The sequence below is a fragment of the Accipiter gentilis genome, chromosome 7 (assembly GCF_929443795.1).
Source record: "Accipiter gentilis chromosome 7, bAccGen1.1, whole genome shotgun sequence".
Lineage (NCBI taxonomy): Eukaryota > Metazoa > Chordata > Aves > Accipitriformes > Accipitridae > Astur > Astur gentilis.
Window position 1 is genome coordinate 10,000,357 of NC_064886.1, and position 140,423 is coordinate 10,140,779.

General features: G+C 50.6%; 4 protein-coding genes and 2 long non-coding RNA genes across 15 annotated transcripts; 3 read left to right on the forward strand and 3 right to left on the reverse strand.

The window, feature by feature from the left end:
• Window positions 1–322: 322 nt before the first annotated feature.
• CSNK2A2 (casein kinase 2 alpha 2) lies at window positions 323–28,529 on the reverse strand. Of its 4 annotated transcripts, XM_049805831.1 has the most exons (12): window positions 28,350–28,528; window positions 27,957–28,068; window positions 16,825–16,926; window positions 15,931–15,981; window positions 9,644–9,703; window positions 7,367–7,450; window positions 6,093–6,203; window positions 5,781–5,882; window positions 5,353–5,453; window positions 4,514–4,662; window positions 4,219–4,312; window positions 323–727 (listed from the first exon to the last, which is right to left on the reverse strand). In XM_049805831.1, the coding sequence occupies exons 1-11, from the start codon at window positions 28,451–28,453 to the stop codon at window positions 4,236–4,238; spliced, it is 1,053 nt and encodes a 350-aa protein (XP_049661788.1). In that variant the 5' UTR covers window positions 28,454–28,528; the 3' UTR covers window positions 323–727; window positions 4,219–4,235. The 4 variants fall into 4 exon arrangements, with proteins under 4 accessions (XP_049661788.1, XP_049661787.1, XP_049661790.1 ...); XM_049805830.1 differs by lacking the exon at window positions 323–727 and having other exon boundaries at window positions 2,789–4,312; XM_049805833.1 differs by lacking the exons at window positions 323–727; window positions 9,644–9,703 and having other exon boundaries at window positions 2,789–4,312; window positions 28,350–28,529.
• Window positions 28,530–33,623: 5,094 nt separating this feature from the next.
• Window positions 33,624–41,333, forward strand: CCDC113 (coiled-coil domain containing 113). The gene is made up of 9 exons (XM_049805835.1): window positions 33,624–33,688; window positions 34,070–34,196; window positions 35,582–35,743; window positions 36,777–36,932; window positions 37,367–37,447; window positions 38,008–38,163; window positions 38,859–38,966; window positions 39,519–39,674; window positions 41,198–41,333. The coding sequence occupies exons 1-9, from the start codon at window positions 33,624–33,626 to the stop codon at window positions 41,258–41,260; spliced, it is 1,074 nt and encodes a 357-aa protein (XP_049661792.1). The 3' UTR covers window positions 41,261–41,333.
• A 5,235-nt stretch (window positions 41,334–46,568) lies between these two features.
• Window positions 46,569–61,689, reverse strand: LOC126040862 (uncharacterized). The gene is made up of 4 exons (XR_007506733.1): window positions 61,595–61,689; window positions 52,458–52,523; window positions 50,793–50,880; window positions 46,569–47,540 (listed from the first exon to the last, which is right to left on the reverse strand). It is a non-coding gene; the product is annotated as an uncharacterized LOC126040862 (long non-coding RNA).
• A 4,466-nt stretch (window positions 61,690–66,155) lies between these two features.
• LOC126040861 (uncharacterized) lies at window positions 66,156–77,748 on the reverse strand. Of its 3 annotated transcripts, XR_007506732.1 has the most exons (5): window positions 77,004–77,748; window positions 75,441–75,560; window positions 70,808–70,893; window positions 67,479–67,583; window positions 66,156–66,264 (listed from the first exon to the last, which is right to left on the reverse strand). It is a non-coding gene; the product is annotated as an uncharacterized LOC126040861 (long non-coding RNA). The 3 variants fall into 3 exon arrangements; XR_007506730.1 differs by lacking the exon at window positions 66,156–66,264 and having other exon boundaries at window positions 66,282–67,583; XR_007506731.1 differs by lacking the exons at window positions 66,156–66,264; window positions 67,479–67,583 and adding an exon at window positions 68,035–68,384.
• Window positions 77,749–77,822: 74 nt separating this feature from the next.
• On the forward strand, window positions 77,823–84,479 carry GINS3 (GINS complex subunit 3). Its single transcript, XM_049805837.1, has 3 exons — window positions 77,823–78,072; window positions 78,550–78,783; window positions 81,468–84,479. Exons 1-3 carry the CDS (start codon window positions 77,899–77,901, stop codon window positions 81,696–81,698), a joined length of 639 nt encoding a protein of 212 aa, XP_049661794.1. The 5' UTR covers window positions 77,823–77,898; the 3' UTR covers window positions 81,699–84,479.
• Window positions 84,480–102,728: 18,249 nt separating this feature from the next.
• Window positions 102,729–123,172, forward strand: NDRG4 (NDRG family member 4). 5 transcript variants are annotated; one of them, XM_049805825.1, is made up of 17 exons: window positions 102,729–102,891; window positions 106,806–106,897; window positions 107,316–107,360; window positions 114,223–114,328; window positions 115,600–115,720; window positions 115,993–116,055; window positions 116,262–116,322; window positions 116,634–116,720; window positions 116,818–116,874; window positions 117,242–117,345; window positions 117,881–117,937; window positions 118,035–118,086; window positions 118,825–118,872; window positions 119,114–119,149; window positions 119,344–119,395; window positions 120,057–120,095; window positions 120,741–123,172. In XM_049805825.1, the coding sequence occupies exons 1-17, from the start codon at window positions 102,855–102,857 to the stop codon at window positions 120,893–120,895; spliced, it is 1,212 nt and encodes a 403-aa protein (XP_049661782.1). In that variant the 5' UTR covers window positions 102,729–102,854; the 3' UTR covers window positions 120,896–123,172. The 5 variants fall into 5 exon arrangements, with proteins under 5 accessions (XP_049661782.1, XP_049661783.1, XP_049661786.1 ...); XM_049805829.1 differs by lacking the exon at window positions 102,729–102,891 and adding an exon at window positions 104,889–104,996; XM_049805826.1 differs by lacking the exon at window positions 120,057–120,095 and having other exon boundaries at window positions 102,730–102,891.
• The last annotated feature ends 17,251 nt before the right edge of the window (window positions 123,173–140,423 follow it).

Here is a 140,423-nt window from a genome sequence, read left to right on the forward strand (position 1 = left end):
AGCCGTGCCCAAGCCCCATGGGCTGGGAAGAGCAGGTACCAGCATTAGCACTCAGGCCACCACCCAGGCAGGCATCTCCAGAACAGTATGGGGGCCTAAGGAGGGACACCTCCAAAGGTGACAAGCGGCTCCTTTGCCTGTGCCCACAGTGATTTTGTACTAGTTCCTCCTGCTCTCCTCGCCCAGCTTGTCCTAGCAGGGCACAGCTCACACTGCCAGCATACTCCAGTGTGGCTGGTCCTGCCCCATAGCTCCCCTCCCACTGAATACTCTTCTTCGTATACTTCTTTTAAAACTTTTATTCAACAATATAGAATTCTTTTAATTATAATATAGAACTGTCCATCATGTTAGTGTACCCCCTGCCATGCCCACGCTCTGGCAGAGACAGGCGCAAGCTGGCTAAGTGTGGTCCGTCAGAGGTTGGGGGGGAAGAGCCAGAACGGGGGAAGGAACAACTAACCAACTGTTTTGCACACCCTTCACATTTCCACGCTTTCTGGGTCAGGAAGAGCTCAACAAGGAACCAAAGGCAGAAGAACCTTTAACACTTAGAGGGAAGGGCTGTGGTCATAAAGAGGCGAGTGCCATCCAGCCAGGAGTGCTGCCCCACTCTCAGCCCTGCCTGTGCTGCGCAGTCTGCCCGCCGTCACTCTACACGCGCTGATAGGACGTTTGATTTGGTTCTCATTCTGCTTATGGAAAATTGGGAGCAACAGCATCAGACCTGAGGAGAGATGGGAGGAGGGAAGTGAGCGTCATGGGGCACCACCAGCTCGATACACAGCTCCTTCAGCCCCAGGTGAAGAGGAGATGGCTGGGCATGCTGCCCCATGTCCTGCCACCCCACTCCCAGCCAGGCCTGGCTGCACCCTCCATACACGTCTGGCTGTGGGGCAGGGGGTGATCCTCAGCCTGCTTTGGAAGGGGTGGCAGGGTGAGAGGGGAAGGCAGGGCTGAGCAAGGCAAGGGAGAGACACAGTCCAGCAAAGCAGCACTTCTCCAGGCAGCCAGACAGAAGTTTGGACTTTTTTCTCCCCAACCTCCTGTGTTAAGTCTCCCTCCACTGCTGCAAACATCTCCTCTAGTCCTGCTAAAGGCTCCCGTCATGCCACAGCACATTTTTAACAGGCACGGACAAGCTGGGGAAGTTGCTTACCACATCCCTCTCCTACTGCATCCCTCAATGGCTGCCGTGGTTCTCGTTTTGAGCCTTTCCACTTACAAGGCACTCGGCCAAACCTGCGCTCTACCTCTGCTAGAAAGCTGGGCCCAGGCCACCTGAAAGGCCAGGACATGCACCAGGACCCTCCCAACTTTCTCCAGGAGAAAGCATATGAAGATGCGTGTTCCCCAGACTCATCTTTCCTAAGGACAAGACACCGTCTTCTCCAGCTCCTGGCTGTCCCTACAGGCAGGACGACACTTTGCTAAAGTCCAGAGGAGAGCAGGGTTTCCTGCTCTGGGCACTGGAAGGGCTGATGGGTGCAGAGAGGAACTGGCCCAAGCTGCAGCCAAGCATCCACACTACCCCAGAATCAGGAGACTCCACACCCTCCTTGCTCCCAGGCTACACTTCCTCACCTGCTGTGTTTCCCTCCTGGATCAATCTGTCACAGCTCATCCTACCCTAGAGCTGGGGTAGGGATGTGGGGAGATACAGGGCAGGTTGTTCCAGCCTCTCTGGTTACTGCAACCAGGGAAAGCCATTTACCCATTTCACTCGCTGGGAAAAGCGTCTCTCTTCCTCTGCTTGAGGGTACCAGGAAAGAATTTCTGACTCAGGTTTACAGAACTGATACTTCCCAAAGCACCACCTTGAAACCCTGCCATCAGGTTTGGACATTGTCAAGCACACATATACAACAATCAATGTTTTTCACCTATCAGAATTCCTACATTGAACTTGTTCTTCTGCCCCACACCTCTTCTGCCTTGGCTCTCCAGAAGCTGGGAATGCCAACACACAAGAGCTGGAAAATGGCCAAGTTTCCCCCATAGCAACTTGGACAGGCCATGAGAAACATTCACTCCTGCTTCTTCTCAATGGAGCAATTCAATACATGTTTTAAATCAGTTCAGAAATTGATATTAAAACCCCAAACCAACCCCGCTGGTATTAGCACAGCTTAAGAGCACAAGAGACCTCCCCCCCCACTTCTCAGGCCAGGCAGCCTGTAGGTCAGGCAGATGAAAGGACAAAGGGCTGGAAACACTCACCAAAGCCTTCAGCAGCATCTACAGAAGAGTTAATGTTAGCGAGGGCCCTGTGGCTTGGTAGCCACACCACAGATGACAGCTCCTCAGCCCAGACACTGGTAACTGAGCTCATGCACCGGTTGCATCCCAGGGTGGGAGGAAAGAAGAGCTACTCCCGGCTCAGCACATCTTTAGAAAAAGCCATCCACCCAGGCTGAGAGGAGACAAGCATGGGGGTACAGACATGGAGAATCCCCAACTTCCAGCCATGCATGGGTGACTTTGTGTCTGACCAGCCACATAACAGAGACCAGTATGACAGGCACCAGCTGAGTCCACTGTACCACAACAGCCAACTCCCACGCTGTACCCAAAACCTTGCACCTCCTCTGCAGCCCCGTGGAAGCAGAGACAATCTGCCACAGTGAAACTCTCAGGGCTGACAGCATAAAGATCTGCAACCAAAGACTAAGAGATCCCAAAATACTCTGGCAAGAGGGGCCAGAAGAGCCAACCCGACATCCTCAAGGAGGCAATGCCTTCAGCTCTCACTCTTTCTGGCTATCCCATAGATTTGAGACGGCAGACATTCAGACGTATAGATATTTATTGGTTTCAGTGAATTATACAAATGGATTGACCTGCTATCGATGCCAATAGAACTTTATTGGAATATGGAATGTAAACAGATGTTTCAAATAGAAACATTGCAACCTTATAAAAAATTAACTATTTCGACAATGCCGCAGAAGGAAATTCTGTGTTTAGGTGCTGGTGGGAAAACACTATCTCCAGCTTCTAGGTTTGAGTGTCACCAGAACCACTTGATGAAGTTACACACAGAACAAGTAGAGGAGGCAACTGTGAATTGTGGGGCTATAAAGCCATCGAGGGATCTGATGAAAGAACCCACAAGACGAACCCCCCACCCCCCACAACAGGATCGGCACCCCAGAATTCAACAACTGGCGGACTTTGTTAAAACACTGCGTGGGATCCCAAGTCCTGGATCAGTAGCTGCACAGCCCCCTCCCCGACAGACCACACTGCTGTTTGCTGATCCTTCCCCCTCTCTGTGCTCTCCTCCCTGGCCTCTTCTCCACTCCTCCATCCTGCGGTGCTGGATTGAACCGCTCCAGAGCTGTGCTCTGGCACAAGTCTGCGTCTGGCACGAATTCTCATGGGAGCCACGTCATGAGGTACGTGGTTGCACACCTATCACAAGAAGTCTTGCAACACTGACTTTCCTGAGCTTGGTGGGAAAGTCTGGATAGTCCCTCCCCTGTCCTGCCACAAGAGCAACCCTCACATTCACAAGTTTCCAAAGCAGGTCTATTGAGTTTCTTCTCAGAGCGAGCCTTTGTCAAACACAGCTGGAGGGGGGAATTTCACTTCTCCCCAGCAACTCGGATCAGTACCTTCGTTTTAATGCTCCAAACCAATCCTGAGATACTGCTGGGTTTGTGGGCTGCTTTTTGTTGAACCTCCCCCCTCCCCCCAACTGCCCCGGCATTTGCAATTGAAACTGGAATTCAAGGGCCAAATTCAAGCCCAGAGTGAGCAGTAGGACTTGGACCTCAAAACAGAGTTGCAGCTGCTGACCCCCAGCCTGAATTTGGTTTGTCCAGAGTCTACAAGTCAGAAAGGCATGTTTAAAAAGAGGCATGCTAAGGGCTGATGGTGGAACAACCAATTTGTCCCCACTGGTGTGGCGGGGAAGGCTGGACTGAGAAGGAAGAGAAGGATCCATAGAGATGTGAACCAGAATCAGTTGTGTTGAGCCCTGGGGATATCACTACGTGTTTAGCTCTTGCAAGACCATTTGCCCAGGGCTTTGGTACCACAGGGTTAGAGTTACATTAACCACAACCACCAGAGAGGAACTGAGGTGTATGACCCCCCCCAAGGTTAGATTTCTGCCGAGTATAAAGGGGAGGGGAAGGAGGGGGGGTCCTTGGTTCTTTTCCCTTCACTGTGTGACCGAAGGTTTTGCTTTTATTTGTAAACATCTTGAATTACCCGTCGTTTTCCAGTCTTCATCGTGCTGTTGTCAGGCCACTGGAGAGCACAGCATTTTCTGAGCTGGGCTGGGACTGCTCCTTCACCACTGGATCTGCAGGAGACACAGATCAGGCAGGAAGGGGAAACAGCATTTAGTGAAGCGAAAGCTCCACCCTGGCAAACCCTTCTAGAGAAACTGCCCTCAAAACCCAGAGAGCTGCTAAAGCTTTTGCAGAATGGGGAGCCGAAATTTTCCCCCATAACCCAAGACTCCTCTCCATCCCAGCTGGCCCCAGCTTCTCCATAGACTCACAGAAATAGGGGTGCTCCATCGCCTCCTTGGCGGTCAGCCTTTGTTGATGGTCATATCGCAGGAGCTTGTCCAGGAGGTCTAGGACTTCAGGACTGACCAGGTGTCTGTTCTCACTGTGGATGAAGTTCTCCCAGCGCTTCCGGGAATGCCTGCAAAGGGACCAGCTGTCACCACCCAGCTGTCACCAGCAGAGCAGTACCCAGAGGTCCTGGAGGAATCACTATCCACTTCTGAGAAGAGATGGCTGTGACAGACACTGCCTACAGCTCTTCCTTGCACAAGCTACTGCTCAGCAAGCACTTACTGAAGGGGGAAAACCCTCTTCTTTAGGTACACAATTGTGTGAATGTCCTATGCCTGGGAAAGGCACAATATTGCACATTCCCTTCTGTCTACAGGGACTAGACAACAGCATGCAGCAGACAGGGTGACACCCTTGGGACCAGAAGTGCTCTGGCTTGCCAGCAAGCCTCACAAAAGCTGTCCTCACTATCCCATCCACCTCTCTTCCTTTTCAGAAATCTCAGCTGGGAGATTTTGAGCCCCTCAGCCCACACTCAACTCCACTGTCTACATCTGCACTTCTAGGATGTCAACAAGCAGGAGAAGGAAGGAACAGGGGATGGCTTGTGGATCATGGGAGAGGCAAAAGGAAAGAGCCAGCACTTCAGTGACCTCCTGAGATGACATGAGCAGCCAGACAGGAGTCCTGCAAGCAGCATTGCAACCCAGAAGATTAAAGCAGGCCTTTGCTTAGAGTCCTTCAAGGGGATGGACATCAGTTTATCTCCCTCTCTGTGTTACAAGGAAAAAAGGCAGCTTTTCACTTCTCCACTTACTGGCCCAGGATATCATTGAAGTGCGGGTCCAGTTCTATGTGGTACTTCTTGAGATAGCCATACAGCTCATCTGTGCCCAGGACCTTTGCGATGCGAACCAGCTGGAACAAAAGACATGTTGAGAGACAGCAGAAGAGCAGGCCAACACTTTTGCACAGGCAGAGCTGCCCAAATCTAAGAGGTCTCCTTCTGGAAACATCCCAGGTGGAAGGAATATCTCCCTTGAAACTTGTTTTTGCAACATGTGCAGAAAACAAGTCTCCTACACAAGGCAGTGAAGCATAATCCAGATGGCTTAACTAAGCATGTAGCAAGTTGGACCACCTTCCCAGCCTGGTGGTCCAATCCCCAGAACCTCCCCATTATCCACACAGAGATGAGGTAGTGACAAACATCTGATGAAATAAGCCAGGTAGCAAAGTCTTTACTTGGTCATAATTGTCCTGGCCATGGAAGAAGGGCTCCTTTCGGAAGATCATGCTTGCCAGCATACAGCCTAAACTCCACATGTCTAAGCTGTAGTCATACATCTGAGGGGAAAAAGGAGAAGCTGTCAAAAAAGGCATGCTCACCACAACCGGGTTCCCCAACCGCACAGGCAATCTCAGCCTTTTCACATCACAGCCAGCCTCTTTCCAACCCAGGCAATGTCCTGGCAGGCAAAACCAGACAACCCAAAGGTGGCCAAAGTGCAACCACAAGTGGTATCACTGGTTAGCAAGGAGGCGGCAGACTCTTACTTGGTAGTCCACAAGGAGCTCCGGTCCTTTGAAGTACCTAGAGGCCACACGGACATTGTATTCCTGAGCTGGATGGTAGAATTCGGCCAGACCCCAGTCTATGAGCCGCAGCTGAACATGCGATAAAGAGACACAGAGTCAGAAGCCTCAGTATGAGCCGGTTAGGTGAAGCCACGTTGGCCAAACCTCTCAATCCTGTGATGCAAGCACGGAGCCTGGCATGCAGGAAGGCACTCCGAGGACAGCAGATGCTCTCAGCAGTGCTCTGGTCAGGCTCTTCCCTTCCTCCTATCACCAGCTGGTGGGGCAAAGCCCAGCTTAGAGAACTCCTCTGCCTCCTCAGTCCAAGCACACTGTTACTGCTGGGCAACTGGCTCTTTACCAGCACAACCAGCCACAGCAGACAAGTCACTGCATACTAGGGAACAGGCAAAAGCCAGCTGTCTTATCCTGCTGTTTAGAGGGACTGGGCCAAAGGCAGTGTTGATTTTAACTGGGCGCTGAGAGCAGGAAATGAGGTAGGAGAGAGACCTATCACATCCTGCAAGGCAGACCATCTCCTCCGCCACTGCAGGGATGGACAACCTGCCAAGTTACTGAAGGACAGCAGGTCTAGTAAGAGATTTCCCCCTCCTTATAAACCTTGCCTTGCCTGTACAGCCACAGCTGATTGACAGGGAGGGACCTGTGGACCAGCAACTAATTCACTGTTGCAAATCTCAGGTCCCTGGGGAAACAGGTACACACAGCACCCGATGAGGTACAAGTACCATGACGGGGTGGGGAAGCTCCCTGTGCTGTCCATTTCCATGGTAGCAAGCTGGTACAAACGTTTCCTGTGATCTAACTAGCATGCCCCAGAAGTGAGGAAGGCACTGTAGGACAAGCAGACCATACTACAGGAGGACCTTATGTTCCCTAGGAAAAAAATATCCACCTGTATTTTGGACAAGGCCACCCTTCCTCTGCCCAGGGCCTTTGCACCCTACTGCCACAACCTCCCCAGGTGGAGGTTAACGGCCCAGACTTGCTCCTCTCAGCAAAGAAACCCAGCATGGTTGGCTGGTGGGAAGAACAACCTCCAAGCCATGGACTTTCACTGCAGTGCTCCCCAGTGGGACTTTGGCCATCTCCTGATGCAGGCACAAGTGGAGGGGAGCCGGTAAAGAAAAGTTAAAGGGGTAAGTACAGCTGCCCAGTATATGGGTACGGAGGTGGCAGAGTTTCAAGTTTCCCTGGAAAAACCCTGCTTCTAAGCCCTGGTGCCACAGTACCTTTTTCTGTTGGTGGTCTATCATGACGTTGTGGGGTTTGACGTCCCTGTGCATGATCCCCATGCTGTGACAGTAATCCAGGGCCTGGCAGACACATGCACATACATTAGACATGTCTGTAACCACAGGCACAGCATTAACAATGAAACAGACAGTTCTCAGCCAGGAGCAAGAGTGCCCCGCTCATGAGGAGATGCTGCAACCCTGGCACAAGAAACTGGCATTTTCAGTTCTTATGCCGCATGTGATGAAGTGACAAGCTGGCAAGAAGACTGTATTGATCTCATGTTCTACTGCAGCCACGGGTCCTGGAACCATGTTCCTTGCACAGTCTTTGAAGAACATGATGCAGAGAGGCGTCCCACCTGGTGGCAAGCCCAGTGCTCCAACCTGGGTAGCCCTGTGCTTCCTAGGTCACGCTCTCTTCCCCAGGAGGGGATGATTCTTACATGCATACAGTTTTTATGGCCTTCCAGTGCAGCTTTCCCCCTGTGTCCCAGAACACGCTTAAGCCAGAAAGTCACCTCTGCCCTGCTCATTTAAGCCAAACCTGCACTTACAAAAGGCAAGTCATAGCACACAAGGGAGGACGATGCTGCTTAAAGCTTGAAGGCAGGAGCACACATAAGCTCTCCAGCTCCGTGACCTTGCACCACTCGCCCCCCCACGCAGCTGTTCCCTTAAGCAAGAGGGTGAGAATGTTGTTTTCTCATCTCCAAGGGGGAGGGAGATCCATCCATCAACATCTATCAGATGCTCCGAGATCTCCAGCAGCACGGAAGGAGGGTACAGCCTGCAGTCATTCAATGTCCAAAACATCAGTGCCAGGGAAGTAACACTGCCCTTGGGACCCTGCCGCAGCAGGAAGCATAGGAGGCAACAGCTTCCATCACAGCAAGACCTCAGGGAACATCCCTGCAATGACACATGGCCTCACAACCAACAGGAGCCACAGCAAATGGTGGTCCTGGGATCTCCAGTACAGGAGATCTATAACAGGTTGGACAAACTGCTTCAAGGGATGACGCTGTTCTAGTGTCTTGCTTGTCCCAAGGCTGGATCATCTAAATCTCTTCACTCCTCCCACCCTAATCCTGGGCTGCCTCAGGCTCCCTCCACCTTTCAGTAGGAAGGTCTTTCCCTTGCAGACAGGTGCAGCAAGCTTGGGGGTGCAGAGAAGAAAGCCTCCCTCAAGCCCACTAGATCTATTTCAGGAAGTGTCTTGCAGTCACCAAGTCCTGGAGCACAAAGGACTTTCCCTAGCCTGTCCCACTCATTTCCAGAGGCAGAGGACCTGCAAAGTGCCAGCCCAGAAGTCCCGAGACCCTGCTAGGACCTGACACAGCCAAGCTGCTGCTCCAGCAGTTCAGCACAGAACAGCCCTGGCATCAGCCAAAACCTGTAAGCTTTCCCTAATGCCCTGCTGCCTCCCGTGTCCTGCAGCCAGAGACCCCAGAGAGGGAGCGCAGCAGATCTCACAGATCTGCCATATGGCTCCATGAGCATTTCCATGGGGAGGTGCAAGCTAGGCTAGTTAAGAGGAGGTATTTAGGGCACTCCTTGCCTGTTGTCAGAGGGGCAGGGAAAGCTTTGGCTGGGAGGTCTCAAAGGAAAATACCAGTGTTATATCAACATATAACAACCAGCAGAAGCAGAAGCTTCATTCCCCAAGACCACATCCACGGGGTTCTGTGAGCACAGGGCACCAAGCTGGCCAGCTTGTTCTTAAAGTGTCCTACATCCCCCACCCAGAGACATGGGTCTAAGACCAAGTGGGCAGAAGTCACCTTCTGGGGCTGCATTTGAATACTGCAGCAGAAGAAAGCCTGGAGTTGGCAATCCCTCTCTTCCACTCTCCCTAGCATGCTAAAGAGTCCCCAGTTCCCCAGCCTTGCAAATGCCTCTCAGTGTTTGTGCTGGGTCTGGCTGGGAGGGAGTTGATTTTCCTCATAGCAGCCCAATGGTGCTAGACACAGAGAGAGACCAAGAACAGCCCTACCTGGCTGCTAACAATCACAAATGCTTCATGAAAAGAACAGACCCTGGAGAATCAGAGACTCTTTGGAGGTGACCAAAGGTCCCCAGTTTGGCTGTAATACCTCACAGCAACAAGCCAGGTAACCAGATCTGTTCCCAAACCTTCCCAGGTTATGAGACATGGGTTCTGCATTGAACACGAGAGAAGTAACCGCTTAGTAGCGCTGCCCCATGAGCCCCACTACTGCCTCTCTCATTCCTGGTCTCCCCATCTCAACTGCCATATGCAATACCACTCACCTTCAGCAGCTCATACATATAAAACCGAATATCAAAGTCTGTCAGGATCTGGTACAGTTGCTGAAACAGATTTGGGGAGGAAGGGGAAAAAAAAAAAAAAAAAAAAAAAGAGAAACAAAAATAAATACTCCAGATTTGGATTAGTCTTGTTTCCTGCACCCCACCTGCCTCCAATCACTGATCTTATTCCAGATCCCCTGCGAATGCTGCCACTCCTGAGGGCTGTCCTGGTCTCAGACCTGCCAGGGCTACATGCTAGGAAATCTAGAAAGGACACAAGAGCTTCTGTGAAATGCTACTGGGATCATTCAGACCTGTCATGACTTCTTTCCAGCAGGAGACAGGCAGCAAGCCCTTCAGAGCATGCTGGACTTGGCACAGATGATCTTGACTCTCTGTTCACATGCAAAGTCATCACGGTGACTTCACAACAGCATTCAGAGCAGGCAGTGTGGGAGTACCTGGGCAAGGTTTCCAAGTGCTCAAGGTGGGGCAGGGAGAGGAAAACATTAACCTAAAGGAGCACAGGGTCGGAGAAGCACAAAGGGTAGACACAGCCTCAGAGCCACAGAGGCTCCCCTCTATCCCAGGATAAAGGCTAATGGAAATCAACAGCACAGAAATGTTTGTGGGGCCAAGGAGAGCACAGCTCGGAGTCTCAGTGAAGTGCTTGTTGCCAGCACACGTTTGACACCCTCTCTCCTCTGCATCCTTCTGCAGCTACTCATGCAGAAGTGACAAAGATCCAGGGTGCACTTTAACCTGCACCATGCCACCCACACCATCACTGGAGAACTCATCATCCTGCTGCTCCCACGCCAGGACACAACTGGCCCCAAATTTGCCTTCTGCTTTATATCTGTCATTGGCAGCGGTGCCATCCCAACCCTGTTGGGCTGTGCTCTTGTCCTGGGAAAGCTAGGCAAGACGCCAGGACAGGGCAAGGAAGGACATTCACAGGGCAGCAGTAGGACCAGACCCCTCTGCCCTTTCTAGCAAACAAGGATCATCTCACAGCTCAGTCAAATCACTGATTGCATCAGCACTAGAGCCAGCTGCTCATCACAGGCACCACTTGGCAGCTTCAGGAAAAATCCCAGAGTGAGGGATTGAAATTCACATTCCAAGAAAGCAGCTCTGGCCCCAGATCCCCTACAGGCCGATGCTGAGATCCTCAGGATCCTACCTTACTTAAGGCCAGTTCCAAACAGCCCCACCACCCCTAATACTGCTCTGGGAAATCATCTGACGACATACAAGTGTCACTTACAGATGCAGAGCTTTAACGGCCTCTGGGAGACAAGCTGCATTGTATTCTCATGAGCTGGGATGATCCTAACACTTCGGAGCAACCCACTGAAGCAGACAAGTGAGCAGGGAGCAAAAAAAGACATAGCTACAAGCTACAGCAGGGATAGATTTCCTGACTCGGTTGTGCATGGCTCTGATGCATGACCCAGGGCCAGCAGAGGACAGCTGAGCCCTTCTGGGAGCTTGTTTAAATGGTTTGCTTAGGTAACAAACACTGTGTGGGGACAGAGATGCTTAAAACATGTCTTTCTGGGAATCACTACCCTGTTCAACTTCACCTGGCAACATCAATGCACCTGGGGAAGGAGGAGGGCAGGAGAGGCAGTGGCAGAACAAAGCCAGACCCCATTTTCCCCATTTCCTGGCTCCTCTGCCTCTCGCTGCCTGTAAGCAGTAAGGGGATGGAAGGGAGGTCACCAGTGCTATTCTTCTCAAGCCCATGATTGTGTCGCTGCTCCGACACATAGCCTTCAGCAGAGGCAACTGTTGGGCAGCCAGTTTTCAACAGAATTCCCTAGAAGAGCTGTCTGTGAAACCCAGCACCACTGACCCTCTCACTGTGCCAAGGCCAACAGTGTGGCTAGCAGCACCCAGGCTCTGCTTGCTGCGGGGAACAGTCCCTGCAGGGACTCAGCCCCACTTGCAGGCAGCCAGTGAACACAGAAGGCTTTGAAGGACAGAGCAGAGGTTTCCACTGCAAGTGGGTCCTGCACAGCAGCTGCCCCAAGAAGGCTTTGATAGTGAGCTCCAAATCCCCTTTGGCCAGCCTAGCAGGGGAAAGCAGACACCTCCTTTACAGACATGTCCCATGCTCTGCTGTTACAGCTGGCTCTTTCGAGTAAAACTATCGGAAACATCACTGTGGGGATCACTCGGACCCCGCTCAAACATCTGCTCAGCTACTTGTCAGCACTCAGGATCGCACAAGGCCTTAGAGGCTGGGCTGGTCTCCTTTCTCCATACAGAGCACAAGGAAAGGCCAAACTCACCCCCAGGCAGTCTCTACCCCTCTCCAGCTTTCAGTGATATTTTGGCACACATCACGTAACCAATCGTAAACTAATCATGTTAGTGCCTGAGGAGGCAGAGACATGCTTCCCCTCTCCTTGGGGCTGACATGAGTTAAATGCTTATTCTTCTCCCTTGAGTGAGCAACACAGCTGGCTACGTGCAGGAAGCAGCATCTGCAAAGCAACAGGGTGGCTGCAAGGAACTGTCAGAGGAGAGAGATGCTGCTTTGGGGTGCAGAGCAGGCAGCAGCAAAAGAAAAGGCAACAGTTCCCAAAGCATCCCGGCCTCAGCAGACGTGCAAGGGAGGAGAATCTTTCACATTTCTGCATCACCTTTGCAGGGCAACAACTATTTTTTAAACTAACCTCGGATGTACAAGCATAAAATCCATGCACACACTTCCCTTACAGCAATTTGGCCTGAAAATTCACTGAGGTGCGGGCAAAGTGGAAGATTTGACTCAAAAGCCTGCTGTCCCCACAACTGAACAGGCTGAACATCCTGAAGCAACCTTTCATTGGTCACCGATCTTGACCATCTCCTCTTCTTCAGCTGCAAACCTGCTAGCGTGTTTTAAGAATGAAAGAGCAAACCCAACCCAGCACTGCTCCTGGAGACCCGGCTTTGACCCCTTCTTTCCTGAGGGATTTGCCTCTTTGGGGCAATGTAAGGCACAGTACCAGGTACACTCATGGACTACACAAAATATGTGACAGTTGACAGTGGTTGAAGGACAGGCATCTCATTTCTAGTTTGAAACCAATTAGCAAAAGACATTTAATTTCACTGATGGTTACTCAATTGACTGCATGGCTCTGAAGGCAAATGACTGTGGGTAGCTTGAGTGCTCACAGATGACAAGTAATACAGCAGGTCTGAAGAGAAACACTAGCCCCATACACAAGCAGCCATCCTCACACAGCAGAATATGCATTTAGTCTAGTTCCAACCCATCATCCCTGTGAGTACACAGCCATGGCTTTCAGAAGGGACCCAGCCAGGTAATTTAAGAAAATGTAATCAGCTCTAGGGAGGTATCACCCAAGTCTCCTGTTTATACTGTCATTTAAAAATAGCCAAACTGTGTGGAATACAAGCTTGCGCTTCTGATCTGGAATCATCCATAGCCGTGGCTTAGGCCCCACAGAACTGCAGCTTTTGCCCATGCACAGAGAGCTGAGGAAACCCAGCAGCCATTTTAATGGGTGCACGGACATGAATAGTGTCCTGCCATTTGAATGGGCAAAGGGGTGAAAGTATTAACATTAAGCAAAAAATAATAATATTGAAGGAAAGAAACAGCCAGACAGGAGGCAACTGAGGAGACATCTAAGCTTGTGAGCAACTACTGACAACAGGACAGAGAAAAACACAATCCTGTAAAGCAGTCAGCAACCACCTGCTACCCTGGGAACCCCCTCACACACCCTGAAGGCAATTTGCCAGTGAGATGCATGGTACTCATCAGTACTGCTGAATCCAGAAGTCAATGTAGAGATGGGCAGATCAGCAGCAGCCCCCTCAAAACAAAAAGAAGAGGTCCCTGTCACCAGGATTAGCTCATGTGGCACTTAACTCCAGCAGAATTTGGCTGTCCGGGAAGATCAGGACTGTGGAGCAGATGGGACAATGACTGGGTGCTCTCCAGCTGCTTCAGGTATAGAGGCATAGTGCAAGCCAGGACCTCCAACACAAGTGGTCTTATCTACTCTGCGTGCTTTCTGCTTGGCAAGGGCCAAGAGAAGAGACAGGGAGCAAGGGAAGAGACAGCTTGGGAGCCTCTGTATAGAAGAGGATATCCACAGGTACCTGTGAGTAGCAGCAGCTCTGTAATCTGCCAGCTAGCTAGAGCGCCAAGAACTTACCCAAACAGGCAGCAGAGCTCATGGGAGTGTAGCTCAAATAACCCATACACCCCATATATAACTAGTGAAATTGAAGTTACAAATAAGCTCTGAACACAACAGCCATACTGCATGCCCTGGGGGGACGCACTTGCATTCCCCAGACAAGTTATTCCTGCCTTGTACCCATCAGCACCAAAAGCATCAATACTTTCTGTCTTGGACTTGTACAGCTCTGAATCTGGACTTCCTTGAGGAGCCAGGCTTTCTCCTAGGAGTCTAGAAATATCTGCTGCAAACTGATATAGTTATGTTTCTAATGCACCAGTCAGAGCTGAGCACTGTTACTTCTGCTGTGGCCAGACCAATGTTGCCTTACCAGCTGCAATGGCGCCTGTGACAGCTCTCAGCACGGCTGAGACAGCTGACCTACCATGTACTCCAGGCTCTGCATTTCTCAGTTAAGAGTCTCTATCAGCCACCAGCCTCAAGTTACCACTTAATGCTCCACTTCATGAACTTATTTCAGCTACTGGATGACATCTTTGATGATAATTTTTTCCTCTAAGGACACGACAGAGTGGTGTAATCACATTTTGACTAGGAGACATACAAAGCAATCCTCAGCAAGGTGTGCTGCTGCCCTAGCAATCTTTTTTATCTCAAGCCATATATTAAAAATAAAAATAAATAAATAAATAAAATCTCTAAATAGAAAGTTAAGAACTTCCAGGATCAGCCTTATGAAGAGTCCCTGGATCATCAGAAGCAGCACAGAGGCATGTTCCCAACATACATGTAGCACTGGAACAGCCCAGTTGATGTCAATGAATCCCAGACAAACCAAGCCTACTTTAATTATCCCTGAAAGGTCACAACATAGCACTCCTCTCATGGCTGTTTACTTGATGGAGGCAACACTTGCCTCCCCTCCCAGAGCTGTCAGGGCAGACACTGCTGCAAGTTACTATTATACTAGCCTCTGCAGTAAGTCTCTACATGAGATGAAATAGTGCTAGACTACCACTGTCAGCATGGCTGTAGCTTTGGCTATGCACAGGGTCCCACCTAGCAGGATTCTTCTCGCCAGACCAACCCCAGAGGGACAGAAACAACGCATGCCGCCTCGCAGCGTGCAGGACTGCAGGTGAGATGGTCCGTGGGCCAGCTGACAAACTGCCTCCTCTCCACTATCACCAACCCAGAGTCCTTCTCTGGGTGTTTGATGTATCTGCTGAAGCTGCATCCTACAAAGCGTATACCTACATAAGGCTCCAGCACAGACAAGAAGAAAAAAAAAAGACTGTCCCATAATATGGAACAAAAGAGATCTCTGAACAGTGCAGGAGGGGATGACTGCTGGCTTTCTAATGGCAACTGCTCAATTAATTCTCCACCACTGACTTAATGACTTAGGGTAAAGATTCACATGGGGGAAGCAAAGATACCATTAAAATAGGCGTGGTTGCTAATTATATATCCCTTTTGTGTATCAGCTCACTGCTGCCAGCCAGAAGCATTTCAGTAGCACAGGCAGTCGTAGCTGCACTCAGAAGGACCCCCATTTTGGGAAGGAATAATGCCACTTGGAGCAACCCAGAAATCAGAAGAGCCAGGGAATATGCTGCAGCCTCAGGCAAGCAGAAAAGCTCTTAAGATGTATTCAAGACTGCACAGTCCCCCGCTGCCAGGCCCACCAGCAGTGAGAGACATGCTCTCCAGCCTCTGCCACCCCACAGTTCCCAGGTCTGAAGGATTCCAGCACAAATTGGTGTCACCTGCTCCATCAACTGCACTGCTGTTAATAGAGCATCACAGCACAGGGATTAACTTGGGCTGAATATATAGCACTACAGTAATTACTAAATTGAGAGGGGAATATCTAACCTGTTGAACTTCCTCCTCAAAGTTGGGAGGAGATTCAGCACACAAGCTTTTTATTCCTTCTCGTCTAGAGCCCATTTACAGATTTGTGATTTACATGGGGAAAGGAAGGTGAAGCTGACATAGTTAAAACTCCAAACTCCCCCCATAGCTCTCGAGGAGTATCTGACAACCCAAGATCACAGAACTCTTAACAGAAATGGGAAGCCTCCCCCCTCTACACTCAGGCAGACTCACCTTAAAATCTGTGTTATTGATGTATTCAAACACCAGAGCAGGGGTCTTTGACTGCAAGAGAGAGAGAGTCACAGTTTAAAACACCCTCTTGACCTTCCTTTGCTCCAAGAGACCCAAGAAAGTTTTTGCTTCCTGCCCAACCCTCACTGCAGAGAGCAGGGCAAGAGCAGGACAGCAAGAGAAACAGAGCCCTGCTCCTGCAGCAGGCAGAGGCAAGATCCGCTTATACCCCATGCAGCAAGCACCAACACAGCATTTTGGCCAACGCTGCTCCTCCCCATGGCATGGAGCAGAGGGCAAGGCAAAAGGTGTCACCAGGGGCTAAGGCCTCACAGCCCATCACAGGAGGAAGATCAGCCAGAACTGCCAACACTACAGCAGCATCATTTCCTCTCCGTGGCTGCCAGCAGGCTGGGAGTCACAGACCTCAGCCAGGTGCTAGTCAGAGAAAACTTCCCAGGAATTGTGGCAATGCAAAGGATATGACCTCTGGTCACTGGGCAGGACAGCAACCAGAAGGATGAAGAGTGCTTAATATCCAATTGCCCTGGCAGATACTCATGTTCCAGATGCCAGACAGAAGCTGAAAGGCTACAGTCTCTGCTTTCTTACAGAAAATTTGTAGGGCTACAAAACTTCTCCCTCATCAGCCACAGGAAGCTCACAGAAGGAGTGTAAAAGTGTCTGGGGAACATGGAGAGGAACATGAGCTCATCCAAACCAACCCACCTCAGGAGACCATAATGAGCTGGACACCACATGCCCCTGGCTGGCACGAAGGCATGGGCACCTAACCCAAGCTGAGAGCAGGAGTCACGTGGCATTGCCTGCCCCGTGCCTGCAGCCGGCGGGGAGGCAAGCCCACCACACACACCACGCCACACAGGCACCTACCACCGGATCCTTGACAGTGTCAATCAGATTAATGATGTTGGTGCCACCACGTAGATTCTCCAGAATCTTAACCTCGCGTTTTATCTTCTTTTTCTTCACTGGCTTAAATAGACAAAAGAAATTAGAAGTGAGAGTCCTTTCAGAAATTAACACTGATTTCTGCCACCAATTTTGATTGGATCACATCACCTCTCTTCCTCTCTCTGCTCCCACCCTCACGAGGGAACATTTTTAGCTTCAAAGAGGAGACAGACACCTTGCTTGAACTAGGATTTGCCTCTCATCAGTGAAAGCTTTCCACTCATGAGGTGAAAGTCAAACCACTCAAGACAAACATAATTGTGACTTCAGTAACTGTCGTTAAAAGTGCCTTGGACTGCTATGTGGAAATCTCAGCACACTCATTCTATGTTATGCCTTTAGAGCCACGGGACAAGCATAGTGGACCTCATACCTCAGCTTTTGGTTACCACCACAAACCAGTTCTTCACTCCTTAATCCCAACCCATTTCCCAATGAGTACTTTAATCCAATGAAACAATGACCTTAGAGTATCCAACACCAAGATTTCTAGTAAGCTCAGACACTGCTACGCCTAACTGTGCACGTCTTTCGCAACCACCCTAAGAGCATAGACCCAACTGCACAGCATGCCATTGCAACCATATACCATGATTATTTTTAAAGCCTACAGACATTTTAAACAGTTTTTGACTCTTCCTCGAATCTGCAGAGTCCCAGGAACTCCCTTTGCAAAGTAAGCTCTTCTCTGGACATCACCCTGCAGAGAGTGACAAAAAACAGCTGCTCCCAAGGCAGGGGCTTGGAGTTTGCGTTAGCTTTTACACTCTGCTGATCCAGTGGTCCACTTCAGTGCAAAGGAAAGATTGTTTCTTTAACTCATCCACACTCAGGACAACTCTAGCTCTGTGCCTGCCTGAAAGGAAAGGCAGCTTAGAGGGGAGACTTTTTTAATGAGCCTTGGCTAGCAACCAGTGTGGGCATCACCGTTTGCGAGTCACCGGTTTAATGGCCCTTCATTGCAGAGCTGGAACAGCCCCTCCTTGGACCACTGGTACCATTGCAGAGAGCTGCAGAGACATCCTGCAGAGACTGGTAAAGCCTGTGCCCCTACCTCTGAGGTTTGCTGATGAAAACACTCCTCTCCAGACATTTAGCTTTCTAAAACATTTGCCATCCAGCACGGAGTCTGGTGTGTGAGGACAGGAATAACGGTGAATGGCAAAGAGGTACAAGGCACCTTACCAACACGACACATGTTATTAGATGTCTACGTGAAGGACAAAGAGCCACAGGAGTTCGAACAGCTCGTGCTCACCACCTTGCCTCTGCCACAGCCTCCCACTTCAATGATGGCTGCAGAGTGCCAATGGAGCAACTCGTACTCCTGTTACAGGTGAATCCAAGGCAATCACTGGTTTCAGACCCCTCAAAGGAATGTACCAGGAGATGGGAGAAGGAACAGAAGCTTTTTATATACTGGGAAAATATGGCATTTATGTAAGTGATAAAATATGCTGTCTTTCTAGGCTTTTCAGGTGGCTGAAACCTTCAGATTTGAATCCTGCCCTTCTCTTCCAAGTTAAAAGGCAGGAGCTAGACTTTCAAGCCAAAAGATGAGAATCTCAGCCCGAAGCAAAGTGCCAAAAATAACACCGATGCCAGCAAAGGAAGCGTCAGCACCTCATAAAGCCACTGTGGAAAACGGCAGCAAGGCCACTGCAGCCATCAGCCAGAGCTGGAGCTACACCGGGCAGGGTTTGCTGGGGAGGGGCAACCAACAGCCTCGGGGCAGTACCCAGCCATGGCTGGAGCCAGTGGGAGGTCAGACAGATAGGGAGAAGCAGCCAGAGCAGGGGAACAGAAACAGCAGAAGTGAGGGCTACGTTTCTGAACCTGAGAGGAATATGGTTCGTTAGGGACTAATTTCACTTATGTCAGCATGGGGACAGACACCACCTTTGTGTCGCCCACATGCACTGATCTTACCAGAAGGCCAAGACGGAATTAGAGGATGTAATGCAGTTACTCTGATCATCTAGCAAGGCAGATGCCCGCACAAGCTGTTTTCCAAGGAACTTCAAAAAGGGAGCTGAGCCACAGCCATCCTGAAGTGCTCGCTGTACGGCCTGGCTACCGATAGATATGCATCACAGCCTCTCTGCTGTGACACTTGCACCTGATTGGGAGCTGAAACAGTGCCTGAACACGGCCAAGAGGACCCAAAGCCCACTTTGAAATACCTCTTCCTTTGTACTGTAGTTTCAAGGGCCTTTTGCATCAGCTAGGTAGTGGAGGATATCCCTCCAACATTTCCATTTCTCCTTCCATAGCAGTCACCACTCCCACTGGGGCAATTGTTGTCTTCTGGTCACTTCCACAGGTTTCCACCTTTTTCAGGATGGGAAAACGATGCCCTGCGTGATCTCCACCAGAAATCTACCCCTGCCCACAACACACATTAAAAGACATGAGCAGACAGAATCAGCGACTTTTGGAAAAAAGAAGAAAGTTGGTAATTTTTTAATGAAATGCCTGCAGATAATTGGCAACAGCAGCATCTCCAACATCACTGAGGGAAGACACTCCAATGAACACCGTCTCAGCAAGAGGGAGAGTTAAAAGCTGCTCGCTGTTTGGACGTTTTGCTGCTAAGCTGCAGTAGCGCAGAGCTCAGGCCAGGCTGTCCCCACATGGCTGCACTACCTCCACGCCGGCTGTGAGCTGGCACAAGGGCCCCACAAGCCTCTGGGCAGGGAGGGGGTATGGGAAGCCCTGCTCATTGCAGGTTCATAAGCAGTGCATCATCAGAGCACTCTCCCCGCCTGCAGCCAGTGGTCAGGACAGGGTTTTCCACCACTAGGTAAACAGGGATGAGGCAGGGAGAAATGCCACAGGCTGAAGTAATGCCGTCTTAGAGGAAAAGCTACTGCCTGGATGTTTCCTCAGAGAGCAATGCAGGGGAACAAGGATTTCCCCATTTCAGATTTGCAGGAGAAAACAGTGGCATCCACTGGCCTCCACCCTACCAGCCTATCTAGCCACATACCACCTCCTACCCACACACTGTTCCATGCCATTGCTCCAGCTGCAACTGCAAATACTGTCTACTACCCAAAAGCACATCACTGGGGCTAAGTTTTTGCCCAGTAACTGATTCCAAGCCCAAGCTCTTGCGCATGGCAAATCAAACACCTTGGTGCAAACCACTCCTGCACACAGCCAGTACTGCACTGGAGCTAACCGTTCACAACCACAGAAACTCTGCTGACTTCCCTCCTGCTGAAAGCACCAGACCCCAGTACTGCTGAAAGCACAGGCAATCAGCAGCATACCCTCCAAGCACCAGGATTAAGTCTGGGTTGCTACAACTGTCTCTCAGTCACCCGATCTGTCTCTCCAAGGATGTTGACTCCACACATGGATTAAATGTGAACTAACTGAAGCTATTATGGCCTCCAACCATCTGCCCCTCCCAGCAGGGATAGCTTCTAAACCACTAGCCCTTGCAGCCAGAGTATTTTAACAGTACTCATTTAAGGCTATTTTATTAAACCAGGCTATGAACAGTGGCATTTCAGGTTGTGTTTCCTACACAGCTCAGTCCTCCTGCTCTGGGAGGGGGATTTCCAGCAGAGGAATGGAGCAGGCACCTAAATAAAATTAACTGCTCCTGAGTTTGATCCGCTTGTGTTTGCAAGGCAACGTTTCATACAGGTGCAGACTCCAACTCCATCTGTTCCCACAGCAGAGACATTTTAAAGCTTTCCTCCATCCTGGGAGGCTCCAGTGACCAGTATGAGTCAAACCCTCGCTGCAGCCTTTCCCTCCGAGGCAGGGTCTGACAGAGTCCCTCTGCTCTATGCAAACACCTATTTCCATGAAATCTGTAGAAACTTGACAGCTCGGAGACTTCTGTTGCATTTGGTTGAAATTGGCCTACCAGTGCAAACTACTGGGGGGGAGGAGGGGGGAGAAAGGCTGACAGACAACAGGATTGCATAAGACTCGTCTCCATAGGAAACCAGGCTAAAAGACATGTCTCAGTTTAACCGTGTCTACACTGGGAGGGGTTTAATTACTTCAACTGCAGCAGTACCCTTAGAACAACATGACTGTCTGGCACAAGCCAGTCTTCCAGTTTCCCAGAAAATTGCTTCCTTCTTCAGGCAAACTGGAAGTGAGGTGACTGTAGATGGTGGAGACAAAACATGCAGCTCACGGCTGCCCACTACACTGAGCGCCCAGAGCAGAGGGACAAGGTGACCTCCAGCCACAGGAGGATGGTCTCTGCTGGACCCTGCAGCTCTCACTCCAACTGTCCCCAGCCAGCCACCCTTTGCTGCAGGTTTCCTACACTACCAGCCAAAAGGATCCCACGAGGGTGCTTCAATCCACTTGAAAGTCAGGCAGAAGAGACAGTGACAGTGCTCATCGCTATCCCAACTGTCTTTGCCCAAAGACTGGGGAGCATCATGCAATGCCATCCTTCTGCAGACATGACAAATGGCATGGGGTAAGTAGTTGCTCTGCAGTCAGGTAGATGCAGAAGAAAACACCTCTCTGTGACTGAGAGATCAGATCCTGGGTCATTTTCCATGAGATCATGTAAACTTGTAAGCAGGGAAGGAGTCCAGCTGCAGCAAACACCAGCTGGGAGAATTAACATTGTTTGCTAAAATAAACCTTTAAATACAAGGCTGCAATGATCACTTCCTGTCTTGAATGAATAAATGGCTGCCTGGTTAATCATCTTTTTTGCTTGGTTTCTGAAGCAAAGGGAGTACACTCTTCTGTCAGATGCTTCAGTTCCAGCCTTCCCCAACAACCTGGGGACCCGCACTTCAATTCAAGCAGAGAGAAAATAAATTTGTTATCCAAAGTTCTCTGCGCATTTCCACACTGAGAAAGAAAAGTAGTGACCAGGAAGGCCTGTGAAATACAAGTTAAATCCAAAGCATAAAAATCATTTTACATTGGCCAAAAGCAGGCAGCCAGGCAGCACACACACACTGCCAGTTGAGGAGCACACATGCTGCTCTGACGGAGTCACAGAAGGCACTGGGTTTTGCCCAGCAGGTGCTCTGAAAAAGGACTGGGGTTAGCACAGCAGGGGAGAAGGTTTAGCAGTCAAAAGATACAAATCTGTGAGAAACTAAAGTCATTTATTACACCACCCTGTAAAGAAAAAGATCCATTTTTTGTTCACCAAACCTGAATAGCCTGGGAACACCATGATGCTTCCAGTGAACAAGCAGGGAAATCTCAACACACAACGTCCAGGACCAGCAAAAGGCTCGAGCAGCATCCTTATGACAGGCTTTAAACATTTAAAAGCTGGCACTAGAAGCTCATTCGTCTCTAGCAAGTATTATCAAAAGGATCACAATAATCGGCCTATAAAGCCTGACGCCAATTGCTCAACAGGAAAATTGGCTTCAGAGCAGCAGTGCTTACTTTGCCAGACATCAGCTGGGAAACCAAATAATCATATTCAAAAGAGCTACAAAACCAAGGAGCCCATTTGTGTTAATATTCTGTCAGTTGTTTGCATCCTACAACTCCCATTATGGGAATTCAAACTTTCCTGAGCTGCTCTTGAGTTTTAGAGAAGACGGAGAAAAACCTGCCCTGGCACTACTAAAGCACTTTTGCTTTTTTATTTAAGTTTGCTAGAATACACCAGCACGTGTTTTGAGGGCAGTGCCATTCTTTCCTTCAGAATGCCTTTCCTCCCCCATAGCACATCCTGAAACGGCCCTCCTGGGGCTTCAGGACTGTCCACGACGCATCAAGACTTCTGCAGTCAACTAAAAGGGAGACGCACAAGGACCAAGGCCTGATTCCCACCACGACCATTACAAGGTATGAGAATCATTCATTCAGGCTCTGGCCTAGGCCACTGCGAACAGACACAGTGCTGTAACTCGCCCTCCTCCTCACAGCAGCCACAGTTTCACTGCTCACAAATTCCTTAGTGCTAGAACACCACCGCGAGAGTTATCAGCTGTATCTCCAGGCCTCTGCGAGACACGCGGTACCATCTCAGTTGGTCTCAGCTCCAAACAAGGCTGGACTCCAGCAGCCAACCGTGCCAAGCTCAGTGTGGGCAACTGGTATTTAAAAGAGAAGAGCTGTGTACCCGGCTCTCTTGCAAAAGGGCTCATTTCAAGACTGCCAAAGGAGGAAGTGGGCCAGGGAGAGCTGATTCAGTGCATGCAAACACAGGAGAAGCAAAAGACACAGATAGCTACCAGGAGCAGGCATTGAACGCCTTTGGTAGAAGGTCACTGATGCAGTCAAAAGCTCCAGCCTGAGGGACCAACATCATCCAATCCTATTTCCCTCTGCAATCCCTTCTGTACACCAGCATGGGAATCATTTCAGCCCCCATCTAGAACATGCTGATATATGTGGGCTCTAAAGCTTTTAGGGACAGAGGAAAATTTACCAGAGCCACAGGGCTTACCTCCCCCAAATGGTTCTCTAGCTACTAAAGCGATAATTTGAGTTCAACACTGGAAGGACCTTGCAGCAGTGCCTGGTATGAGCAGCAGCTCTGGAGGGTTCACATAGCCCAAAAGGGGGAACAGGGGAAAAACAAAGCCAAACAAACAAGAATGCACTTGTGAAACCACGTACATGGTTGAAAGTTCTAGTTCACAGACTCAGCACAGAGGGACAAAAGCCACCAAAGGAGAAAGGGGCTATTTCATCACTGCTGCAGAACCTCCATTTCACTGGTCCCTCTCCTCGTAATTGCATTCTTCTCCTAACCTCTGCAAGTGTTGTGTCCATGCAGATAGCAACCATACCAGGAGACAAAACTGTCTCAAAACTGTGATGGGTTTAATGCTTCGCAGGCAAGTAGAGTGTACACAGACAAGCACATCAGGAAAGCAGGAGGACTCCTGTACAGAGCTAACAATATGGATGCTGTAATCTCTGCCTTGAGTGGGCACTCAAGATGGTGGTAAGCAGTACAAGAGAATGGGCTATGAAGGACAGTGTGGTACAGCTGAAGCTCTCCAACAGCCATAACTGTAGGTAACTTGTAACAGCAGCATTCTCACCACACAGAATCACCCACAAAAGTTACAAGCAATGTGGAAAGTTGTTTTTAGAGTGGCAACTTGCAACGCTGTTCACACCCCCCAGGAACACTGTTACCCCAGAACGGAGGATTCACTTTTAAGGCACACGAGGAGACTGGCAGACACTTTGGAGCTGCATTAGCAGAAAGAAGAAAAGTTCATCAAAGAGACAGCACAAAGATTGCAGACTGACCTCAATGGTTCACCAAAAATCTACATGTATGTGGTTAGATATGAAACAGCAGAGCTGTGCTTTAGATACCAGCATTGGATGTAGACAACATGACTCACTGGAAACAAAGATGTCTTGAATTTCCTTTGTAAGTGCCGAGGAATGTCAGACCTCATCCCAGGAGTCAAACCTTAGCATCAAATTTAAGCAAGACACAAAAGCACGTACAGGACACGTGCACGCATTCCCTCTTCCTGGTTTGGCCCTCCGCTAAGCATGCGGGAAGCATGCCCATAGCTGTACCAAGGCCGGGCAGATCAAAAAGCCCACAAGAGCCTTCCACATCAGCTAGGGACTGCAGGAACACAGCTGATGGCTAACTCCATGCCCTACTACCCATGAGGGGTAGAAAGGTCAGTACAATGCAGAGTCCTCCACTACCTACCAAGATGCCTTCAGCCCCATGGCTCTTTTTGGTGAATCTTTGCTCCCTGAGCAGGTTGAAAAGGTGGGGAGTTGCCCTCTGCCTCGCTTCTCAAGATAAAAGCTTTCAGAGGATGCTTAGCAGGGGGTTTCTGTGTGGCAAATCAGGGCTTCTACCTCGCCGCTTTGCGTACACTGTCCTACATGGCATGTCCTGATGTCTTGCTGCAGTGGAGTAAGAAGGAACCCGCTTGCTTCGTTTGCTTTTTTTTAAAAAGAGCTGCAGAATTCTGGAAAAAGTGACATTAAGAGTATTACGTTTGCAAAGAAAGGAACTTGATCCAGAAAATGGTAACATTATAGTCATCTGCATGATCTTAATTCTGCTTCTTTGCTGACACATGTTATGACCACAACTACTAGCATGAGCACATGCCATTTTCCTGCAGGATTATGCCTGGTCCTGCACTCAGGGTAGCAGAACAGAAAGGCAATGCTGGGTGCTGACCTTCCCTGGCCATTTCCTTATGGGGCATCTTACTTTATGCAAGCCCCAAAGGCCTGGGGCACTGTGATACCAATCAGAGCCATTACCTCCCTGGTCTTGTCCAATGCTAAAGTCTTCATAGGGCACTTAAACAAACAAGGCAAGTGGCTGCCAGAAGAGAAAGAGCAGTTAATTATCTCCTTCATGCAGCACTAGACTAGGACCTATGCTCTAGTCTCAGCTTTGTTGAGGCTAAGGGACTTGCCCAAAGTCACACAGGAAATCTCTGTGGCTCAGTTCTGCATCAGAAAAAGGGTGATAAAATTTCCTGACCTCTCTGGAGGAGGGTACAAGATGTTCAGGTAGCACAACACCAAAGAAGGGGAGAAAAAAAAGGCAGGGGAAGTACTTGCTACATGTTAACTTGAGCTCAGTAAGGATAAACTGCTTCAAACAACAAGGCTGGGAAGAGACACCAGTCACCTCCCATGAAGCGCAGATATCAAAACAATTACTCTTGCTAAAAATCAGTCTAACACATAATATAAATTGTCTTCTCAAAAAACCTTAACGAGAAAGGAGCAACTGTGGTAAACAGCCGCATCCAGCACCCAGCAACAGTCTTCCCCTTTGTTGCACCCCTACAGCCACACAAAAACCTGAAGACATTTGGTTGCATTTCCTACCTCACAGGATCCAGCCTGAATTAGGAGGTAAAAAGAGACCCAGCCTCTTTGCTAAGGTTCCACTGTAGATACATGTAATTACATTCGCAATTAAGTTTGAGTCTAGCTACAGGAAACCAGAGGCACTTTCCACAGATCAGAGTGATGTTATTGCCACACTTCACAGGTTTTCATAATACACACAACATGGTGCTCTGAAACTCACTTTTCACTGACACACTTTCCACTGAGAAGTAAGTTCATCTTTATTTATCTGGACTTTCTGCTTTTCCTTGCTCACTCGCAGGAATGCTGTCTGCATGTTAATGTAAGTGGGGGGAGCCAAGGGAACTGGTGGCAACACCATCCGCTTCAAAACTGGGACAATCCAGTCCCCTGCTCGCAGGGCATTAAGGCAACAGATTCAGGCCCTAAGGAGAAGGAGCACCCAGCTGCCCTCAGATGACTCTTGCCAGCTGATTCACAGTCCAATGCTGACAGGCTCCCTAGACATGACAGAGTTCCGCTGCCACAGTGAGAGGAGCATCGCTCCAGGGGAGGCTCCTTAGGCTGGGAAAAGGCAAGGAGGAAGATTTCTGACGACTTTCCCTGCAGTCTCTTCTCAGCCTCGTGGTGCCTTTCTATGTGGGACAAGACCTAGGATCTCAACAAACCACCGCAGTCCTGAAAAGACCATCACAGGCTCCAGAGCAGCATGCAGAAGTGCACAGTTTCCCCAGCCTAGCCACAAGCCATCTTGCCGTAAAACCCAGCTCTGCACTGGCTACCTTTGACTACTCTCTCATAGCAGAAATTCCTGCCTGCCCCTACTTAAAGAAAAACCAAAAACCAAAACCACATAAAGCATCCAAAGGAGGGGAAGGCCCAAACAGCACGCTAGAGGAACTCAGCTCGCTGAGGGCATGTGAGCCTCACCCTTCTGCCCTGACGTCGGGCTCAGCCACAGGGACTCTCCCAAACGGCTCACCTGGCCACCACGTTGACCACAGCCAAAGCAGGGGTGTGCATACCACCTCCCAGAGGCAGACAGGAGATCACACCTTGCCTAGGAGCAGTGGCCAGGCAAATGGTGACAAGTTCCCTGGGAATCCAAGGAAGATCCCAAGGAAGCAGGCACAGTGAGAGAGTGGGGATATCAGCAGAGACAAAACGAGACAGCTAGCCACACTACAGGAGCAGATCTAGCTAAAGCCTTAAGGCTACAGCCCTGCAGAGAGACACGTGTCCTAGGTAAGCTGCTAGTCTTAGTGGCTGCAAGGGCACGTAAGCTCAGACCCCCATACATGCTGCAGATCAACATGTGCCCAAATTCTTAGAACACCCGTAGTCAGACATTGGCTTCCACATGCTCTTGGGGAACAAGTGACAAGTGTTGCTGGTCCAACAAGTGACAGCCACAAGTGTCAGCCAAACCAAAACGAAAAGCACCTCAAGTCTCACCTTTCATTTCTGTTTTTTTAATACCCCTGCCTACCCCCAGATCACCAACACAGATTGCTGCTAGGACAGTTACTACAACTTGCCATGAGCCTGCTTGCTTCAGCGCCAAACACAGTAAGGTGTGTCCTGCAGCGACTAACCAGTGCATTCAGCCATCTCAAACTACAACCTGTTACGGCCGCACAAAGGTCCCCAGTAGGGCCAACACACCAGAATACAGGACACCAACACTGCCAAATTTCAGATGGCCTATTTCAGTCTCCTTGAGTTTCCATGGTGGTTTTGGCCTGCCTGTGGTGAAGTTCCTTTCTGTGCAAGATCCTCTAAAGGACTGAATATAAAATTTTGTCTGCTTTTTTGACTGCTGAGCATCCCACAGCCTGGCCCTGAAAAGGCCACGTGCCAGCTGTCTAGAGGTTAACAGAAGGATTCCCCCCTCCAGGCTTCACATTTCTGTTAACATGGCAGTCCCTGGGCTGTTTTAGACAGGCACTGCCAGATACAATTCACCAAACTCAGGCAGCACATGCAAGGCTGTTCAAGTGTCAGGAGTCGCAGCTCTTCTCCTCTAGAGGATCTCTCAGCCCAGAGCTATGCTGGACAGGAGGGGTGGAGACATCAAAACATCACTACAGCACGCGGGACACCAAATCGATTTCCAAACCCACCGTCCCAATGTCTTTAATGAGAAAACAAGAGGTTTGGGGTGAAGAAGGAGATCCAACAGTCCTTTGGCCCTGCCAGCCCAGCTCCTCTCCCCCTCGCTTCCAGCCACCACAAGCCCCTACAGCCATCAACGGGACACTCACCTTGAGGATCTTCACGACGACCCTCTCGTTGTTGGTGATGTTGATGGCCTCGAAGACCTCGCTGTACTTCCCTCGCCCGAGCTTGCGAACCAGCTGGTAGTCGTCCTGATTGCTGCGGGCACCAAGAGAAGAGAGGAGGAGGAGGAGGAGGAGGAGGAGGAGGGTGGGGGGAGAGGATAACTGACAAGGCAGCAGGCCGGGACGGGGGGGGGGCCCTCTCCCAGCCCCCCCCTCAGCCGCCCGCAGGCCCCCGGGGACACCCCAAAACGAGGTGGGGGGTGGGGCAGGGAACCCTTCCCGTGGGCTGAGGCCCGCAGGAGGGTGCGGGGCCGCCGGCGGCCCGGGGAAGGGGGGGGGGGGGGGGGGGGGGTGTCTCCCCGCGGGGCGCTTTACCCCCAGCTCGGGACGTGCGCCTCGTAGTCCCAGTACTCGCGGCTCCTCAGGCTGTTCACCTCGGCGTACACCCGCGCCCGGCTGCCGGCGGCCGGGCCGGGCATGGCGGCGCCGGGCGGCGGCTGCAGGAGGAGGAGGAGGGCGCGGGGCCGGCGCGGGAGGCCGGCGAGGCGGGGCGCGGCGCGCAGGAGGGCGGCGGCGGGCGGCGGCAGGGCCAGGCCGGAGCGAGGCCGGAGCGGGGCCGGAGCGGGGCGGGGCCGGCCCGGGGGCGGCGGGCGCGGGGCCCGCGCGGAGCGTGCCGAGGCCCGGGCCCGGTGCCGGCGGCAGCGGCTGCAGCCTGGGCCGGCCCCGAGCGCCGCGCAGCCAACCCGGAAAAGGCGCCGCCGTGAGAGGCGCCCGCCCGCCCGCCGCCGCCCAGCCGCCCGCCGCGAGGCGCCCCCCGGCGGCACGGAGGTCCGGCCCCTCGGCGCCCTCTCGGCGGGTGGCTGCCGTCACGCCTCGTCACGCCCGCTCCGCCATCGCAACCGTCACTCGCCCGCCAGGCCCCCGTTCCCCCGCCTCGTGTCACCCGCCACGGCCCCGTCACCCAAGCCCTCCCCCTCCCCTGTCACCCGCCCAACCTCCTCCTGTTCCCATCATGGCTTCATCGCACCCTGTCACACCCCTGTCACACCCTCCTCACCCCCCACGCCCCATCGCGGACCCTGGGGGTCCCCAGAGGGACCTCTGCCGCCCTGTCAGCCCACCTCAGTCTGGTCACAGCTCTGGTCAGCCCCCTGTTACACCGTCAGCCCCATCATCACCTGCCAGAGCCCCTGTCAGCCCGTCACCTCCTGTCACCCCCAAGGTGGGACCCTGGGTGGAGGAAAGGCCCCATGTTCCTCTGGAGAGACTTCACGGAACCACAGGCTGGTTGAGGTGAGGCACCTCCGGAGGTCGTCCAGTCCAGCCCCCTGCTCCAGCCAGGCCACCCAGGGCCGGTTGCCCAGGACGTGTCCAGACGGCTTCTGAATACCTCCATGGATGGAGACTCCACCGCCTCCCTGGGCAACCTGTGCCAGTGCTTGGGCACCCTCACAGTGAAAAAGCGTTTCCTGATGGTCAGAGGGAGCCTCTTGGGTTCCAGTTTGTGCCTATTGCCTCTGGTCCTGGCACTGGGCACCACTGAGAAGAGCCTGGCTCCCTCTTCTTTGCACCCTCCCTCCAGTCCCTCATTTGTCTTGGTGGCCCTTTGCTGGGGTCTCCCCAGTATGTCCCTGTCTCTCTTGTACTGAGGACCCTAGCACTGGACACAGCACTCCAGGGATGGCCCCACCATTGCTGAGCAAAGGGGAAGCATCCCTTCCCTCCACCTCCTAGCAATATGTTGCCTAACGCAGGCCAGGACACCATTAGTCTTCTTTGCAGCTTATGTTCAGCTTGATGTCCACCAAAACCCTCAGGACTTTTTCAGCCAGGTTGCTTCCCAGCTGGGTGGCCCTGGGGGCTGTTCCTCCCCAGGGGCAGGACTTTGCATGTCTCCTTGTTCAGGAGAACTTCAGGAGGTTCCTGTCAGCCCATTTCTCCAGCCTGTCCAGGTCCTTCTGGGTGACAGCACGACCCTCTGCAGTATCAGCCACTCTTCCCAGTTTGGTGTCATCTGCAAACCTGCTGATGGTGTGCCCTGCCCCATCACCCAGATTGTTAATGAAGATGATTGGACTGGGGATGCTTTACCTAACGCAGAGCCCAGGAGACCATTCACCTTCTTTGCAGCAAGGGCACATTGCTGGCTCATGTTCAGCTTGGTGTACACCAGGACCCCCAGGTCCTTTTCAGAAAAGCTGCTTCCCAACAGGACTAGGCCCAATATTAAACCCTGGGGTACACCGCTAGTGACTGGCCTCCAACTAGACTTTGTGCCACTAATCACCACCACCTTCTGGGCCAGTTTTCAACCCACCTCACACCCTCACCTCCCAGTACCCAGTGAGTCCCAGGGGAGCTGCCAACTCCAGCCCTTCCCCACACTGGCTGGGTGCAGCCAGGTCTCAGCACCAGCCACCAGCCTGTGAGGTGACAGAGCAGAGCTTGGGACACAGGTTGCTTGGTCTTACTCTGGCACTGCTCCTGGCTGGCCTCCAAACATCAGCTTAGGTTCAGCTGGAAATTAGACTTGGCTCCAGGCTGTTTCATGGTGGCTGCTGAGGAGCCTTTCCAGCCGTCAGGTCACAGGGTCACCACTGTCCTTCCTTTTCTGTAGGCATCCACTTTCAACTCAAACCCAAGGTGAGGTTGGAGCCTTCAAACTGCATGTAGATTCTTCTTGGTATTGCTATTAATGGGAAAAGCAGCACTTGGTAAACAGAGGAGATAAGCCTTTGGCTGCTCTTCCTAATGGAAGTACATAGAGAGATGATTTTCTTTTCCTTTGGGTGCTAAGAAAGGAAAAGGACCCATAAGGACCTTGAGTCAGAGGGCTAAAGCTGATGTGAGTGCTGGGCTTTGAGGTTTTGAGGAAACCTAAGGAAAGTATCCCTGGAAAGATAAGCACGTGGAGTCAACTGTGTGCTGCAAAACCCAGTGAGCTTTCCAGGTGCCTGAGACTGAATGATGAGAAAACTCAACAAGACTTTATCATTTCATACTTTGGGTCCTGACTGAACACAGTCCAGGCAAGACTTTCACAGGCTCTTTGGAAAACAAGGAAGATGTGCTCAAAATGGTCGCTCTCCCAGGGCACTCATCACTGGAGAGAAAAGGCAAGCTTGACACCCACTCCTGCTAAACCTGTCTTAGCAAAGTGAGAGGAAAATCAGCTGTCCTTGGGGAAGTCTGCCACATCCAGAGTCCAGCTTACTGGCCTCCTTCTACCAGGACTGCAGAGCGAAGATGAACATCACCTCCTAGGACCCAGAGGAGATGCAGAAATGCACAAGCAAAGCAGTCAGCCTTTGCATGAACTAGAATTTGTGACAGCATATGCAAAGGCATTGAGTCACAGGTTTAAAGCGGCGCCATGATACTGGCATGTGCATATGGCTTTTTCACAGAGCAAGATGGCTAGAGCTGCACCACTACACAGCTGAGATGTTCGTCTCTCCCAGTAAATTCTGCACGGGACCAGGGTAAAATCCGGCGTTAAAAGGGAGATTTGCATTCCACAGGGTGCTGCTATTTGGGCACAGGTTCTCAAACGTCAGGTTGGCTAAAATTTTTCTGAAGGATCATTTTCCCAGTGGAGTACACTGGGTTGTCAGCAGTTTCATCACTGGTGACATCTTCCTTGGTGCTTTCCGGCAGGACACAGGCAGACTACCAAACTGGCTTGCCAGGCTGATTTCTGGCAGGAAAGCCAGCCGGTGTGCTGCCAGCTCCTCCAGCTGATGCCTTGGCTGCCTGACTGCAGGAACCGGGGCTGCTTGCTGGTTTCTGATGCTGCCTGGCGCTTTCCACAGCAAAAAGCCTTGTTTGAAGTTAATGGGAAGTTTGCCAAGCTTTACCTGCTTTCTCTGAAATGTTAGTGAGCTGCTGTTGTTGTTGTTGTTGTTGTTGTTATTATTATTATTACTATTTTCAAATCTGGCCAGAAAGGTCCAGCTGTCTCCCAAAGCAAAGTCAGGGAAAATATGGTTTTGGCCATTAAAAATATGTGGAGATCCTGTCCTGAAGGTACATCACAGCTCTGGAGCCTGGTGTTTGTCAAGGGATAAATCTTCTGGCAGAGATGTGCTGAGTGTCCTGCTGACCTCCAAAAAGCTTTGTGCAGCTGGACAGAGCTATAAACTTCTTAAAATCTGCACCCCATGTTCCTGCAGCTGCAAAACCTCTGGCACAACATCGCTGTTCCCTCCAGAGATGCCATGCCTGCCCATCATCCCATCATGGGCTCCCCCGGGTCACTCAGCTGCCTCTCCCCATCATACTGAATGATGAAATACTTGCTGTCTCAGGTTGGAGCATCACAAAACTTGGGCTGGTGCAGAGACCGACAGTCTGGTGTTATAATTATCTCTGTGATCTTAATTAGCCAGCTCACACAAGTACTGCTTTTAACACAGGTTTTAATTCATGACCCCTTGTTAAGGTTTTTCATGGGATCCCCGTCCCACCCTGCAAGCAAAGAGGACCTCCAGGCTGTGTCACGTACATCCTGTCCCCTCATCCTCACCTCAAAACTCTTGCTTTCTGGCATCGAGTTCTTGTATGTGATGAAAATCCTGCAATGTTCATCCCTGCACCAGGTGAAGCTGGGAAGCATGGTTCCTCCCATGGATTGGATGCAGTTATGACTCAAGATGCATTTTGAAGGTGAGTTTTGACATGTTCTGGCCAGAAATAGGACTGGCATTGCCAGGGCATTGATTTTTCTCGTGTTTATATAATTAGGTTGGCTTGCATCCCTCATCCGGGAAAAGCCGTGGAGATGCATCACCAGCCACATCAACTTTCGGGGAACAGGTGCACATTGAAACAGACCTGCCACCTGCTGCTGTTGGTCCTGAGTGTCCAGCACAGGGAAGTCAGAGCACATCGCTGTGCCATGGTCTGGATCCAGCAACAGAGCCACTTAGAAATGATGCTGCACACTCTCACAAAGCTCCTAAAATTAGGCATGTCTGCGGGGGCAGATGCCTTCAGGACTGGTGTTACGGTTCCCCCCATTTTACAGCCAGACCGTGATAAAGCAGAGTCTGTAAGACGAAGATTGCAGTGTCACAGAGAGAGAAACCCCCGCTGTGGTGCCGATGCACCCCAAATGTGAGCTGGGGGCCAGTGTTTGCCTTTAGCCCTCCGGGCGGGCTGGATCCTGTCTGGCATGTCTGGCGAGGAGGAGCCAGAGGCAGTGCCTAACCAGGAGCTTCTGGGAGCGGGCACCGCAGGGGTGGGAGCGACGTGCACCCCATGAAACCGCTGAGATGGTTGCCCCTCTGGCATCGCACCACCCCCTCATCCCTGTGCCCATGTCCCCTATGCCGCCTGTCCCCATGTCCTCCTGTGTCCCATGTCCCCCTGGGCCCATGTTCTGTGTCTCCTCATGTCCCATGCCTCCTGTCCCCATGTCCCCCTGGGTCCCATGTCCCCCCGGCTCCGTGTCCCGTGTCCCCCCCGTGTCCCATGTCCCCTCGGGCCCTTTTCCGTGTCCCCCTGTGTGCCGTGCCTCCCGTCCCCATGTCCCGTGTCCCATGTCCGCCCGTGTCCCGCGCCCCATCCCCCTGTCCTGTGCCCCCCCGCGCCCCCGCCCGCCGCCCGGCCGGCGGCGCGCACCGCCCCCGCCGTTGCCAGGAGACGGCGATGGCGGAGCGGGACCCGGCGGCGCTGCCGCTGCCGCAGCTCCGGGCGCAGCTGCGGGAGGCTCGGTACCGGCGGCCGGGCGGGGAGGGGGTCCGCGGGCTGCGGGGCCCTGCTGGGGGCTGCGGGGGCCGGGCCGGGGCCGCCGCTGGGCCTTAACCCCGGGCAGGGTGCCCCCGGCTGCACCCACCCCGCGCTGGGCATCGTCCCCAGAGGCCCCGGCGGTCCGGGCTGGCCGCGGCCGGGGTCTGGAGCCAGGCCAGCCCTGGCACCCCTGACCCCCGGGAGGGGCTGGTGCCCCAGGCTCCGCCGGCTGCTTCGGGTCCGGGAAGGAGTGGCGCTGGCCGAGGCCCCGTGCCCTGGCCGGGGTGCCCTCGGGCCCTCCCGCCCCTCCCGGGTTGCCCTGTGGTCGCCCGTTTTGGCTCAGCCCGACCCTCTCCTCCTCGCAGCCACGCCAACGCCCTGCTCCAAACGGAAGCAGAAATGCTTGAGAAATGGTACCGTAAGATGGAGCCGTGCGGCCCATCGCTCCCGCCGCCCTCCGAGACGCGGGATGCCCCACCGGAGCTGATGCAGGTACGGCTCTGGAGCCGTGGCAGCGGCTGCGTGGCTGCAAGTGCTGGGTGTTCGGGTCTGGCTGCCGCCTTACCATGCAGAGCCATGACCCTTCGACACTCTGTAGCCCCTCTGACCTCCCGGTCTCAGTGGTCATCTGACAGGTCAGCAGGCAAGCTCCCCTGTTTGAAATGTGATGAAGAACGTCCCCCAAGAGCCCTCTGCACTTGGGCTTCGCAGTGATGAGCCCCTAACCTAGACATCTGCTTGCAAAAAGCTGCTGCTGGTCTTGTAGGTTTAAGAGTTTGGGCTGCCTTGCTGTTCCTGCGCTCAGTGCAAACGCCAGGCTGCCTTCTCATTTCTGCTCCTCCAGCTGATGCTGTCTCTTGCCTGCGTGACAGCATTGTGTCCTCCTGAACAGGAGTGCCAGGGAGATCTGGAATGAGTTATCAACACCCCCCCCCCCCCTCCCCCCAGCATGATTTGAAGTAGAAGTTAAACAAATAGGGAGTCTGGTGCCAAGAAAGCAGGAGGCTTGCCCAAGGCCGTGCCAGGCCTGCGACAGGACTGCTCGGCTCCTCTCCTCCCTCCTGGGGAAGTTCACATGGGCTCAGACTTGTGCACATCCACACTCGGGTACCTCTGCTGAGTGCGTGCTGCTCCCTTCCTTCTCACTGGAGCCATGCACAGGCTTTGGGAGGACATTTTTACCTCCTGGCCAGAATGTTGCCTTTTCACCAGAGACACAGTGAACAGAAGCTCTAGACCCTTTGTGGTGGAGCTCCTTTCAGCCAGCATCCTGCACTGGGTTTTAGCACCTGCCTGAGTCCAAAGCAGCCACTTTCTGGTTAGTCCCAGACTAAGCCCTTAGAAACTTTGCCTTTGGCCAGGTGGGCACTTGCCCTCTGCAAAGCAGTGCCTGCCTCACTGTGTCCCCACAGCAACTGGGAATGGCTCCCGCGTGGTGTCAGTTCTTCCAAGAGCATACTCCAGCCTGCCCACGCTGCAGTATGCTCAGCTCCTCAGGGTGTCTGACCCAGGCAGCGGTAGGAGACCCCATCTGTCCTGCACAACAATTAGCATCTTCTGTACGAAGAGGTGTTTTACCTGCCCACATGAAGCTCTCACATTGGCTTTAACCTCTAGCTCTGGATTTGCCTGTTGAATTGAACTGAAAGTGCTTGCGTAGGAGGGTTTTGTGGGCAGATGAGAGGACAGATAGGGTCAGCCCAGGTGTGGCCCTGAGTTACCTCTGCTCTGGAGAGGCCTCCCTGTCCTTGCTGTAAGCTGGAATCCCTCTAACATGATCATTGAGATTATTTTCTTTTTGAATACAGGGAAGTGCAGCAACAGTTAGCCACTGCTGGCTTTCTAATGGCATCTGCGTTGTTCCTTGGTTGTTGCAGACACGTGGCAGGTACAAATCCAAGTTGCATGGTGCAACAGACTATTTTGTAGGCCTCACAGTGGAGCAGAAATGTGAGCTGGCTGAGCGGGAGCTGACTGAGATGAAGGATGAGATTCAGAGGATGAAGGAGGACTCAGAGCAGACCTTGCAGAACCTTGAGGTATGGCTCTCCAGGACTTCTACAATCACCAGGGTGTCAAACAGTCTTGTTACTTTCCACACCTCTTTGAACATGCCCTCAGGCAGTGAGACAGACTTGCTTGGTGTGGGCTGTTCATAGCAGAGCATTGCTGTGAGTGGTCCTGAGTTCAGAGTGGGAGCCAGAACTGTCCTCTCACCTCACCCCTTTCTTGAAGGCAAGTACACCAACAGAGATCAGAGGTGCCCAGTCTCTAAAGACGGATCTTCTTACGGCAGGAGCTAACAATAATACAGGCGAGGGGGAAGATTTTTAGGTAGAGAAGCTCAGATCTGCTGTGTGAGATGAAGAAGTCAACACTTGAAAGAAAAAACTCCTTTTTGTCAGCTTCTTGAAGGTGTGCCCTTTTGTGCCAGACATATTTTTTCATTCTAGCAGCTCCCAGAAGCTTCCTGATATGGCTGGGCCCCATGCAGTCCCCTCTGGGGTCTGCCTTTCTGCTGTCTCTGGGATTTCTTCAGACTGTGCTCCAAGTCTCCGAGACTCTGTTCCTGCTGCAGGTTCCTTGAGGCTGTATCACCATCTCTGCCCTGTGCTGCCAAGACCTCCTCCTAGCCAAGATGCTCAGGAGCTTTTGGGGAAGGAGAGACCTCTGCATTCGGTTCAGACCACTGATGCTGCCTGCAGTGGCCAGGAGAGGTGAAGCAGGCAGCCCGTCCCTCTTGTGTGGCTGCAGGGCATATGCAGTAAACAAAGGGTGGTAATTTATCTTGTGTTGGCTTAGTCAGACTGGCAATGTTTGTAGGTCAGGATGGAGTGACAGATGTTGAAGCTCAGGCACGTGAGAGATTTTTTTCTTGTTCTTTTTTGAGTCAGTGAAGTAGCAGTACTGTGTAAGCCTGCACCCTGTGCCCCGAGCTGCACAGGTTGAAACTCAGTGCTTCCACAGGAGAAATGCTAGTAACACCAGCAGAGAGCATGACTGGTCCTTTCTGGTGTTATCTGTTCCTAAAGCTGTTTGAATAAGGGAAGTGATGTGACTTCATTTCTACAGGCAGTCATTGAAGAAGCAGATATTTGGTGGACTGATGTTAAGAAAGCCATCAGTGACTTTGAGAAAGACATCATCAGCACCATCTCCAGCAAGAAAGGGAGTATCATAGCTTCTGAGAAGCTGCTGAGATACATGGAGGAAAAGAACCGCCAGAGGGTCAGTGCATCATGGCAAATTTTGAGGCTGGTCTGTCATCTGACAAGTATGTTGGTTAGGGAAAATCCTAGTTCCCATACTCCTATGTGGCCTATATCACATTTTCAGACCGTTTTAGCAAGTCTTGGACAGCCCTTGTCACACTTGTCAGTCGGTGACTAGCCCAGGTGCTCATCAGGCTGCTGAGCTGCAGCACAGCTGTGAGCACAGATGATGCAAGGTCCTTAGAGGAGCTTGGGAAAGTGCACAGCCATGACCCCACGTTTGGGGCAGGCTGATGCTGAGCAGTGTTTCTTGCTGGGCTCCTTTCTAAGCCAGCAGTGAATGCTGCAGTGCACAAGATGAACGAGAACCACACCATAAGGAGTGAAGTCTGGGTGCTTTTTTTCCTCCCAGGCTCTGCTGTTCCACTATAATCTGCTGTCTTTCTTTAGGATCTGCTGAGAGAGAAGTTGCGCTTAAAAAATTATTTGCTCAAGGGTTACAAGAAGAAGCTGCAGCAGCAGCTCAGGCAGGTGCGTGTGGCAGTTGAGTAGAAGTAGGGACTAGATGGCCCCTAGAAGAACGAAAAGAGTACAGCCCAGTGCAGATGCAGGGCCTGCTCTGTGTAGAGATGCGTGGCCCTCCTCCTCCTCCTCTTCCTCCTTTGCTTCTGGCCTTGTTGCCTTTGTCAAAGGGCATTGTTGTCTGCCCAGGTTCAGACCCGGCACATGTCTGTGTGCATGACATGAGACCAGAAGTCTACCAGAGTGGAAGCTGGCAGATCTCTTTGTGCCCTTTGTGCCCTGGAAAAGATGTATGGTGGATCAGAGTAGTTCCCTGGGGACTGGCTGCTGCTGGCATGGCAGGAGCCTTGCCAGAGGGGACCTGTCTGCAGTGCTTGGACCCTCTAAGCTAGGACACAGAGCACAGGCTCAGTGGCATGCTGTGTCTTGCATTTCTCCCCGAGCCCCAGGTTTGCAGCCAGGCTGAAGACCCTGTTCTTTAGGTCTGCTTTCCCCACAGAGCAAAGCTCCCTTACTTGGGATGCAGCTTTGGTCGGCAACCTACAGCTCTGGTTCCTTTGGGTTTGCAGAAGGAGCGAATGGGAGAGACACTCCATGAGGTCCGCTTGCAGCAGCTGCAGGTTAGAAATGCCCAGTACCAGGAGAAGATTATCGAGAAGAACCAGGAGCTGCTGCAGCTGAAACTGACCTCAGGGAAGACTGTCCAAGTCCTCAATTTCTATAAAGTGAGTGAACCTCCCAGCACCTCTGTTTTGCCTTTCTTCTTTTCCCGAGGGTCATACACAAGCTGATTAACAGCTCTTGCATCCATTCCTTTCTCAGTCAGGGGATGCTGAACAACCTCTCTGCCTTCCTACTGACTTAGCAGTTTGGTTGGGAGGTTTGCCCAACACACCAAAACTAGCGATGCCCTTATTCATGTTTGGCTGCATCCTGAAGATGGATTTCATGCTCTGCAGCATGGTTATTTTACACCCCAGGGGAGAATTCCAGTAGGAAGGAGCTTTGGTGCTTACTTGCACAGGAAAATACATTTTTTACATAACCTGTGACATTTGAAAAGATGTCATGAGCTGTAGCTGTCACTCTGAGTCGCTGCTCTTATCAGTGAAAAGTGCTTCTCAGCTGGGTGTATTTGCTTCTCTCCAATCAGCCATTCTGTCTGGGTCAGTCCTAAACACCAGCTCCTGTGCCATGGGCTGTGCTGCAGTGAGACACAGAGGACATAACGAAGCAGTAACTGTGTGACCAGGGCATAATGCTGCCTTCTGCAGGGGATGAGTGGTGCCACAGAGCTCCCTTGGGAGCAGAGCTCCCGTACCACCAGCTGAGACCAAACTGGAGGAGTAAAGGGGTGGCTTTGCAGGTGGCTGGGAGCTGCCATTGTGCCCACTGATGCTGTCCTGCTCTCATGTTCCAGAGGAAGCTGCAGGATGCCATGGAAACGTCCACGTCTCTGATGAAAGACATCTCCCAGAGGAAGGAGCTACTGGAGAAAATTGAAAGAGAAGCTGCTCTGGTGGAGGAGGTAAGAGAGCAATTTGGGAGGTCCTGAGACTTCACTTGGGAGGACTCGAGATACTTTTTGTGGTATGTTGGATGCTGATGCCCATTCGAGGCCTGGCAATGACTGGATACCTGTGTGCCTTTCTGGGTCTGAGCAAGTCTTGGGGCTCCTGCCAGTGCACAGGTGGGTTTGCAGAACAGGTCATGTCGTGGATTTTGGCCCTGGCTCCACAGGGACCTGCCACTGGCTTCCTGAAATTCTGTTTCCTTGAACTTTTCATCAGCTGTGTCCTCCCCTGGGAGAAGTGCCACTGCTGTCATACCAATCTGGGGACACACAGCCTGGCAGGGACACCACAGCTTTGGGAAGTGGGTTCAGGGGGCTCCCTAGCAGTGCTGCCTAGCAGGGATGAAGGCATTGGTGGATGCATCCCACTGCTACCCCCCCCCCCCCCCCAGCAGTGTCAGGATTTGATTTTATCCTTCCTGCCTGCTTCCCTGGAGGACAGGCTGCCAGCTGGCAGAGAGACATTTCCTTGGGATCTCCTTGCCTTGTGTCCTATTCCTCCGGCAGCAACGAGCCAAAGCTGAGAGTGTGAATCGGCACCTGCGGAAGCAGCTCTCAGACTACGGCGTCCCCCCTGTGCTGAGTTACGTGCAGAAGAAGGCGGCTGTCACTGACCTCGAAAACAGCCTCAAGGCTTGGGAGAGGAAGGTGGCAGTTGCTGAGGTGAGCAAGACTGGGTTGGGTGTGCAGGAGCCTGGATGTGTGCCAGCCGGGCTCTGGGTCCCAGTGGAGCCGCATCTGTGCCTGCCCACCTGCAGCCACCCTGGGGACCAGAGTGCTCGCTCCTGACGCTCCAGGAAGCCGTGCGAGAGTTCTCACACGGCGGTTTCACCGGTGCCTGGCAGAGCCAGAGGCTCTTCCTGTTTACAGAGCAGCGATCACTCCCTACCCTGAGGACGAGGATGGAGGCTGAATTTTAATGACTGAGCTCAGAGGGGAAGCCAAGGCAAGGACACAGCTTGTCATTTGACAGGAAGCACTGTCGGGCTGTTGCTATAGTGAAACCTGTCGTGCATGTAAGGAGAAGGGGATGTATGGCAGCTTGATATGTTTCCAGCTCTGCATGTGTAACCTGCACTGGCCTTTTCCAGTGCCCCGATGGCTACCCAGTGTTTGTAGTCCTCTTTGATGATCTCAAACATTTCTTACTCACTTGTATCTTGACTCCTCCCTGATAAGGAAAGGCTGGCCAAGACCCAAACATGAGTGCATGGCAAAGTTGCAAGAATATCTTTGACTCTTCTCCTGCCCCAACTCCTGCAGCCTGGGAGGAGATGGAGAGATAACACAGAGGAGCATAGTCAAAACGTGGAGGTAGCAGAACATGTCTGTATCCCTGCCCTGTGTGCACAGCAGTGTGGGGAGAGAAGTGGCTAGGATGGATGGGATGGATAGTGCGATCTTGTACCTTGACACCCTGCTCGTCCTCAAGCAGAGATGGGCTTAGTTGTGGCTGGGAGAGAGAAGGCTCTGAGCTTGTGCCTGGCTAGCACTTAGCTCCCCAACACCCCAGTCTCCAATGGACAGGGCTTAAGTGGTCCAGCCTTTCTCAGAGGTCAGAGCTGTGTGGATTTGGGCTTGACCCATCAGCGACAGTGCTGTTAGTTCAGAAATAGGGGTCTGGCTATCGCTATCCCAGAGCTGGTGGGCAGCCTGACTGCAGGCCTGTCTTTGCACAAGCAGATCCCTTCTCACCCAGCTGCTCCCCTTGACCAGGAGACCCAGGCCCTGGCTTGCATGCTGTCTGTGCAGCAGTACCCAGAGTCCTGCCAGCCTCTGGGAGCTGGAGAGCAGCAAGGGCTCAAGGGGCTAAAGGAGGAACCTGTAGTTGTCCCTGGGATAAAAGTGAGGCTATAAACCTGTTTTCTTTGCTGGCCCTTCTGTGGCAGGGCATGTCCAACACCACTGCTGCCGTGCAAGGGGCTGTAGGTTTCTATACAGTGCTTTTGTGTGGGGTCTCCAGGCTTCCTGTGGCATTCCAGGGAGAAACCAAAGTTGGTGTAGACCTGCAGGAGCTCTCCTCAGCATGCCACAGTAAGCACCAATCTCAGGTGGGAGCAGCGGGGGGATGAAGGGGCAAGCAATACAGCAGCTCAGGCCAGGCTAGATTCCAGCCTTGCAGCTTTCTCCACAACGTATCACTGCTGTCTGAACCTATTAAGGCCTTCTCCTTTCTTCTCTTGCAGATGTCCTTGCAAAGCTACCGCAGAGCATGGAACCAGGTCAAGATGTCTGGTAACCAGCACTAGGCTTGTCTGATGCTGCAAGGCGGGCAGTGGAAGCTGCAGAAGGAGCCAACCCTGTGGGGAAGTTTACTGTCAAGTGGGTAAATGTAGCACCCTGCAAGCTGCAGTGAGATGAAACCACTTCTGCATGAAATGATAAAGAAACCCATGGCTCTGTTGTGAGGCCATCTCTTCGGTCTGTCCCAGCATGTGCTGGCTTCCACCAGGCCCTGCTGCCTGGCCTCTCCGCAGGCCCTGCTAGGTCAGCCAGCTGTGCTCTGGGTGCTCCCTTCTCCCTCCCTCACCACAAGCAGTTATTCCCTGGTGATCAAATCTGACATGTTCACAGGAACTGTCCTTTCTCTCTGGGCAAGCCCTGGTGATCACTCAATGTAGGAGGAACCAGAGGGAGTTCACTGGGATATGTGGAAGTTCAACATCTCCAAGCGTGCACTGACAATAGAAGAGAGTGGAGCAGTGTGAGTATATAGGGCAAATCATTTTAATGTGGCATGCGTGAGCCAAGCAGGCTTTCTGATCGCAAAAGCATACTTCATTTACCTAAAGAAACAAAACAGCAAGAAAGGAGCAGCTACCCCTTTCCCAAGCACCTGGGGCAAGTGTAAGTGCCCCTTGGAGATGGGAAGTGTTTTCCCACTGCAGGAGTTGTAAATCATCTCAGATGGCCCAGCCTCAGATGAGTTCAGGTCTGTTTTTCCCTTCTGGGATTGCAACCAACTTCCCGAAATATCCTCACTGCTGATCTGAAAGCCTCTTCCCAGGCTTTGGGTGGAGCCTGCAGATCAGCTCACACCCTGACTAGCATGGGGAATGCAGGAGGTCCTGTCGTCTCCGTGGTGGCCAAGATCCAGTGGCTGTAGTAGGACACTGGGGTGTACCGGAATGGTCTGTAGCAGCTCATGCTGCTTTCACTGAGAATGCCTTTCAGGACCCATTTCTCAGTCCCTCTAATCTGGCACATGATGGGGTTGCTGGCATCACCCTTTTGAGAGACAAAAAAGGCAGGGTTGTGTCTCAGCAGTGTCCCTCCTGCCATTCCTCTTGGTGGCTGTGGCCTTCACCAGGCTGAGAGGAGGGCAGATCACAGCAGTTTGGTCCTTTATCATCACTGGCATCAAAGCATCACCGATTCAGGGGTCTGGCTGCCTTTGGGCTGATGATGTCCCTGTGTGCCCCAGACAAAGTGAGCAGCATTGCCCTCTGTGGCTGCTCATGCCCGCATCAGCCCAGCCCTATGCCTGATCCTTTGGTACGTACCACAAGGAACCCCTCTTGGTTCTGCCTCCCAAGCATCTTTGACCCTGGCCACATCAAAGGCCCTTGGAGGCCCCAGCAGTGGGAGAGGTCCGGGGACTGGGAGCAGCACCCACAGGCCTGCAGGGAGATGCTCACCCCGCAGCTGATGCAGAAATGGGTATCACACGTTCAGACTCCCACGCCTGCTATTTGCAAGCTGTGCAGAAGGGATCTTTTCCTGTAAGAACTGAGCAGGAGAAGCCCAACAAGTGTTTTGGCTGTTCCCCCAGCCTGGAGTTGGGGATGAGCAGAACAGGGAGGAGGCGGTTTGGCTAAATGTCTGCCTGGTCTGGGTTGGTGCTCTGTGTCCCCTACCAAACAGCCTGCCACTTTGTCAGTGTCTCTGTGGCTGCAGCATGCGGTTGCAGCAATCCTTTTCAGTGGGCAGGGATCCATGTCCACCACGGAGAGCTTCCTCAGGAAGTTGCTGCAGCACTTTCCCCTGCCTGGCCGAGGGACCACCATGAGCCTGTGGCTCTGGGCAGCCCCCGGCCTCCAAAAAACAGGGATGGTTGACCAATGGGTGCTTCTTCCTCCTAGGACAAGCCCTGTTCTCCTTCCTCCCATTGGGGCTCTTGGCAGGAGGGACCGGGAAGGCGGCTCTCTGCCCTGCTGGAGGGACCTCTTTGCTGCAGGAGCCAGGGGTTACCTGTGGTGGGATGGATCCAGCCCAAGACCCAGCAGTTCATGAGGTCTGAGGCAGGGAGGCTCCCGTGGGGGCAGCAGATGGGCTGAACGACACTGCTGAACTCCATCGGTGCAGCTGTCCTGAGCAGAGCGATGTTGTAGAGCATCACCTCATCAAAGTCCTCACGGGTTATGACAGAGCTGATCGAATACTGGGGCTGGTCCTCCCATCACCTCTTCATGTCGCTCAGCCCAACCAAGGCCAGCACCTGCTGCCTGCGGGGGGTGGACAGAGGGGACTGGGTACAACAAAAAGCCTGGGACAAACTCTGCCTGCCCCCGCTCTGACCAAAGGATGCTCACCCAGCTGCTGGGCAGCGACAAGACCCTCCTGAGCCAATGAAGGTGCTGTTATTCCCTGATGATTCCCAAGCCTTGCCCGGGGTGAGGCAGGGCCCCTTGCAGGGCACGGACCTGCTCTGCAGGCTGGATGCGGTGCTGAGGATCCAGTGCTTGTTCAGGATGGAGCTGAAGGCGAGGAGGCTGTGCTGCATGTCCTGCAGTGCGACCACCCATGGGAACTGGTCTGTGGCTGCAAACTCCTGCACTGATCTCCAGGGGGACGGGCTGGCCTGGCCCCGCAGGCTGCAGGGAAACAGGGGGCATGTCGCTAAGTGTGCCTGGACCTATGCTCCCCTCTTCTCTCTGATGCCCCCTTGCCCCTTGCTGCAGCTGTCCGGAGCTTTGACCTCACCGGGGACTGATGCCAGCGTCACCCAGGCTTGCTCACACACTGGGCTGAGCCGGTGGCATGGTGTGCGGTGCACGAGGGTCAGATCACACCACCTCTCTCACCTGACGCTGGGGTGGCACAGAGACACAGCAGCATGAGGCTTTGCACTGCCCCAGCCAAAGAGCTGAGGCCGGGGAGCCAGGGGCCCCCTTCTCTGCCCGCCTGTGGGGAGAGGGGGAGATGGCGTGCTGGGTGCCAGCTGGCAGTCGGCCTGGAGGGGTTTGTTGTGCCCGTGCTGAGCGTGCTGGGCCGGTTTCTCGCCCTGGTATGTGGGCGCTGCACGTCCCAAGAACCCTGGCAGCAGGCAGGGACACAGGGAGACTGAGTGGGCACATTCCCAGCTCCCTGGCTCCCACCCCCTCTCCACAGACCTCAGCCTACTGCATTCTGCCTGCTCCATCATGGCCCTGCAGAGACTGCAGAGACCCTGCCACCCCTGCTTGGCACTCCGATGCTGCCGCAGCGCCCAGGCAGCAGGATGCAGGCACAAGCCGCTCTGTAAGCTCAGCGCCGCTGGGGTGGCTCGCAGGACCCTGCTGGCCTTCCTGCATGGTGGAGCAGGCTGTTGGAGGCTCTTGCAGCACATCTGCCTGCACAAAAAGGAACTCTGAGGCACAGGTCCTCCTGCCCTGGGCACTGATGGATGGTTTCTCCCTGGGACAGCCTGTCCTGCCCAGGAGCTTCCTTTCTGTGTGCCCACAGGGGTCTCTGCCCGTCCTGGCCCCACTTGCAGGCAGAAGCAAGGGCAGCAGGAGGCAGGAGGAGCTCTGGTGCTGCTTAAAGGGATTTATAAAAAACTGAAGGACCCCAAAGTGGATGGGGGTGTTGGTTAGGGAACCTGGAGGGTAGCAGGAGCTGTTACAGAGGCACCACCAAGCTACAGCTGCCTGCACTGGGCTTTCCCGTGGAGTGGGGCCGGTGGGGAAAAGAAGTCTCTTCCCAGCTCATGAAAGGCCAAGTGTGCCTTTGAAGAGCAGGACAGAGAAGGTGGGATGGTAAAAGGAATATGAAAACCCCTTCTTTCCATCAAGGATGAGAAAAATGTTGAGAAAGAAAAATTACAGTACCCCTTGTATGCACTAATTAATAGCCATGGGTGAAAGGAGCAGGTGAGAAGCAGAAAGCATAGGCACCAGGGCTCCTGGAGGGCTGGCACACTCCCAGCAGATTATCCCTGGATCGCTTTTCTCCCTGGCGAGGCGTGTGGTGGCTGTGGATGCACATGCCCAGACCAACCCCTTGGATGCCCTCTGCAATACTGGGGATAAGGACAGCCAAGGGGAAGGGAAATAGTGCTGGGAGAAGGCTGGAGGGAAATCCAGGTTTGAGCGCTTGTTTAAACCTGCATACGGACTAGGGCAGCGTCAGCTGAACGGATTTCTTCCTAGCATGTGAATACATGTTTATTATATGCAGGGTTTATTATATGCAGCAAGGGCAGGGTCCACGCTATGGCATGTTTAAGACAGTACAAGGGAAACCTTGGATTTTTTTTCATGGTTGTCTTCTCCTCCCTCGATATAGCCAATCCTGCACATAGGAAATTCAGTACTCTGTGTTCTTTCAATAACTCTGTTAGTGCTTATCTGTCCCACTGAGAAGGGTCTTTCATGTGTATTATCCCTGACTCTTGTGATGTTGTGTTTGAAATGCTGTGGGAATCAGCTGGGAGGCAGCTGATGATCCCAAGGCCCATCTGTAGTTGATTTTTGCCAAAAGGGGCTACTTAACCCTGCAAGAGCCAGGAAAACATCTCCGAGAGGTTGGTTTCACCCTGCACTCCCCATGGGGGTGCCACTCTGAGGCTGGTCCCCACTCACTGGCTGTGCTGTTCCACCATGATGCTGGTGTTGCTGCAAACAGAATGTTTCCAAAGGTGATGCTGGCACCTGACAGTGACATTGCCTGAGCCAGAGGTGCCTGGCACCTGACTCACTGTGAGCACGACTTGACTTATTTCATCTTATCTGGATCCACAGGGGTCAAAGACAACCTGCATGAGACCAGGTGCTGGTGGAACCATGACCAGCCCATGTCCTTGACCCACGGGCTGTGGGTCGGCCAGCTTGGTGACACCAGTCCTGTCCCATTTTGCAGGTGTCAGAGAAGGTCAGCACTGCCGACGAAGCATGACCTCCATGGCAGCTCTCTCAGGTGGCATGGGATGCTCTCCCAGGCCAGCCCAAGCCTCTTCTTTTGCCCAAAGGACCAGCTGCCTCCCTACCATCCCTGCTGGGAGACAGGTACCTCTCGTGAGGAAGCACAGCTTCCCAGCAGCCTGACCACAACTCAGAACTAGCGAGTTTTAAGCCCCATGGTTAATGAAGCTGACCTGACTCTGCACAGAGACAAAGCCTGAAGCCTGCCTCCAGCTCTGCCCACAGCAAGCTGAACACGGCACTTCTGTGAGCTTGTACAAAGCCTCCCTTGTGCAGAAGGGGATCCAGCCAAAAAAGTGATCTCCTTGGCTGCATGTCTCCTGGTGCTCCATCATTAATATTATTTGCTGGATTGCTCCTACTACCAAGGAAAACTTAACAAGTAAAAGCATCTGATAAAAATCTATTGACCGCAGTAAAACACCAACTGAACCAAACCAGTCTGTACAGCATGACTTTCGCAGCCTTTGAGGTATATGCACTCAGTTTACCACCTAGAAAAACAAATGCTGTGTAGTACTTGCAACACCGCCAGTGCAAAGGCTTTGATTAAAGCTTGCGTTACCAAAGCACAGGGACATGTTTGAGAATCAAGTGCTGCTTCCTTCCCCAAGCCCAGTTCCCTGTTGCGCAATGACACGTGTCTTAAGTCATCTCCTTGGCATTCTGTGCTTCTCCTTTTGTGTTTCCAGATCACACTCCTCCCCTTGCTGCTGGCCTTTGCACTAAGGTCCTGACTCCGGGGTTCTGGTGACTGCCCTTCTGGCTGGGTGCCCAGCAGGAATGATGCACCTTGTCTTTGCTGAAGAACTCTGCGAGAAAACAGCTTTTGGCCACTGGCGCCTTCATGTCCTACAGGGTTACTCACAGGTGGTTCAAATCTTGCCTTGGACACAAATCTTGCCAGTGCCACAATTGATGGTTTTTGTTCTGTGCTGGAGGCAGCAGCTACAAAGGAGGCTCCCATGGCAAAGGCATGTATGGCCTGGATGGGTCGGGTACCAGCACGCTTGGCAGAATGAGGCCACCAGCATGTTCCTCTTGGTTGAATTCATTTCAGCAGATAGTGAGCACATGTGAGCAAACCCATCTAACACTCAGAGACAATGGTGTTTGCCATTCTCAGAGAAGGTGGCCTGCGACTGTGCGGCCAATAGTGAGTGACTCCAGGCAAATAGAGCTATTGCACGGGAGTTCTGCTGCATGGCTTACTTAGCCAGCTCCATGGCTTGAATACATCTCTGGATGGGAACCTTGCTTTTTTATCAAAGCACATGTGGAGACCGCTGAGGGTGTTGCCTGCAGCGGCTGTGGCAGGGTGCTGTTCCCTGGCATGACCCACAGTGCCCTGGTGCATGGGCTGTAGCAGCTCAGTGGAGCCATTTGGCCAGAGTTTGCACGGAGCAGCCTGGTGATGGAGAGGGCACCAAGTGACTCAATAGACATTTTGTGAATTGGCTCAATACCTTTTGAAGGACACTGGAATCAGTGGACCCTTAAAATCCCTTCCAGTCCCATCCCACGTGAAATCCCTCCCTCCCAATAAGAACAGAGGACAGCAAATAAAAAGAGAGGGAAGGTATTAAGAAAGCCAAGTGTCTGAGGAGGCCTTTGTTCAATGTTATAACAATGGTGCAAAGAGATGATCCAGAATAAACCCACCTTGGTGGCTCAGATTTGCTTACATATGTCAGTGGGCTAATGTTTCACTGGGAGGCTTTACGCCAGATTGGGTATCAGCCACCCTTCAGCCACCTACACGTGAGAAGTGACCAAGACACAGATCCTTGCAGCTCTCACAAATCTGCTCCACTCCCTTACCTTCACTATGGACAGACACCAACCTGCAATTCTTTATTTTTCTCTCTGTAGCCAGATAGGAGTTTTATAGCTCTGGTAGATTCTTCCATACTAAGGATAAGGGTACTTCAAACCTGGGGTTGTACTGCCAGCTATGTTTTGTGTAGAAATGAAGGCAGAAAGTAGAGAGCAACTAGGTTGTGGGCAGGTCAGAGGACAAACAGTCTCCAAGCTGAGTCCTTTTAGCAGTGGATGATGTAGTAGTCCTGGAAGTACAGCAGCACTGCTAGAGGAGGGCCCAGGACAAGGCTGATCCCACATGAGCATGTTACTGTAGCAGCCATCAAAAAGCCATTTCCACTAGCAGGACAGTGGGATCGGTCAGGAAAAGCAAACAGCAGTTACTAGCAGAAGTCTGGTCAGTCGGTAATACCATTCCCTAAGGGATGTGCATGCCTTTAACTGGAGGACAGATCCATACGGAATTAGCTTTTCTATTATAAGGATGATGACTCTATTTCTAAAGGGTGCCCTTGCCAAGGGGGTCTGTCTGTGTGCTTCTTAATAAAACAATTAAAACCCCCATTAATGCTAAAATCTTACCAGGCTAGCACAAAAAGAAGAAAGAAGGGGTCTTTCCCGTCCCACAGAGCCAAGAGCTACCAAATTTACAGGCATCGTGGGAATGGAAATTATTTTTAAAGGCTGGAAGAGATTAGATGGGAAGGATTACAGATGGCCACAAGTTTTGCACTCAGAAATCATCGCTGTTTGACAGATCGTTACACTGAGGATACCTGCCCCCAGACAATGCTCAAAAGCTTTCAAATTAGTGGCAGGCTCGTTGCGGATCGGGTGATCTAGTCCACCCTCACTGGGCTGGTTATGAAACGCCTCCGGCTCTGGTCTCACTTGCTGAGACTGGAAGTTCAGGTACAAATGGCTCAAAGACCTGATTTACGGTTTCTCAACACTCCAGTGGCTCTACATGTTGGGTAAAGCCTCCAGAGAATGAAGAGTGCCTTCCTGATGGATTTACAAACAAGGGATGCTGGACGTTTGGCTGTTTTTGTGAAAGAAATGAAGGATGCTCTTTGCGACACAGCAGGAATTACGCTGCCAGGGAGCACTCCATCCTGAAACTGATCCTTTGCAGTCTTGCCTGTTTTATTCATGTCAGAAAATCAAAATCGATAATTTTAACTACCAGCCTAAAACTACCACCTTTGTGCTTTAATTGTTAAATATCATTAAAATAACAGTAGCAAGAACTCTGTGATCAGTGCCCTGATAGTTTTATGTTTGCTGGCAGATTCCTCATTTTAATATCAATCTTCCCATACCTGAGATGCCATAGCAGTAAACATCCCAAACCGGAACATGCTCAGTGAGATGGCAATGAGATACTGGAAAAGGCAAGATCAAGAGTCTGACATGCACTGTCCTGTGTGATCATGTCTCGTATTGGCTCTGTACAATAGCAGTGAGGCATAGTTGAGCGAGCATGAAGGACCCAATACTAGTGGGACTTCATTGACAGTTTTTCTTCATATTGGAGTGAAACTTAAGTTAAAAGGAATTCAAAAGGGGAAAGAAAGCCCTGAGATACACAGCTTCTGCCAGGCCACTGGTCTATGGCACTGTTCCCACTGAGTGAAGCAAAACTGAGCTGGCCAGCCAGGATGCCTGTCCTCAGTACGATCTTTTCAGCTTTGTTCATCTGTTTTTCTGATGGTCCCATCAGTTTGCTCTAAACAGCAAGGATCAGGAGTATACAAAGAAAAGTCTCTAACACTCCAGTCCCTGCCTTGGACTGGGGCACCACGGGCTTCCCAGGGCTTCCCCAGAGCAATGGCTGGAAGTCACAAAACAATGTTCTTGGTTTAAGTGATGGTGTAATCTGTGCTACAAATTCTTTTGTCCTAGGAGGAGGAGGTGCCATGCAGACCAATGGCTCTTGCAGTTTCTGCCTTCATCCTGACTCATCGATGTGAAGATATGAGAGCTCCCTAAATTTTCTTGTGTGACATATCCCTAATCCCTGTGGGAACTGGGCTGTTCTACCACCTGTGAAGGTGCAGGATGCCGGAAGACATGAACGACTGATAGAGCATCCAATGACTAATGCAATGGCTTGCATGGCAGAACAGGGTCATACTTAATGGCCTGTGACAGAAAGCTGGCCAGGGCCAAGATGCGGTGCACAGATACTTTTACAAACAACTCTGCCCACTGGGTACTGGATCCTTTGCAGTGGGAGGCAGAGTCTGGCACAGCCTATGCACATTTGGTGAATTGCTGCAGTGCCACTTTCCTCCAGGCACACTTACCTTTTAACTGACCCCATGCTGTTTCCCAGCCACTGTTTCCTAGGTCCTGGGAAACTAAAAATTTTCTTCAAAGGTCAGCTAAAGGTCTCTCCTCTAACCATTGAAATTTCTAGTTTAATCCAAAGTTTACTTTGAACCCAAGCTAGCAGATTGCCAGCATGGGCAGAAGGTCAAGAACTGCAAGCACTCAAGCTACTAATGCAGTGGGGACCTGGCCACTCAGCACTGCTAATGCAAGAATGCCGGAGTGCTAATCTAATCAGTCCATGAAGCTCGAGTGTTATTTTGCAACGTGACTCCTCTCACTAGAACTCACATCAGTATTTAAAACCATTTGGTAGCTAACTCACAACCCCAAACCTTATTCATTTTGTCTAGATGCCATCTCAGCACATGGCACCCAGCTTAGGTTGGGATCTGTAGGCAACTAGAGCAAATCTCAAAATCTTAGCTGCTTCACATAAAGCTATGAGTTTACGTGAACAAGAGGTGTCGTAGCTATGACCGGGACGGCTGCTACTGTGACCTACCTTGCAGAAACATGCAGAGAGAAGGAACGCCGCCAGCCAGGCCTGCCACTTGTCATAACCATGATGCAGTAAGGGCTTGTAGACGTGTCTGTTTACAGAGCACAGAAAAACGGGAAGAAGCTTGATAAATTGTTCCCAGTGCACTGCTAGTCATTAACATCAGGATCAATTGCACACAGCAAGATAATGCGTTTTATATCAATCGGCCCGCCAAAGCCAAAGGAGTTGCTCCAAATGCACACACAAACGAGTGAGGGGAGCATCTTGCACTACAGCTTAGGTAACTTGTGGAAATATGGTTCATTTCTAAGACCTCAGCATTGATTGATGGAGCGAGGGAGGAGGCTGCTCTGAACTGCTGCCTGAAATGAAGTCTAAACCTTCACACGCTGCCCAGACCCGTGTGCTTTGATACAGGATCCGTTTTAAGCCCTCCTTTGCATCTTTTACTCTGCACACATCATAAATCTATTAATACAGGAGAAGAACTTAAAAAATTGACTTCTTAAGTTAGGCTCTTTGTCCATACTGAGGGCACTGAAAACAAGCAACTTGCTTCTGCTTTTCATGAGTGCTGAGTACTTATTGGATGCCATGAAAATATCTGAGGCCATTTATTTGGCTTCCAATTTATTGGCCTCAGGAGCCTGATTTTATGAACTACTTTTTTAAGGTCAGCAAAAGCTCTTATCACCAAGAGCTTGACACAAGGGTTCTCCATAAAATGCTTGTGACTTTGTAAGGAGTGAGTCATCACGAGTATCACAGATGGTGCCAGTCCTGACCTCTTCACTTAAAAGGCTCGGTATTTACACTGCTGCCTTTTCAACACTGCTCAAGCAGTGAAACGGCAGCAATCCTGACTTGTGTACCCACTCGCCGGCTGTCACTGCATGACAGGTGACCATGTCTCTCTCCTGGAGGCTTTTGGGCTAAAACACATGATCATTCTTTACCTTTATGAATCTGCATGTGACAATGAACAGCCTCCCAGGGGCACTAATGGAAATAAATGTATTCTGGCTATTTATAGATGCAAATAAGATCCAGTTTCCAGCTGAAATATTAAGCAGTGGTTTGGAATCTGCCTCCTTCCTAGACAGCTCCCGGAGATGCTGACAGCTTGGGCTTCCTGGACCTTCCCAAGATGTTGGGGTGAAGGAGCAGAGCTGGTGATGCAAGATGTATTCCCTGATGGGGAATACTAACTCCTGCCCTCAGTTTCCTGCAGTGGGATTCCCCTCTTCGATCCCTCCTTAGAGAAGTGCCAAGATTTAGATTACTGGGGCTCTGGTGCTATTTCTGAAGAGCTTGTTCCCAGCAGTACAAACCACATGCTTACAGAAACGTTGACACTTTTAAATTAACAAAGTTATTTCATTTCTGTCAGCACCCTGCTGTTCCTTTGAGACTATGCTAAAATGTAAAGCTTGCTCATTAATTACTTCAAATGTCAAGGTTTAATTACAATGCCTCCAAGTTAAATTTCAAGACAGCCAAACTTTCAGAGGCATACAGGAGACAGACAGACAGACATACCCATAGCAAGTTAATCCTGCAAAAAAGATGACGATGATGATTAATACTATTGATTTTCCAGCAGCAGTATTTCACCTTTCAGGCACAGAGTACGTTAACCGGAGTATGCAGAAGCCAGTGTCGTACCTGTCTAGCCATCTGTGGGCTGGGGTATCCCACTTGGACCACAACTGCAAGTGTGAGTCTGCATTCCTGCAAGAAGGGGAGGCGTAAAACCAGGCTTCATTACATAGCTCCAGAGAAAACACACACCCATCCTACTGGATGGACATCCTTCCCCATAGGCGAGGTATAGGTGCATTAAAAATCAAATCGCACCTGGGCTGGTTATCACAGCACAGCTGAAAATCTTCCTGTAAGCATGCTGGACTCCTGGCAGCCCCTGAAGCCAGAAGTGAAGGCAACACTTGCTGTTTGTTGCAAACCGTGCCACTTTGAATGTCAGTGTTCTATAGCAGTATCCCATATTTTCTCCAGATTTAGAGACCGTGAGCTCAAACACAAGATAACAGCTACAGTCCTGATGTGGTAAATCACCTAACTTAAAGCTGATAAATAATCTTTGGCCCTTGTAAGCATGAAGGTGTATTAGGCTTAGTTATGAAAGGATGACTGAAGTCCTGGGTACCAAGAGAAAGCCCCTAAAAACTGGCAGCTTTAGATTTCAGCAAAATCAGGTGCTGGAAAGTGTTATGAAGATTAGCTGCTAGCTGTAGGTATTTCCCAGGAGGACAAAAGGAACCGCCTCTCCACAGCCTCCGCACCTGGCTGACGGCACGCCTGGCCTGTGACGCACGTTCAGTGCCTTTGCTGCAGAGCGCAACATCGGGCTGAAGGTTTCAGAGTCTGTAATTTAAATGGCATCAGTCCTGGTTCCCCTTTTAAAGCTGTGGCAGTCTGAGAGAACCAGAACGGTTGGTCAGTCAGGGTGACAGACGTCTGCTAGATGAGACGTACCAGCACAACTTGCCTTGTCGTTGACTGCCAGAATGTAGAAGTTTCATCTTCCTGACAGCGCTTTCAGTGGTGAAAGACGATGAAGCATCCAAACAAAGCATCTCCTGATTATACTCAGGGGACTGTAATCTTGCAGTTTTCTTAGATGCTGTGTCTGTATCAAAAACTTACATTTAATTTCTACTGTCTTAATCATTAAATCAGGATTTAGAGGACTATGGCATGTTTTCATCTTGCAATATTTACTGGCTTCCTTAAAGCCCCAGCTCTGGAGCCATGTTTCAATAGGGGGAAAAAAAATCCAGTACTTTTTGAAAACTTAAAAATTGTCAAAAATTAGACATCAGAAGAATATAAAAAACCCACAAAACTAAGACCTGCTGAGAAAAAAAAATCTATGCCTTCTAAGCCAGCTTCATGACTTTTAGGGCCCAATTCATTATTTTCTAAAATATATTGTTGTCAAAGCTGTAATTTAGCTCATAAAAACGTTTGTTGTTCTAGGGATAATAACACGTCCTGGGGTTAATGGATTCTGTAACCTCCTATGTTTCAGTTATTTTTAAAAATCAGTCATTGGCAGCCAGCTGGAGAGCGCTTTATTAGCAAACATCCCCAGAGAACAGACACTCTAACACTTGATATCTTTTTGGCTTAGAGAGTATGGCAAGGACACAAAGCTCCTCACTGCACCTTGGAAAATGGGAGAACAACAATGACACAGCCTGAAATGTGCTGTGCAGCATCCCACTGACCAGTGCTGCCTCGGCACAGGGTTTCCCCCATCCTCCGTCTGCCCCGTACCACTGCCACCACGATCGCGGAGCGGGGCAGGTCTGACCTGCACCCTGCCCTGACGTATCGCCTGCTGCATGTGTAGTTGATTTTTATTTTTCATATAAAGTAATACTACAATATCAACATTAAGTATTAACAAGTTCAAATGCGTTTTACAATTTTTAGCAATGTTTGAAAGCAAAGGGCTGTATTCTTGACTAATGTGACACTACTAGAGAGATCAAAGTCAACTTTATTAACATCACATCTTACATAAATATCCACATATATATCAGGTCAAACCCCATTTCTTTAATGCATTGCAGATCCTGTTTCCCTTTTAGATCAATACGTGTTCCTGTTGCCTGTGGAAACTCATGTTATAACTTCTGTGCCATAAATATTTAACTTTTTAATATATTTTTCCAATAAAATAATTAGTGATCTATATGGTAAATATGTATCTAAAGAATGTATAAATATATATGTCGATACATATATGTGCAGATAGTATTAACATGTATTAATGGGATTTTACTGGCTAAAGTATACAAGTATAATGAATTCAGCTGCCCCTAAAGAATATACAACCATTCATTTGAAAATTAAATAAACTTTTCAGAATCAAATAGACAACAAGGTGAACCAAAATGAATTTCTGAGAAAGTGTTGTCTCATGTGTTTTTTTAAACTTTCTACCAATCAATCAGAAGTGTTTTTTCCCAATGTGAACTACAGCAGGCTTCTGAATGACTTCAGCTCTAGTCAAGGAATCAACAGTTGGGCATACACTTATTTTTTGTTCAGCTCCTGACTCCTTGTCGTCTGTTAGTGATACCAAGATACCTAGTTTTTCTTAGCTAGTTGCACTGGAGAAGGAGCTCACGTTACAGAAAATCCAGCAAAGGCTAAAAATGCAAACTTCATTCAGAGTCTGCTGGTACTTTTTTTTTTTCCCCACAACTACATCTCCTTGTATGGGGATGCTAATGGAAACAAGAAACAGAGGCTAAAATAGTATTAGGTGCAGGATTATACACAGCTAAAACAGGTAAGGATTTGGTATTTTTGGATCTTGCCCATACTTTACTTGCATAAATCAAGTGTCTGTTTCTGAAGAAACAGTAGTGAAAGCAAAAGATAATGCTTACTCCTAATGTGAACAATGTATATTAGTTGCAATCATTTATACCACAATAGGTATGAAGTCATTGTCACCCTGTCAGTAATGTTTACTGTCTTCTCCACAACCATGTAAATGACAATCCTAAATGTAAGATACACAAGGGGTATGACTTTGTTTTCTGAAAGCCTTATCTTGCTTTTGCCTAACAGGTATTACCCACTGAACCCAACTTGTTAATTCTAAACCAGCATTCAGTCATGCTAGAGATCTGTCAAATTAGACCTGTACCAGCTAATCAGGGTTCCTGTTTGAAAACTGATTTACAGTTCTAAACAAACCTAAAACATGTCACCTAGCAGTCCTATTCCAAGCAAAGCAGCAGCACACTCTTTTTGCAAGAGGTGAAAGACCCACATCTGTGTAAAATCACAGCAATTCTGCAAGGCAATTGAGGCAGGAGTGAATGTACCAATAAAAAAAAAATGAGCCAGATGAAATGATTTGCCACTTAGAGGAGAAACAGGCAATAAAAATAATCTTTCTCTCTTGGTTCGATTCCACTCCTTCAGCACAGTTTGAATATAATCTAATATAAATGTGCCCTTTCCAGAGCAACTCTTCTTATAGAGAGATTTACCTCGGCTTGATTTAAAGTATCCATTTGCAGGCCAAGCACCATGAGAAGCTTTTAAATATGACATTAATATAAAAGATGACAAATAAAAATGGTTCAGATATAAATAAGTTGACAGACCAATAGAGGGCACAGTACTAAGAGTAAATTGCAAAGCTATATGGGTCTATGGTGTGTAATGAGATAATTTAGGACTTGGGAGCATGAGAAACAGAGAGCCCTTAAGGGAACAAGGCTAACTAAGATAGCTTTGGTCTCTTCTCATGTTTCTCAGCCCCCTTCTCTGGGCATGCACTAGGGGGGATGCCCTGTGGTGATGGTAAATGTGTATGCAATTTGTTATTTTAAGTAGAAAAGCCCTCATTAAGTGAACTGGATAATGGAAAACACATCTACCCTGGACCTCTAGTACAGAAATGCTAGTGCATTAAACACAGCATTACCTTCAGTGAGTATTATCAACCTGAACCTCGCCTGCATACAAAAGTTGTAACACTTTAGTTATCCTAAACTATACCAATATTACTCTCCTAGCATGAACACTGTTATACAAGACTAAAGATACTACTTGTACACCCCTATTGGTGATACAAGCAGGGGAATATAAGAAATAGTATAAAACCCATTTTATAAATGGTTTCACAGGAAAAGCAAACGGAGGTATTGGGCCTTTAGGTTTTAAACTCAGGCTTCCAGGGAATTCACAGTCATTCCCCTGACACATCTCTGGATCGGACAGCAATTGCCTGGGTGATTTTTTTGAACCTTCTTTAGAGAGACTGCCCATGCTCAGATAATGATCTGAGCTTGTACACAAGCCACCTTCTGCCTAGGAGTCATGCAGCCATGTAAGTGTGGCAATGAATCATGGAATAATTTGGAGGTCACTGGGCTCAGTGTCCTACCCAAAGCAGGGCAAACTTTGAAGTTAGAACCAGTCTGAGCCAAGAGGTGACATTAGCTTGAGCTCAGCGCTGTGTAACGCAGGATTAACTGGAACTGGTGCATGTCTGGCAGGCTTCAGGCATGGTTGGGGCGGGCACGTTGTTGTCTGCACCTCACTGTGTTGATATGCCTGCTATCTCCTAAGAATACACTGAAGAGTTTTGCAATTTTCTGCTCCTAGTCTAAACAGGGAAAGATCTTGGCATTGGCAAAAAAAAAAAAAAAAAAAAAAAGCAGAGGGACAGAAAGGGTGCTTTTGACATAAGGCGCGTGTTCTAAGGCACGAGAAGCTAATGCCATGACAAGCTACCAATTTGGAAAATTACTTTAATAGTCATTGTTAGATCCTTTGATATCCTGGCACAAACAAAAAAAGTGAAAGATATAATTAAAAGGTTAAATGCTGTGAAACTGCAAGGAAGCAAACAAGGAGAGATACTGAAAACTTGCCATGATTAGAAGAGTGATAAACACCACCTGTTTTTTCAGCGGAAAGATGGGAGCAGGAAAATCCTTCGGACAAGGGGAAAATGCCAATAAAATCAAACTACAACACTGAGAAGGGTGTTGCCCTTTGTGGGGCTGGGCAGGGTCCTCTGCTGCATGTCTCAGGCAGAGTAAAGGAAGAAAATGAGCTACAGCTAAGGAAAAAAGCAAAGTAAATTGCAGACAGAAAATATCTGCCATACCCTCACTGTAAGACTAATAGTTCAAGAAAGTTCACAGCACTCAGAAAAGAGAGCATTAGATATCTTTCCCATCACAGTCTACTCTGGAGCATGCTGAGGCATTGTGCTGGGGCAAGGAAAATAACTAAACACGCCAGGGTGCAATGTCAAGATGCACTTTGCACTGTTAATGTAAACATACACTTGGGTGGATGCTGTAGGAGAAATACTGATGTCAAACAAGGTCCTCTTACTCCTTTTGCCTGATATCATCGACTATGCTCTCAGAAAACTTGTTGATGGATACAGCAGCCAGCAGCACCTGGCTCAACTTTCATACAACGAAAGGTCTGGATTTTGCTGGCATTATGATTCACTGTACATGCACAGCCTGAAAGGGAGGCAACAGCAAAGGCAATCGGATGAAACCTAGCTGTGAAAACATACATGTAATGAGAATCTCAGCTCCTTTGAAACCCATCTGCGCATTAGGGCACAAAACCACAAATCAATTCTCATGTCTTGACAGTGGTGTAACAGGGTAGTGGGGCAAAAACATACAAGCCGACGGTGGCAGCTGCTTCCCCAAGATTAACACGGCTCATTCATTGAAGATCTACAGCCCTCCAAAGCAAACTGCAAACCTTCAGTGCCAGTTATTTCTATCTTCACATCTGGATGTAAAAGCTGGAAATACCTTAAGAGTCAGGACAAACATGTAAGGGCTCTATCCAGGCCACCCAGAAGTTAGTCCTCCCAGTGACTAGTGTTTCACATTGCAATGGGGACAGCAGGTGATAGAGGCTTATCCAGGGAAGCTGCCACATAAGAAGTCAGTGTCTGGCAGCCCCCTCAGTGCATGCGTCTGAATGCCATCCTATATGCCTTCAAAGCTAAGCCCTGAGCAGAATCCTAGCTATTACACACTCTTTCACAAATATGGAATTTAACAATCTGAAGGGTGTGCAAAGAGCACTGTGCAACAAGCAGAGATGGCAGAGCTGTGCTCATTCCCTACACACGTTGGATGGAATGGAAAAGGTCTGGATCCAGAGCAGAGCAATGAACAAATCACAAGAGATAAATCCCACTAAAGTCAATATGAATGTTGCAGCCCATTAATTTCAGCAGGAAGTTTGGAGATTAAATTGGTTGTTGAGTCTGGGCCCAAGTCCACTTAAAATAAGACACATAATTGGGAGGGCAATCAACTGCCATAAAGGTCACTAGGGCTTAGATGTGCAGCAGCAGAAGATCCCTTACTCCTGAGCAGCAGCTTTGTTCATAAATTACCATGTAATAGTTGCAGACCCATGGAGAATGGTGCCAGCAGCTGGGGAACTGCTGAGAGGCTTTGCACGGGGAAAATGACATGACTGAAGTGGGTAGACTAAGAACAGGGAAAAAGAAAATAACATACATGGTTCCCTCAGGGATGGGAAGGTTCTTCCTGCGAAAGTGTTTGCAGAAGGGGCATGGCTGCTAAATAGTGCTGGAATTTTCTCTCCAGCTCTAAGAAACGCCGTTTCTTCTCAGCCCAGACCCTGTGTGTTCCTCTCTTCCTGGCTGTGTCACCACAAGTCACTGCATGAAGCTAGTTATGAATGTGGGGCATGTGCTCCAGCCAGTACAGCCTACCACTGCCCAGCTTACACAGGGCAGTTTAAAGTCTTGTTTCTTAGGATCATCACGATGCATACAATACTGCTGTGTCAGATACCACATTTTTATCCCCAGACCACCAAAGACTTACATTTCCAGGAGACGACAGCCCAAGAAGAAGCCAGGGAAAAGCTGGAAATTACATACTCTCCAGCTGGGGAATTAAGTTACAGGGCAGATTTTAAGAAACACTGCAAAATACTGTTCTCTGAAAAAACCTTTCTAGTGCAAAGTACTGATAACTCTTTAAGCCCTTTTTATTCACCTCCCTCCCCAACAAAACTGATGAAACAGCCTACCCAAAGTAATGATTTTCACAAGAGACACTAAGCAGAGACTCCATGAAATCCACTGGGTTTGATATCGGTATTTTGTATGAAGGCATTTCAGTAATGCTACCATCAAGGGCAATGAATGGCATCTGACAGTATTTAGAAGGGAACAGAACTAACGTGCTTGCATTCCCTGACCTCCTTTGTTTTATGTTGCAAGGTGAACTCTGTAACAAACATACATAAGACTAGCTGTTCAACAAAAAGCACATAGATTGACCTTACTGCTAATTTCAAGATGTATTCTGTAAGCAAGACAGACTCTTTCCTGCAGAAATAAATAAAACACACTAGAACATTACGTCTAGCAATGATATGAAGTAGAATATGCTTAAAGAAAATAAACTGGCATTATTTGCTTACATTTATAAACTTCACTGATTCATATATATTTGGTAAAATCCACTGAAAGAAAAAATAGAGAGCAATTAAGGTACACACAGTTTTGATTGGAAGGCCCTGTAAAGTGACTCATTATTTTGTGTCTGCTATGATGAGAAAACACAGCTGCAGCCTCTGCCACATATGAGCCCGTACAGACTGATGAGATGCTGGCACTGGCAAACAGCCAGCAGATAACCCATGGGTGGCTCTTTCCCTGAGCACTGAGGATGGCTGTAAAGCTTTCACCATTGAAACTCCCCTGTGTAAGAGGGACAGGCCAATGGCAGCAGGACAAAGTCCTCCAGCCTTCTCTACCCGGGAGAGAAAGGCACAAAAAAGTTCTGTTGGGATGTATTAACAGAGAAGAGCATCCACAGCGCATCCTCTTGTGTGAAAAAGGCTGCCAGCTGAGGTGAAGAGCTTGCACGGATAGCTATTTTAAGTGCTTTATTACAGCGAGGGCTTTATGAGAACTATATCATACTTACACTGGCATGAAAAATATACTTTATGCCCCCCCCCAAATCTTTGAACAAATATTAATTTACTGTTCTCAGCTGCCCACGCTGCTGGCAGAAAAGGTTCTGGAGAAATTCTGCAGGGGATCTTGGACAAGCCAGGTGACAGCTGCTGGGAGACTGCCACAGGAAGCACGAGAAAGAATTGTTTGTGTTAACACAGCTACAGAGCTTTTCCTCTGCAGATCCCAAAGTACCTTAAAAAGTTACAGCCTTTCACAGAGAAGAGAAAACTTAGACCCAGAGATGCAAAGGGTCATCTAGCAGGCCATAAAATGAGACAGGTAGCACCCCTGATCCCAGTGTCTTCCCTTTCCTTTCTTCACACTGAGTAGGCACTGGAATCATCATCTGTGGGGTAGCTGCTGTGTTTAAGGAGATGAGAGTAAGTACAGACATGATAAAGTGAGCCATTTCTGTGGTACCTAAGCATTAAGGTAGTTGCAAAAGTGGTTAGGAGAATAAAGTGGTGCAGGTCAGCCATAACTTTCCTATAATGTTAGATGCTAAGAACTGCATCCCAGCAGTTCTTGTTATATATGACAATTGAATCCCTGGGTTTTAACATTAAAGAAAAAACCAATACCTGTTGAAATAGCACCAGCATGAGATGAAAGAGAAATATCTGCAATGAAAACAAGAAGAGACTTCAAAGCCCTTCATTGATTACCTCACACTAAAGTCACCATGTCCTGAGGCATCACTCCATATCTCCATCTATTTTGTATTTAGATACCACAACGACCACAGTGTCTTCGTGTAATTAACTGACACTGAAATTGCTTATGTTGCAGCCATCCCGTGAAGGTCTTAGAGGCTGGCACACATCCCAGCACATTACTCACTCTAACATAAGATGTCAACGTCTTAGTGCAAGGACTCCTCTCTCTGTCACTGTTTCAGAGCATTCACCATGCACATTGCCTGCATGGACAACGGATGATGCTTGGCCTTGCCTGGATGGGCCAATGGATCCGTGATGACCTGCTAGACCAGGGGGCTTAATTTGGTCTGGTTTATTGGCAGGAGGTGAGAGTCCCACACACTTCATATCACCTCTATGAAATTGCCAGATCCTTCAAGAGCCCCTTTAAAGGTTAATCCATGATGATCAAATAGTAACTCCCATTCAAATATCCTAAAAAAGGGGAGAGGGATTAGAAAGGACTGTGTGAAATCCCCATGATTAGCAAAATACCACTGTGTGATGTCTGAAATTTTCATTAATTCACAGCGTAATTGCATCACTGTTGGACTTACACAAAAGGAAAGCAACCGGCAGACAGCTCAGGCTATTGCTACATTTTTAGCAGAGTGCACATACGGTCTGTAGGACATTTGTTTACTCCTTCAGGGCCCTGCAGAGTTAAGAAAATAGTTTTGGAATATCAGAAATAGATTCCCACTTTCTGTCAAACATCAGGAGAAATATGCCTGTGTGATAAGGCAATATTTGACACACAATTGTAATGTCAGCATCCAAGGGAGCAATGTCAACCTTGGTATGAGTCTCATGGCTCAATACAACAAGTATTACTATCCAAGGAGAGTCTCAGAAATTGACAGGTTTAAGTGCAGTGTCATTTTCTTACCACTTCCAGGAGCCTCTTAATGATATAGCTGTGTCTGCAGTGTGAATTTCTCGGGAAATTCAGGTGGTAGCGAAGCGTGGAGGCTAGCAGAAAGTAGCACAAGCCTGGGAGGAAAGAAAGGAAATCGTGCATCATTTTCTTGTGTAAAGTCTAGCAAAAACCAATCTGCTTTAACATTCAGACCCCAGGTTATTCTGTGGAGTTCTGGGTGCCGTATCAATGCATACCTTGTCATGGCTTCACTAGCTGTAGCTGGGAAATAGATGGGAGTCACTGTGTTGTTGAAACCCACATAGATATACCAATTTTAAGCAGAGCCTCAGGCTTTATAAAGACCATTCCCAGCCCTGGGGCATGTACATCCTCTTGTGACTGCACAGAACCATGACCAGCACATCACTGAATCCCTACCATAAGTTAATCTCATGTAAAAAGAAGAACAGGGACTTTAAGCTTCCCCTCAGAACTAATAACGTGGTAGTAAACAGAGTAAGATACAGATGATGCAAAGTGCAGGACTGCAACATCAATCGGGTGACACTGAATGACATGGATCGAGAAAATAGTATCTTACGCTGTATTGACATAGGGTGATTGCTGGCTTGTTGAAGTCAATGAGAATGTTCTTGATATTAAAGGGTGGGGCAGTGCAGAATTTGTTCTCTATTTTTGCATATCCTAGGTGCCCATGCACTCACCAAATTTATAGCCTTGATCTAAGGACAAAGCTGAAAGAGCCTCATAAGCCCAAACTGTACTGCATGGCAGACAAAATTCACTGTATTTGTAAATCGGACTGCCCGACTGCTGCCTTGTCACGTTTAGTACAAAAGTTTTTGCAATGTGTAAGGGTAGAGCACGCCAAAGCCTCATGCTAAAAAGCTGATATGGTGTTTGTTCACTGGAATTTAGCAGACACAAAGATCAGGTCTCATAAATGAGAGAACCCATCAAAGAGAGCTTCTAAGGTAAACACATCCTCTTAAAAGGGTCTTATCTCTGCACCAGTAGATCAAAGAGCACTCTTGCACAGCTGTATAGTGTGCAGGCGCTACTACTAGTCCTCTACAAAACAGACTGGATTGCTTATTGACTTGCAGGACTGTGAGACATGCATCACACATGAAACTCATGATGAAGAGTTTGGGGATTTTTAATAAATGGATATCTAATGTTAGACTATCATTTAGGAACCTGAACTAATACCCTGACTTTCAAAACACAAAAAGCTCCACAACACCCAAGGAGTCCAAAGTGAAGGGATTTTTCAAAGATACAAATTAATTTTATCAGCCACCAAAAGGGGATGATACAAAAGAGTGTTAGAACGTGTTTCCAGGAACTTCATGTGCCATGGAATACTCACTAGCCACCAACACTTGTGATTTTATAAAAATGCTTTCCATTTGAAATTTTTTTTCTATGCCTCCATTGCCTAGTGAAAGACACATACACACACACAAAAGACCAGACAGAAGGAAATGGCAGTACTTCTTATACCTGAAGTGCTGCCAAATATACACTATCAAGCTTGGAGACGGCAGTCTTAGATCACTTCTAAAAACAGTAATTTCCAACAAAGGCTTGATTTTGAAGGAATAATGTCACATCTAAGAGATTATGAAAGCAATAGTTCCTTTGGCGGAAGCAGAAACTACCCACTTGCTAGCCTATCTCAGCAACTTGATGTAGGATTTGTTATAAAAATCCTACTCTGCTGACAGAGAAAAGGTAGCCACTGTAAAAGGATGAATAGTTAGTTACCTTTTACTTTCAGGGTCACTGGGTACGTGATCTGCTCTGACTGTCCTTTCATTCTCCCTGGAGCGATGGCTGGAATGTTCTGCTGCGAATAAAAAGCGTAAAAGGCGTCATAGGGATCAGGCGAATCTGAGGCCACAAATGACACTACATAACCAGGAATGGCTGATAACTGCACCAGTCAACTTCTCATGAAGTCAAGGTGATGGTATCAGAATGAATATTTTATCCCCTTCTGCTTTTCGTTTGATCCCTGGGCAGTCTCCAGCAAACTGGGTCAGGGATTCCTTCCCTCTGTCTTCTGGGATTCAATAGGCTCTTCCACTACCCCAGACTCTGAGCACCCACAGTCTCTAACGGGTGTACCTTCTTAACTCACCTGGGAATTAGGACAACGCTGCTGTCCCCTCTTACAAACAGGGCACAGAGGAACAGCCAGACTGTTGCACAAATTCTTAATTGTGTTTAATTGTGTTTTGGCATTTGACTATGAGCTCCTCCTCAGCATCACTTCCTCTTGTCTCTAAGGTTTCAGCTCTGAGTTAGGCATTTAGGTACTTCTTTGGCTTCTGGCATAAATGACTTCTTCAGTGCCACATGCAGACAACGTGGGAAGCCTGGGTCTGACACTGTCATTCTTGGGCTAATTTAAAAGGAGATCCTGTCATGAAAAATCTCCCCTTTGAGATTATGTGCCTCACAAAATACGAGTAGTATAACCAGAAAGCAGGATTTTCTTGCAAGATCGTGTACTACTTTAAAAAAGATTCATATGTTCTAAGAAGAGGGGAGGAGAGAGGTTAAAAAGTACAATAAATAAGACTGACTAAAAAGAAGCATGCAGTGTGGTATTCAAAAAAAGCTCAGCATCAGCTTAACACTGCTTTCAAATTTGTCAAAGGCAGAGAGGAACTGATATAATTTTAGCCATTATTCCCCATTAAGGCTAAGCATTCATGGAAAAAGAGGTATGTTTTTACACTAAATTAGTTATCCAGCTTGAATCAGGCACATTGTGCATATACTTTACCCAGCCTTTACTTATATGACCCCATGTCTGTCTTCTGTGGAGCCTCTGCTTCACTCAGTCCACAAGGCAGAGATGCAGAAGAACTTACTCTGACTGATCAGACTGGATGAGTCCTGTTAGTTCCAAGTCAAGAGCACAGAATGAATTGAAGTGCCTTTTTCAAGCAGAAGAGCTCTGCAAGAAAGAATGGCGGGAACAATGCTCAGGAGAAAATTAGGCCTGAAGACTGGGCAGGAATATTATTAAGTAAATAAGAAAAGGAAACAGAGAGGTTTGGGGGAGAGAAGGGAAGGAATTTATACATTAACTTGCCCCATCATTGTGGGGTTTGTCCATTTGTAGGCACTTGGACCACTGCCCTCCTCCCCCCAAAGTCAACTGTAAAACCCCCCTTTGATGCACTGACACAGAGTCTGGCCCTGCATAGCAATTTATGCCTTGAAATGTACAAGTTAATTAATCCTTCCAGTCTTGATGCGGCAAGAGATTTCTATGTGGCCCAAAGACTCTCTCTACTGATAGGGAAACTGAAAAAGAGAGAACCGACTTTCTCCAAGTCACAAAGTACATCCTTGGCAGAACTGGGAGGGGTTCAGAAAACTGCAGGGTGCAGAAATCCCAGTTCTGAACTCATCCCACGCATAAACAGATCATAATTTTTAACGTCTGCTGCCAGTCAGGCTGACGGAAGGGTTCTGGGATCTGCTGACTTTGTGTTACCATAGCTTCTCAAGTGCAGACAGTGCAAGAAACTCCTCTATGTGAAACTCCTCTATGTTTGCTAATCAGATCGCAGCTATCTCTGTTTATACAGCCTGCCAGATGCATCCAAAATAGACATTTACTAATTATTCTCTTGTCTAAAATGAGATGCAATGACACTCAGCTGTGCAGGTATAATTTTATTTGGAACTTGGAACTAAACTCAGCCCAGTTGCATGTCAACATAGGTAGTGTCTGCCATGAAGGGTCCTCCTAGAACTGAAAGGATGGGAGCAGTCAGCCTCATCCCAGTCTGAATTCGTTCAGCAGTGAGATACAGGACCTTAATGAGAAACACAGTCTGCACTGGAAAGGACAACTGGGACATGTTGTCAGCTAGGACATCAGTAACACCACTGAAAAGCAATCATTTGGCAACACGTGAGCCTGGAGGTGCCAGAAGAGCTATCATCTGCCACTGTATTTAGAATAGGAAGTAACTGTGGTAGGGTTTGTTTGTATTTTTTAATAGCAGCCAGTATAGACAGTTAAAACCATAGAGCACAGCAGACACCATCACCACCCCCAACACCTTCCTCTCTTCCCAGATATCACTGGGTACAATTTAGATGGTGCCATTAAATATTTGCTTGCACACAGCAAGCCCTACACAACAGCCCATATAAAAACACGGACACTCTGAGAAAGTGAATCCATTCACTATCCTTTATTAATCCACTTGACTGAACACCAGCCACGTGCTTGTCGATCTCATCCCTCTGCTGTGTGGGCACGCATACAAAGAAACTGCAATATGTTCTTAGGCTATTCTTAAGTAGCCCACCCTAGACATAGAAACACAGAGGACATTAACAGCACAGGTAATAGGAGAAATAATCCCATTTCCCGCAACTTTCCGAAGTTTTCAGTGATTTATGAGTTTTTGCAGCAGATGGAGCCATTGCAGTACACACCATGAACTGCGAACTAGGCTAATTCAGCATGTTCAAAAGAAAAAAAGTTTACGCCTGCTATGAGGATATTTTCAAAAGAATCCTTGGCTGTATCCAGGCAAACGTGTGGCATCCAGGCAACTACATGCTCTTTTAGCAATTGGATTGGCTTGCCCTGAATGTCCTAGGACTGATTTTTAGATCTATAGGATGATTAGTAATTATACATTAGTATTACAATCTAAGCTGATGGTTTTAACATGCATCCGAAAGATGGCAGGTCCCCAAATCATGCCCACCCAGTAATTCTGGTACATAAAGACCAGCCTTTGCCATGATAATCAGCCAGTTCCCCTTACTGGTGCCAAAATCCATCTTTTTAAAGGTCAAATGTCACTACCATGGAAATGGTATATAGCTGCAATTGCTGAATTGTTATGTTGCGGGATACCCCTGGCTGATGGTGTGAGGCTTTCAGAATGTTTACACACACACATATTGAGGAAAGTAATACAAATAAGAATACAACAATTCAAGTTTCCAGAAATACATTCATTTATGAGTATGACTCTTTAAAGGTTCTAGGAAAATAACTACGATCATAAACTTAGGCATAAAACAGTGAGCAATTCACGGTACAATTAGAATTTGAGATAAATGGATTAATAATCTCCTGCTCAAGCATCTAATTAAGAAGAAGCTGCATTCATCAAAGGCTTCTGTTGACATTATACATTACTGAAGGGGAATTGGGATTTAATATCTCCTTGGTATGCAAACTCATTACCATTTTCCTTGATGGAGGCTACACACATATACAAGAGGCAGAGATTATTACACTTAATATAGAAAGACAGAATGCCTTCAAGAACTGACCCCTTACGTTCTGCATGCTGCATAAGACCTGCTCATAAGCTACACAAGAATTACTTAGCAAGTCTGCCCCGTATACTTTTAAATGCTTTGTAATTTTGAGCGTTAAAGATAGTACAGCAGCTCTTCTACAGTGACAAGCACATCAGTTCTGGGACATGTTGCCATTGCCAGCCACTGCTGGGCTGATGATAAATCAGAGTAACACTTCTAGCCCAAAACAAATCTCTCACCTGGAGTTATGGCTTTCACTCTACAGACCATCACAGAAGGGAATGTTACACTGAAAGCAAGTTAGGAGGCTGCAACACCAAGCCTATGCTTTCAGCACCATGAACCTACAAAAGACACCAATAGTATGTTATTACAATATCCAGGGATATCTTGGCCTTAGGAGTAACGTGCTGTAAATCAAGGGCAATTTGGTGAAATTGAGAGCTCACAGAAGGGCTGGACAGAGACCAAAGTCAGGGATGCAAGGAATTTCTGCCATGCATTTCCACTAAAGGCTGGAGGTCTAGCTTCTAATATATCATTCAGTCCCAGGCTCCAAATCAAAGTGTTCTCATTGCACTAACTCCTATGGTAGTTTTGGATTGAAACAGCTATTAAAATTGAGGCCACAAAACCCTTCCCTTTGGGGAATAAATCTAAATTTAGACCCTAATCTTCAAATGAACATATGAAGCTGATCTACCTCACTGCATTACTAATGTTCTTTACAAATATATGATGTCTTAAAGGCATTTTGCTTCTCTCTGTGTATATGTGGCACAGAGTTGGATTAAAAGGATGGATTCTGCTAGAAATACCCATCATTATATAGAGCAAGCACAATTAATAAGGAAGCAGTTCACCTACCTTTTTAAAATACCTTTCTATAAAAACTGCAGTAAGTGCAAGCAAAAGAGAAGCTGAAAAGAAGGAAATAGTAAAACATCAAGAAATAACTGTGTTATATACTGGTGTGAAGATGTTATTGGTATGTATGCTCAGAGCCTGGGCTGGGCCGAACTGGCTGGCAGTAATGGCAAACTAAAACTTCTTTGGGGACCATCAATCAGGCCGCTGCAAGTCAGGAGTTGCATTTATGGAGCTGAAGCTTCTGCGCCCATGGGCTCAGAAGAGGTTACCTAGAACTGACACAGTGAAATGATGAGACTGCAAATAAGACAAAGCATGTTCCCAGCCATCTGCTAAGCCATCCTCCTGGGGAGGTCAGACCTCTTTCCTAAGGAACCTTCTGGGGCTGAGGTAGCTTGCAATGGCATCAGATGAAAAAGCTGGGCAGAGACTCTATATGAATCTACAGATTTAAACTGCTCCTGTGGTGTTGTCTGTGCAGTCCAGGAGTGGCTCTTCAAACCTTTTTGCACCAGCCTGCTGAATTAGGGAAGGAAATCAATAACATCTCTCTGACATCTCAGGAGGCTGGGTTTCCATGAGACATTAACTCTGAAACCTAAATGCTAATTTAAATTCAAAGTTTTGAAGGGTGTCATTCCTAATCAGCTTTGCAAGAAATAGCTAACTGTTTTGGTGTGGACAGTCAGAGCGAACTGTGATGATGCCATTAGCTCCTCAACTAATTATTTGGGATGAAACTGAATGCAAGGGAAAATTTAAAAGTAGAGAAGCATTCTGCAATAAAAATGTAACCTCATGCAGGGAAACTAGATGAGCGATGTTTATTAGGAGCAGGAGCCAAGTGTCTATTTTCTAGTGTTTGTGACGGGCTGACCTCAGCCAGCAGCCAAACACCCACCCAGCCTCTTGCTCGCTCCCCTCTCCTGCAGGATGGGGAGGAAACAGAAGGAAGGTGAAAAGACTCATGGATCAAGTTTAATAGGGAAAGCAAAAGCAAAAAGCAGAATTCATTCACTACTTCCTATCGGCAGGCAGATGCCCAGTCACTGCCTGGGAAGCAGGGTCTCAGCATGTGTAACTATTGCTTGCGAAGACAAACACTGTGACCATGAACGTACTCCCTTCCACCCCCTTTCCCTGAGCTTTTATTGCTGAGCTCAATATCATATGGTATGGAATATCCCTTTGGTCGCCTGTTCCAGCCATGTCCCTTCCCCATCTCTTGCGCACCCCCAGCCTCCTCCTCCATTGGAGGAGGGAGCAGAAAAAGCCTTGCCATTGTGCAAGCACTACTCGGCAATAGCCAAAACACTGGTGCATTATCAACACTGTTTCAAACACAAATGCAAAACAGAGCACCATATAGGCTGCTATGAAGAAAGTTAACTCCATCCCAGCCAGACCCAGTACAATGCTCTGTAATAAAATTATTCCTAAAGTTTAAAGCCAAAGTAGGCTTGAATGCAAAGGATGTTATAAAGAATCTGCTGCAATTTTAAGCAATTGCATTAGACCTTTACATTCATAGTTTGACTTATGCATTTCACATCATTAACATTTCAGATATGCTAACCATGTCTGTTTCCACCCTTTGGGGAAAAGAGGCAACAAACTGCTGTGTGCACCAAGAAGTTCCCAGGTGCACCCCAGTTCACCAGCCATTCTGACATAGGCGCAAACTATCTCTGCTGAGACACACCAGCAGGTCTCAGCTGGTTGAGATTTTCATCTCCTTTACTTGGTTCTGTTTAGAACAAAATTTTCTACCATGTGAACAAAGCTCATCCGTACAGGAAAAGAATGAGCCATAGCTACAGAGCTAGTGAAGTCCCTCTTTGGTAGCTCATGTCCCATTGATAATTACCTCCTAACAGAGTTGGGCATCTAAGAACTGTTGCAGACCTGAGTGTTGGTCTGTGGAATGAGCTCGTTAGGAACCACAAACCCCATCATGTAAAGTAAAACCAACTATCATCCAGTCTGACATCTCTACTAGAAAGCCATAGAATTGTGGGCATTTAGAAATGAGGCAGAGTAACAACTCTGTACTGCATACAAGTCTCAGAAAGGACATAAGGGAAAGGCTAAAATCTATAAGACACATTACTTAGTGCACTCTGGAGACCACTGGTCAAAAGAGAAGAAAAGCAAAGCATTTGCACTGAATCACCAAAGAAGGTTTCAATGTCTTTAAGGACTGCTAATTGTAATATTGAAAGACGCCATCAACAAAAAAAATCACCATTGGTGAACGGATATAACTGCACTTTCTGTAGTGGATTTACATCTACTTGCCATGGAGATATTTGGCCCTGAAATTCTGTGAGAAGGATACAGATTTTTGAACTCCATATTTTGAAAGTAAGGACTAAAACCATCACTCAGTGAGATTACTCTGGGTTTGCTGAACCTTCCCTGCTGAATGTGTTCTTCTGTTATTTTACTAGCTCTGCTTGTAAATACAGGATTATAAGAAAATGAGAAAAATTAAAAGATAGGCAGTCTCTCCTAGAAGAGGTTAAAACCCTGCCAAAAATCCACATCTGGGTTTGTGTGATAAAGCCTGCCACTGAGTACAAGCCACAAAGTCCAGAGAAAATATATCTGCTTTTAAAATATCTCATGGGGTTTTGTCATTTTTGAATATAACATTCCTGGATATTTAGCTGATGACACCTGCACACTGCTGACTTACCGGCAATGAGATATATTGCTGGCCTCTTACAGGGGTGTTTCATGAAAACCAAGATAAACTTTATAGGATCAAAGAGTAGTCCATGCCTGAAAGAGAAAAGCTGTCAGGTTTGAGGATACGCTGTGACAAGATGTTCTCAGAACTACAGAGCCACTCAACTGTCAGACCATGCAAGCTGCCTGTCTTGTCTCTTCTTCATGTTTCCCCCCCTCCCCGCACTGTGAATCACTGGACTTCTTCCAGACGGGATGTTCAAAATAAACTGCATCATCCCCTTAATCCTTTGACTCCAAGGGTTAATACCTCAAACTCTCCCCACGCTTCACAAGCTCCCACCACCTGGGATCACTTGCCTGGTCTGGCAAGTGATAGTGGGTAGAGGGGGGGGGGCGGTCCTGCAGGACTCCACAGGCATCTTTTCAGCAGCTCAGAAAATGCTGCTATCAGACCACCTCTTAGATGGTTTCCTCTCATTCCCAGCAGTTACCTTTCTCTCTCCCAAAAATGCCAGGAATGCAAGCAAGAAACTCTGGTTTTGCTCTGCTCCTCATGGACCTCCTAGTTGTCTAATACTAATGATCTTTCCCACTGGGGCATAGAATTTTTGGTGTGCTAATTCTGACTATAATCACATGATATTAGCCAACTCCCCAGCATGCGTTCCGTGTAACCTGACATTTCTATAGCATTTTCTACATTGAAGGATGAAAAAAAAACCTTTTCACAAGCTACGAATGAGATTCTCTACTTTTTGACATGATCCAGTCTGCTCCAGCAAGGTGCTGTTAGATTTCACTTCCCATATGTGATCAGAGAAGAAACAGTTTGGATCTTTTCCTATTATAACATGCCTCAAAAACATGGGACAGCCTGACCAGATAACCACAGTCCAGAAAGGTAAAGCAGCAGCCAAGAGGCAATCAGGTTTAAGGTATTCAGAGATTCTGCTCACCAAAGACAGCAAGCCATGGGGCAAAAGGAGCATTCACACTCTGACAAAGCAAAGGGAGATTCTGTTTCTAAGAACCCCGGAATATCAGCAGCATTCTGCTCATCTAATGCTGATGAATGAAGGGCTGAAGTAATGCTGGTAACACTGAAACCATGGTTCAAAGAGCACAGGCAATTGAAAATATGAAATGCAGATGACTGCCATCCTCTGCCGCTAGTGATCCTGGATCACTGGTATAGACAACATGGCAGATAAAGGCAGAGGGTGGGTGGCGAAGCCAGATACAAGGAATCTGAATGAAGGCAGTGAAGAAATTGGTAGCATTCGTGTTTTAGTAACTTACTGATTACACAGAAGTGAGTTGATATGAACATACTCTCCCTGCAATTCAGAATTAAAGCTCTTATTCTAGATCTTGAGAAATAAGTAGTGTTGCCTTTTTTTTTCAGTAAGTCACTCACTCAAACTCTCCAGACTAATGTGAATAAGTGAGAACCTAGAATGAAGAAAAATATTATCAGGATGTAAAGATAAAAATATTAAAAATATCTGTAGTCAGATATTAAAATTGCTTATTTGAGTCTGAAAGACAAAGAATAATATTTTCTTCTTTTTATAGGGGTAAAATTTGCAAATTTTACCTTGCTTTTACTGGAAATGTCCTGGATAGCCCAGAAAAATAGCCTAACATCATTTAGAAAGTGAAGCTCATATAGCACCCCGCCCCCTTATCTTGCTTTCAAACAGGTCATCAGTTTCTAGTTTTTATGTAATTTCTTACAAAAAAAAAAAAAAAAAGCTTTCTTCTGTGCACAAAGATTGATTCATTAGATGTTTTTTTGTCTCTGGGCATTGAGCAGCCTTTTGCTGAACCGAGTTGGAGTGCATGCAACTTAATTGGAAGAGCATAATTTCCAACATCTCCCTAGGATATGTACTGTGAATGGTGAGACATAAGAAAAAGGAAATTGCTGATGTTTAATGTTTTATGCTGTGGAAAGGATTAATTGTTTTGCTCAGCAGCTTGAGTACCGTACAGGTAGGAAAGGGTCTCCCTCTCAAGAATGAACACAGTACTTTTCTTTCAACCATGTCATGGGAGTAGATGTGAATGAAATAAAAATACATGTGAGTTTTCTGCTCACATCATCACAGTTACACTGAGATGCCAAAAATTTGAGAAATCTCACCCCTTTTGAATTTACTGCAGATATAAAATTCTGCACAGTAATCAGCAACTTCCTTAATTTATTGCTGAAGGCAGTTATCACAATTACCATTTTCCCATACTTCTAAACAAAAACAATAGTAAATTGCCATCTAGGGAACTCCAAGTGCAAGAAGCACCAACAGTTTTGGCAGTATTCCCATCTAAATCATAAAAAGTTTTAGCAACATGGCATCACTCCTTAAAACAAGAAACCTTCATCAAATGCCTGCTGCTGACTTAACTGTGACTTTTCACTTACCAGCAAAACTACACAATGGTCAAAAATGCCTTGGAAATTGCTGAATCCACTCCCACATAATAACAGAGATTCACACAGTAAATGACAGGAAAAATATTTAAGAGTTCTAGAAATGCTTCTTTCACTTTGGTTGTCAAAAATGCTATTTGCAATACCAGCTATAGCATCTGGTTTATCTTTTCACTTCAAGCTAGCCAGAGGCCCTGCTGAGATTGCTGCCTTCTTGCTAAGAGACCCTTGGCTAGAAGCTGGAAGCCAGAACACCCTTTCCATAGGATGCTTGGTTACCCTAAATCCCTTCACTTCTTCTATGGCTGTTCTCCTGTCTGCAAAACGTGACACAATCCTTCTCCTTTCCTCCATGTGGAAAGGAATGATACTTTGAGATGTAAATAAGAATATGGTGTATCATTAATACTGTTGCTGAATCTCTCACATTGGCAGATAAACTGAACAGGCAAGCAATTATGTCCTTGGGTTAACTACTGACTTGTGCTGCTACCCCTTTTCATTCAAAAAATAAAGTTGTACTGGACTGCAGGATCTGTCTCTTGGAGAACAGTTTTTATTCATAGCACTTAACTCTCTTATGATAATCCTACTGAAGCCAATTGGTTTACTTGAGTTATACGTCTGTATTTACACAACAAAGGGGTTGCAAAAGCTTGTATCAAAGATACAGTATGGCATTACTTACAAATAAGAACTCCCACTGCTGCAGGCAAATTAACTGATTAGGAAATGCAAATTTGGTGAGTGAAAGTTCCAGGAGGGAAAGGAATGATCTGAGTAGCATCAGAAAACCCTGGGGATGTGGGTGAAGGATATGTGCTACGTGTTGTCTTCTATCAGCTGGACGCCACAAAACAGAAAGCTCCGCTCTCAAAAGTATACACACCACATGCCTGAGTTTTACTCATGCACTCGGGATTCTCTGGCCAGGATTAGACAGTGAGATTCTGGCTCCACTCAAGTCAGTTGTCTCATCTAGGGATCTTAAGACAGCCAAAAACCCTGCCAGGGTTTCCAATTACTTGATACAAACACAAATAAGAAAAGCAGGTCATACTATAACCCTATATGGTAATTGAGATTCTGCATGAGAGGGGACAAAGGCTCAATATCAACCTTAGTTTGTGCTGTGGTTTAGTCCAATATGTAGAGACTGATGATTGCTCTCTCACTTTGACCTTAAAAAGTAAGGTAAGGTGAGGTCACAGGGAGTGGTACTTCCTGCCCCCATCAACATCCTGCAGCTTTTTCAGTTGTCTCACTTCATGTATTTAACATTATTTAAATTACCCATAATGGCAGCATCAGCTGACTGTCGTAACATCACATACACATGCTGTCATGACACATCTCGCAACTATGCAATACACACAGACATCAGCCTCCTCTGATCAAATGGAAGTCCCTAGAAGAAGCAGGTAACATAATTTTGCTTCCCTCAATTTATCTAAGAGATTAAATTGGCTGAATTTTGTGGTATTCAAGATTTAAGAAGTACATAGATGGGATGTAACAGCTGTCGCTTGATTTCTAAGTTTTCATTCTTTTCCATACTTTGCAATCCTCTCAATTTATCTACTGTACCTGGAAGTAATTTGGGTTTTACCCATCACAGCTCAAACTTACTTCTGTAATATTTTGCTCTGTCATTACTCAGCTTTTGGCATATGCCTTCGCCTCCTGCCTCTTTTGCTCTGCTACCGCCTTCTCTCAACATCTCTTTCCCTTTCTTCTCCTTACATGCTTTTGATCCCTTTTTTACTCTGATTATTGAGGGATTCTGTCGTTATGTCTCAGTAAAGCTACAGGATCTGATTCCCTTCTCAGACTACTTATGCATAATGAGTCCAGCATCCTAAACCATATTATATTTTCATTAAGATGATTTCCAAGACCTTCCTGAAAGAAAAGGAATGTCTTGTGTCATAACTGAACCTGTTTGTACTTGGAGGATTTGTAAACTGGAGACTCATTATGCCTATATTTATACTAAGATTCATACATGAGTGCTCAAGAATAAGAACCTGCCTAGTACCTTTCTCAGGATGAGAAGGCAAACATACTCCAAAAAGGGGCGACATAATTTTGGTTACCAAACCCATCATTCATTAAAATTCTCACAGAAGAACAATTCTTCAGCTGATTTTACAGTGAGTGTAAACATCTTTCCCCTTTGTGTTCTTTCAACTTTGCCCAGTACCTTAGGCCTTCTGCATCTCTGTGCCTCATTTCAGTATCACCCGCTATAGGCCGAGGCATCTTGGGGCACATGGAAACAGGGCTTTTCTTTCTTATTTTTCCAGATGTCTACTTCTGCACCCTAGAAAAATAACATATTCCATTTGCATAGTTCTCTCCTCTCACTCACAGTGCAAGCTTTCATATTTAGCATAGAGCTTTGTTTCCTAAACCTGATTAAGCAGGGAATATTTTTACTAATCCAATTCAGCAAATTATAATTTTATCAGAACTGCCCTTTAGAAAGGGCTTTTGGAAGTTGCTCTGTAATTCATTTGGAACATGTGCATAGATAGAAGGATTTCTTTTCCAAACAGAAAGACTTCATCTCTCATTAAAAAACACAAAACCAACACAGGACAATAATTAACATTGCTAACTCTAATATAATGTCTGGTTTCTGCACCATAGATAAAAATTCAGCATCTTACAAGAAATGGCCTTTTACATTAAATCTCGTTTCAGGAGCATGCATTTCTCTTATGGCTGTTGTCATGATTTAACGTACTGACATTCTAAAATCAGCGGTGTGCGGGCGTCACATTGACAAACACATGTGCATACATTTCTTCTGTTCCTGGATCTCTATTTCTGATACTTGTCTAACAAATTAATGGCATTTAGATTTTTGCAAATCCAGCATGCCACGGTTCACAAAAAGCTTGCATTTCTTTGTTGGCTGCGTTTTTATAGCATATATTGCCATGGCAGCTAAGGGACGTGTAAGTGATGGAAGTACATCATTCTAAGGTCTCAAGTCTCCACTGCCTGTGCTTTATTTTTCTTAGTCTGAAATAAAATAGTGCAAGATTTAATACACTGGTGCAAATTTGATTATTTTTGCATGGGTTTGACTTTGAAAAAGGTATTAAAGTACCAGCATGCTAATTAATGAAGACAAAACAATATCAAATCACAATGGATCCAGCTTGAGCAAACAGCAGCCATGAAGAATGCTGAGGCTGTAAGAATTAAAAGGTAATTGAAGAGGCATTGGCTTACGCCTTAGTCATGGACTGAAAACGTCATTAAACAAATCATCAACCCCCCTATAAATAACTCTGTCGTTATTCTTCAGCGACATTGTCAAGTCTCTTGAGTTTCAACCCTGCTCAATTGTTTGTTTTTTGTTCCTTAGCAGAACAAAGATTGAAATGTTTACTAGATCATTTAAATGTTATTTTATAGACCACTGTATATAGAAAGAATAATGTTTTCAGCACATACAGTTTCGGGAATAGCAAGAAAACTTTAATGTGATGAAAAATGAACTAATTTTGAAACAATTGAGCAAAAAAAAAAAGAAGAGCTGGCACAACGTCCGGTTCTAACATGAAGTAAAATTCAGATAAAAATGGGGTTAACCACCATTCTTATACACAATCAAACCCAGAATTTAGCACGGGCTATGCGATTCTGCCATCAAAATATGACTTCATTACTTATTTTATAGCACTGAAACAAATTACTGAGGGATGTAGCCTCACTTTGAAATCCACGGTATACATCGCTCATTAATACCAACCTCTGCCTACTCAGCACAACCCCATCTGTCGGTCTCATCTTCTACTCTGCAAGGCGACCCAAGTCCTTAATTGCCAAAAAGAAAACACAGGGATAACTAACCACGCGAGCAGCACTTGCTTGGCTTTTCAGACAGCTAAACGGAAGGTTCTGATGAAGGTACTGAAGCTGCACGCAGGGCAATCCCTCTGCCTGCCGAACAGCTGTCCCGAGGGGCCAGCGAGGGGCCAGCGGGTCGCTACTGCTGCTCTGCCCGCGGGTCCTGCCGGAGGACAGGGCTTTTGTCAGCCAGCAGCGCTGGCCACGGCCTGCAAACTCAGCCCGGTGCGTGTACGTGGACGGGACACGCCTTCGAGACGCCTCTTTCACAGCCGTCTGCCTGCAACACCAGGCTGGCAGGCCGGGCGGGGGAGGGGTGGCGGCTGCAAGGAGCTGCCCGGAGGCCAGGCTGAAAGCAAAGCCGGAGCCGCTGCCACGGCCGTCCCGTGCTAGAAAGGCTGCTGGCGGCGGACAACCGCCGGCGTGCGGAATGGAGGCCACGCCGGCACGGGCAGGCCAAGGCCGGGCCAGGCCCGGCGCCCGGCAGCTCGCAGCCCCTGCCGAGGCCCGGCCTCCCCTTGGCTCGGCAGCGCGCCTGCCCGGGCCCTAGGGCCGCCAAGCGGCGGGGCCAGCACGGGTGCGGGGGACGGACCCCCGCCGCGGTGCCGGCACGGCCGCGAGGGAGAGCCCCGCCGAGCCCCGGGCCTGCCCCCTTCCCGCCGCCGGGCGCGGGGCGGAGCGGGGCTGCGCCGGCAGGGGCGGGCCGTGGCAACGCGCAAGCGCGACGCCGCGCCGTCGGGCGGCGGGAGGGCTCGCCCGGCTGCGCGGGAGCCCCGAGGCGCCCCGCTCGCCCGGCCATGTCCGAGGCGTATTTCCCTGTGGGCCCCGGGCTGGGCCCGGAGGAGAATTTCTTGTCGCTGGACGACATCCTGATGTCTCAGGAGAAGCTGCCGGGCCGCGCCGAGACCAGCCTGCCGCGCCTGGCTTTCGCGCTGGGCCCGGGGGCCGGCACCGGCGACTCCATCCCTGAGGTAACCGGCGGGTGGTGGGGGAAGAACTACGGCTCCCGGCAGCCACCGCGTGGGGCGGGGCGGGGCGTACAGCGGAGGCGCGGGGGACGCTGGGAGCTGTAGGCGACCCTCACCCACCCCCCGGTGGTGGGTGGGTGGGTGGCTGGCTGGCGTTTTCTAGCTGCTTTTTAAAAAGTTACTTTTATTCTATGCATTTTGCCTGCTTTGTTTTGTTGTGGTGGGTTTTTTTTCCTGGTGTTTAATAATCTGATAATTATTGCATTATACAACATCAATAAAAAAGATCCGCTTTCAGAGTCTTGCAGTAATAGTCAATGCATCTAAAGTGTGCCTGTTTTATATTACAATTACAGCGGACTGTTCTGAAAACACAATCGACACTGGATCTGCATGAATAAAGTTTGCTATCTGTCTTTGGGGTTGCTTTACGTCTGTTTTCATGATGTAGACAGCTTTGGGTGTTTCTCATTCATGCAGGGATCAAAGCTGGAAATACCTCTGTGGCTTGCTAAAGGTCTACATGACAGCAAAAGAAGAATCATTTCTGTGGAACTGCCAAAGATTTACAAGGAAGCCTGGAGGACAGTGTTCAGTGCTGATGCCAACGTGGTTGATCTGCATAAGATGGGGCCATACTACTATGGATTTGGCTCCCAGCTCTTGAATTTTGACAATCCAGAGAATCCTGAGATAGCTCAGAGTCTCCTGCAGGCAAGTATCTGAACTAAGTCTTGAAATTTCGTTTTAAGTTTTTCCATCTTCCTCTGGTTCCCAGCTGCTCAACAGTCTTCAGGAAAGATATCCTGTTGTCATCCAAATGACCTCTGGATATGGATGTCTGGATCAAGTTGTAGGATGACCCTTTGGGCAACTGCACAGTCTAGTGGTGGAAGCCTCAAGTATGCATCCGGGAGTGTAATTTTAGCTTGGCGTTTCCACACTGTAAATACAGTATTTCATAAAATCCTGTAAAAGGACTAGAGGAGACATAAGATTATTTAATTGTGCCCATGCTTCAAGGCAGAATTAACTCACTCTCTATTATTTCTATTTTTCTACTCTGTTTTTAAAGCTCTGTAATGATGAGACTTCACACTGCTCTGGGCAATCTGTTTCAGTGCTGCACCATCCTAATCTTAGAAGGTTTCCTCTGATGTCTAAATTAAAGCTCCTTTGCAGCAATACAAGCTCCGTTCTGTTAGTCTCATACAGAATAAACACTGAGGACAGATTATTCTCTTCCTTCCTGCAGCAGTCCCAATTCATTTGGTAACTCTTTGTGGGTCCTCCTTTCTAACCTCTGATTGTCCTTATTGTGCACTCCTGGTATCTTTCCAGTTGATCTGCATCCACTGTGACTTGCAGTGCCCTGAACAGCATACAGCCTCCTGCTTAGGACTTGCACTGATGAAAACAAAAAGCTTATTCTGTGAATTTTGTAGGCTCATCGTGGTGCAGCATCTTGTTTTTCACGATAGAGTGACATTGATATGTGTTTGGTTTACAGTCCACAGTAAGATGGTACAGATTCCATACACAGACAATCGTTCCTCTTCCTGCCTTTGCATGGTTCCCTGTTTCTGCCTTAATGTAAAACCTTACATTAGTCCCAGGTGAATTACGTCCTATTGTTTTCACACCATCTTTCTAATTTGTTAGGATCATTATGAATCAAGAGTTCTGCTCCCCAACATGCTTGCAGTCATCCCTTCTCCTTCTCCTGCATGTTGTTTGTTAATTTAATAAGCATAACTTCTGTTCCTTTAGTAACTTTATTAATATATTAAACAGTACTTGGTTCCAGATAGACCCCTGTTGAACTCTACTCAATATGTTCTTCCCCCCTGACAGGAGCTATGGGTAATTGTCTTTACCAACCACCTATGGGTGGTTTAGCTAAATCTTGCAAGAATGTCCCATGACAGATACCTGTCTGCTGCTTTTCCTCCCTTTGTAAGGCCTAGCATCCTGCCATAATAGGAAACTAGGCTGGTCTCTCAAAGTTTGTTCTTGGCAAGTCCATGTTGGCTATTATTCTTCTCTCTATTTTCTTGCAGAAGTTTATGTATAGTTTATTTGTTCCAGTATGTTTCCAGGAATTGATAATGATGGATTTATAATTCCCTGGCTCTTCCTTCCTCCCTCTCCATCTCCCCTATATCTTTTAAAAGATAGATACCATCTATGCCAGTTTCCGGACTTCTGTGCTCTTTGAGCTTTTAAAAATAACCACTAACAGCTCTGAGATTTCTTCAGCCAGCTCTCTAAGTAGTCTGGGATGATTGCTATTGGCTTTTTTTCTTCTTTTTTTTTTTTCTTTCTCTATTCTTTAAATGAAGGCTGATGCAAAGAGGCTTTAAAGCACTGCTGCTTTCTTGGAGTTGTCCACTGAAAGCTTGCTTTCTGCATTGAGGAGGTGACCACACCTTTCCTTGTCTTTTCGCTTTCTGCTAATGGACATCTTGGGGGAAAAAGCCACATTAGCACAAATTACTTGTTGACAGAAAAATCAAAGCACACAAGGTATGCTTTCTCTTTATTAAAAGCAAACAAGAGGGGGGCAGTGCTGACTTAAAAAATAAACAAAACAACAGTGAAAACTCCTTTTCCAAATATTCAGGAACTATAAATGTGAAGTATAACTATTTGGTGGCAAAGCCAAAATGAGAGTTATTAATTTATAATATATTTATTCTATAAATAAATCTCTAAAATACTACAGTTCTGATGATTCTAAAATCAGTTTCTAAAATAACAAAGCACAGTTTTCAAAGAGTTTTGACCCTTTTTTTTTTTTTTATTGCCAAAAGCAAAGATAAGGGGGGGAATAAAAATCCTTAAATATGTCCTGTTGCTTAGCTTTTAAAAATGTTATTTATTAGTCGTAGATTTGGAAAAAGACTTCCTCTGTAGAAAAAGGCCTTTTTCCTGGCTAAGTGTTTTTTCAGCATACTGAATGCTTTACAGTGGAGTTTGGCTTAACTTCCAGGCCATTCACAGGTTGCAGCTTCTGTGTTCCTGCAGTAGCTGCTGTGGCATGAAATTCATTCCAACTGCTCTAAAGCAATGATTGCTTGTGAAGTGAGATGGAATAGATCATTAATTATGTTATATACCACGTGGTCTGCTCAAGCCTGTCATTAGCAAGCAGCCAAAATCTAATTCTGTGCTTGCTTCCCATCTAGTGTATCAGGGACTTGTTCTCCCAGCTCAGGCAGGAAATGGTTTGTCTTTGTATCCACGGTCAATAGGTGCTATGCTGTTTGGAGACCCTTGACTAGTTGTGAACTAGAGCCTACACCTTTGGCTTTTCAGTCTTGAAAGCTCAGACCTGTAGCATTTGAGGTGAAGAAGCCTCTGTGTTACCTGTCAGTAATTATGCTTATCTTCTTTAGACATTTATTAGCCGTTTTCGTCGTATCATGGACTCCTCTCAGAATGCCTACAACGAGGACACATCAGCACTGGTGGCTCGGCTGGATGAATTGGAGCGAGCCTTATTTCGAGCTGGCCAGAAAGGGCTGAATGACTTCCAGTGCTGGGAAAAGGGACAGGCTTCTCAAATCACAGCTTCCAGTCTGGTCCAGAATTATGGGAAAAGAAAGTTCACAGATATGGATGGTTAAAAGCCTGAAGAACATGCAGCTACAGTGGGGGACACTGAGAGATTTACAGTCTGTCTGTCACAGAAGAGAAAGATGAATCAGCTTTGCGGAAGGACAGGCTCCCTGTCCATTAATGGGAATTCTTCTCTAGAACGTCTTCGGATTAGACTAGTGCAAATTTTAAAGGCAGACGGCAAGGGTATAAAAAATAGATTGCATCGCATCACTGGATAGCTTTACAGCTTACTCATACCACTCCTGAGGATTTGCAGTTAAAAGTGTTTGCTAGGTTTCTGAAAGGGTATGAGAGGATTTTTTAAAGGGGTAATTAATATTTATTATTCTTTATCTTCCAAATTGATATTTACAATACTGGATCTGTTTGGAAAAAAGTGTAATTCTATGTATTTCATCTTGTCCTTCCCATTCCAGCCTCCTGGAAACAAGTGTTTCCATGTTCCCTGTTTTTTGGAGAGCCTCAATGATGTGCAAAAAAATGTGATACAAACTGCATTGAATTTTTCCCATTTCTAATACACTGAGGTGGAACAGGTACTCTTTGTGAGGCAGGAATGTTTTTCTTTGCTGACTTTTGTACACAGTGTTAGTGCCCCAGGGAAAAATACCTCCTCTAACCCATGTAGCAAGCGAAGTGGCTGGACAGGTCTCATGTGCCGCCTCATCCTCTCTCTCCCTTTCCGCCCTTGTGGTCTTGATGCTGCACAGGTTGGAGAATGTTCTTCTTTGATGCGAGTGGCTTTGGCAATGGATGCATCTCTAGGATAGGTGTTAAGCTCCTCCGCTTGTTTTACAGAGGAGGCAACAGAAGGCAACAAAGAGTCCGGACCTTATCAGAAGCAGCAACTTTAATGGAAACTCTCCCCCATTATCAACCTCTGAGCCATCTGTTTTCCCATGAGAAATTCTTCAGGTTACTAAATTTGGTTAGTAGAAGAGACAGAGCAAATGAACTGAGTTTCCTTTCTTCTGATCCATCTAAATGATTCTAGCAAAATGATCCTAGTAAATGTCATTCTTGCCAGTAGAAGTGACTGGAGTTGGAATTTGCTAAACAGCACAGTGGTTATCATCCCATGTGGATGCCCTTAAACTTAGATTATCTGAAGTCCCATTGGATTGGAGACAGAAAACAGATGGTTATCTCTGTAGGGCATAGTTCCCGTGATCATCAGGATGGTTGTCCTTTGGAAGCAGGTATTAAATATCTTATGGGTGCTTCTGAGCATCTGTAGCAGGTGGACCTTGCAGAGTACCTAAGTGGAGGAGCCAGATTGTAATGATACTGAGCGCTTCCTCTTCTGTGGGAATCACTGGGAGGTGGCAGCAAGATCCAGACCTTGGAGGAGTCGTTACTGGGCTTGCAGATGCACCTGGATATTGTATACTTCAAACTGGAAACCTCAAGTACAAAAGGTGCATGGCCATCCCTTGGCCAGAGGGCTGAAAGCTCTGCCTCTGGAGGTGGTGAGAGGGGACAGTGTGCTGGCTTCACAAGCACCTTGGCGTCTCCACCTCAGCTGCATTGGGCCAGCTGTCCGGCCACAGGAGACTAATTAGAAGCTGTGCCTGACAAAGTATTTCAAGTATGTGCAAGATCAAATGCTGCTGAACTTAATGACTTAATGGCACATAATAGCCTATGCATTTTCATGAGGTTTTTGTCTATTGTCCATTTCTGGATTTTTATGTTGAATAAATATTTTGTAAGGGGATGCTTGCAATGTAAAATGTCTGTTGTTAATGGCTGCACAGCAAAAAAATTCGTCATAGATTGGAAAGTGCAGGTCTCTACAAAACTGTGGCCATGATAGATAATGCAGTCCTGCTTATATCATTCTTCTTCTTTTACAGGTAATGCAGTCAGGAGCTACAGTCGTGCAGTCATGCAAGTGTAGAAGTAGTTCCTGTCTGACTTGCCCCACATGCGTAATAGCTGTTTGCCCAAGTTGTGGGAGAGACACTGCCAACCAATCAATAAGCTATTGATTTTATAAATTGCATTTTTATAAAACACGAGATGGATCGAGGTGATTCCGTGTTACCTCAACTTTGTTGTAGAGTGGTGGGTAGTGGGTGGAAATTGGCCATCTCTGTATTCGTACACTGCTGCCCCAGGCGCTGTAGCATAGACTTCATGTAGCATGTCAAAGCTGTTTTCAGTGCTTCAGCTGCAAGGGAAGCAAGTTTAAGTCCATCTGTGATGAGAACCATTTTTGAACTGGAAGGATTATTTTAATGAGATGGTGGCTCTGAGATCTCATTGGTTTATAACAAAAATCACTAGTTCATCAGTTTCAGGACTGGTTTTGGTGACTATCCAAACTCATTTTCCTACATTTGTGAGACGTTTTTCTTCTGTACTGCTGGGTGCAAAATCCAAGCAGACGGTTGCTCATTTGCCAACATTTTGTACAGCTATTTTCAGAGTGGGGAGAAAAAAAATCCCTGAAGTAGTCCTCAATGTCACTGGCTTTTTGTAAGTAGGCAGTGTCACTTTTAGTAACCCTGAGTGTTCAGGAATAAACACCAGTAAGACCATTAAAAAATTTCATCCTGTAATGTTAAATTAATTACAGTATTTGGTTAGTAGATTTGATATTCTGTTGATTTTTTTTTTCCTTTTTTTTTTTTGTTTTTTTTTCCTTGCTGCATGGAATGCTTTTTTTCTGTGAAGAAATACAAAAAAAGAGAGCTCTGTACTCTTTATGAACACAGACTGTCCTTTATGATTGCACCACAGCAAGCTCTGAGTTATAGGAGTTTGAACTTGTGTATTTTCAGAATGGCACAATAAATCCTCCTTACAGAACTATACAGAAGAGGTCTGAAAAGGACTTTTAAGTGTCATTTCTCCCCATGTCCCTCAGCTTTTAAACTGGAGGACTACTGATGTTTATGAGAAAGCTGTCCATAGACATGTTTTACAATACTGCCACAATGGTTTTCATTGCAATCAAGTAAAAAATATGCTAAATTTGAGATGCTTATTAGTTATGCGTTCACATAAGAATATTTGTTTGGGTTTTAATGTCCTGTTTTTGAAAAGAGGTAGGGGCTTACCTGGCCCAGTCCTTCCCCTAAAGCGAGGAGTTGGACTTGATGATCCTTATGGGTCCCTTCCAACTTGAGATATTCTACGTTTAGCCCTGTCTAACCCATCTCAGGCTGATGTTTGTCCAGCCAGGCCTTTAGAAGCTGCCTCTGCAGCAGAACCCACTGCCTCCCTAGGTAGTCTGTTCCTGTGCCAGGCTGCAATGTATGATGAACAAAGCAGATCAGGCAGCTGTGGAGGGTTGACCCCTAGTTAAATACAAATAGCTCTGCAACCAGCACACACACACTTTCTCACCTACCTAAATTACCCTTTCACAAAACATTCATGTTTCTTCCTTGGTCTCCTTTGCTCTAAACAATGTCTTAGTTTGTCCTCTGGCTTTGATTTATTTTTGGTCAGCAGAATGAAGCAGTTGATTGCTTCTGCCAGCCTGGAAGCAATAGGTGGTGTCATTTGGACCAAGAGCAACCAGGAGGAGCAGCAGCAAGCAATGTTTTGAGCACTGACATACTGTAACACCAGATACTATTTTAATGAGAGAAACAGTGGCACCAGAGTTAGGAGCACAAGCCTTTCTGATCTTGATCAGTGATTTTCTACCCATTTTTGGTGACCAGCTATTACAAGACCTTAATTCAAAATTTTAGTTGAACCAGTTGACGTAATCAGTAGAGGCACAGTGTGAATGCTTTCTTCATGCAGAGCTGCTTCTGTCCCCAGATGTGCTTTTTATAAAACACGTTGTCTGGTAGCACAGCCTATGGCTCAGGAGTTCATGGTTTTATTAAAAAAAATAGCTATTCATCTAGCGCTGCCTCTGCCTGGCAGGAGGCAATTCAAAATTGTTCCTTGCCTCAGTATCCTTTTCTGGCAAACGAAGGTAACAATCCCTTATTAAGACTATATTTTGTCCTCTGGATTGTAGGCAGTGTCTTTGTCACAGCAAATATGCCAGCCAGATTTTCCTAGCTCTGCTGCATCTGCCAGAGCTCAGATGCTTACTTTGGTAAGTGCTTTTCAGAGCTGAAAGATTCCCCTTTTCAGAAATCACTCTGTCTTCCTTGATCAGTCCCATTAAACCTTTACTGCTAATCTTCTTCAAGACTACCAGATGCCTGGTAACTTACTAGAATAAGATAAGTGCTTTTCCTACTCTCTATCCTTCTCTCCTACCTGAACAGCCACTTGGCCCTGCAGAGAATGGCTGAGCATGCAGTGCTAAGCCCACATTTCTCCTCTGTTTTCCTGATCTTACCTGCTTAGAAGTGCTTTCGCTAGAGTTGATGGCAGCCTGAGCACTAAATGCTGAGCAGAATTATTGGTGGGACTTTGAGCAAAAACTGGTGGAAGGATCGCAGATTGCCCTGGTTTCATCATGTCACATGAGTAAGTAATGGGAGAAGGCCACGCAAACTTCCAACTTATGTCTGATGGTTTTGCTTTTCAAGACTGGTTTTGGGAGCTGCACTCTGGTAGGTGTAACATGCTTTTCTGTGTTTTGTGCTGACAAGGCAATGTGATTCAAGTCTGGGGCAGGCAGATGCTGCTTTTGAAAGAAGCTGTGCCAGTTTGGGCTTTCCCTTGAACATGTCTCCTGGGTGAAGACCATCTGAGTACTTGAGTTGTATCTTCTACTGCAGTGCTGCTGACTGAGAGCTTCTTCTTACATCCAGGCCCAAGGGGCTTTTGGGTGTGGGAACAGCCTGATGGCCTTTGTTGTGAAACTAAACCTGATGTGGTGTCAGCAGGACCCTGGGGATGAACCCATTAATGTCATGTGCGTGTTGCTGTAGAGAGGATGCCAACCTACTGCAGCTGGGCTGGAGCTGAACATACCGTGTTACTAGTGTATTGAGTTTTTATATAGTTTATAGTGTCCTCTGACCCTATGTGCACAATTCAATCTGATCTCTTCAGCACTAAGACACTTCTGCAATGAATCATGGTCAATGAAGCTGGAAGCTTCACATTGCACTCTGCTCAAACAATATTGTCATCTCAGCCTATGTTAGATACGTGGTCAGGTTGGAGCTTTATTACCGTGCTGGTATTATGCAGTTTTAGAGACACCATCTTGCTCTTTTTCTGCCAGAGTCTGCTGTAACCTCTTTGCTGCTGGCTGAAGTGCACGTTGGGTTTTCCCAGTAGTTCCTAGGGGAGTTTGAAACGATTCCCACAGGAAGGCCGTGGCCTGGAGGGCTTGTGCATGCACTGCTTGTCAGCAGCCAGGAGAGGGGGCACTGAGCTTAAGACATTGTTTTTGTGCGGGTCCTACCGTAACTGCTTTAAGTTGTAGGTAGCAAGAACCCAATTTGGCCTGTGAGATCAAACTAGGTGTCTAAGTGACTTTCTGTTGTATCTGCCAGGTGAAAACACAAGTCGAGTGAGATTCAAAGCAGAGTTTAGATTGCACTACCTTGTCCTAGATTTGAGCATACAAAAAGAGTGGATGTCAAGGTTGGCAGAGGCAATGAAAGAGAAGAATTAGCGATTGCTGCGTAAGGAGGGAAGTGGTGAAAAAGCTGCCAAGAAAGAGTAGCAGAGGAGGAGATGGACAGACACTTGGCTGTGCCACTTCAGTCGATGTGAGATGTGCTGAGCACGCAGCATGCCTGGTACTACTTGAGCGGGTGCGAGACTTGCCTCGTGCTGAAGCAGTTAGTGCCCCAAGGGGTCCTGTGGCACTGCAGTGGGCTGGGGAAGGGCCTGCTGCAGGAGTTAGCACCCTGGCTTCTGGTGCCTTCTCCTTCACAAAGTGCTACTTGCTTATTCCTCAGTTGGGAAGCCTGGGAAGTGGAGTTAAGATTGACTGTGTGTGTGTTTAAAGGCTGTGATTCACAGAGATCCGAAAGGCAAGAATGTCTGTTCTCTGTCTGCCAGCTTGAGCCCAGTGCTCAACATGTACCATCCAGAAATTCAAAGCCCTTCTGCCAGGGACAAATTTGCTGTCCTGTGGGCCCTGGCTGCAGTGGATGCTGCTGTGCCTGTTCCCGTTTTTACAGTATGTCCTCAGGAATTTGTTGGGACAACAAGAGACAGGGAGAAGAAGTAAAGTTGCATCTGCCCTCTTCTCCCCACCACTTGTTGGAGGGAGCTTTCCTAGCTGCCAAGGAGCAAGAAAAGCAGCCTCGGAGAAGTTGCCACCCATGGTAGCCCTGGAAGCATCTGGCCATGGGAGCAGTGTGCCTGGGAAGGCAGCCAGCTGCACGGAGCAAGGCAGGGGACGGCAGCCGCAGTGGTCCCCTTGGGTCTGCTTGGGCAGGAGACGGGAGGTGGGAAGAGACAATGGGAAGCAGAGCAGGCAGGGAGAGGGGGAGTATCCGGAGGGTCTCAGAAAGCAGGTCAGCATTCGGTGTGGTACTCTGTCATTTGAAGGGGTCCTGAAGTGCCTCCACTTACTACTGTAAACAGTATAACATCTCAGGATATAAACTGCAGGACCACTTCCAGGCTGCACATCATCACTTGGTTTGTCTGAGACCAAAGACTAGGGTGAAGAGAGCTGGAGATGTGTGGGGAGGTAAAGGAGACGAGGAGGCAGGAGCTGGGGAGAGACCTCAGGGAGTGAAAAAGAACCCAGAGCGGGCTTGAGACAAGGATTGAAGACAAGAGGGAATTGGAAGACAGTGAGGTTCTACCTCCCCCAGGCACTGTTTCCACTGAGTATGCTTAATGGGTTTTGCATCACAGAGGAAACTACTCCTGGGAGCCTCTTCCTCCCTGGGCACTGAGGGCTGGCCAGGCTTTTCTGCGCAGGTGCCAAGCTTGCTGGGAGTGCAGCAGAGCTGACCCCATGCCACTGCTCTTGGGGTGGCTGTGTGCGGGAGAGCAGAGTGGCACAAAGAGCAGTGCGCTGCCACCGGACCACTCCTTGGCTGCTGTGGAAAATTACAAGGGATGGCACAACCCCCAAAAGCCAAGGCATTTGTTCTGGTTTTCGAAACACTTCATTAATGTCATTGACAATACCAGCAGGTTACTGAGATTAGCACGCTTCTATTTTTGAAGAGTTATTTCTCATGGCAGGCTGCCAAGCAGTGCCAGTGGCCTTAGTATCCTTTCTATCTGGATTGGCAGGACACACTGTGGTCTTTTGCCTTTTGTTAGCCTTTGTGAAGCATATAGCTGCAGCTCTTCGCAATGCTCCTCCACACCTTGGGGGAAACGTACCTTCTTCAGGTTTTCAGCTAGCCCTGTGGCAAGGCAGAAATCCCTTGTGTTTTAGGACAGAACCCACTTTTCCTCTAGGTGCTGGGTTGCAGGCAAGGCACGGGCAGCACCCAGGCTGAGCAGGGTTTGGGGTGTGAGGAGCACGTTGGGACATAGATGACGTTTTCAGAGTGCAGCATGTACTGCCTCGGGTTGCTCTCTGGCTGTGCCTAGGCCTAAGTGCAGAGTTTCAGGCACAGCTTCTCAGGGGAACAGCACAGTTGTGGTGATGGAGCAGGTGAGGGATGTGGCTCCCTCGGTACACATTCCTGAACAGGCCTGCAGCTGCAGCACTGCATCCTGCTGTCAGGATGCGGCTTTGCTGGAGTCACAGAGCAAGCAGGTGGCATTCCCTGGGAGAAGGTGAGGTTCCTCTGCTCATCAATTTAGCCGCCTTGGAAACACAGACCATGGGGCCTGCTTCTCCCCAGCTCCAGCTGGAAGGTGTAGGAGCACAGCACCACCTCAGGACCAAATCTATATCATACTGGTATTGTCTCCTAAGTGTTTCCTCAATGCCTGGTGTTGTGATATCAGAGCTGTGTTTGAGTCATGGCACTCAAATGCATTGTGAACTGCTCTTGCCCCTGTTTCAGGCTTAGGTTCTTGTTGACAACTACACATTAAAAGCATTTGACTTTCAATTAGCCTACGAAATGGAGGGGGGACCCCAAGGGTGAAGATTGCTTTAAAGCTTAGAAGCTGTCTTCTGTTTATGCTGGGATCCTGTAAAATCAGACTAAAATAGCTTCACTGTAAGAAGTCCCAGTTTGCCTGCAGATGAGCTTGAGAAACTGCAACCTAAAGACACTCCCAGCCTTACGCCCCTCCAGATTTCTCTGTGCCTAGAAATGGGCAGTGGTAAGGAGATGCCTCCTGAGGGTCGTGATGGTGCTGTTCCATCTCTGTTGTCATGCTGCAATACAAAAAATGTGGCAAAAAGCAAATGGAGGTTGCAAAAGCCCAACCTGCGCTCTCAGCTTCTGTGGCTTATAAGGCCAGGCCTATCTCAAGCTGTCCTGTTGGTCCCTCAAGGGCTATGGGTTCTCCCTAGGTAAAGAGAAGCATGAGGATTATGACAAACCCTCACAAAGAGGAGGTTTTTGCTGTTTTTCCCTGACATCAGGCCAAGAAACTGCCAAATGCTTAGGATGCAGTGTGGCTTTTTTTCTCAGACATTAGAGCAAAAGGGGAGTAAGGAGATGACCACACCACAACTTAGTCCTGTGGCTAGGGGGGCTTGGCAGCGATGCACTTGGGAGGAAGCAGTAAAGCAGATACAGAAGTCAAGGCACCATCAAAACAATTCTCAAATGTGCCTGTTTCTCTTGCTGTGGGACCATCCTCTGCAGGGTGGGTGTATCTTGGCAGTCAGGCTCCCATCACAGCAATGATTTAAGATGAGTTTCTTGCCTTCACCTTGCTTACAAGTACAAGATTGGCAGTTTGTTTGGGTGCTTGATTGACACCTGGGGGAGTCCAAGCTGATGGATCCTGCAGCCCCTTTCGTAAGTGCTTTTTGTGCCCATGGGTGGGTGAACGGCCATTTTTACTGCTGGGGTGCAGTTCTGTGGCTGGTGTAAGGGAGTGGAGGGCTTGTGGGCTTGAGCAGAGATCCATGCACAGGCCCAGGTCATAATTAACAGAACAATTGTTGGAGTCACACCCTTTGCAAAGGCTTTCAGAGAAGAGTCCCCCCCCCTTGCTTGTGCTGATGGAGACCTTAGGAGCGCTGGTGGAATGGAGCCGAGTCGAGCCAAGCCAGGTGCAGCCTGTGTTTTCCTAGTCAGAGCTGTACTCTGTCGTACTGCCTCTGTGAATGTGGGCTGGTTCGGGTGAAACCAGCAGGGTTACTCCAAGTTTGTACCAAATCAGCAGGGTTTATTGCAGTCATGGTGGATTTACCAAGCCCTGCCTGGAGGCTGAGCTGTGATTTTTCCTTTCAGTTTGGGCTTTCAGGTGCACAAATGCAGCTCTAGCTGCCTGGCTGTGAGTCTGTCCCATGCTGACACAGGCAAAATGCGGTGAACAGATCATCGCTTCCCTGGATGGCCAGGTCTCGTTGCTGCCACGCTGCTCCCCTGATGAGCGCTCCTCTGGATTTACACCAGCATCCTCCAAGTGAGCCCTTCCCTGTGCAGCCCAGGGCATGCAGTTGCATTTAACCCCTGAGCATCTCTGCAAAGTGATCCCATCCTCACCCCTGGAGCCCCCCTGAGTCCCAGCTGCCCAAGCTGCGCCCAGCACCCTGGGGCTTCAGCTGAGTCAGCAGGGCAGGATGGCACAGGGAAAGGAAAATCACTTTGAATCAGGCCTTGGGAACAGCATCTGCTTCGTGGCAGAGACCGATTTAATCTCCTTAGCAATAGCCTCAATTGTAGAATCAGCAGGATGCTAATTAATTGAGAGGCACTCAACGACAGACATTGAGATCCCTGTGGCTTTAAGTGGAACCCTTTTGGGTTTGGCAGTTGTAGCTGGCTGCTCTTCTAAGGAGCGGCTCTGCCTTGGGGCTAAAGTCCTGCATGGGGTGTCTCAACACCAGTTACCCTGTGGCTGCCCATCCCTTTCTGCTGGCTCTCCCTGGGGTTGGGGTGTCCACATGCCACTGAGATGATGCCACATCTGTGCAGTGCTGGGGAAGCACCCCCAATCAGCCTCTTGCTCCTGGCTCTCAGCCGAGGGAGCCAGCAGACAGGAGTGGCTGCAACCCACCAGACCCCTCACCCTGCCTCTTCCCCAGCCCCTCTGGTCTGGAGCCAGCCCCTCACCTCCACCCTGAACGCTCACAAGCTGATTAAGCCCAGCATGTTAACTGGCTGCGACAGCTCATTTTGTTATCTTGCATTTAGTTATTGATGGGGTGCGTGTGACTGCATTCACAGCGAAGGTCAGTGCCAGGCTGGGCCAGATCCCCTTGTTTGGTCCACCCCAGGACATGGGATGCGGCTCCAGAAGCTCTGCCACAACCAGCTGTACACCAGCACTACAGTCACACAGTCAGCAGCAACAAAGTCAAGGATGATTTTGCCCCAGGGATATGCAACACCCCTGCTGCAGGGGGATGTGGAGGCTGGAAGAGAAGTGGGTTTGAATGGGTATTTGGCAGCCACTGGTGAAAACCACTCTTTCCAGGGCTGTTCAACCCAAGGATTGGATTTAAAGCCCCTGAGCTGGGAGGTTGCACAGGTGAGGACAGCACCTGGTATCCAGCCCTCCCCAAACCAGTTTGGTGACTTCATCTTAGTTTTGTCTTGTGCTTTTCCTATAAGGGACAAGGCTAAAAAGGGCAGGAGAGGACAAGCAGGCAGGGAAGTATGTGCTGCGTGGCTGGGTTGGTGCTCCCACACATGCACTCCAGCAGTGCTCCTGGTGCCACGTGGGGTCCAGGCTGCTCTTAATGGGAAGCTGCTGAAATTTGGTGCTTCCAGCTTGGGCAGGCATGGTGGGGGCTGGAGGGGCAGCAGGCTGGCCACCCAGAGGGACTGGACTTGCAGGCAAGCAGGCAGGCAGGCTGGCTGGCTGACTGGCAACTGGGGGACAGGAGGCATGTTCAACTCTCCATCATTACACAAGTGCCTGCACTTTCATCCTGGCTAAAAGTTGGGTGCCTTGAGAAAAGGACTCTAGAAATGTTGACTCCTCCTTCCCATCATTGGTGGGTCAGGGTGTCCTCGAGTTCCCCCATCTCCAGACGGGCACAGGGAGTTTGATGGAGGCTCTCGGGAGAGGAGCAGTTGCTGAGTGAAGAGGCAGTGAGGGATTGTGAGGACACATTGGTGGGTTTTGGTTAAAAGCTCCGAAATCCTGGCTGAGACAAACATACTGAATGTGCCTTTCCAAGGAGCTGAAGAGCTGAGAGAGGAAGGTTTATGGTCTTCCAGTGAGCCATGAGCTGTGGGAGGAAGGGCTGGAGGCCTGCCTCTGTGATGGAGAGGGTTGTGTTGCAAAGCGGTGATGCTAAGGGTTAACCTGCTGTCCTGGGACAGTCTGTGATGATGCCTTTGGCCAGCCATCTGCCTTTCTCCCAGCATCTGCCAGGTCCATGGCCCAAATGCAGTGCAACAAGAGAGTGCATTAGTGAGAAGTGGGATGAAATCGTTAGGATTGATGGATCCCCCCAGAGCTAGAGGTATTGATCAGCTGTGGGCCAAAGAGAAGGTCAGGGGCAGAGCTGGTGGGGTGCAGGCAAGGGGAGCTGGGTATTTGGCTGCTCCCATGAAGGATTTTGCGATGAGCAAGGAGGAAGGGCTGCAAGTGGCTGCTCAGGCTCCTCCAGATGCCTTTTCCTGCCCGGGCAAGGACTGCCTGTGCTGGAGCCCTTCCTATGTGTGCTGCCCTGCCCTACTGCATCCCCCTCCTGACCCAGGCACCCTGGCAGGGCAGCTGGAAAACCCCAGATGTGTTCCCTGTGCTCCAAGCTCCTCTCTTTTTATGACTGTGACCCTAGGGAGCTCCCAGCGCTCAGGACAGAGCTGGGTCCACTCCTGCCAGCCTCCCCCTTCCAAGCACAGGGAATTCACTCCTCCGCTGGTTTTGTCCAAGGGTTGCTGTCCCTCCTGTGTGACAGCCCCTCCTCGGCTCTGCCACCAACCCAGGAGCCTGGGCCAAGGCCCCAGCCTGGCTCTGTCTCGGATGTGCTGACGAGGTCCTGGGAGTTTGGGTAGCACAAATGGGGGTGCTTGGCTTGCCTGGATCAATCTCTGCCTGCACAAGCAAAGGAGCGCCAAAGCCACCCGGGACTGCTGCGGCCATCTGCAAGACTCCCTGAGAGCCCCCTCCCAGGGACATCTGTATCAGGCCAGGCTTAGGTTTGAGCTAGAGCAGCTTATTTTCATGGGTAGTCTGCTGACGCGTCCACTGCAGGCGATGGGCATCTGCCACCTTCCAGGGAGAGGTGGTGGGTGCCCATTCCACCAGGGCTCCATGTAGTTTGAGCACAGAGGAGACAACCCAGATACAGCCTTGTGCAGGGATCAGCAGCATCTTGCTATCTCAGCGGGAGGGTTGCTGGGCTCACCTGAGCTTGCTTCTTATCTTTTCAATGTTAGAAGCCAAATATAATCTGCTTTAATTAGTCTGCCCTGCCAGCCTGAGGGCCTCTGCACCCCTGGGAAAGTGGTCTGTGTTTCAAGACCCAGGTGCCCTCAGCTGTTGGCACATCCTGGTCTCACCACAAGGCGACCTTGGTATGTGCTTGTGAAGGTCCCTGGTACCCCAGCAGGAGAGGGACCCCCCTCCCCACCTCCTGGCCAAGCTGCACATAACCAGCCAGCGGAGAGGTGCAGCCCACGGGTGCCTGGCCTGTGTCCCCAAATGCAGTTGGTGGCGATTGGGGAACTATGGAAACTGAAAACAATTGAGTCTTCCCACTCCATCACCCTCCCCTTAAACCATCGCAGCAGCTCGCAGCCAGAGAAGCTAGCCCTTGGAAATGGCATTATCCTGCTCTCCAGGGGAAGGTAAGAGTGGGCAACTTTGCTCCATCGTGATGGGTGCTGCGTAATTGAAAATGCTGATTAATGCTGCCTTTGAGAATGTGCCAGTCTCTGGCCTCCGAGGAGAGAGACCCTGCTGTCTCTGCTCTGTCTCATGCCTATCAACTTGCTAACACATCTGCACACATACAGTCACTCTGAACAGCTCAGCTCTGCTCTGCTGACAGGTATTTATTTAAAGCCTGGCTTGGCTCCGAAAAGGGACTGTCACAGAAGTGGCACGGCGGGGCTGGGCGCTGCTGCTGCCTGCTCGTGTGGCCAGGAGGAGGCAGGGAGGGACGGAGGGGGCTGCTCAGGAGAGATGGGCAGGTGGTTGGCCTGTGGGCCCAAAGGCCTTGGCAGCCTAGCAAGTCACAGAGGGGCTGCAGGTGGGCTCTGCAGGTGAGGACCTGGGAAATAGCCAGACACCAGAAGAGGTGTTGCCCGGTGGTGGGAGAACTCTTCATATGCCAGGCCTGTTCCCGCAGCCGTCTGTCTCTCCTGGTGCCTCTCTACGTGTTTTGAGGCACCTCTTGCCCAAAGCAACTCGTTTGCTCGTGCTAAGACATCTTGATGCGACATTACGCATCCTTCATTTTGTACCTTTTCTTTGAGTGCCTTTCTCTATTTGTCCCTGGTGCAGCTCCAAGGGGTGTTGGGGGGACACACTGCAGTGGGGGTGGAGGCTGCACCTGCTTTGGTGCCTGCAAAACCCAAGGGAGATGAGTGAACCCTTCTGTGGTTTCCATGTATTTTGATCAAGGTTCTGGTGCTCCTGGAGGTGGTTTGAGAGTTTGAGATAGAGATTCTTGGATGCTCAGCTCCTCCCTGGCCATGGTGGGCTCCCTGGAGCAAAGAGCAGCAGCGAGATCCCCTCAGCACCCATGCCTTCAGCCTCCTCTCTGCCCCTCCTGGGACAAGTTGTTTCCAGGGCAGTCAAGGGGATGTTTGTATCCACACTCCCTGCCAGATGCATCTGATGCCCCCTGCTTTGGAAAGCCACACGCTATCCCCTCTGCATGGATGCAGGAGCTCGAGTGAACGCCAGCTCCCGAGGGACTCCTGCATCCTCCGCCTGGCTCTGGAGCAGCAATGGCAGGCGCTGGAGTGATGCCTAGTTGCATTGGCCCAGCTGGGCTGGTGCAGGAGGAGGAGGAGAGCTTGCCTCTCCACCTTCTGCTCACTTAGGAGTGGGGATCTCCCTCTGGCCCTCCAGGCTCACAAAGTGCAATGCCTAAGCTGAGATTAGAGTCGAGCAGCTTCATCGCAAGGAGAAGGGAGTTCAAGGCAGCACGGTGCCGCACACACGCTGCAGACATACTGAGCTCCAGGACCAGATACTCCCTTTGTGAATCAACTTTGCTCTGCCCTGCTTGGCCGATCAATGCAGCTGATGGACCCAGACTTTCAGTTCCAGGCATTGCTTGCCCGTGCAGAGGCAGCTTTGGAAACAGCTCACAGCAAAGTCCCCGGGGCTGCCTTGCTCCTGGCCCAAGAGTGCAGCTGAGCCATGGGAATTTTTCTTGGCATGTTGCTGGGCTTTTCTTTTTTTTTTCTGGCTTTTGGACAAAATCCTCCCATTTCCCTGAGGCAGAAGGGCTGTGAGCACAGGGAGGAGCAGGGGTCGGAGGAGCAGCCGTCCTGCAGAACTGGTGGGAGGCTTGAGCAGTGAAAGCAGGGGGGACTCTGGGTTTGAATGAAGAGAGAAACTTGAACGGGGCCCAGCCCTATTAGAGGGACGTAGGAGAACATCTCATTAGGGCAGAGCCTGCAGCCAGGATGGAAAATTACTGGTAGCCCTGCGTTGCAAGGGCAGGAGGCAGTGGGGGGGGGACGGGGACTGGCAGCTCGCCAGCCCCAGCACATGCTTTGTGCTGTGTTGGGGGAGCAGACAGGGCACAGCGCATCTCTGCCCTGTGCCAGGTCATGGAGGCACTGCTCCCTGTCTCGGGCTCACGGGCTGCGTTGCAGGGAGAGGATGCTGAGCTCCCTGCAGGATTGCATCTTCCCAGGCAGCTTCAGCAAGATGTGTGGTGTTAGGCTGGAGAGCGGCCTGCAGCCCAAGCCATAAGGTCATGCATGGGCAGTGCCACATCGCAGCCTCCCCTTGTTCTGCATGAAGTCCAGCGGTTCTGGGAGGACTGACCCAGCCCAGGGCCAATCTGGAGGCTCTGGGCAGGGTCTGAGGAGTGTCTTTTGGGGTGTCCAAGGTCCAATTGCCCTGCTGTCATTCTGGCCCTGATTATTTTGGAGCCAGCAAGCTGTGGGCCTTTCACTGCCCTGCGAATGCAAGGCTGGGGCAGATCGTGTCTGCCCTAGGGTGGGCAGGCGATGGGATGCAGGATGGGGCCCATCGCCAACAGCCGTTGCTCCAGCACTGCTGCCTCAAGCCCAGGCCAGCCTGATAGCCCCCTTGCTATGGCCATGGCATGCAAGCTGGCCATGCACAAGTACATCCCCATGGCCACCGAGGTCAGCCTCTTGCTGCTTTGTGTGCACTGCTGGTTTCTGAGAGATGGCTTCTGGGCATTTGGAAATAGGCCCTTGGGATATGTCTCACTAACTGCTAATTTCCTTGTTTCTCCCCCTTTTGAACAGCTTGGCCAAAACAGCCCATCAAAGGTCCAGGGCTGAGCAAGGCAGGGCCAGCAGCCACATGCTCCAAACAATGTCTTTATTTAAGGACAGCAAAAAAAACATCACACTTGCGCACAACCAAGGCTAAATTTAGCTCTGACTCCTCTGTGCATCATCGCTGGACTGCATGCGCCTCGGGGTGGTACCTAATCTCTGTGAAACCCTTCAATACAGGCACATTGACCATGCCGATCCCCTGCCCAGCCAACATGGGCATCCAGCACATCTGCCCTGGGCTGCTTCTCTTCCTGCCCCCAAATTAGCCCCATGTGCAGTGCAGGATGCACCCTGGAGCTGTCAGCCATGCGTCAAACCCTGCCCTGCCTTGGAGCTTGGATTCAGACCTCTGCTTCCCTTGCTGGTCATCTCTACGATCGTTCTCCGCCAGTGGCAGCTGCGTGCTCTGTCCATCACTAGGTGTTCTCCACCGGATAGGTCCTCGCAGCACTGCCAGCACTGAGTGCCACTGTGGGAAGGGTGGCCAAGATGTGCGGAGGTACCTGCAGCAGGGTTGGGGGTCCCAGCTCACCTCTGCCAGGTTGAGGTGGCACTGTGGTCCTTAGAACAGGAGCTTTGGGGAGGGACAGGGCCATGCTGAAAGGTTTTTGTTAGTTTTATGGCCTTTACCCTCTTTTTCATGAAATCTCTCCAGGTTTCTTCCAAAAATGGGGGAAATGAAAGGTCCCAGGGTCTCATGTCCTGCCACCTCCCCTCTGCCAGCAGCAGCATTGCTAGGTTCAGCACTTCTGGCGTCTCTGCCTCTCCACTTGCAGGTGTGACTGCTGAGGCAGCAGCAATGCCGGGGATCCTGGCTAGAAGGGCAACCCATTGCTCTCAAGCTGGTCTTGTTCAAGAGAGGTGACTCTTCGAGAGAGAGGGGGACCTGCTGGGAGCACAGCTTTTGCTGGAGTTTTGCTGGAGCCCCAGCAGCACCCCTATCTCAGCTCCCTTTTCCCCATCCACCTGCCCCACTCTCCACCACATCACACTGAAAACTGAGCTGCTGTAAGGATAAGGCTTGTAAGCCTGGCAGCCCCTGCCTGGACTCGGCTGCTCTGTGCCTCAGTTTCCCTACCAACAAATCCCACAAGACGACCTCCTATATGGAGATACGGGAAACCTTCACGTGGATGTTTCCAGCTTGCAGTGGTGCTCGGTACAGGTAGACAGTGTAAAACCTTCCCCACCCCTGCACATAACCCTGGCCTTCAGGGACGATCTGCAGCCCCTGTCACTACATGGGGTCAGCCGGATCTGTCCCAGGGCCTGGGACTGCAGGTCCCTGGCTGTCCGTTGTGCTCTGGCTACAGAGCTGTGACTCAGAGTGGCTCCGGCTGGGGGACAGAAAGGAGCTGCCACTTTTGCATCAGTGATGACAGCCCCTCCCATGCTCCCCATGCCACTGCTGGCATTGGCAGTGCCGTGGAAAATTACCCTGTGCTGCCGGTGGAGTAGTAAACCGATGCATGGGGGAAGGAAGGGGCTACAAAATGACGCTGGCTGGGATGTGTCCTTGAGAAACACACCAGACAGCTGGGGTGGAGGGGTCCAGCTCCCAGCCAGGGGGCTTAAAATAGCGTCTCCTGCTGCCTGCTGCCTGACTCGGCCCCCTCCACTCACCATGGGGAAGGATGGAGGCTGGCTGGCGACGAGGGGGTGAATGGCTCTGGGATGGCACACTCTGCTCCAGCCCGCAGTGGCAGGGCAGAGGCTCAGGTCTGGCGAGTGGCACCGTGCTTCTGGCAGCCTTTCCTATGCTACTTATGACCCGACTCACCCCACAGCACCCAACTTCTTCCTCCCACTTCTGGCTCCTGTCCCGCTGGGGTGGACACCCAGCACACCGTGGCACAGATGAGGTGGCTCCCAGGCTGCTCAGGCTTTGCAGGAGCCCAGCCAGGATTCGCTGTGCTGCTGGGGAGGCTGATGGCCGGCTGCCAGCACAGCTGGGGACCCCAGCCCTGAGCAGCACGGAAGGACGGCTCACTGCAGGGTGTATTCAGAGCTCGGTTTGGCCCCTCAGAACCACTTGCTTTGGTGGACCAAGGTTCGGGGTGTTGGCCTGATGGCCAGCCTGAGCCTGTGTCCATCACCACCCAACTGCTCTGGTTTGTGTGGCAGCACAAAGAAGGTGGGAATCTGGCCCCAGCCCCAGGAGACCATAGCAAAGCCCAGTTGGGAGAAACTGAGGGGTTTGGCTGTGGCAGCAATTGGTGGATACCCCTCTCTGGGTGGGCCCTGGGCACCGGGGAACATCCCCTGTGCTTGACATATCTCCAACACGATCTTCCCCCTTTGGTGCAAGAGATGGGACATCGCTCAGACAGCTGCCCAACTTCAATGTCACCACCGACATCTCCGGGCAAAGGGCTCCTTGGGTCCTTGGGAAGCGCTGGTGCCACAGCAGCACCTGAAAATGAGCATCAGTGGGGGTGTGACTAAATGCCATGAGACGACACAAGTCTGCAAGCAGCATCCCCAAACCCCCAGCAAGGTCCTGGGGAGTCCCTGTCCAGGGCTGTGACTTCCCTGATGCCATCTCTGGAACCAGACCTTTGTTTGATTGGCTTAGTGTCGCATGGCTGAGCTAAAAGCACAGGGAGAGCCATGTGGAAAATGCCACGTTGACCTGCGTTAAAAGTGCAATTAAAAATAATGTGGAAAAATCCTTGCTGTAAAACTCGCTCGCTTTCCTTTAATCACGCAATTCAGAATGCGGATAGCTCTGGGTGCAGGTGATTTCTGAACTCCCAGATGGGGTGACACCCCAGTCCTTTCAGCTTAGAGCACGCAGAGCTTGTGCTCTTCCCAAGACTAATTAATTGTGCAATTATTTCAGCCACATGATCTTGCTCCTTTGGCAAAGTAGCCATCAAAAAGCTGTTATTTGATAAAGTTGGACTTCATGTGGAGAAGATAAATCCCCAGTGTGAAAAATCATTTATTCCTGTAGGAACACCTGGCAACTGGAGGAGGAGGAGGTTTAGATTTGCCCAGTGTCAGGAAGATCTGAATCCCACCCTGTGTCATCCCCGAGGAAACCCCTTGCCTGCTAGACCCACAGAAGAGGGTGAAAGGCAGCCCTGAAGACAGAGAAGATCTGCCCCATTGAAGTGCTGCATGTTGGGCTGGCTCCTAGTTGAGGGATTAAAGGGTCCCTGTGCTCCTTGACATCCCGAGTGTTTTCTCCCTTTGAGGTGAGAAGGTGAACATAGCCTGGATGAAGAGCTCGTGGTGACTCAGAGGGAGAGGCTGAAATCAGCTGAAAACTGGTTGCCATCCAAAAAGCCTGGGACAAGCTGTTAAAACAGATGTACCAGGGATGGAGATGAATGTCTGTATCAGCAGACGTTCCTCCAGCCCCTCAGCAGGCGTTTATATGATGAGCTGCCTGTGGCCGCTCTCAAGGCACCCCATGGTCCAGCAGTGAAAGGTGCTGTGAAGCACAGGGGTACGTTGGCCACCACGGCTGGCCGATGGGCGATGAGGCTGAGCCTGGTTCAACCCAGGTGCTGAGAGCAGCCTGTGGGCACCTGCTGCCATCCTGGGAATTTAGGGTTGGGGGCAAACTTGGATCTCTGGATGAGGGTGGTGCTAACAAGACCCTGGTTCAACCCTCTCGAGATGCCAGCACTCCTCCCAAGGCCCATGGCTGGGGGTTACAGGAACCACCAAGTAATCCCTTTCTAGGCCAGTCTAGGTCTGTTGCCAGCTGGTCCCCAGGACCTCTAGGGCAGAGGTTGTCTCCGAGATCGCAGAACCCAAACCCTGACCTTCTTGCAGCATCTTGCATGGACTCCTCTTGGTGTAGGAGAACCTGAGCCTCATGTCCTGCAAGAAACCTTTGCTTTCCCAAGCTGACAAGTAAATAGCACTGAAACACAGGATGAAGCAGCATCAGGCCCTGACTCATGCATGCCACCTTTGCAATGGAGATATGAAATATTTTGTCTGGACTCTCCTGGCAGAAATGCCCAGCAGGGAAGAGGAGCAAGTGATAGCATGGACACCAGACCAGAGCCCTGCCCTGGAGAGCAGCCTGAGTCCTCCCAGGTGAGGATCATGTGGGGCTGGGATCCATGGGGAAGCAAGCCCATGGGGGGAGGTGATGGGGTCCTCAGCAGTTTCCCCATGGGGGTGTTTTGGTAAGGCCCAGTTTTGAATAGTATGTCCTGTGCCATAGCCTCAGGCAACTTGGGAGTGGAGACTTACATCCCTAACTGTGGAAAAAAATTAATTAAAGCGATACCAAAGAAGTACAGGGGAAGGAACAATGGCAGGATGGGCTTGTCCAGCTTGGCAAGGGGGAATCAGCCCTTGCTCTAGGGGCAGGCTGGGGCCTTCTGTCCTCACTGGACCAGCTGTCCCAATTCAGGACACAGCCTTGCTTCATACCCTGCCAGCTTGGGAGCCCCTGGCTCCTTTAGAAACCTGGGAGCACCATTACAAGAGCGGTGGGCAAACCTCCACAGACTGGCTGCCCTGCAGAGCTGGTGGCCTGTGACATTGCGGGATCACAGCCAGGGCAGAGGGAGGCACCACCAGCATCCCCACCTCATGCAGAAGATGAGGGTCCTGCATCTTCCCCAGTGTGGGACTGGCCCCCTCCAACCACCCCCATGGCAGTGTTCACAGCCCCTGGTTTTGCCTGGCCCAAACAGCCACCCTACAACCTCCTCCTCTACCCCAAACAGCTGCCACCCTACAGCCCCAGCATCAATATGTGTGGGGGGGTCATCACTATCCCAGCCACAGCCTCCACTCCTGGCTGATCCTTCAGACACCATGGCTATCACCATCCTCACTCCCTGGCACCCCCAGACCATTATGGCCCTGCTGTGGGGACACTCGTTGCACAGGTCCCACTTATCCTAGGACCACCTGGGTCCCTTGACCATGACCATCCTATGCCCAGGGGAACCTGCCCCCCTGTGCTCCAGAGGACCCCCAGGTCCCTTGTCATCCTTATTCTTGTTCTTGGATGCTCCCAGGCCCTTTGGCCTTCATGGCCCCACTCCCTAGACCCCTTGGCCATAATAGCTCTGTTCCAGGTATCCCTGTTGCACAGGTCCCCTCTTGTCCTGGGATCGTTCCTGGGCACCTTTATCATCACCATCCCCTGCTCTTGGGGACTCCCTGACGCCTTGGGCATGGCCCCATACTCGGGGTTCCCCAAGGCTCCCAGCGTCCCCTGCTCCTGGGACCCCATGACCACAGGGACCCCCTGGACCCATTAGCCATCATGGTCCAGCTCTGGGACCTCCATGGTTCCCTCCAGGGTGATGTGTGCCGCCCCCACGCGCAGCACTCCCTCTCCCGTGTAATCCCCCCGGCAGCGCTCCATCTCCCCTGTAACCCCCCCCCCCCCCCCGGCAGCGCTCCATCTCCCCTGTAACCCCCCAGGCAGTGCTCCATCTCCCCTGGAACACCCCCGGCAGCACTCCATCTCCCGTGTAAGCCCCCAGCAGCCCTCCATCTCCCCTCTAATCCCCTCCTCCCCCAGCCCCGGCCCGGGCCCATTGTCCTCCTGGAGCCCCCCCGGCGCCGGCCCCGGCCCCGTTCCCGGCCCCGTCCCCTCCCCTCGGGCCCCGGCGAGGGGAGGAACCGGCCCGGCGGGGGCCGTGCCCAGCCTCGCCCCTGCGCCGCCCTGAGCGCCTCGCACCGGCACCGGCACCGGCTCCGCTCGCTCCCCGCGCCGGGGCCCGCGGCCGCCGCCGCCCCCTCCCTCCGCTCCGCTCCGCCCCGCCCGCCGGCGGCGCCGGGACCCGCCGCCCCGGCATGAAGGTGCTCCGGCACAAGATCGAGCTGCTGACAGGTACGGCCGGGCCCGGCCGCCCCCGCTCCCCCTCCCCGGGCGTGCTGGGGACGGGGGGGGGGGAGGGCGAGGCTGGGAGGAGAGGGGCGCTGGCGTGATGGGGTTGGGGTCGGGGCGGGGGGGGGAAGAGCCCTCAGCCCCTGCCTAGGAGATGGGGCTGCCCCCCCCCTGCCCCGCCGTTGCCTCTTCTCCTCCAGGGATGGGCTGCTGGGGGGAACGATGCTTTTTGGGGTGCGGGAGGTGATGCCTGAGGAGGTGCCAGGGCTGCAGCGGAGGAAGCCCAGCCTGATGGTGCTGGGGGGGGAGGGGGGGGGGGGGAGGCAGCCTCCTGGCACGGGGGTCCGTCAAGCAGACAGCCAGGGTCGCGGCGGGGGGGTGTGTGCCTGTGGGACTGCTGGAGCATCCCTTCAGCGCCTGCTCCTCCGCCAGCCTCCCCTGGGATTCTCCCCGCTGCCTGGGTGCACCGAGGATGGGACTGGGGCTGGGGAGGAGGTTGCTCTTAGCAACAGCCACTGGGAGACAGCCTGCACCCCAGCAGAGCCCCCCCGCTGCCGCCACCGCCCCCCGAACCCGGGATGCTCAACCCCTGCGTCAGTGGCACTGGTGGGTCTTGCGCTGTGGCCTGTGCGCTCCTGCGCTCCCCGGTTGGACCACACTGCTAGGCTGGTTTGTGGAGGCTACTGGGGTGCAGAGCTGTGCACCCCCATGGGGGCAGAGCAAGCTGTGGGTGTTTATCCTGCACTGGCAGGGCGGGAGGTGGCCCAGGCTGTGTCACACTGGGGTTTTCCTCCACCTCATCGCGGGTCCTTAGCGGTCCTGCTTGGGGGACGATGCTGTGGGCACACTTCCATGTCTCGGACTGGGCTGCAGGTTCCCTTCCTCCCTCTCCCTGCCTCGCTGGAGGTGGCCTTGGCTTCGCTGCCTGGCAGGGGCCAGCCCTTGCTCCTCCAGAATTGCTTCCCTGTCTGTCGCGCGCTGCTCAGCCCAGAGAGTCTGTGCTGACATCCCGTGGGTTCCACGTCTGTGCCAGGGCAGGACACAGGTGGTCAGTGAGGAGACTCCTGTGAGGCTGGTGGGTCGTCCGAGGGACCCCTGCCTTCTGACCAGGCACACTGCCCAGTGTTAAACCCTTTCCATAGCCTCATGGTGATGATGATGATAATGATAATAATAACAATAATAACGATAGTGTATTTCCTTGCCATTTGCTGGTTCTCCTCCAATAAGCCAAGACTGGACTGCAGATCCCTGGGGAATGTAAGCCAACGTGGCTGTTTCCATCCCTGTCTATATATGCAGTGCCAGGGCCCCGGCAGGGCAGAGCACTAGTCCCAAACAGAGCATTAATGTCGTGCTGGGTTTGGGACTGATACAGGATTAGGGAGGAGGCGTGTGCCAGCTGTGCCCAGGAAATGGTGGCACCGCAGTGGGAAGGCAGAGTGGGAGCAGAGATGGGTGCGCTTAGGGGGGCACCCTGGGGATGGGTGCTGTTGGGGACCGTTGGGGCAAGCTGGAGTGAAAAGGGCTCCTTGCCAGCCACATGCCCCGGTGTGCTATGGGAGCCAAATTGTTTTGGCTAGGAGACCTGGACCCATGGCTTCCTCACCAGCCCTCCGCAGTGACAGTAGCCCACCAGGCTGGGTGACACTACCCACAGCCCCACTGCTGTGCTGGCAGGAGCAGGGACGAGGGTACCTTTGGAGTGCCGTGGGAAGCAGAGCACCCACGGGAAGCTGGCAGCACGGCTGTGATCCTGCTCGCAGGCTGTTGTACCCATGGGACTCCCTGACATGCTGATCCCTCCTCCATTCCTGTGCTCAGCACCACTTTAGGTGACCATCCATCCTGCACTGAGGATGCTGATTGGCACAGGGCTCTGCCACGTCCCTTCTGAGCCAGCTTTCCCCCCCACCACACAAGCAAGGTCACAGGGCCTTTCCTCATTGCTCGGCCATCCTCCCTCCCATACTAGCTGGAGGCTTTAATTAATAAAGGCATTCACCATACACTAAGTGCTGTTCCCAGCCACCCTGGGGCTGCGGCCACACAGTGGGTTGGTGTGGTCAGCGTGGGACGCTCCTGCTCTCTTCCAGACCCAGCTACCGGTGAGGCTGATTTTCCTCCCATTTTTTAACCCTGGGATCATGCCCCGGGGGATCGCGGGGTTGCTCGGTTGGTGGCTCTGCAGGCTGCATCATCTCGGCTGTGCTGGTGGGCTGCAGGCGAGGACTATCCCCTTGTGGAAAGCCATTTCCCCAGCAGCAGCCCAGCCTGGAGCAGCATGCCCCAGACGTGTGCCTTTCCATGGGGCTGTCGGCACCTCTTCCCGCTGGAGTTTTGCGCGACACCTGGCGCAGCGGGACCCTCTGTGCAGGGGGTGACACGGAGACCCCCAGTGCTGGGTGCAGTGAGAGTGCCGGGAGGCTTCACGGTGGCGTTTCTCCCTCCAAACAGTTCTGGTTTGTTGGACGGCTCCCAAGGAGCAAAGCAAAGTGCGGTGTCTGCAGAAAGCAGCCAGGTGGCATAGCCTGCTTGGTCTTTGAATGGAAAACCCAGTTGGATGAGCAAAAGCCAGTTTTGGAGGGGAGTTTATGACCAGCTCCTGTACTCCTGGTGGCCTTGCTATGCTCTTGGAATTTCTTGGCCTTGCCACGTGGACAACCTGGGTTGACCCAGGTTTGAAGGTGGACAAAGTGGAGCAGGCTTGCCAAGGCTGTGAATGGACTGGGGGCCGTGCTTGCTGCTGTGCTAGTGTGGTCCCTTATCACCCCTGGTATCCCCAGGGAGATTGGAAAGAATGGGTAGCCAGTGGAAGGGATGTGGGACTGGTGCTGGTCCATTCAGAGCAGTGATATGCGGCAGCAACAACTCCTCCGAAGGCTTGGCCTTGGGGAAGGGGTGGAAACAGAGGCTGCGAAGGCGAACGTCTGAGGACTGGATCCTGCCTGAGCGCAAATAATCCCCTTGCACTGGGACCTGCCAGTTACCCACCTCATCTATATGCAGGGGAGCCTGGATTGTGCCGTGTCCTCCTTGTCTGTCACCTTCTGTGTGCAGCCAGCTGCTGGGGGCACAGGCATCCCCTTGCTGCCCTCTGCTTTCTAAGCTGGGCTCGTGCCTGTGGGTGTTTTTGGAGGTGCTGGCATTGGCGGGGGTATGAAATCCTGGTGCCCTGGTCAGCAGCATCCAGTCTCATACCTCTGCTGAATGGCAGCTCCATGGTGAAGTCTGTCCCTGCAAGCGCTGGGTCTGAGCTGCCAGCTGGCCAGCACCCGCTTCGCAGGCAAGGAGAAGAGTTTAGGAGTCAAGGCTTCACGTTTTATTTTATCCCATCATTGCAATACAAACTTCAGGCTGTCTCTCTGCTCCCCTGCTGCTCAGAGCATCCCTCTGCCTCCCAGCACGGCTGACAAACATCTCACCTCATTCTGGCTGTGCAGGGAGATCTTCCTCTCTCCCACCTGTATCTGTCTGCAGTCTAAACCCAGCCAAAACATTGGATTTTCTCTCTCTGACTGGTGCTGGAAGCTGGGGTGGGAATTGGGATGCTCTTGCCCTGGATTGAGTGCTTACAGGGGCGACTGGCATGGACAGACCAGGTTGTTCTCCCAGTTTGCTGAAGACCATGCCTTGGAGACAGGTCTGTCCTTAACTGGGAGAACCAGACCTGGGTGGGAGCTGGAAGCTGAGCTCCTCCAGGCACTGCCTGCCCCTTGCAGGCTTCCAGCTCCAGTGGAGGGGCTCGCTGCGGCCTCCAGACATGCTGAAGCACCAAGTCCCCGTGGTAGATGGGTGGAGTGATGATTTGGGTCCCGTCCCCATGAGGAGGGAGTGGGAGGCTCCAGAGGCCTCCAGGGGCGAAGGGAACCAAGTCAGGTCCCCGTGAGCACTGACCTCTCCCTTGCCCTGGGCAGGGCTGCTGCTGCAGGAGATGACCATGGCAGGGCTGCATGAGCTGCGCTTCACCGAGGAGAAGCCACTGCTGCGGGGCCAGGACGCCGAGCTGGTGAGTCCGGTGACTGCACTGGCTCCATCTCCTGCACGTGGGGTGCCAGGACGTGGGTGCTTAAGTGGGAGCTTGTGTGTGGGCGGTGTGTGTGCTGATATTGGGTGCATGTGTGTGCCCATGTGTTGAGCACTGGTTCTGGTTTGGTGTGATGACGTATGTGTGTGAAGATGTTGCACATACATGCTAATACACACTTGTGTGTGTGCACACGTACAGGTAGTGCATGCACATGTGTGCGGGTATTGTAGATGTGCGTGTATGTGTGGGCATCGTGTCCCCCTGCAGCCAGTGCTGCCCCAGGGAGTGGGTGCTTGTGGTGTCAGGGGACTTCATGAGTTGGGTGGGAGGAGGGCACCACAGGAGTGAGGGATGGCGGGCGGATGTCTCTGTCCCTAACGGCTCCTTCTCTCCCCAGGAGAACTCGGATGTCTTCCTCTCTGCTGTGGACACGGACTGGAAGGTAGGATCAGCCATGAGGGGTGCCCCCCACCTCTGGGTCCTACGTGGAACAGCAGCCTGCGGCTGGGGAATGCTGCAGGGCACTGAGCGGTCCCAGGGGTGCTGCTGTCCCCCCACTTCCATGGGGACGTAGTGCCTGGTCAGTGTCTGTGCATGGGGCTGCACGTCCATCGTGGTCCCCGGCAGGAGGGGACAGGGGACGGGGGGGTTGCTGCCAGGCATGCTCTATGTTGGTGCTCGGATGTGGCTGGCAGGCACTTGGCGATGGGCCCGGGACAAAACCTCCTTAAAGCAGGCGATTTCTTCTCAGGAAGGCCGAGCTGCTTTTCCAGCTCCTCTACCATTGCTATGGCAATGGTTTCCCAGGTGATGCCAGCTCCCTGCTTACATAAAGATGTTTGAAAGCCTCTTTCTTTTTTGGAGGGCTGGGGCATTGCCTCCCCGTACCACCCACCTCTCTTGGAGAGCAGGGCCCCTCTGCTGCCCGGGCTGGCGCCTGCCCACCTTGTGCCTGCGTTTTGCCTCTCTGGAGGAACCCCATGACATGGCCTTGGGGCTCGCAGGGGCTCAGGTCCTGCCTGGCTCCTGTGTTGGTCTTCATGGCTCTCACATCTCTGCCTGAGCTCATCCCACACCAGGTTCCCCCTGCAGAGACCAGGGTGCCAGTAGATGGGGAGGGAGGGTAGTGGGGCTGCCAGACCCCAGCTCGCTGCCTGTCCCTCTCCCAAAGCATCCCCCCCTCCCAGGGGACACCAGAGACCGACTTCAGGTTGTATGTTGCTGCTTTGCCAGTGGCTGGGACTGCCGTGAGTGTGGGCTTGGGTGGTGCTGGCTGAAACACCAGCAGTTGCAAGGATAAAATAAATCTGGATTTCATTCATCCTGGGAGAGGGGCAGGGGAGCCCAGGTCCCCATTTTGGCCGACCCAAGGCAGTGCCCAGGCTTTTGAGGCTGTCTCCATCACCTGTGTGGGTGGCAGGGTGCAGCCGGTCAGGGAGCAAGGACTTTTGTCGGGTTGCTGGGCAGCAGCTGCTGTGGTTCACAGGGTAGAATTCTGGTGGCCCTCGTGGAGGCCACAAAATTATTCAAAAATGGCAGTGGTGGAAAAGAAATGCCGCCCTTCCCAGCAGCTCCAAAGCTGGTGAGATGCTGGGGCAGGGAGAAGCAGGCTGTGCGGGTCTGGGCTGCTCCTTGCTCTGCTTGCTCAGGGTCCCTGTTGACCACTGGAGAAGAAACCAAACCTCCTGGTGCCACTGAAGTGAGGGCGAGAAGGGAGAGGAAGGCAAGGAAGAAGAGGGAGGTGGCAGTGACAGGCTCCCCAGAGCTCCCAGTAGTGCCACAAGCACCAGTATGGCTCTCACTCAGCTGTGCTGGGGCAGGGCTTGGTTGGCATGCAGGGGATGTTAAAGAGCAATGACTCTCCTAGGACAATCTTTGCATGCCAGTATTTCAGACATTGGCCCATGGTGACGCTGAACTGTGTCCCCAGTGGTGCCCAGGTGGAGCGGTTCCGGACGGCAAATGCCACAGCGATGCACCTGCATGCACTAGGTACCTAAAAAAATGAACTGGGCAAGGATCAAGGTGGCTTTTTCCAAGCCAGCCAGGCCCTGTGCCCTCTTGGTTCCCTTCCAAGAGTCTCAGGGTGGAGATGGGATGAGCTTCCCAGGCTGTGCTGGGGCAACCCCATCCTTCCCCGCCCCCCCAGCGCTTTGCAGGTTGGTTTCCTGCAAAGGCTGGGGGCTGCCTGCCCTTCCTCAGGGAGATCTTACCCAATTTTCTAGGCTCACCTTCTTGGGTAATTCAATCCAGCCCCCAGCTTCTCTTCACTGTCCCTCTGCTCCTCCCCAGGGCCAGTTGCTGCTCCCTTGCCAAGATGCTGTGGCCTGGCTGGGGGAGCAGGGATCCCCCACTGCTGCTGCCCACCGAAATAAAGCCCTTGGGGCTGCTGGCATAGGCCAAGGTGCAGGAGTGCAGGGGTGGCAGGTGCCTCTGCCCTGAGACCTGGGCGCCCTGGCCCTGCTGGAGGTCTGGGTCACCCGCCAGGTGGATGGGCTAGTAGCCAATAGGGTGGCGATGCCATCTGATGCCATTCAAGTGGAGCCAGCCTTGCTCAGCCCTCCCATCTCCCTGCTGCCCTTTTGCATTCACGTCTTACTTCACCTCAGCTTTTCCACCCCTCCTCCCCTCTATTTTGCCACCTTCTGTCTTTTTTTGCCTGCTCATGCCCCTCTGCATCTCTTGCCTTTTCCTGGAGGCTGTGGCTGCTTGTACTCTTTGGCTCCACAGGCAACAGGGCTGAGGAAAGCAAAAATGGCACCCAGATCCACAAACGGCCACCTGGGAGCAGGGCTGCCCTCTCACACATGGTCCTTCGTTAGCAGAGATGCATCTCTCTAGGCTTGAGTATGAGCTCCCTGCAGAACAAAGCAGTGCAGAGGAAAGCCTCTTTGGTGGAGGCAAGGTGGATGCCGTCCCTCTGCCTGCCTGTCTGTCTGTCCTTTCTCCCATGTCCAGAGCCCCTGGATGCCCAACCCTGACTTGTTTGCAGGACACTCCTTTCACTGGCTCCCCACCAGCTCTGGGTGATCATTTGTCCAGGTCAAGGAAAGGGCTCTCTGCAGGGAAAAGTCACTCGGCCCTCTTATTAGACGTCAGAGACTCCACAGGAACGAGCCTGCTGGGTGAAGCCAAGGACATGGGCCTTTGCCACATGGGGAAGCCTGTGCCTGTGCTGGTGACAGCAGCTGGACCGCCTCTGCCCATGGCTGCGGTGCGTGCCAGGGCATGGAGGAAGAAAGCTGTGGTGAGCTGCCGGGGTGGGGATGATGCAGAGGTGATGGCAGGCTCCAGCTGGCACGGAGCATCCCTGTGGTGGGCAGGGAGGCTGGAGGGTCCCTGCTGGATGCTGCCCTGGTCCAGCACTGCCACATGGCTCTCCAGCCCCTTTGGGCAGGCACTGGAGGGACCGCAGGACTCTCTTGCCATCCATGATTGCCCAGCTTTGTGTGCTGGAGCGGCTCAGGTGCCAGTTGTGCCGAGCTGGAGAGTGGTGCTGGGCTGGGCAGGGGTGGTCAGGGTGCAGGGGGAAGGCACCCAGAGCCTCCCAGCGGGGCTTTTGGGGCCTTGGCAGCACAAGGCCGTGTGTGGGTGCGAGCTGCAGGCAGATGGACTCACCCTCTCGTGAAGCCTCATTGGAATCAGGGCAGAAACCATCTGCCTGCACACATGGGAATACACATGCATGTGCGTGTGCATACCGCATGCGTCGGCCCAGGGACAGGATCCAACCCCTCGGCACTGCTGGGTTGTCTTTCCTCCTGCCTTATTTACTTGCCACCAGTGACATCCAGACTGGGGCTAAATCCTGCATATCCCCTGCATGCCAGCATCCCGCAGCAGGCGGGATGACCGTGCTACTGGTAAGGTAACACAGGTACCCAGGCAGTTTTCACATGTGTACATGCACGTGCCCCTTTGTGCACAAGGTTCTGTGTGTGTGCAGGTTGTTGTGCATCCATGGGCATGAGTGATGGCCATGGCATACATGCTAAGCACATGGGAGAAGGATGCAGCAGGTGTGCTCCTTATATGCACATTACCATGCACATACATGCACAGGAACATGTACCCATACAGACACAGAGGGGCCAACCCCATGTGGGTATGCGCAAGCATTTCGTGGGGTGCATGCGCTTCAGCATGGGTCATTGTATTTTTTTTCCCAAAGTTTGCATGCACAGAGGTGGGGGACATGGTTTTGCCTGGCCCCTGTGTGTCTGTGTTGGTACGTGTTCCCGTGCATGCATGTGCATGGTCACATGCGTGTGTGGAGCATGCCTGCTGCATCCTTCTCCTGTGTGTAGTGTGTACCCATGTCTGTTCCTGGGTGTGTGTGTGCTTTCTGGTGCATGTGTGTTGCTGCAGGGCCTTGGTCCGGGTGGCTGCAGGCTCAAGCATGATTCTGCATGTTTGCATGGGGCTGGAGTCACACGTGTGTGCATGATGGGTGCAGGGGAGCATTGCTGGGCTCTGTTGTGATGCTGTTGTGTGAGTTGCAAGGGGTGGGAGTGCAACCCTGTCCTGGCACCCCTGCCTGTCTTGGTTTGCCGAAGGAGGGAAGATGGAGCAGGTACTGCACAGTGCCAGACGTTTTTTCTTCATAAACAAGGGTGCTTGAGGCCAATTGGAGCATGAATAATTCCCGTGGCAGCCAATGGCTGAGTGCTGGCTTCATTGCAGCGCTTGCCCGCAATGGAGGCCAAACCTGCCGGGGCTGCGCGTCGCGTCGAGGGGGAAGGGAGAGGGAGGGCTTAGCGCAGGGCTGGGGCTTCGCTATAAATCGAGGTGAGGGGCTGAGCCAGCGCAGAGCTCTGCTTTGCCCCAGCCTGCTGCACTGCTGTGCCCCACGCCAGGACCCCGTGCTCGGCCCACCCTGCCTGCGCAGCCTCGTCCACCCGGTTCCTCACCATGCCTGAGTGCTGGGATGGGGTAGGTACCACCATTCCTGTGCTTGCTGCCCTCCCTTCCCAGGGAGTTTTGCCCCAGTACCTCCCCTGTTCACCCAGGCTAGAGCTTTGCACCCAGCAGGGCTTGGCGTGGGCCAGGCAGGCATTGCTGCCGGGAGGTACCTGCTGCTGGGGAGCTGTTCCTTCCCCAAGCCCCGCTGCCGCATCCCTGACATGCCGCAGATTTCGGGGACGCATTGTCCTTGAGCGTGTCCTCCCCGAGCCCAGCAGAGATGCTGTGCTGAGGCTGAGGATGAGTGAGCGCAGCTGCAGCAGCTGTGAGCTGTGCTGGGGCTGACTGCTGATGGGGGAGGAGGCATGCTGCCCCTTCCCCACCCCCAGAGTTGTAGAGGGAGAGGGTCTCTTGCTGTTTTGAAGCAATCCTTTGGATGCCTTCTGGCCTCTGCGCTGACGGCAATATCCGATGGCAACAGGCTAGTGTGGAGGGGGGTGAGCGAGGTGGGAGCACTGCAGTGGCGAGCGGGTAACCTGGACAGGGCTGGGGTCTCTCAGGCAGCTATGGGTGCTGTGACGCCTGCACCCCTCCTCGCTGGGGCCATGGGTTGTCATTGCCCCCCCCGCCCCCCCCCACCTTGCTGCCTGCATCCCCTGCATCCCTAGCCTCTCCTCCTCAGTGAGCATCCCTGCGGCAAAGGGCAGGGCTGTCGTACCCAGCGATGCTGCAGAGGCTGCACCACGAGCAGGGATGTGTCTGCCGTGTGTTTGGGGGGTGGTAGCAGTGCTGGGGAAGGAGCTGCCACCTTGGGCATGTGATTTTGGGGTGGGACTGGAGACTCAGCTGTTGGGCTGTGATGGGGACTGTGGGCATGGTGATGGCAAGGAGGCAGCCCTGTGCCCAGGATCAGACCATATGGATGCCTCCTGCTCTGTGACGTGGGGTCAGGCCCTTCCTCTGCCTCAGTTTCCCTATGCATTGTTGCAGGGCAATGTCCCTGCTCATCGCCTGCTGCCTGATACAACCCTGGGGAGTGGAAGGACAGCTGATGAGGGCTGGGGACAGCGTGCCCTTGGGGAGCCGAACATTGTCTCCACAGAGCCCTTGAGCTGCCCTCGGGCGCTGCATCCCCCCGGGGACAGTGGATCTCAGTGAGGGGAGGCACTGCAGTGAGGAGATCCTGTCCTCATGCAGTTCCTCCCACCTGAGGCCCGTGTCCTTCAGAGTCCTTGGCGGTGTGCAGCCCACGGGACCATCCTTGTACCCGCTCCCCTCCCTCTAGTCCATCCATGGGGCTGCCAGTACCCACACCGAGGACTGTGCTCGTTGGGCACCTTGCCAGCATCCCCTGCCCAGCCCTGCTCGGCGTGTGATGCTCCTGCACCCACCAGGTCCCAGCTTCGAGGTCACTGCCAGTGGGCTGGCTGGCAGGCGTGGGCATCTGGAGGGGATCCCTGGTCCCTAGGCAATGCCTGGGTCAGCACCTGGGCATGCAGCCTCAGTTTCCCTTGCTGGCTGGGGACGATGGCTGTGAAGGTGAGGCTGGAGCCCTACCAGCCAGGGAAACTGAGGCACAGGGCAGTATTGGTCTCTGTATGGGGGCACAGCCACTTCAGACCAAGGGATTTTAAAGTTACTTTAGCTGTCATTTTGGAATCAGGCTGCAGCATTTCCCAGGGTGGTGTCCAGGGTCTGACCTCTGCCTGTTTGTCCCAAGCACAGCGAATCCAGGCCAGCTAGGCCATGCTGTGATCCCCCCATGCTGTTGCCAAAAATCCCTCGGTCTCAGGCCCTCAGAGATCTCCTGTTCCATCCTGTGGTCCACCTGTCCTGTCCCTCAATCCTCCTCTCCCAAGTCCTCTTAGATCATCCCATCCCATCCCATCCCATCCCATCCCATCCCAAACCTTTATCCCTTGATACCATCCCATGATACACCTGTCCAATCCTAAATCCTGTTATCCTATTCCAAGTCCTTCCTTCTTTCCCTTCCCTTCCCTTCCCTTCCCTTCCCTTCCCTTCCCTTCCCTTCCCTTCCCTTCCCTTCCCTTCCCTTCCCCTTCCCCTTCCCCTTCCCCTTCCCCTTCCCCTTCCCCTTCCCCTTCCCCTTCCCCTTCCCCTTCCCTTCCCTTCCCTTCCCTTCCCCTTCCCTCTTTCCCTTCTCTTCCCAGGAAGTCAAGACAGTGGAGGCTGGGAGCATTTGTATGTGATTTGTCCTGCTTTCTGTCACCGCTGAGATGCCCAAAGCTGGGTTTTTTTCCATGATGGCTGCTCCTCCTTCCCTTGTGCTCCCATGACACCCAGCCACCTGGGGAAGCAGTGGTGAGGGGTGGGATGACAGGGCAGGAGAGGATGTCTTGGGGCAAGCAGGTGTCACCCCGTTTCTCCTGTTCCCCCAGGAACATGACATTGAGACCCCCTACGGGCTGCTGCACGTGGTCATCCGGGGCTCACCGAAGGGAAATCGCCCGGCCATCCTGACATACCACGATGTGGGCCTCAACCGTGAGTGCTGGTCCCAGGGCCATGGGGCGCAGGGGCAGGCGGGAGCAAGCCTGGGGCTGCACATGGTGCCAGGGTGTCGGCCGAAGCCCCTGGCTCAGTTTATGTGCCTCTTCCCATGGAGGGTCCCCGGGCTGCATTGGGTCTCCCCAGGCATCTGAAAGCACCAGGAGGGTTTGGATGCTCAGCCGAACCCAAAGCCTGGGCCAGGCACAGCCAGGAGTTCTTGCCCACCCCGGTTCTGGCTGTCCACCCAGCCACGCCAGGCAGGGATGGGACGCAGGGGATGCTGGGTCAGTCCCCACCGCCTGTTGGTATTCAGAGCATGGACCTGGCTGGCAGCAGGGCATGGAGGGGGCCGAAGGTGACAGGGAATAGCAGGGAAGAAGGGACCCTGAGGGGCAGGGAAAGAGGGATGCTGAGCCGGGGCTCTGGATTGGGGATGGTGTGCTCTCTGTTAGCCTGCAGCCTTGGACCTGCACCCCAGACCTCTTCCCTGGGCTGTGCCCCCCGGGTAAGCCAGGATGCCCAGTGCCCTGTGAGCAGGGAGAATCATCTCCCCTTCCACTGGCGGCTGAGGCTGAGTCACTGGCATGCTACGTGAACTGCCTCTCCATCACAGCAGCACTCTTGTGTCCAGGGATGCATCATGTTGGTTGCAATGGACCTTACAACCTGCCTCACCCCATGTTTTGGGAGGGATGGCCCAGCACTGATGCCATGGGTGGCAGCATCCTCCAAGCCCCGGCAATGGCTATATCCTGCTGCAATGGTGGTGGCCCGTCCACAGCAGCGCTGAGGCTGTTTCTTTGACTGTTTCCAAGCGGGAGATTTGCAGTCGTTTCTCAAATCCCATGTTTGCTTGAGCCCTTTCTGGGAATTTTAGATAGGGCCGATAACACTCCGGGCTGCTAATCCCACTGCCTGCTGGGTGGTCCTGCAGCTCCGGGCTTTGCATCCCCCAGCCCCATCCCTCCAAGAAGACAAGCCATCCCTCCAAGTTGGCTCACCCCAACTTCTCATCCTCCTGGCTGTGTCCATCCATCCCCATGCCTCCCAACACCAGTAGGGATGCAGACCTTGCTAACAGTGGCTGTGGTCTCTGCTGTAGGGACAAGGAGCCTAGAGGGAAAGGGATAGGAGGGCTTTGATGGCATGTCACCTCCCGGCTGAAGGGCAGTGGGAGGGCAGGCAACCTCTCTCCATGCTCCCCTGGCCCACCAGGCCCCTGTGCTGGGGTGTTTGGTCTCTGATCCCTGCCTGCCCTTTGACAGACAAGCTTTGCTTCAACACCTTCTTCAACTACGAGGACATGCAGGAGATCACAAAGCACTTTGTGGTGTGCCATGTGGACGCGCCGGGCCAGCAGGCAGGAGCCTCGCAGTTCCCTCAGGGGTAGGTGCCAGCTTTGGGGGCTTGCTCTGCCTGCCGGGATGTCAGCTCCCTGCCCACTGGGTTGTCACTGCTTGGGCAGTAATGCCCTGCCTGTGGGTCTCTCTGAACTGTATCAAAGCCTGTGGCAGCTGACTGGCCCAGGGTGGTCAATGGGGTGGTTTGCAGGTGGGTGGCATTTCCCTGCCCACTTTCGGCAGCCCAGCTGCCCTGTCCCAGCCTTCCCACTCTGCGCGGGTCCCATAACCGCTGTCCTGTGCCTCCCTGTGCCACAGGTACCAGTACCCATCAATGGACCAGCTGGCTGCCATGTTACCCAGTGTGGTGCAGCATTTCGGGTGAGTCAGCCTCTCCTCCTTGGCTGCTGGCTGAGGGTGCTGGGCAGGGAGATGGGCAGGAGGCAAGGGTTTGGGGCTGGGGGAATTGTCCCTGTAGGCTGGCACCCTGCATGTCTTCTTGTGCCCCAAACTGTGGGTGGAGCAGTGCCCCAGGCAACACATGCTGGCATCCACTGTCCCTCCATATGCACCTCTCTGCTTTCCAGGTTCAAGTACGTGATCGGGATCGGTGTTGGGGCAGGAGCCTACGTGCTGGCCAAGTTTGCGGTGAGCCTGGGGCTGAAATGGGCTGGCCCTGAGTTGACTGTACCTGCTGTCAGCCTGGGGCATGGGGAAGAGTAGGAGCTGACGCCCCTTGGCAGGCTGTGCTGCTGTGAAGGTTCCTGGAGGGCCGGGGGGCCAGGATGGCAGTGCCTTGGCCATGGTAGCCAGGCAGTCTTGCCACAGGTCTCCCATTGCTCCCAGGACAGGGCCATGTCAACCCTGTGCAATGCCTGTGCAGTGGCCAGTGGTGCTGGTGGGGGGCTGCCCCTCAGTCTCCCGTTCCTGCTGAGCATCACCCCTCTTGCTCACTGCAGCTCATCTTCCCCGACCTGGTCGAAGGACTGGTCCTCATGAACATTGACCCCAATGGCAAAGGCTGGATTGACTGGGCAGCTGCCAAGGTGAGCAGGGCCCCGACCCCCCGTCCCATCCCTGGCAGCTCCCTGGGGCATGAGCCAGCCACGGCGGAGCTGTAACTCCCTTGTGCTCCCTCCACAGCTCTCTGGCCTCACCAGCACGCTGCCGGACACTGTCCTGTCCCACCTGTTCAGCCAGGTAAGGGCTGTGCATCCTGCCGGCCCCCTGCCACCAGCCCCCTACCCAGCATCCCAGCCAGCTCACCCGGGCTGTGCCCTGCCCTGCCTGCCGGGTGCCAGAGTGCCACTGGAGCTGCCCCATGCCCAGGGATGGAATTAGCCAAGCCCTGCCTGCATCCCTCCTGCCTGACCCGGGGATTAGCCTTGATGAGTGTGCGACTCATGCCCGCGTCCTGCCTGGGTGTGCTGCTTGCAGCACCTCTGTGCCCAGCTGCATTGCCCAGCACCCTCCTCCTCTGCCCCCCTTGCTGGCACAGCTGGGGGAGCGGGGTGTCTCCACGGCACCCAGCAGTGCCTGCCCTGATCTCCATCTCGTGCTGGCACAGGAAGAGTTGGTGAACAACACAGAACTGGTGCAGAGTTACCGGCAGCAGATCGGCAGTGTGGTGAACCAGTTCAACCTCCAGCTCTTCCTCAACATGTACAACAGGTGAGCACCCCGTGTGGCCCTGCCAACAGGCTGCCCCCCTGTCTGCGCCAGGGTGAGGGGCTGCAGTGCTGGTGGGTGGCCCTGAGGGCACCATGGGAACCCTGACCCCTTTTGGGTGCTGCCATCACCCTCCGGTGCAGGCAGGCAGCAGTGCAAAGGTGGCCACCAGTGCTGGCCAGGGATGTAGAAGTGGTGGCACCTGTGCCGGAGCCTTACCATGTCCCAGAGCCCATGGCTGTGGGTGCACGTCCCCTGGTCTCCTCCTGCACGGGGTGCTGGCACAGGCCTGGGGAAGGGGGCAGAGATGCTGTCCCATGTGTACAGGGGGTTGGGAGCATTGCTACTCCGCATCCTGTGGTGCAGGGTCTGCTTGGGTCATATCAGAGATGGCCATGAGGTCCTCCATCCACAGGGTGCCAGGACAGTGGGGCTGGGTGCTGCTTTCCAGAGCTGGCAGTGCCCCAGCTCTTGTGCTATGGCATTGGTGGCAGCATCTGCCCATGGCCTCACACTGGCCCTCTTTTTCCTTCATCAGCCGCAGGGACCTGGACATCAACCGGCCTGGGACTGTGCCCAATGCCAAGACGCTGCGGTAAGAGTCGCACTGGCATGGCATAGGGGGGGTCCCAGGGCCACGGAGTCCACTCAGGCCAAGCCCTGACTGTGCTCCTTCCTCCTCTCACTTCCAGCTGCCCCGTGATGCTGGTGGTCGGAGACAATGCGCCTGCTGAAGAGGGGGTGGTGAGTGATGGGGTAGTGCCTGCGGGGTGGCATACAGACAGTGCCCACGTGTGGGTGTGCTCGTGCTCACTGCCTGCTCAGACTCACGTGAGGTCCTGTGTGCAGGAGTGTGCTGATGTGCAAACCTACCTGCTCATGTGAGCATGTGTGCATATGCATCTGTGCATGGTTGCCACACCTGGAAAACCTGCCTTTCCTCATATTCCCAGACATGCTCACAACATGCATGCTCTGATGTGTCAACACACCCCCTGCTTGGCCATATGCACCCAAACAGCTGCTAGCACATGCATGTGCTTGCACACATCCACATGGTTGTCCACACTTGCACAATCAGCCTCAGGTACTGTGCAGGTGGCCACATTTGTACATAATGTGTAACTGCATGCACACACCCCCCCCCCCACCTCCAGCACATGTACCTCTGTGCATATGCACATGAGCACACTTGTGTGCTTGTACACGTGTGTGACACACAGGATGCCTCACCAGCCGCTCTCCCCTGTCTTTCCAGCCCCCATCCTTGCCCAGACACTGCCTGGCAGGAGGAAGGTCCCCTCTGTCCCATGGCAAGGGATGGTGGTTCTGCAGGCTCAGGGCTTGCCTAGCACCCTATCTCCGCCTGGCTGGGGTGGGATGTGCCAGCTGGGGTGCCATGGGCCAGTGGCAGTACCCGTGGGCAACTTCTGCCAGGCTCAGGGCACCCCAGGGTGCTAATATCATCCCTCTCACCTGCAGGTGGAGTGTAACTCCAAGTTGGATCCCACCAACACCACCTTCCTGAAGGTAGGCGGGTGGCAGGGGGCAGCTGGGCGGTCCCTCCTGCCCATGAAGTGCCCCATTGCCCTCTGCCCCAGGGTTGCAGGGTGTCCCCATCTCCCCGTTTGAGGCCTGTCCTGGCCACGGGGCTGGGGACAGGTGGGGAGAGCAGTGTGGCCCCAGCAGTGGCATCCCGCGAGCAGGTACCAGGGGACAGGGTGGGCAGCAAAGGCACCCTCCCATACTAAGCAGGACCTTCTCTCCACAGATGGCTGACTCCGGTGGGCTGCCCCAGGTCACACAGGTGAGCCCTCACAATTTCCCCAGTTAACTGGGTACACTGGGCCCTGAGACATGCACGGGTGCTGTCCCTGGCTAGCAGGGGATGGGCTGAGGTGGGCATAGGGGTCTTTGGCAGGGGCTGCCAGAGGCAACTCAGGGCTAAGTGGGGATCTCGGCCCTGGTGCTGCCTCAACTCAGCGTGCTCTCTCCCCGCAGCCCGGCAAGCTGACCGAAGCCTTCAAGTATTTCCTGCAAGGCATGGGCTACAGTGAGTGCCAGGGCTGGGCAGGGGGCTGGCACATGCCTGTGTGTGCACATGTGTGTGTGCCTGTGTGTGCGTGTGCTGACCCTGCCACAGGAGAGAAGCCTGGCACCCCTGCGTGCCCATCCTGATCGAAAACTGCACGTGCGTCTGTGGCATTGTACGTGGAGGTGCACAAGATGTCTATCTGTGCATTCGTAGGGGTGCGAGATGTGCAGGCTCTGTGTGCCCACAGATGTGTGTACAAAGGCTCTGTGTGTACATACGTGTGTGGACAGGATCTCTGTGCATGCACGCACACTTACATGTCTGTGGGCATGCACAAGCAGGGGCTGTGTGTGCACACAGACGTGCAGAGTCCATGTGCACAAGTCTGCGTGCATATGTGTGTGCATAGGTCCATGGGCACGTGTGTGTGTATGCGTGTCTGTGCAGGTCTGTGTGCGTACCTGTGTGTGCACACATGTGAAGGTCCACGTACACACGTGTGTGTTTGCAGGTCCACGTGCACGTGTGTCTGTGTGTGTGCAGGTCTGTGTGCACACGTGCAGTTCCGTGTGCATGCACACGTGGGGCCGGGCAGGGGCTCCTGGCCCCGCAGAGCGGCCGGCACGGCTGACGCTCTCTTTCTGCCCTCCCCGCCCTTCTCCCGCTCCACCCCTGCCAGTCGCCCACCTGAAGGACCGGAGGCTGAGTGGAAGCACAGGTACCGCTCAGTGCTGCTCGGCCCGTGCCTGCTGCTGCATGGTGCCCGCCTGGCCTGTGCCCTCGAGCTGCCTGGGCACCTTTGGGAGCAGCCTGGGTGCGGGGCCAGCCTTCCCCAGCCAGGTGCCCTCTGCCCTGCTCCACTTTGCCTGAGATGGCACCCTGAGCCGGGTCTGGGGGCTGAGAAAGGGCATTCAGAGAAGTCCTCCCCGATGCAGGCACAGTCTCGGCAGTGTGCCCACTGTGCTCTCCTCCAGCCAGCCAGGAGCTGTGCCTGCTGGGCATCCTGGCTGGAGGAAGGTGTCACCTTCCTTGCACACGCTGGGGAGCCAGGAGAGCTCCCATCCCAGCTCACTTCTCTGCAGTGTGACGGCCAGGGGTCCCCACTGCCTTGTGCTCAGTGGTCACATGCCTGGGAGATGTGCCCGGCACATGTGCCAGGGCACCCTATCCCTGCCCTGCTGTCCCGTGCCAGCCTGGAGCTGCTCATGTTGTCACAGCACCGCATGCTGCAAGCTTGTGCCTGGGGTCATTCGCATCGGGGAGTGGGACCGGCGGCTTTGCTTGTGTGAGGCAATGTCAGCTCAGGTCCTTCTGGCTTTTGGGGGGAGTTGAGCACCCTGGCCATCTCTCTGTACCTGTGCAGTGCCATCTGCCAGCATGACCCGCCTGGCACGCTCCCGCACGGCCTCCCTCACCAGCGCCAGCTCAGTGGATGGCACCCGCCCGCGTGCCTGCACCCACTCGGAGAGCACCGAGACCATGGGGCAGATCAACCACACCATGGAGGTATCGTGCTGAGGTCCACACCCGCTGCCGACGTCTCCTCCAGAGCCATCTCCCATCCGTCAGCATCCCGCCAGCACCCACCTGCCCCGTGGACATCCTCTACCAGGGCCCTCACTCCTTTGGGATCGATTTGTCTTCTTTGCTGTTGGCCTCATCCCTTTGTCTGGTACCGGAGAAGGAGAGGGGCTTCACTTCACTGCCTCCTGGCTCCTGCTCCTGGCTTTGTCCAGCAGTCACACATGGTTCTGCATTGGTCCTCACCCTCCCTAGCACTGGCTTGGCCCTGGCTTGGGAGGGTGGGTGGCAGGGGGACAGGGCCAGGATGAAGGAGCAGGACGGGGTGGTGAGATAGGGATGGGATGGTGTGATGGGGCAGGACAGCAGGCTGTGGGCAGAACAGCAGGATGTGGAGAGGACGCAGAAGGTAGATTGGTCCCCCAAGGTCAACCGACGGCTGGCCAAGCCAGAAGGAATTCAGGAACAGGGAGTGGTGCCCACTGGGAGGTCACTGGGCCCTTCCCTGGGGATGCAGCTTCCATTTCTCCCTGCTGGCCCTCCCTGGGGAGAGCTAGCATGGGATCCCCCAGCACACCCAGGACCTGGTGTCCCAGAGCCAGCTGAGCATTGTGAGAAATTGCACCCCAAACTGTCCTCTCGCCCTGGTCATGTACCCTGAGGGCTGCCCCGGGGCAGGGGTAGAGGGCTCAGCCCTGCTCCAGAAGCCATCAGGGCAGGAGGGTGGCATGGGCGTCCCGCTGCCTCTGCCCACGCCCTCGCCCGTGGTGGCACTTCCTTGGTCCCTTGTTGCAAGAAGGACAATCACCACCTGCCACCAGAAATGCACCGGAGGGGGAAGGGGGGCTGTGTGCCCTGGCTTGCTCTGTCCCTGCCACACCGGCAGTTCCACTCACAGCTCGTGGGCTGAGGCTGCCAGGGCTCAGAGGCCACTGGCTTTGGGGATATCACATGGCAAATCCCCACCTCCAGTTTCGCCACAGCCCGTGGGTCTCGCTGCAGTGGAGCCATTAGCAATAAGATGAGACGCTCCTCCCCTGCAATGCTGGGGAGCCCTCAGCACTCTCTGCCCTGCAGGGTGCATCACTGCAAGGTGCTGGCAGTGTGGGATGACCCATGGAATGTGGGGAGCACCCCAGCGTCCGGTTCTGCCCACAGGCTGGCTTTGCCCACAGAGCTGGCCAGACCCACCATGACCCCCCCGAATCCACTCCCTCCCCAGCATCTTGCCTGCGCACTGAGGGGGGTGTCTCTCAAGGGCTTGGCTCCCCGAGCCGCAGGGTCCCATCCAGCCACCAGCTACAGGTGGATCCAGCCTCTCGCGCTCGGCATGGACAGCCGCGTCATCGCGTAACCCCACCGTCGGCCACCCAGCCTCTGCTGCTGTCCCTGGCCCGCCCCCCCAGCAGCAGAGCCCGGCTCCTCCTGCACCTGGGGTGAGGGACCCCCTGGCTCTGGCGATGGGTGCTCAGGTCTTTGCGGGTGGTCTGTGGGGAACCCGAGCAGGGACCTGTAAGGGACCCACTGGGTGCCACCATCTGGACGAGCAGAACCAGCCCACTAGGAGCAGGTCCCACCCAGCACCCCAAAAGCACTTGCCCCCCAGACCCCGTGCCCGCTGCCCAGCAAGGGGCACAGGTGTCCCAGGGCTACCAGTGAGTGTATGAGGGCTTTTGGCCCTGAGACCTGTGCCCCACCCAGCCCCTCCCACATTGAATGGCCACCCCAAAACAACAGTGTCCCCATTTGTCCCCCACTTTGTTCTGCCGTGTGCTTCCTTCTCAGTGTGACTCTGAAAGCTATGTAGCTCCTTTTTACTGTAGATACCGCTGCGATCTCTTGTTTTCTCAGCGTGTCCTTCCAGATGATATATATATAAATACCTATACATAATATATAAAAGGGTTTGTCCGGTCCCTGACCTTTTTGGGTTCATTCCCTGTTGTATTCTCATCCAAGCGGTGCTGTGTGGTTCCGCTGGAGGTGGTCTGGCCGTGCTCGCCTTTGGTTCCTCACCTTGGTTTTGTTGGTTGGTTTACTTTTCCCTGGTGGTTTGTTCTTTTGATTTTTGTTGGTTTTCCTTTCTTCCCGGTCACAGTGGAATTTAATGCATTTTTCAGTCTGAGCGCAAACTGGTTTCGTTACGGCGGCATCAAGGCTGCAGCACTCACGAGACGGCAATACGTAAACCGGATTTAACTAACTTGTTGCTGTAGAGAGGATTTACTGTGTTGGAAAAAACCCCAACAAACTAATAAAGATGTTAAGAACCTGCTGTGCTCTTTTTAACATGCTGCAGGGAAACGGGTCTGAGCCCATCGTGGGCCTGCCTGCAGAGATCTGGCAGGCAGGGAGAACAAGAGGGACACCTTGGCCACCAACCCCACCAGGGACTGTACTGCTGGGAGAGGGGGACCAGAGAGGAGCCCAGGACCCCAGGGTGCATGTGGATGGGAGCTGTGGGGTGCTTTGGCTTTGGGGCAGCCATAAGCAGAGTGCCCCATATCTTGGGAGTTGATGGAGACTGGAAAGATGCCAGTTGTGGCCCAGTGAGGTTGGATCCAAGGGGTGTCCACTGAGGGAGGAAAGACCTGTGGCTGCACAACTCTGGGGATCATCAGGGTCCTCAGGAGATCCAGCCTCTCTGTCCTCTTCCAGGATTGCAGGCTCCCTGTTTGTCTCCCTATCAAGGTCTGAATGTCATGGGCCACAGCCCTTTCTAAGTGCATGAAGCCATCTCTCTGGGAAGGATCCCCTCCCTGCATCCTAGCCTCATCCCTGCTCCAGTGTGTCAGTGTGTGCCTTGTACTGGTCCCAGTCCCTGAAGAGGGTTCCAGAGCCAGGGCATGGAGGGAGAGTGACTCTGTAGTCCACACACATGGTTGCCTGGGGTGTGTGGAGAAGAGCCCGGACACGTGGGGATGGAGTGCAAACCACCAAGACTGAGCTGAGATGTGGGCAGGCAGCCTGGGAGCCTTTCTTGGCTGGTTCAGCTGGAGGGTTCTGCTGGTTTCCCTGCCTTTGGTTCTTCCTCTGTCCTGCTCCAGCCTTGAGGCTCCTCTCTTGCTGGCCCCTTTCTCCTTCTGCTTTGGTTTTGGGGGCCTTCCTCCTTTCTCTTTCCAGCATTGGGGTCTCCCTCCTCTGATCTTGGGATCTTCTCTGGCAGGGACATCTATTTGGGCCCCACTCTCTGCTGCCCCAAACCCCCACCCCCTGCCTGGGTGAGCCTCATCTGGGTGGAGGCAGACTGGAATAGTCCTGGTGGGGCTGGGATGGGTTGTCTCCTGCCTGGCTCTAGGACTGGAGACCATTGTTGTGTCAGGGCAGCTGCAGCTGGGATAGCTGAGCTGCTGGCAGTGGAATGGCCATGTGAGGACTTGACTATGGGCAGAAATTTGTGCCATGCCACTAGCCCATTATTGCCTCCATCATGAATAATTATCTGGTACTGCCTGCTTACGAAAGAAGGCTGTTTTATCTTCCTCCCACTGTGTCCAACACAAAGCAGTTTGCATGATGTACCATGTCAGCCAGTACATCCTCCTGTCCCACAGCACAAAATGGGGTCATCATACTGCCCACCGAATGTGCCCACTGGCTATGTAGGCAACCTGGGACAGCTGTGCTCTTAATGAAAGCAACTTAGTTGAGCACCAGGGATACTGTCACTACATATAGCTATATACTGAGGGAGATGGGAAAGATCTTCGTTTGACCAGGAGATCTGCAGGCATAAATGTAGATAATTCTGCTAAATGAAGCAAGTGATACAACGAATTACTGGAATGAGAACATCTCATCATGCAAGTTTCCAGTGAAAACATAGGAACTTAGGGAAAGAGTTGAGCTGGATTTGAGCATATTTGCTCCTGAAGTGGAGGAGTCTATGCAGTCAGTACAATGAACTCAACTGAGAACAAGTTCCTCACTGAATCTAGGTGATGGTCTTACCATAAAGTGGAAAGAATTAGCCCAGTTGTATTAAGATCTCTGAGAATCATCTTGAATACAGTGTACAAGTTTTGGTAACCTCTTTGCAAGTCGAATAAGAATAAATGAAGAGAAGAGTTGTTAAGGTGTTATGGGGAACAGTGATCCAATTAACGAAGAGAAGGTTGGCTCGTTTGTTGGAATGTTTAGCTTAGTGAAATGAATGGTGCATTATGGACCATAGACCACTAGGGACAACTTAGAGTCGAAGAAGCGCAGTGAAAGGAACTGGTAAGAGGAGACCCAAGAGTGTGCAGGTGCAAACAAGTATGAAGGCACATGTTGGCAGGTTAGAAGGCTCCCACCCAACGGTGCGTTGACTTCGGAACAATTTTTTCATGTAAAGCGGCACGAAACCAGCTGGTGGCAGTGTGGAACTTGGTTTAGAGAAGAAGTTCTGTTGCGTGGCTGCCCGGACCAACAGGAATCATGATGCAGGAGGCTCTCATAGGACAGTTTCTCTTATCAGTGGCTCTTAGCTATGAACTTTATTTCATTAGGTAATCAATTGCAGCTGTCTGTTGCCTGGACTACAGTTAGTTTTGTCCTACAAGCAGTGAACTAGACAACAGTTTAGTGTATCTTCTAGCAAGCATAGCATTTAAGACCTGGGAGGACTGTCACCCTGCTATGGGCAGAGTTAATGAATCTCTCAAATACTGCAGAAAAAACTACTTGGGCCATTCCACCATACTTACTCTCCTTCTTGTAGAAGGAAGAGCTTATGAGGTTGTTCCATTTCCTTAACTCTTCCCAGTATAAGAGAAGCCAAGGAGAGGGTGAGCCTTTCTAGCTGCTCCTTTCTTTTCTTCATCGGCTTTCAAGATGGAAGTAAGGACCAGAGAAGAGCGGGCCATTGCTGAGACGGTGATCTGACATGGGTATTAGACACTTGCCTGATGTTCTAGTGATCAGGTGTTGTGAGCAAGAGGAACTTGAAGCCCAGTGGAATGCCAGTTCCAGCAGCAGCTTCTCCTCCTCTTCCTGCAGAGTTTGCCAGATCCCTGGGCTGTGTTGTTGGAGTAAGAAAGTGGACTTTGAAGATACTACTAGTGCTGGGGAAACAGGAAAGCTGCAAATGAATTAATTCTTGTCCAGCTTTAAGGCAAGTGTGGAGTCTGTAGTGGTGGGGTTTTTTTGTGTGTTTATGGCCTCAGCAGTTTCCAGTACTAACTACATGGGGCTGCTGCTTACAATGGGGTGTTATTTTCACCTTCCTTTCTCTAGTACTTGGCACCAACTTTGTTTTACTCTCTGTTTTAACAGATTTTTTGACATAAGCGATTTTTAGACAGTAGTTCAAAAGACAAGAAGTAGATTACTGAAAAATAGCTGGAAAGTTCTTAGAAAAGGGGCTGCCTATTTCCTTAACATTCATGGGCAGGATTTACAAGTCTTGCAGATCTCCTACCCTTCCAAAGTTTTACACTCGCATTTTGAATAGCATAGTGATTGCTGCATATTATTATTTGGGTAGTACAAGCTCACTACAAAACGAGGCATTCTTCCCCAGGGAGAAATGGGGAGGCAGCAGCGTTAGGCATCCAAATGCCCCATTTCTGTACTTTTCAGCTGGGCACGTCTCACGCGCACAGCCATGTCCTTCTGCTGTTAGCTCTTCAGGTGGCGTTTGAGCTTCTGCTTCACACGCAGCCTTTGGCAGAGAGTGGGGACCCGCAGGGCTGGGGCTGCAGCCAGTGCCCTGACTGCTGGGTTGGTGGGGTCCTTCCTCATCCAGACATTGCTTCTCTTCCCTGGAGGGTACGCTGACTGGCTCCCTCCTGGCTTTGCAGTTTTAAAGTCCTTCTCACCTCAAACAAATTATCCCTTTCAGGCCTTTTGCACTCCTAATAATCTTATTTGTATGTGACAATTGCAGCAGAAAGTGTAACTCTAACCATCAATATTTGTAACCAGACATGCAACTGAACACTGCATAAATCCTGAAATGGAATTTCTGCATGTTCGGTCCTCTACTTGTTCTCAGAAAACATCATTTAGCGAAGAAAGCATGAAGACAAATCCAGCAATACCCATCTAATTTGATTTTTCCCTTCACTGAACCTGTCTCCCAACAAACAATTAGTGGATGACCATTATTTCTTGTTCTCACTGCTGGTAATTTAATTTGCTTCTTCATTTTAATTAAAAAAATATTATGTGTGGACACATATTTAGCTAACGGTCACAAGAGCATCCCAGATGCCTTTAGAAGGCCTTAAACAGAATAAACAAGAAGACAAAAAAAGAAAGATTCCAATTAGAAGAACACAGGTGCGCATTCCATGATAAAGGGAACTTGGCACAAAGAACCTCAATTCGGCAGTTTATCTTGACCAATTAGACTGAGATGAGTTTCGCATGTTATGTCCTATGTTTATGCGCATGTACAGAGTTAGTATAACCCATTACATCTTATGTTTATGCGCGTGTACAGTGTCAATATAACCAATCATATTTTATGCTTGTGCGTGTGTACAGTGACTTTGCAGAATATGTGACTATAAGTACGTGTGTATTTTAGCAATAAAGGGTCATCTGTCGTCTGCTTTCAAGATTACAGGCGTCCGTCTACTTCAATCTCCTCAATTATGAAGCTAATTTTTAAGTTACCGCACTTTGCAGATCTAATGAGTCCTCTCCACAGAGAGGACAGAACCACATGCAGCTAAAATCAAAATCATTAGCTGATCGTTTACTTTGAGCAGGATTAGTAGGCATGTCTCTTTACTCCCAGTCAGGTGCCCTACCCACTGCTCTGAACTACCTCTTAAACTTGCAGTTGGAAGCCTAGGAACACAGTGATAGAAGGAAAACCAATTGGTTGGGAGTAAAGAAGGAAAAGCATGCTATTAAATCCCAAGAAAACCAGCCTTCCGTTTTATCCATATTTCATTTTACTGGCGGCAATGTGAAAGCAGAGCCAAACATGGTATCCTCACATGTACTGCAATCCCTCACTACAGTGCAGACAGAGCCAGAAAGCTGTAATGGAAAGGGGCATATGAATTAAAGGTGACATATCCTTGCTTCAGTTAGCACTAGAAAAGGCTTTACTTGAGAAGTTCAGTAGTGACCCAACCCTAAATGTAAAATAATAGCCAGTTGAACAGGCAAGTCCATTAATGGACTTGATGGACTCTTCAGAGCTCAGTCAGGGAACAGCACCCTCAGATGTGGTATTTTACAAGCATCTCGTATTTGCACCAGCTATCGTGAGCACAGGAATCCTGATGATAAGCTGGATATCAGAAATACACAACATACTAACTGAAAATTTGATACTGAAGTGTGCAATGCAATCTGACCATCATTCATGGCTTTGGGAGGGAGGAAAGGTCCCTTCGAGCTAAGAGAGTTCGCTGTTATCTAGAAACTGAATTTTTTTTCTCCCCAGGGTTGGCAGGAGGAAGGAACAATCTGTTTGTCTGTTTTACACTTAGCCTTTCACAACTCTGTAAGTATTCCTTCTGCCCTAGTTAAACTGCTTGCTGAACCTTGAAATTTGGATGGTAAGTAGTGCTCAACTGGAATGTGTACTACAGCTAGCTAAGAATCTGTACAGATCTCTTCTAAAAGACAGCACCCAGCACACTTCTCGGTCACCTAATGAAGCAAGGCACATTCCCACTGAGTCTGCTGCCCTGTTAGCATTCAAACACTTGCTGTGGCAGTTCGCATGAGAGTATCTGTGAATGCTTTGCTAAAAAATGTCAACGACAATGTACAAGGGAAGGTAGAAGTACAGAGCAGGGATGTGTGTGTGTCTGTGTGTATCCACCTGTGTGTTAGGGAGTGTCTAGACATAACAGTTATCATTCAGTCCAAGTCATCTGAAGCAATCCAAAGCCTGTGCTTGCTAGCACAGTCTAGGCTGTACTACCTCCATTATAATCATGTAAAAATAGCCTCGAGTGCCAAGAGCCATCAAAAAATACTGGATGTTCTGCTGATGCCCTTTGCACTGCAGAAACACTATCCATTTGACGCAATGTCATCTTAGAAATAATTAGTGACACTGGCAAAATGGGGATTAGTACCATCATGGTATAGCAGGTAAGAAGTTGATTATAGGAAGAAGAGGCACAGAGGGATCTGTAATGACAGCAGGGGATCATTAACTTGCAAGTAAGTTATCTGAGATATTCTTCAGGGACTGCTGTTTGGACTCACCTTACTGGAAATTTCCTTTAATGACTGTTGCGAAAAGTGGAAACACTGTGCAGAAATGTAGTGATTAGCTCAATGTTTACAGGTACTGTCCATGTGGAAAAAGATGTGACTCTCAGAACTGGAAGAAGGTATATAAATGTAAGCAGTATAGACTCCAAAGTCATCCCTTCAGCAACAATAGCAAGAATTTCTGCTCTAAGCTGGAGATCAGTGGTTGAAAACTGCCAAGACAGCCAGGCAAGTGTGCATAACTGGTCCTAACGTATCTACATGTCACTAAGAAGACAGCGCTGTGACAAGGGCAAGTGCTTTCACAGGGCAGGTGCAAAGCAAGATCCAGAAGCACAAATCATACTAGTGAGATATTGTGTAGGGTCCAGTTCAAGTCCAAGAAAGATTAAATCAATTTGGAAGAGGTGCAGAGAAGGACAACTAAAATAATCATAGGGAAGAAGGCAAAACTACAGAAGCTTGACATATTTAGTCTCACAAAATGAAAGCCAAGAGGAGTGCAATTACTGTACATGAATACAGTATGAATACTGAAATCCTGAATGGCCATGCTGCCCCAAGACCAAATAGGTTTAAACTGATCACAAATACATTTATGCTGGAGACAGGAAGACATTTAGTTTCAGAAGAGGGGGTTTCTGACCCATCATACTTCATTGCTAGTGTCATAAGGACAAAAAAACCCTGAACCAAACAACAACAACAATAAAAAAAACAACCTTAATTTGTTTTAAGATGTTTCTAGGAAACAAAGAGTCATATTTCATGTGCTGGCCCTGTCTCACATTCCTAGTTTCTATGTTTGAGCTAGAGCACCATGTGTGGACACCAAACTACAGTGTTCCTGGCATGGATGAGTTTCTGGTCACTGGCACTGGTTCTCCCAGGGGACTTCAACCTCCCTGGCACCTGCTGCAAGGGAAAGGCCATCAGAGAAATTTCTGGAGGGTGTCAGGGATAACACAGGTGCTGGATGGACCAACCTGGGGTGATGCTGTCCTGGATGCCCTACTTAAGAACAAGGAAGAATTGGTCAGGTCTGTGATAGTGAATAGGAGCCATGACTGTAATGATCCTGACACAGAGGAGTTCAAGATCCTGGGGGAGTTAGGAAGGCGAGTAGCCCTGGACCTCACGAGAGAAAGCTGTGGCTTATTCAGGGAAGAAGTAGGTGGGAGGCAGCTCTTGTGGGACCCAATTGTGAAGGGCAAAGATGCTCAAAAGGGCTAGCAGACCTTTAAAGATAATCTTCTCCAAACACAAAAAAAGTCCATGCTGATGCTTAAGAAAAAAACACAACAGATGTATCAGGAGGCTGGCATGGCTAAACAGGGAATTCAAGGCAGAGCAATACAAAAAAAGATGTATACGGGCGGTGGGAGTTATGACAGATTATGATAGAGGATATAGAAATGCTGCTGAGGTATGCTGAGATGCAATCAGGAAAATGAGAGCTAAGCCAGGGCTGGCAAGGGATATGAGAAGCAACAAGAAGGGCTTCCGCTGCTATGCAAATAGTAAATCAGTCAATCATTCCTCCTTGACAATAAGGAGCATCACTGGATTTCCCCGAGTAGATTAGCTAAATATCAAGTTGTGTTACTGGAACAAGACGATGTCACACTTTCTTCGATCTCCACTTTGAATCCTGCCACCTTGCTCCCAGTCTCGGAATCTGATGAATTACAACATGATTGTCTAACCACTATTGAATAAGTGTATTCCAGCAGACCAGACCTGCAGGATGAACCCCTGCCTGATGCGGAAGCAGAGCTCTTCACTGATGGCAGCAGCTGTATGGTGGAAGGCCAACAAAAAGCTCGCTATGCAGTGATAACAAATGCCCAGCCATTAGAGACTAAGGCACTGCCTATTAACACATCCGCTCAAAAGGCTGAACTAATAGCACTGACTTGAGCTCTGGAGTGAAGCCGTGGAAAAATTGTTAATATAGATACAGATTCTAAATATGCATTTGGGGTGGTACACGTACATGGGGCAATTTGGAAGGAAAGACGATGTTCAACTCACAAGGAACTCCAATAAAATATGGGACTGAAGTTATGAGACTGCTGCAAGCGGTTCTCCTACCAGAGAAGGTTGCAATAATGCATTGTAAAGACCACCAAAAAGGAAATAGTGAAATTATAAAAGGAAATCAGAAGGCTGATTGTCTTGCTAAAAAGGTGGCTCTCAAGGAGCCAAAATTTGAAGGAGCTTTAATTCCAGGGCCTCATTTAGAATTACCACCACCAAAATATACTGAGAGGAAGATCAATTAGCCGAACAAACAGACTGCTCCAAAAATGAACAAGGTTGGTGGATAACACCATTAAAGCAATTATTGATTCCTGAAAGAATGATGGAAAGTTTGCTCAAGAGATTACATCAGGAGACACATACAGGAGCAGATGCATTGACAATAACTGCAAAAAGAATTTTTTTTTTGAACCAAAAATGCAAAGGGTAGCAGAGATGGTAGTAAAGAAGTGTACCATCTGCTGTGCTAATAATCCAAAAATTGGGAAAAAGGTTATAGGAGAAATTGTGATACAAGGAATAACTCCTGGGGAATACTGGCAAATAGATTTTTCAGAGCTACCTAGGTGTAACCAATATAAATGTTTATTGGTACTTGTAGCTACCTTTTCTGGTTGGCCAGAGGCTTTCTCTTGCCGTAACAACAAAGCCAGAGAGGTGATTAGAATCTTATTGAAGGAAATAATACCCCAAGCCAGTATTCCCGAGGGAATCTCCTATGATAATGGGCCTCATTTTGTTGCAGAAGTGGTGCAAGGGATTTCTAAATTTTTACAGATTAAGTGGGAATTACACACCCCTTGGAGGCCACAATCAAGTGGAAAGGTAGAAAGAATGAATCAAACTCTTAAAAGACAACTTGCTAAACTCTGTCACGAAACACATCTTAAATGGACAGAAATTTTACCTATAGCTCTTTTATGAATTGGAATAACTCCTAGGGTCAAAGAGAAAGTAAGTCCTTTTAAGATTGTGTATGGGAAAGCATATCCCACAAATTTTTTTACCATCACAGGAGACCAAATGCATATAAAAGGGCAGGCTGATGTTAAAGGGTATTTGATTTCTCTTTTTCAGACTTTATCTTCACTGCACAGGTATGTAAATTAGAAGGTCTCTCTCCCATTGGATATACCAGTTCACCCATTCCAATCATTTACGTATGGACCTGGAAAGTTGAACCTCTAAAGGAAAGGTGGAAAGGACCTTACACTGTGTTACTGAAAACCTATACTGCAGTCAAAGTAGAAGGAATTGATTCCTGGATTCATTACACGCAAGTGAAAAGAGCACCAGAACCAGATCAAGGAGAGTGGACAGCCACACAGACTGGGAAACTCAAATTTTGGCTAATCAGAGACCGTTGAACTTTGAGAGAATGAAGAACCTACTTAATATAATATCCTATTTGGTACTAGCTCTAGGTCAAGAGAATTTGGTTTTACAGCTTATCCAGTCCTTTGAGCGAATCCAGAACATTAGCAGCATAACCACTTGTCTCCTTCCATCTGAGTCGGCCAACAGTCCTTTAAATTGGGGGATATTAATAAATAATTATTTTTTTTTTTGTAGTCTTGGGATTAGGGAAGTGGTCCCCCAAGTTTCAAAACCTTACACACAATAATTCACACACTGTTGGTAAGTGGTGCAGAGAGACCTGTCCAGGAGACATTACTCATGTCCTCAATTATCTTGGAGGAAATAACAATTTTCTCCTGGCAAAGGCAACAGAACAAAATAAGACCGGGAATTGCTATTTGTATCCATGGGGATTGCATCTTAAACCATTATGGTCCAAACATGAAGAGAATAAATGGAATCACATGAGGGGTAATAACTGGTGTATAACTTGGGGACCCCTAAAAAAGAAAAAAATCACCCAACACCCTGAATAGAATTGCACTCTGATATTCAATTGCTCTGCTGACGATTACGGCGATCAGCAATTAGGTCCTGTAGCTAAAGCTCTACAAGAGGGATGCCTGTGGAAGAATCAATTTACTAGCATAAATGACACTTGGACAGGTGTTAGGATCCAAACTAACCCTCTCAATTGTGAGAAAGGAGTAATACCATCAACGGGCCCTATAGTATGGGTAAGTAGCGATGGAACATGGAACATGGGCCGCTCATTTACCTCTTACTAAAGAAAAATATCAACATACGTTAGATATGTTGCTTCTCATATTCCTTGCCAGCCCCATTGCCCACGAAGCCATGGGTGTGGGCACATATATTCCTGAATATAGCAGCAAGTCTGCTGCTACGTAAATAGTAAATTAGACAAGGAAAGTACATGCCTGCTTGCCAAGCAGGTTGAGTGATACAGCAACAGCAAATGCAGGCAAAGCCGAGGTACTCAGTGCCGCCTTCATCTCAGTCTTCACTGATGCTGTTCCCAGCCATTTTAAGCTAGAGGCAGGGCTCAAGGAGCAGAGGAATTCCAGTATCAAGAGGACGTTCAACTCGGGGGTCTCCTAAGAAATCTTGTCCCATACAAGTCCATCGACCCTGATGGGATTTGTCTGAGGGTGTTGAGTGAGCTGGCTGTTGTCACTCTGAGGCCGCTCTCTGTCATCTTTGAAAGGTTGTGGAGCTTGGGGGAGGCACCAAAGTCTAGAGACCGCCAGATGTTGCACCCCATCTTTAAAAAAGGCAAGAGGATGATCTGAGGAACTCCAGGACAGTCATCCTCGCTTCTGCCCCTGGGGAAAGTATGAACCAAGTCCTCTTGGTAGCTATTTCTGGCCACATGAGAAACCAACACGGGTGGGGATGGTGATGCCAACGACATTGTTAGAAATACGAAGACTATTTCTGTAGTTTTCACATATTTATTGTATTGTTTGATCATTAGAGCTACCAATGACCATCTCCCTGTCCCTTTGGGGGCTGGTGGGTGCCCCAGCTGCTGGTCTGTCCCTAGTTTCACCAGCTCCTGGGGCACCCTCCTACTGCTCCCGGTGGGGTGGCCTCTTGTCCGGAGGTGACGTGGCCTGAGGGCTGCTAGCCCTCCTCTTTGGGGCTCTCCGGGGTCCCCCAGGGGAGTGTTCGCTGCCCCAGCTGAGAGCAGAGGGCCTGGGCACAGCCTCCCCTGGGTCCTCCTGTGGCTCTCCTTGCTCCCTGTGGGTGGGAACATGGGCAGACAGAGGGCTGTCAGGACCCCCCTGAAGGGCAGCCGACGAGGTGCTGGGGAGCTCTTCTGCCTCAGATGTGTCAGGGCTGCTGGAGGGGGCTGGGCTGGGGGCAGAAGGCCGCCTTTGGGAGGCAGCGGGGCTGGGGGCAGCCACAGAGCTGCCCTCCCGCTCCTCAGCAGCATGGGCATCCTCCAGGCCCATCTGGTGTCGTGCGTCCCCACTGCACCGCTCCATGATGGTGATGATCAGCTGGTGCACAAAGGTCCCTGTGTACCTGCCCAGGGCCCCCTGCAGCACCTGGAACAGGGTTTCCTCGTCCAGGCCGAAGAGGTGCAGGCTGGACAGGACGAGCCTCTGCACTGCTGCTGTTTCCCAGTGGCCACCCTCGAAGAACAGCCACAGCTCCTGTCACAGCCAGAGCATCACGGGCCGGAGCAGAGCTGGGTACTCTCAGAAGAGGAATGCCCAGACGTGGGGATGGAGGCTGCCCACGGAAGCCCTGGGCTGTGCAATGATGAGCACTGATGGCTGGGATGCTGCAGCTGGACGGCCAGGAGCACCTCCTGTCACGTGGATGACAACTGATGGCACTGCAGATGGTGTGAGAACGTGCTCCTTGAAGTTGTCGTCTGCCTGCACCAAGTGCAAGATGGAGGTGACCTTCCTCTTGCAGAGGGGACACTCGGGCTTGCTCTCAGCCCACTGCAGGATGCACGGGCAGCAGAATGGGTGGAGGCATGGCATCACGTAGCTGGCCTCCTCCCAGCTGTCCAGGCATATTGGACAGTGGTTCTCCAGCTCCGTGGCCATGCTCTCCATGTGCTGTGGTGGACTGGGGGGACCTGGGGATGTTGAGCTGCTCCCTGTCACCGGCGCTGCAGCAGCAGGTGTCATGCTAGAAAAGGAAGAGAGGCCAGGGTCATTGGCTGGCCCGGGGAGGGCTGGAAGCAATACCCAGGTCCCTCAAGAAGGAAACCCTCCCAGCTCCCCACCCCAGGCTGAGGTTTCCCCTGCCAGCTCACCTCTGCTGCTGCGAGTGCTCCTCCTTGGTGCCCTGGCTGCCTGAACCTGGCAGGGCTGGGGAAAATCCTTGGATGGCTCTGAGGTTGGACACGGAAAGCTGCAAAAAGCAACTGCCCAAGCCCAACACCAGCACCAAAGGCCTCGCTCAATGCTCCAAACCTCGCGAACTCACTCAGCTGGAGTGCGGGCACGAGCCGGCTGGCTGAGACTCGGCGCACGAAAATAAGCAGCAAGGGACGCGTGGTCACGGTCCATCGCTCGGGGATGTCATAGTCCGTCCCTCGGTCACATCAGAACCCATCACTCAGGGACATCACCGTCCACCTGGGGGATGTCACGACAGGCCGTCCTCACCCATGGTGCTCACTCCACATCTGGGGTTACTGCGACGCCACTGCTCACTCCATCCCCCCATCTCTCGTCTTGAGCTCGGCATTGGTGCCTCGCACCAGTAACGGAGGCCTCGGCCATGTCTTCCCAGGGCCCCGTCAGGTCGCTCTGGCCAGGGCAGAAATCTCCAAGAGCATAGGGCAAGAGGGTTCCGTGGATAACACCTCATGCCTCCCTGGGAGGCTGCAGGACAAAGTCCCACAGACCCTCCCCACAGCCCAGCACTGCTGGCCAGCACTCCAGGCTCCCCTGCTTCCTCCCACAGGGATCACAGGCAGCACTGGGCTCGCTCTCAGGGGCTTTCTCTTCTCTTTGTCCCCTAGCCAGAAGGCACAAGGGTGATCCCCCCCTGCTCAGCACCCATCCAGCCTCATCTGGGCACTACATCCTGTTTGGGGTCCCAGACAGGAGATACATTGACAAACCAGAGGGGCTCAGGGGAGGCAAGGAGGCACTGTGGGACTGAAGTACGCACCCTGAGAGGAGGGTCTGATTCAGCATGGAGCAGTGAAGGGTTTGGGGCACCTCACAGCACCCCCCCGTGCCTATGGGTTTGGGATCAAGGGGATGGGGACAGGCTCTTCCCAGTAGTGGCAGGCTGAAGGGCAAGAGACAGAGACATCAGCTGAAACTAGAGAGGTTCAGCATGGTTAGAAGGGAAAAAATGAAAAGAATTAAGCCCTGTAGGAGAAGTCAGAGAGGCTGTGGGATCTCTGTCCTTGGAGGTTTTCAAAGTCTGGCTGGATAAAGCTCTGAGCACCAGGGTCTGAATTCATTCGTGACCCCACTCCAAGTAGAAGTTTGGACTAGAAGCTACCCACGTTCCTCCAAACTACAATGGTTCCGTGGTCTCTGTGACCTAGGAATTAGTAATGTTTAGATACAGCTTTACGTGGACAAAGTAGCTACACATACAAGTGAATTCCTGATGAATCCAGAGGACTCGCACTCTCCAGCTGTCAGGTTACACATGTGCTAGGAAAGCAATGTACTGCAGCAGCTACAATAGTGTCCCGATCCAATGTCGGGGAAGGTTTCGATATGATCCCAAGAGTGAGATTAAGACACAAACAAGGTCAAATGCCTTATACCCAGAAGAGCTTTTATTATCAAGAGTATCAGAAGTGGAAAATAATGGCGATAGGATAGAATGGAAGAAAAGGTAGAAATTAAGCAAGCAGTCAGGATAGGATTGCTAGGATAGTCACCACCACGGATCCAGCGGCATCCTGTTGGTCCTCAATCTTCAATTCTTCGGTGGTGAAAAAAAAAGCCCCACGGCTTGTCTCTATGGGTTTTTATAGGGCATATTTCGATGATGTCACACACTGCAGGTTTCATCTATCACACGACCTTCGCATGATCGACACCAGAAACCAGTATCTTATCAGCTCCAGCCACCTTTCCTCCCCTGGATGCCTCACTGGCCATGTAATCATCCTTATGGACAGAGGAGTGCCCTGCTTAAACAGGCCATCTCAGAGACAAAGGGCTCCAGATAAACAGTTCACAGTTCCTTGAGATGACAGTCCAGTCCCGCACACCTAACAATCTTTGAGGCAAATCGTTCAAGACAACAATTCAGTCTCTTACAATTAGTCCACAGCAGATGGCCTGTACGAGCTATGAACACTGTGACAAAGCCTCAGAGCGTAGCATATTGTCCTCTTTTCTCTGGCAGTCAGGATAAAAAGCAAAGTGTTGGCAAGTGCATGCTCAAAATCAAGTAATGCATAAATCCATAGTCAGGTCTCTATAGAAAGATCCACTTTGGTGTCTTATTCCTCACACCACACTGGAAAAGATTGGTCTGTGTGTGGAGCAGGACAGCCGAGGCCAAATTTGTTTAAATGAGTTTTAACTGCATTTTGATTAAATTAAAATACTTTCAGATCAACACAGTGATGACTGTAATATGATTAATGAGTCATACAAAAATAAACTGATCTAATTTATTCATAGCAGCCCCAGTTAGACCTGTAGCATTTGATTCACTATTTTTCCGATAAATACTATGCTTGGATTCAGTGTTCCAGATTAATTGCTGCCAATTTCTGATGTCATTTCCCTAGGAGTTTTCATCGTGCCCTCAGCAATCCATTCTGCAACTGTTCGGTCCAGCCCTGAAGTTGGGAAGACCCTCACTGTGACACGGTCAAATTGCAGAAATAGCAATGGGCTTCCCTGGCTGATCACATTATTTGCCATTCTAAGGTCTCGTGCAATAACTGGCCTTGCTTTGGAAATACTGAGACATCTGGCCTTTCCATAGCAGGTCTGCAGAACTACAGAAGGCTGATACGCATTTTCTGGCTTCCATTTGTGCTTGTTCTTACAGCACAGGCAGGGACCAAGACAGAACAGAAGCTCAAAGCAAGCCTGAATATTAAAACAGTTGGCAAAGAGTCTGTACTCTGAAACACTGTAAAATCCCCCCACAGCAGCAACAGCCCTTCCTGCTAAACAGACCCAGCCATCAGATAACTGTCCTCAGAGACACAGATTGGCAATTGTCAAACTCCCATCACTTTCATTCCCTTCCCTTTCAACTGTCTAGCACTCCAACGAAACCAGTTATTGAATAAGGAAACTTTTCACGGATAAAAAGATTTGTGCGTTTCCAAATAAACTCTGTTGAAGCATACAGAAGTCAAAACCTTCCTCTCTTACTGACAAGTAATCTTTATGCATACAGAGATTTACAGAGTTTAATTCCAATTGTCCAGTCAATAGCCTCTCCCAGGCATTGACACTGATGGCCTAAGCTTCCAGAGTCACTAGCCATGACTGTTACAAGCCTGGAAGATGACCTCTGCTTTAAAATGCTTTGGGCAACATGCAGTATGCAGCCTGGCATTCCACTGCAAGCTCCCATCGGTCTTTCTTGGCAAACCTTTTACCCTGGAGTAGCACAATGACACTGATAGGACTGCAAGAGAACCTATAAAAAAACAACCAAACAAAAATGTATATGAAGGGGTTAGAGTCTAACTGCTGGCACAGTGCTGGCATGAAGCTGGACTGTCAGAAGCAATAGGAATATTCTAGGAATAGCTCTCAGAGGCAGCATGCCTTGCAGCCACTCCCTGACCTGAGATTCCTCTCCCCACTCCTTGTCCCTTGTTTCCTTAATAAATGGGATAAAATGAATTAACAGTGGTTTCAGATTAGGAAGTTCATGTACTTGCTATATTTAGAGTACCTAGGTCTCTGTATAGGGGGGAAGAAAAAAAACACCAAAGGTTTTGCTACTGAATGAGAAAACTTTTTATATGTTTAAGGAAAATTTGTAGGTTAGTTTTGATGTGCGGAAAACAGACTCCACAATCAGTGAGATTGTAAAGTAGGTATGTTCATTCAGTGCTGGGCAGCACGGGGGGGGGGGGTAGTCCCACCAAAGTCGTGCGCACCTGACTCGGCAGTTTGCTTCAAGTTTATACAGTCAAGTGCTACATATTCACAATAGGCCTATACATATGCATGACCTATCCCCGCTTCATATTAAAATTAGCTCTGAGAGGTCATTTCCATAGTCTCCTCTCAACTGCGCTTGCGCAGTGCCTCTTTATGGTGGTCATCTGGTGGTCGCAGAGATGAAGATAGATGATGACTTTTCATCACTGCTAGTAACCTCTTTTCTTGCGCAGGCTCAGTGATTTCTTGGTATTCACCCAAGCTGCAAGACCAGTCTTGGCTGGCTTTTGGGGCCAGCTCCTGCTTCTTATCAGGAACTGTCTCTGCCTCATTGGCTGGTTCTTGGGACCAGCTCTTCTTATCAAGGACTGTCTCTGCCTCAGCTAATTTCAACAATGTAACTGCTAAACATCATCTTTCATCCCCCTTTATTATGTCTACTGAGATTCTTTTGACTTCCCTTGTCTCAGTTTTAGCTGAGAAATCATTTGTGGGTTTTCCCATGCCTGGTACTGATTTACAGATAAGAAATATCATATAGATATTCCTAATACAAGTACTACACCCACATAATTAGTGTAATAAATATACAAGCCTGTCAAGATGATAGCCTAACGAACTTGCCACACTGTTATTTTATAGTGAATTCCCAGTGTTCTTGGCAGCTCTCTGAATGCCAATCAAGCTAAAAGCTTAACAACAAAAAAGTGATAGCTCTCAAAATAAAAGACCCCACGTGTGAATCCCTACTTAAAAGACATTTCAGTCCCCTTTTATCACTAAAGGCTGGGTTTCATTTTGATCTCATACTAACTTTAGGTCGGTGTGGATGAACTACAGGTGCTTCTGTGCAGACTCCAGTGCCAAGATCTATGGTGTCCAAGTGCTGATGGAAACTTGAATGGGAATTTCCATGCTTCTGGGTGTGGTGCTGAAAATGCACACAATGATTTCCCTCATCCAAGGGAGTACCACTGCTTTGGAGCGGGATTTCTCCACGTCTGAGAGCTCCAGTCCCTTTTGATGACTTTTTTCAGGCCTTGAGGCATGCAGACATGAGAGGTCACTGACAAAGCCAACAAAAAGTAACATCCAGACCCTCTTTTGCCTGCAGTTGGTAGAGGCTGAAGTGGTTACAACTCCCTCCAAGTTACCACTGCTCCCATGGTCACTGCCTAATACCTCCTGGTCTAGTAAATTGGTTAACCTGAGCAGCTGCTCTCTACTATCATGACAAACAGTGTGAAGCTGCTTCAGTGTTGTCTTGCACAATAACTGAGAATGACTGTGGAAGGTTGGTAGCAGTTTCATGCCTCAAGTAAGCCTCCAAATTATTCCTGTAGTGA

Bases quoted from the DNA above. Each gene is read 5' to 3' on its own strand.
- CSNK2A2 (XM_049805831.1), bottom strand. From the start codon at position 28,453: ATGCCCGGCCCGGCCGCCGGCAGCCGGGCGCGGGTGTACGCCGAGGTG. The intron at 15,982-16,824 runs GTAGGTGCCTGT...TCTCTCTTGCAG, and splicing joins ACACTGTCAAGGATCCGGTG to TCAAAGACCCCTGCTCTGGT. The intron at 6,204-7,366 runs GTACTGTGGCAC...TCGCATGTTCAG, and splicing joins TAGACCACCAACAGAAAAAG to CTGCGGCTCATAGACTGGGG.
- NDRG4 (XM_049805825.1), top strand. From the start codon at position 102,855: ATGAAGGTGCTCCGGCACAAGATCGAGCTGCTGACAG. The intron at 117,346-117,880 runs GTGAGCACCCCG...TTCCTTCATCAG, and splicing joins TTCCTCAACATGTACAACAG to CCGCAGGGACCTGGACATCA. The intron at 118,873-119,113 runs GTAGGCGGGTGG...TTCTCTCCACAG, and splicing joins CCAACACCACCTTCCTGAAG to ATGGCTGACTCCGGTGGGCT.
- CCDC113 (XM_049805835.1), top strand. From the start codon at position 33,624: ATGGCGGAGCGGGACCCGGCGGCGCTGCCGCTGCCGCAGCTCCGGGCG. The intron at 35,744-36,776 runs GTATGGCTCTCC...TCATTTCTACAG, and splicing joins AGACCTTGCAGAACCTTGAG to GCAGTCATTGAAGAAGCAGA. The intron at 38,967-39,518 runs GTAAGAGAGCAA...TTCCTCCGGCAG, and splicing joins AAGCTGCTCTGGTGGAGGAG to CAACGAGCCAAAGCTGAGAG.
- GINS3 (XM_049805837.1), top strand. From the start codon at position 77,899: ATGTCCGAGGCGTATTTCCCTGTGGGCCCCGGGCTGGGCCCGGAGGAG. The intron at 78,073-78,549 runs GTAACCGGCGGG...TCATTCATGCAG, and splicing joins CCGGCGACTCCATCCCTGAG to GGATCAAAGCTGGAAATACC. The intron at 78,784-81,467 runs GCAAGTATCTGA...TATCTTCTTTAG, and splicing joins TAGCTCAGAGTCTCCTGCAG to ACATTTATTAGCCGTTTTCG.